We start from the raw sequence: 144,179 nt of genomic DNA, 5'->3' as shown, positions 1-144,179 counted from the left end.
TACCTCAGGAATATATTACCTTAGCTGAATTTGGCAAAACCTTTAGGAGTTTTTGGTCCTCAATGCTCTTCAACTGCGTACTTTATTTGGCCTTTTTAACATTTTTTGATTCGAGCGTCACTGATGAGTCTTTTGTAGACGAAACGGGCGTCTGGTGTAAATATGAAATTTCAATCCTGGTATCTATGATGAGTTTATTTCCACCGACATCTATTAGATATTATTAGAAACGTGATCATTTTGCCATTTTAATTGCAATTCCATGTAACTAAAATTGCTGTTATATAAATTAAAGGAACCCGGGATATCAGACAGAGAGAGACATCTGCAAGTTTTAATGTTATATAAGCCCTAGATCGTTCATAATTTTAAAAAAAAATTGTGTGAAGACACTAAATTCTCGCAGCAACAAACGCATTTCATCCAGGAAACAGGAAAACAGTCGAATTAAACAGCTCTTATCTTGCGCTTCATATTAGTAAAAACAACATTTAGTATTAATTAAATAGATGGAATACTGTTTCATGTTCGTACCATATTCACACTACATGTATTGTAAGTATTGTTAATTAAAAACAGCTGTATTCGTAAAGAGCCGTCTGAGAGACAAAAAGTAAAAGCTTTCCTTTTTTTTTGATTTTACATATATCCCAGTGAACATGATATTGATGATATTAATGAAACTAGAAGGTCTACTCTTTATCTTGATATGTTCTTCGATATTGACACGGATGGACAACTTTAAACTGGAATCTTTGACAAACGTGATTGTCAACCTCCATTTGTTTTAGAGGTGACATACGCTCTGTTCTACCGTGAGGAGTTTACAAATCTAGATAAATACATTGCGCTCGTGCATGTTCACATAATGATAACATGCTCAGGGTTGTAATATGATTTTTGGTAGTTTCTTTTTCTTTTGTTTCAATTCGATTCATGATATTTTATATTATTCTGATCAAACGTTGATATACTACTTCAAGACATTAGAAGTAACCCATGTTATTCTAGGTATATAAATTTACTTGTCATTTGTATTTTGAAATTCCCCATTGTCGAATTAAACAAGCGAAGAATTAAGTAATACAAATTTTAAAAAAAAAGTCCATGAAACCTCACAACATCAAACGCTCGACTAAATCAACCAACGGAACGAATATGTGTTCGTCTTGTTAAAATGCTTTATTTCGTTTGTCATGACCTCAACTTTTTAAGTTTCAGTTCAATGTTAGATGTAACTATGTAAATACTATGTGAACAAGTGCAATGAAATCTACGATTAGATTTTGATCCAATCTTTTATATAAGTTAAAAAAAAAGACAGAATTATCCTTTGACATCACGTTCCGCCATATAGATGATGCCTTCTCACTAAATGATTCAAGGTGTGGTTATTGTGTTGAATGCATCTATTCCTTCTAATTTGAAATAAAGAATACTACAAATACAGTTATGTCTTCCTCGTTACTTGACTTACATCTAGACATTGGCATTGGGGGTCGGTTGAGAACAAAAATGTATGACACAAATGATAATTGAACTATTGAACCAAGAGTTCAAAGTGATGAAGTTGATATTATCCCTTTACAAATTTACGAACCTCATCACCAATTGGTCGATTGTTATGGAATATTTGTCTCACAGATGACAACGGATATGTTCCACTTTTTCGAAACCAAAATCATATTACTTTTATGTAATGTGACTTACCTCATTAGACATAGTACAGGGTTTGTACTTACATGAGCAACACGATGGGTGTCAGATGTGGTGCAGGATCTGATTTGCCTTGCAGGATACCTCTGATAAGCCCCATATTTTATAGGTTTATGTTGCTCAGTTCCTAGATTGCTATATTATATTTTGTGCACTGCTGGTTTTTTTTTACGCTTTTCGTTTTGTTTTGCCATGGCATTGTCAGTTCGTTTTCGACTTGTTTGAATATCAATTTTATATCTTTCGCCTCTCTTTTAAATTGTTCTGCGTTTTTCACTCGTTATGTGTTGCATACACATACTTATTCATTCAATGACTACATGCTCACATTGAAATCTGAAATATAGCCACCGACCTGCCATTCAATTTTCATTGCAAATCTTGTGCTGCGTTTTTGTTTGTAATTTTAGTTGATATTGGTCTTTTCTTTTTTTATGCAGTTAATTCAAATTTGCTGTTAGAATTTAGCAAGACATAATGTATAGTGACAATTTAGTTACATAATAAATGTATGTATCGAACAAATTTCGAAAAGAAGGACGGAGTGACATAAGAAAAAACACTCTTTCAAATGTTTACTTATGTTGTAGTAACAAATATCAATACAATTAACAATGTTAATGTTATCACATTATACCTTGAAATTCTTTCACTGATTTTCTGCATTGTCGTTCCAGTCTTCTGTCAATAACGCAGTCCATGAAAAAATTATCACACACAATATTTAATTGAAAAAATCCATCTGAAAAAAACGAGTGTGAATTTGAAATCGCTTGATATCAACTCTCAATGCAAAAAAAAAATATAGAAAACAGGCCACAATCTTAAGAAAATAATGTAATAAACTTCATAACATATCCAATGGAGTCTATTAAATGAAATTTATATAACATAGGCACCGACAAGGAAATACTTGAATGTTCTGGTTCAATTCTTTTTTTAACCCTTTATGTTGTTTAATCTTTAAACGGACAAAGGTTTTTAGTAAAACTGTAAAACTTTTGTTACATCACTGTACTTAATACCCCACCCGCATTACCAACTATCTGTATTATATAGGTATTTTTTATCCAGCGTTCATGTATCATGTTTTATTGGTAATTCTGATCGAAAATTGTTTTGTGTGTTTTCGTTTGTAGTTGTGATTCTATTTTTTATTTTCTATTTGTATGTTGAAGTACAGATAATTCATTACCCAGTTTTTGTATGATTTTAGTTGAAAGCAACTATATGCACAGGATTTATTTATTTTACACAGTTTGATTTGGAAGAAAGGCAGACATAGTTAGTTGCACTATTACTAACACAATTTTATATTAATATTATTGTAATTGTTATAATAATACATCAAATAACATAATTAGAAACCTAATCTTGATTTATATCCAACTTTTAGAAATTTACCTGTGACGTTACTTTTTGTGGCGTTAATACATTCGAGTGACAAACACACAGTTCGTTATAGTATCAAGCTGTTTTTGTGTATTGCCATAAAGCGCGAAGGTTTGGCTAGCAACTAAACCAGGTTCAACTCACCATATTTTTCTTAAAATGTCCTGTACCAAGTCATGCAGGAATAGGGCGATTGTTATCTAATAGTTCGTTACTATGTATGTTGCATTGTCGTTTTCTTTTTGTTGACTTCAGTGTTCTATTGTTTCGTTGTTGTCCTCTTATAGTTGACGTGTTTCCCTCGATTTTAGTTTGTAACCCGGATTGGTTTTCTCTCAATCGATTGATGACTTTTGAACAGCGGTATACTACTGTTGCTTTTATTTGTATTTATGTTTGATTGACTCATCTGGTGCCTTTTGCAAATGAAATTAATATATTTAATTTACAAAAGTCAGACACATGACGTATACAAAATTTCTTTACCATGAGTCATATTTTTACTCTCTCACATATTATGGTTTATCATATCTAATCAGTTTATTGCCTGGACTCTAGACCACATTTGTGTGCGAATCCAGGTTGACCCATTATGTAAAGATTTTCTATTCCGACTGAGTAAGGTAATAGAAAAGAACGTTTAGTCATCTTTTTCTAACCGTACGTAATAATACTAAATATCTTCATTGCTAAATATACTAATGAACACAATAATACTTATTGCGGGAAATTTTTAAAAAGTGTAGACTTTGGTGGTAAGTAAAGCACGTTGTCAAAACGCAAAGGCAAACAGTGAAATAGGTCGTGAATTAAAAAAACATCAACTGAAGGAGAAAAAATTGGTTCAGAGATGCACAATTATATTACATATTTTCTGAAAGGGGGATGATAAATACTTGGTTTATTATATATCGGCTTATTCAATGCATTATGTATATAAGAAATTTATGAGAAGTAGTTGATTCGTAAATAAAAATCAACGAGCGACGTCAGTCGGAAGTTGATAATCGTTTCTGAATCCACTACTTCTTATAAATACCCTAGTTTTGTTCATTCCCGGTTAAAACGATTGTCTATTTTACGTTTTGACCAAAACATCTTTGTTTGTCTTGTATGTTTGTTTAGATTTTGGTTGATTTATATGTTTCGGAGTTTAGTATGACGTCCATGTTCGGTGAACTGGTATACAATATTGTTTAAGGGCCAGCTGAAACCCGTCTGCAAGTGCGGGATTTTTACGCTGTGTTGAAGATCCATTTGTGGGAATTGGCTGTTATAAATTACTTTCTTTTATTATAGAGATTTTCTTATAATTGGTAAACGTCTTAACGTCGTTTACCGCGGTAATTACGTAACAGTATATTCGACGTCGCTACTTAGCGACGATATTTGTGATCATATGTAGTTTGGATAAAGATTTCGTTCTATGAAGACGTTCTTCATTATTTCATTAGAATATATGTAAAATAGGTGCCGTGACAAAAAAAAAAAAAAAACGATGACCCCCAAGCTCAAAGCTTTTCGAGCTGGACATCGTAGTGCAGTCACGAAATTACTAAAACGAGTGAGGGGAAATTTCGAGGAGTTATTGCAGGAATACAGTGTGAATGAAGTTATGTCAATCAGAGAAATGATATGGAAGAAGTAAACAGTTATCTCGGAACTAAGCGATAAAATTATGGAAGAAATTTCGGAAGAGGATAGAAGAAGCCGACAGGTATGACTTTGATATTCGGTACTAATATTAGTGGATGTAATGTAAAGATGGGTACATTTAGTCAAAAATGGCACACCCTACCAAAAAAATTCGAAGTAACCCTCTCCCCCTTTCCCTGTATTTATGTCAAAATTTAAATATCCATTTGTAATTATGTATGCGGTACATGCATTTTTTATATTATATTGCTGAAAAGACTGATGTGCATGGATAATTGCAATCGCAATTACCAACAAAAAGAAAAGTAAAGCACCTCAAACTGAAGTGCACTGTTTGGCCGAGGCGTGGGTCCAGTGATAAAAAAATCACGATGTTCTCAATTCAGAGTGTCACTAGGTTAATGAAAGTCGGATAAACCAGTGTAGCAATCATGAGGGTTGAAAGATGAAAGTTTAAATTTCCTAGTTTAATATTGATAATTTTAATTTGAATGTTGATAACTCCAAGATTTAAGTTGGAAATTCTAAGATTAATGTTGGAATTTCCAATATTAAAATTGATAATTCCAAGATTAATGTTGATAATTCCAAGATTAAAGTTGATAATTCCAAGATTAATGTTTGATCATTTCAAGATTAAAGTTGGAATTTTCAAGATTAAAGTTGATAATTCCAAGATTGATGTTGATAATTCCAAGATAAAAGTTGATAATTCCAAGATAAAAGTTGATAATTCCAAGTTTTAATTTGGAAATTCCAAGTTTAAAGTTGGAAATTCCAAGATTAAAGTTGATAATTCCAAGATTAAAGTAGACAACTTGAAAAAACATAATAAAATGGATGGCCCAAATACGCTTCCGAAGAATACTGTTTGGCTCGTAACATGTACAAGAAACACCATCATATTACACCAGTTATTGTGTCACTTCGTTGGATCCCGGTGCAGTCCTGAATACAATATAAACTGCTTTTGTACACTTTCAAAATACTACATGGCCTAGCGCCTGTCTATATTGGGGAACTCATTAGCGCTTATATATCAACCATCAAGATCTCTTAGATCGGAATATGCAATGCGACTAATACAACCTCGTGTGCGCACCAAAATATAGGGAGTAAAGATGTTTCAACAAAGCTACTGCGAGCATCTGGAACAATCTTTTTAGCCATCTAAGACATGAAAACTCCATCGAACATTTTTAAGAAAAAATTGAAAACCCATTATTTTAAACTCACTTTCAGTGATAACATTTAACTTTTTATACTGACGGTGACTTTTTATCTTTGTTCTTTTCGTTGTGGTATATGTCTTTTAATTATGATTAATTGTTTTTAACTGTTCTGTTTCCTTTTCATATGTGTTCAAAATTTTATTTCATTCTTATTGCATTGATTGTTTTAATGTTTAACACCTCTTTTAACTGCATTGATTGTTTTATGTTAAGCGCTTAGTGTAATTTTAATTAGATAATGCGCTATATAAATATTGTAAATAATAATAAAAGTAAAAAATAATATTTGTTGTTGAATTTATTGTACTATTATGCCTCAGGTGAGGTGTTCAGTGAAATAAAAGGTTTAAAAGATTCAAGTAAACGGAAGCGGGTAGATCTCAGTGTTCTCGACCTATCTGATTCTATTAGTTTTACTCTATTCATAGCGGTTTTCAAGATAATAGAGATCACTTGCAGTTTATCTCTATCTTCTATTGTAGCCATTTTGCCATCTTGATTGGCAAGCTGGGTCATCGGACACATAATTTTAAACAGAATACCCAATAATGATGGTGATCAAGTTTGGTATAATTAGGCATGTTAGTTTGAGAGGAAAAAGGTTTTTGAATGATATTAAACAAAAACGCCAAAAAATGTTTAAATGTATCAGGAGTCATCTTGACGATTTTGGTCATGTTGCCTTATTTGTAGATCTTGACTTGCTGATCAATTTTCCTGAATACAGTTTCTCCCTTTCAATTAAATATTTCATAAAAATACGCAAAAATGAACACAAAATGGTAAAATTAGACAATTGAGGGCAATAACTCCTAAATAAAGTCGTCTGCCAATTTGACGTAAATAGCCAGCAGGTAGATCGTATATATAACTTTTTGGCCTCTATCAGATTTCAGCGGTTTTTAAGATATCGTCTATTTTAGCCATGTCGACCATATTGCTTGCCATACTTGACCAAATAACCATATTTGTTTTATTTGTATTTTTTATATATCTTTTTAAATATTTTCTTTTACCTGAAAAGTACACCTATAGTGAGTGTAATAGTCGTTTGAGGATTCAAATTTAATTGATACGTATCTTTGAAACGAGACAAAACAGACCTAGAAAACGCACTTTATATTGTTGCACATGCTTTTCTGTCCATTTGTACTTTATATGTACTTGTTTATATGCAATATTTGTGTACCTGTTTATTTTATGTTAAACTGTCTCTCTATATCTATAACTTTAACGGGTTTTCTCCCCATCGACATATTCCATGATCATGTCATTATTTGTTTTGTTTTTTTCTAACATTCAAAAATACACAGGAAATGTTGATATCTCATAATTTTTCCAGACATTGTGCATTGTTTTCTATTGACCTCTTGTAAATTCTTTTTAAAAATATTATATCAGCTTTGACAATTTTCAAATGAGTGTTTTTGTACAGCTTATGCACTTAATCTATTGCTTTCCAAATTTTTCACAGATACCTTCATGCTTGTCTCCGTTATGTCCGGTTATTTCCAACTCTTCATTGAAAGTTGCTGTCTTTCGAAATATAAGTACCTATAGGAAAACACACACTTTGAATACGTCATGGAACAAATTGAGTTAAAGTTCAAAAGGATATCATTTCAAACATTTAACCTTTTCTCTGCAATATTATATGTATGCCATATTTTAAAACACTACCGTTGAGTTCCACATATGAGATCCAAAGTAAATTTCTTGGCGATTGCAACTGTCTTGATGAGAAAGAGAGCCAGGACGGAATGTGTTCGCGTCCAAAGGGATTGCATAATCAATGCAAAAAGAGACACAGTTGTTAAGTAAAAAAAAAGGTGGACTGGATAGTTTTAAAATCATTGGAAAATACTGTTTTTGCAATATCTTCAAACTGTTTCTTTTTTAGATTAAACAGGTGTGGTGAAAAACTCGTCAAAAAAGTTCTAGAATTCAGAAAAAAACGAAAGGCGAAAGATTCCATAGGAACATTCAAACTCATAAGTAAAATAAAACTGACAACGCCACGGTAAATAACGAAAAAAACCAAGAGACAAAGAAATGTTTTTTCTTTAATGACGTTTTCCATTCAAATTTAAACCAGTACCTATTCCGTGGAAATCAATGATATTTTACAACCCCCCCCCCCCCCCCCCCCCCTCCCCCCCCCCACCCCCCCCCCCCCCCCCAAAAAAAAAAAACCAGCCAAAATATAACAAAAAAGCAAACAAACATTGGCACTCAAAGAGGTAAGTGCACAATCTTGACAGCTGTTAGTAATTTTATTAGCCCATGTAATTACAACCCCGGTAAGTATTTTTCTAATGAACTCATAGTATGATACCAACTTTTCTTACTATGGTTTGATAAGGATTTTGATACAAGGAGAGCTTCGGACAATAATTTGTCCTCAGTATTTGTTAAACATGATCAGTATGAAAACATATTAACTATAACTTTAATAAATAATAATTGTTGCCATATTTGTGCTTCTTTTTCCTACTCCAAGTGAAAATTTAAAGATTTTGGAATGAACTGATTCAGTTTGCAGTTCTTTGCATAATTTTTCAAAATAACAATCTCCTTTGTCAGTTAAATTTTTTTAATCTAAAATGCCCCAAATTTCACTTTCATAATTTAAATTGATTTCACTGTGTTGTCAAATGTTTGAAGTAAAGTTTTAATTTTGGGTTTATGACCTTTAAATATTTTTGAAAATGATTTTGATTCCTCTTTAATAGAGATCATGTTTTGCCTCCGTAAAGCTTCCAGAGGTACCGAAGTTTATGTATGCTGTCTAGCTTTATCAATAGGATATAGTTTATAGAAGAGACCCATATGCCATATTGTATCAAATTCTTTTTTGAGGTCGACGAAACAAGAACAGAGAAGCTTAGGACCCAATTGAGTATATTTTTCTATTGATATAAAGATAACAAAAGATACAAATAACAATTGACAGTTATCCAATGCATTGCAATTCTTCTTTAATGATATGTATCTTGCAATCAGCCAACTATTGTACAAATAACAGGTACAGAAATATTTTTTTTGTTTTATTTATACTTGTTTTCATAATATATTTTGAATATAAAAAATGACACTTTGAGCCCTCTGTAAACAAAGAAGACAGAAAGTTAGCCGATATTTCTTTAAATCTCGTTTGAATCTACATATTAACTAACTGTTTACATAATATTAGGAAGATTAGAGATCAGGGGGTCTCACCATTACCATGTACCCTTTGTCCTGAAATTTTGACAATTTTTTGCTGAAAAGTAACAATCTAAGCCCTCCGTAGATATCGCAGATGACATTATTCTGGCAAAAACATTTGATACAATCTTTATATATATATAGTCTATGATTTTGTCGAATTTTATGGATATTGAAAGACCAGGGGGTCTCATTGTCATTTCAGCAGTCTCGGGTAGGTCTTCACTATATATTTTGAATATCAAACTGGCACTTTGAGTCCTCCGTAAACATAAAAGACAGGAAGTTTACCCAAATTCCTTTAAATCACGTTTGTATCTATATATTAACTAACTGTCTGTCTGCATAATATTAGGAAGATCGAGAGATCCGGTGGGGGGGGGGGGGGGGTATTGGTCCCACGATTGACTTGTGCCCTTTGTCCTGAAATTTTTAGAATTTTTAGCTGAAAAGTGATAATCTTAGCCCTTCGTAGATATCGAAGATGACATCATTCCGGCAATCTTCATATATGTATAGTCTATGATTTCGTCGAATTTTAGGGACATTGACGACCAGGGAGTCTCGTCGTCATTTAAGCGGTCTCCGGTAGGTTTTCACTACCTATTTTGAATATATCAAAAGGATTTGCCAAAAGATAGGATGTTTACCCCCAAACCTTTAAATATCGTTTGTATCTACATATTAACTAACTGTCTGCAATATATTAGGAAGATTGAGAGATCAGGGGGTCAGACATCGCCCTGTGCCCTTTGACCTGATTTGTTTACGCTTTTTAGCTGCAAAGTGAAAATTTTAGCCCTTCGTATATCTTGAAAATGGCATTATTTTTTAAATCTTTTTGTTACCATCTGTATATATACATTGTCTAAATGTTCGACGAATTAAATGGACAATGCATGCATAGGGAGGTCTCATCGTCATTTAAGTGGTCTCCTGTAGGTTTTCTATATATATTTTGAATATCAAACTGGCACTTAGAGCCCTCTGTAAACATAGAAGATAAGAAGTTTGTCCGATTCCTTTTGGTCTCGTTTGTACTTTTATATTAACTAACTACCTGCGTAATATCAGAAAGATTGAGAGATCAGAGGGGGGGGGGTCTATCCATTGCCCTGTGCCCTTTTACCTGATTTTTTGACGATTTTCAGCTGAAAAGTAAAACAATTAACCCTCCGTAGATATCGAAGATGACATTATTGTTGGAAATTCTTTTGATACCATCTGCATGTATACATTGTTTAAAAGTTCTTTGAATTTTATGGACATTGTATGATCAGATAGATATCACTGTTATTTAAGGGGGGGGGGGGGGGTATATTTTTTTCTATATATGAACTTTATCATATACTTAATAGAAAAATAATATAAAAAATGGGGTCACCGTTCATTAAAGCTCACAATCTGCCTTCGAAAGAAGCATGCATTTTTGTTAAGGTACTTTGTTTCTGTTGAACTAACAGGAGAAATAGAGGTAATACCGAAATAAGAACTAAATTACAGAAATCGCTTAAATTTTACAATTGTTTTGTTTAAGTGCAGCTTATTTGAAAACAATAATGAAAAATATAGGTCACCATTGAGTTAAAAAAGATATATCAATTTTGATACAATAACTGGCATTTTTGCACAAAAGTGAGATAATTTGGAGCTTTTTCAATGATATAAACATTTCAAAAGTCATTTGGGGCCAACACAAATTGATTTTTTTTTTTGATTTTTGTACCTTAACATAACATAACAACTAATAGTGTAATAAATAAAAATTGTAATGAAAAATGTTTGGTAAAATTTTTGTACTCTCGAGCCCCCATAAGCGGTCTCCGGTTGGGTTTCCGACTATCAAACTGTCACTTTGAGCCTCCGTAAACATAGAAGACAAGAAGTTTGTCCATATTCCGTTTGGTCTCGTGTGTATCTTTATATTAACGAACTACCTGCGTAATATCAGGAAGATTGAGAGATCAGAGGTGTCTCGACTTGCCCTGTGCCCTTTGAATTGTTTTTTTTTACAAATTTAGCTGAAAAGTAAAAAATGTTGCCCTCCGTAGATCTTAAAGATGACATTTTTTGGGAAATCCTTTGATACCATTTGTATATATGCATTGCCTAAATGTTCGTCGAATTTTATGGACATTGCATGACCAGTGAGGTATCACCGTCAGTTAAGCGGTCTCTGGTAGGTTTTCTCTAAATATTTTGAATACCAAACTGGCACTTTGAACACGTCAAGGAACAGAACAAAAATTTTACAAACAAAACATAAAGCATATTGATGATAGCATTCTGGAAGAACTTTTTCAAATTATATTTCTTTTGTGTAAAGCATAATTTGCTACTGGTGAGTATTGTGTAAATACAATGTACAACAAACACGCGTCTTGTTTACAAAACTAAAAGCCTGATTCATCCACCACTTGTTGTAAATAGTTACAGAATGTTCTGAAACACTGTTTTGTAAAGTTATTTCGTAAAACTTTAAACCGTTATTTATTTTCTGTTGTATATCAGGAGACTATGTTCATGTGATTCTCGAAAAGTTTGATAACGAAGACTTTTGGAAATTCTCAGACGTTTAGACAGTGAACTCCCAAATACAATATATATGTGTAATTCATTAAGCTTAATCTCCTTTCAACAACTACTGCTGACATAGGAATCAATATACATTTTTTTTCTATATATAAATAAGTGTCCATTTGCATCACCTCCTATAATTATTAATTGAATACAAGTTATATCTTATGCCATCACATGTTTAATTTCAACGAAAACAGTTAACTTTCATTAAGCGGCAGTATGTTGTTAGTGTTCCGATTTAAACTGGCTAATAAAATACTAGCGGCACTTATCTTTCCTATTATCACAAGGAATCAGAATTGATATTTATAAAACTACTTGAGTTAAGATATCTTATACTATAACTTATTAATTGTAAGACTTTTAGAAAAATCCGTCCGTCCGTCGCAACAAATCTTGACTATTAAAAGTAGTTTCATGCCTTTCAACCAAGACACTAATCTTAAACTAGTAAATGTAGTACTATATGGTCAATACATGTATATAAGACGTTGTTACAAAAATTAACATCGTGTATATCATGTATATAGAATATGAATATACAAAAAACTCAAACGTTATCAAAATGAATGACATTTGCAACTTTTTATATAAATTGAAATTTTGGATTTTTTGGGGGGAAAACAGTTTGACTCTAAGCAATAATGAAACAGTGCGTGGCGCAAATGAGCTTTGTTATATCACATGTAGTTTGTCATTTGGAAGGAAAATAAACAATTTATGGTTTGATTTTCAATCCATTTCAATATTTTGTGTGAACACAAATAAATCAAATTAGATTATTTTCAATATTCTATCAATAAAATCATACTTTGACTTCATCTAGAAACAACTAAATAATGAATTAAATAAAAGGAATGGACTTGTTCACTCGGATTTCATGTAATAAAACGGAACGTTATAGGTCAATAACTGATATATCACAAAATAGCAATAATGGAATCTGCCTTAAAAGTTTAAGGATTTTCGATACTTTTGGTTTTGATTGTTTCTCAGATATTCGGAATCCTCTTGTTTTATCCATGTAGTGCTAATACAACCCTTACTTTTCTTTTCATAATTTGATTACATATAATTTACACAAATCTAATTTGAAAATCTAAGTTGAAAATCTTTTTAAATTTTTTAAGCTTTTAAAAGAAGGAAGATGCCAATGCTAAATGTACGAAAAATCTAAAAAGAATCATATCCCGCATAATATTCAAATGATTATAAAAACAAAGGACACAGGCTAGTTATTTTCAATCAGAGGAGAGAACATCCTTAAACAGACAATACACACACTGTGCTGAACACTAGTGTCACGCCTACAAAAAAACATATACCAATCACCTAGTTATATCCTTATCATTTGTTCTAGAACAAATACCGAATACTGTGTTCCTGGTATACAGATACTCTGAGAAAACACCATAAAATGTTTAATAGTTAGTTCCTGAGAATTTGACAAATTGAGTATAGGTTATAATGTGTTCAACACGAAGTACCAAACAAAATCTTAATAAAAACCAAAAAACATTCATTGGGAAATCGGTAAAATTGTAAAACAAGTGAAACTAGTTTCGTCGACAGAGTTAGTGTCTCAGAATCCACTCACCTAAACGGGAACAAGAAGCATTTGTAATATTACATATCAGACGACTATTCCGATATCTAATTAATATATAAAAAGACTAATGACATCGAAAACATGTCGCTAGAGAAAGGAGACACCGACGTATCGTATCAATAACAAAATGCATGATGATAACAGTTACACGTTCGAAGTGTCGATCTTCCGTATAATTCTGTTGGATCAGTATATGTTTACTAGTAGTCTCCGAGGGTAACATCAGCTCATAAGTCAGAGTAATATTTTAGGTAACCTTTGGTTAAGTACATCAATCGTTTCTATATTTGTGTACTGATGAAGAATAATCAAGAAAAGCAGTTTGGACGCACAAAGGTATTCAAAGTTGAGTTCATTTTGTGTAAATCACATGCCCCTTTTTGAAATGCACGAACATCAGGTATAGATTGAGACATGTAAAGCGTCTAGTCTTTTTGCAATATGCATTTTTCGTCTGCCAAACCTGATTGTCATCGCTTAGTAAATAAAAAGTAGAATAACAAAAATATAGAACTTCAAGGAAATTTCAACTGAAAGCCCTTCATCATGTTTATGAAATGGCTAAATTAAAAGCCCAAATATTTAAAACGTACAAAAAACAACTGTCATATTTCTGACTTGGTAAAGTGTAATACCACAAAAGCATAGTATGTCACTTATGGTTGCATACGAAAAAGGGTAAGCAAAAATATTCCCTTGAATTTGACAGTTGTAGGAAATTTATCCTACATTTAATTGCAGTAAAAAAAATGTTTGTCATAGACATATATCTTGGGTGTTATTTCTTATTTGGTGTTTCTATAGAATATTTGAAAACTTGAGGTTTCATGGTTACTAAAGCTTGAACACTGGCAATAAATGGTGAACATTTGATTGGTTAACTTCCAGTGATGGTTATTTTCTTATATTCAATGAAACATTAGGTGAAATTTTTTCAAAAGTCCTGGACAGGACAAAACTTTACTCATGCCAAGTATTTCTTTATTTAAAACATTTTTTGAAAAGTGCATATTTAACAAAGTCTAATAGGGAAAAAATCAATGGTGGTATTAATTACACCTACACACATTCCCTTATGCAAATAATGGTATATATTAAAGCTTGCTAACCTCTAACAACAATGTGTGCGCAAAAAAAATCCGACATAAAATGTCAAAAAATCAAAAAGTGAAGTACAGCAGTCAACTTTGTATTATGATCTTAATCATTATGAAAACTATGTCAAAAAGAATGAACACAATGGCATATAGACACTCTATAGATACAGAACAAAAGCAAAAATGAAAGACAAGATTACAAAACAAGACCTTAGCACAATAACAATAACAGGATGTATAAATACATAGCCACGCCAAAAAAAAAAAATAACAGTAAATTTTGATATATATAAAGACTGATTAAATGTACACTATACCACTTAATTAAGATGATAAACAACGTCAGTATCTAGAATCTATACTTCAGGACCATCATGTGTTTATAAACAATGTCATGGTATCGTACGATGAACATCTTTTTAAAGTAAAAGAACAAGGCGTTCTATGATATAACCCTGGATTATCAACTGTCTGCCCAGACACAGGTGATGCTTGATAAAGTTGGAGTAGCAGCTGCTAGCTTTTGAATACCGAATGAGGTGGGAAATATATATCCAATATATAAGGTGAAATAGGTATACAGCTGCTTAGGTGAGGTAATTTATAATTTCAAAATTCAAATTGACTCGATTGTCATAGGTTATGGTACTGACCACTCATTTCAATCTATAAATTAGACGTATATGAAACTGTGTATTTTGTTTCTCTAATGTCTAAATCTGAAGGATGTATTAAAGGAATCTTTACGTAAGTTTTCTCGTGTGAATTCTTATAAATTATAACATTCCCTTTTCCATATTGGCCCTGGTATCATCATGAGACTCCCATATCTGCCCGAGGCTTTAGCCAATATGGAGAAGACTTGTTATAATCTATTTATTACATATTTAATTTCTGCAGAATGGAGAAAAAACGTTCAATTAGCACTATTCAATTAACCACAACAAGTAAAATCTAAAAAGATTTATCACATTTTTCATTATTTTTTGTTTCCATTTTTACATTCAAATTTATTGTAACATTTTCCATTATTTTTTGATATGGTAATACACGAAAGCGATAATTTGCCATAACAAGAGGTTAATCTACATTAGTTGATTGGTAATTGATAAAAGTGGCCATTGTAGCAAATACTAGACAAGGCTTTTTCTGACATAAGATACGAAATTAGATACGAAAATGAAATTATCGATGATCAAAGTTGTGACAAAATAATATCTTTTATTTATTAATATTAATCATTTGACATTCAGTGAACTAAAATTATTCATAAATTAAGAATAAATATTTGTGCGTTACCATTCATTTTCCATTTTGACATGTTCCAAATCATAGCCTATCAATTTTATACAACGAATAAATCTTCAATTTTTCTATTGGTAATTGTTTCAAAATTGTTTTCAATTATTATTTGATGAATTTTGAATTTCCCTTTTATTACCACTACATCAATTCAGTTCGTGTTTTACAAATCTCATAAATATAAACCCTGAAATGTTCAATGTGACAAGTAATTACAGATACGACACACCAATATGCTTATTGAATACCTTAACGATTGAAATATTAGTGTTATAAAATGTATAACTTATGCTATGGTTTGCAATATGGTTATGTCTCGATATTTCAATAGCATGAGTTCAAAATACGGCAAGGGAAAAACAAAACATTTCCTCCGCAATTTGCAGATTTTACATTGTTGTGCTGATATTGAGAGTGCTTATAAATATAATATGTGTTTTCAGCCATGTATCACCGTCACAGATGATCCAATAGATGGATCTGTCGTAGAGTTGTAACTTGTTTAGACGTACTTATATATATATAGGGGAAGAAAATAAGGCTGAAAATGCACCAAATATTTGTATTCAATATGAATATTTACATTTTGTCTATTACAATATCAAACTGTTCATAATGTTCTCCATTGTATCCTCCATAGTATCCTACCGGTTTCACTGTTTAACAGATCTTCAAGGATATGGTTGATGGCGACGTCGTCAGGGTTAATGTCTATTAGCGACATTATTATTTAATTCTGCACGTCATAATATAGCACAACGTAGGTTCTATATAAAACGAAAGTGAAGTACATAATTAAAAAGAAATGCCTTCTAGATTCTCGTTTCATCTATTCAATTTCGGACGGTATTTCTTAATAAAATAATTTTCTTTATTAATTATTATTGGTTCCGTTGTATTATCTGAACACTGATAAAATGGAAAAATGAAAAAACAAATTTGGATGATTTGATCCAGTGCATCTATCAATATGTTCGCTAAGCGGGATTTTTCTTGTGCTCGGGACACGAATTTGCTGTCTATGTACTGTCATTTGTTTTCTAATGGTGTTGCCGGTTTGCCCAATATAATTTTTTTTGACAACCCCTGCAAGTGATGATGTATAGAAGATTTTCCGATGCACATGTAAAACTGTTCTTGATTTTGAAAATATGTCCGGATTTAAAGACGAATTCGGTTCTTTCGGATAAGTATAAACAAGATTTACAATTTGGTCGTCCACATTTTTGTACCTTTGGTTGACTATTTTCAGTTTGGAATGTTGCGCGGGTCAACATTTTTTTTAATGATTTCGGTTGCCGTTTGCTTTTAATTACTTTGTGTGAATTAAGTAATTTCAACATCCTTTGGTCGCTCTGTAAAAATGGTATATTGTTGAAAGCTTCATCATTTCTCGGGTTGTAAGAAGAAATGTACGGTAAAACGTTTTCTTTTGAATGCGGTTTAGTTTTCCGTAATTCCTGTAAGTTAAAAGACTTGGCTCTAGTTATACCGTCATCAATTATTCTCTTTGGGTATTTTCGGTCCAAGAGAATGTATCTTTGTTCATTTTATCTTGTATCCCTTTATTCTGGATTTTAAATGATAGTACATATGCGTTTAGCTAGGTTATATGGTATATTGACTCTAGTATGTTTTGGATGACATGATGTAAAAAGCAGATATTGTCTGGAATCTGTCGGTTTATAAAAAAATATCGGTTTCTCTGTTGGTTCCGTTCTTTATGATAAGAATGTCTAAAAATGGTAATTGGTTACTATTGTATTCCATAATAAATTGAATGTTCTCGTTTATTTCATTGAGTAAATCTTCGAATTCAATTAACATTTCTAAGCTGTGATTCCATGAAATAAAACAGTCTTCTAAATATCTTTTCTAATTTTTCATCAAAAATTTATAAAATAAATGTCCAAATTTTCGTTGCGATATCCGAAACATCTGGATCTCGTGGTATCATATCACGAGTTTGGCATACGTAGGTGCAACTTTTGTTCCCATTGCAGTGCCTGATTTTTTGCGATGTATTTGGCTGTCGAACATGAAATAATTGTTCTGAAGAATAAACCGAAGACGTTCAATTATAATTCATTTTTCTATTCGGTTAGGTAGTTCGGTTTCATATTTTTCTATCCAATAATTAATGGCTTTTATTCCGTATTCGTGTTGAATATTTGTATAAAGACTGACAACATCAAATGAAACTATTATAGTGTTCTCTTCTACGTTGTTAGGGAGATGGTTCAGCATATCTAAGTCGTCTCTTATAAAACTTGATATGTGTTTCAAAAAAGGTTTAAGAAGAATATCTTAAAAGTTACTCAGTCTGTGCGTTTCACATGCAGGACCAGCAACTATAGGTCGCATTTTAAGATCGTTTGGTGCACATATATTTATACAAGAACTTTTAGTAAGCTTGCATGCTTCTGTAATCTTTTGACTTTTGTGAATTTTGCGGGAGTCCAAATATCTGACTGGTCTTACATTTGAAATTTGTGATGTAATCGCATTCTGTCTTGGTTAACCCTTTACGATACAAATTAACTAATACAATCAATTTAGCAATAATCTTCTGTTGTTTATAATTGGCAATACTCTCATAATATGTATAATCTTGAAGCATATTAAAAATGAGATTTTTATAGTAATCAGTGCCCATTATGACAACCGCGCTACATTTATCGGCTTCTTTTATCACAATGTTTTTATTGTTTTTAAGATCGCTAATAATGTTCCAATCTGTTTTCTTTAGGTTCTATTTAATTTGTGGATGCTGAATATTTTCGTACGGAAAATCAGTAATATATTCGCGATATTTATCAAGGGTTAAGTTTACACATCTTGGAGGTGTATAGTCGCTTTTGTTTCTAACTAAAGATTCATCTTCATTGTCTTGATAAAAAAAAAACATCAGCTAGGCGTAGTTTTCTACAAAAGTTAGAGATATCATCTTGTATTTCTGTGTAGTACGTTTTTTGTGGTGTGGGAGTAAATTTCAATCCCTTTGATAATATGTAAATCTGATCTGGAAAAAAGTTCATACGTCGTTAAGTTTATTAATGTTGGTATTGGTTGGTCCTGGGGTTCCATCTTGTGTCTTGGTATCGTTGGCCCAGATCTAAAAAATGTGTTCTTTTCTCCTGATTATAAGGTTGATGATTATCATTGTTAAATCTGTTGTTTTGATCGTTTGTTCTATATTCTGTTTCTTTTCTTCTGTTTTGATTTTGTCCAAGATAGTTATTCTTTGTGTTATTATTTCTCCTTTGTTCAAAGTTATATCTTTGTGGTCGGTAATCATTTTTCGCACCTCTGTTACTAGTATTCCTTTCTCATGTTTGAGAATTATTTCTTCTATATGTATTAGTGCTGGTTCCTCAATTGGGTCTTGATTTTTATTGACCTTGATCTTTAGTATTGTTAGATTCTGGTAGGTCTTGTCCAACGACTTGGAGGTATGATTTTGGATTTCGTGTTTTCTTTAGAAATGGATTTTCTGACAAGTATTCCTTGAGAAATTGGATTTCATAATTATTGAACCAAACATTACTCTTTTCCCATCGTTGTAGGGAGTTTAATTCTTCGGTCCGATATTCATCTTTCCATAGTTTACAGATTTGTTCCAGAAGATTTCCGTCTGCCATTTTGGCAAATTCTTCAAACATTAAGTCATCAATGTCTTGATAACTTGTTTCATTTGACCCGGCCCGAAGTTTTAAAGTTCCACTTCAGTATTCATTTTGTCTAATGACATTTTCTCACGAAGTCTTTTTTGTGTGTCTGGTTCTTCGGGGAATGATTTAATTTGCAATTTTCTAGGAACGATAATTGGTGTTGAATTTAGCCACCGGTCATATATTTCTGCTTTGCTAGTAGTCTTTAACATGTTCTAAAAAGCAAATTTCCGACTTATAAATTTCTTATTCCAGAGGTGAATAAAATGGTATTTCAATAAATAAACCAATCTTGTATCTTCATCATTAGATTTTGATGAATTTGGTATATGTGTATCTTCATTTTTATTCTGAATTACATCTTCAATTTTGGAAATGAACTGTTCTAAGTTTCGACTGACCTGCTCATTTTGATTCCTCCCGGTTCCTTTGTCATTAATTTCTCGGGCGAAGCAATGAAATTCGTCAACTTCATCGGTTAGAATGGCAATTCTCGAATTAAGTTCTCTAAGCTCCTTAAGTATATCATCGTTGAACGTTTTTTCTGCTGCTTTGTCTGCTTTAGGTGGCATTTTTACACTGGCGTGGTAGTAGATATTGAAGAGTTTTTAAATTTTGTCCACGCTGTGCACAAAATAGGAAAAACAAATAAGGCTGAAAATGCACCAAATATTTATATTCAATATGAATATTTACATTTTGTCTATTACAATATCAATCTGTTCATAATGTTCTCCATAGTATCCTCCATAGTATCCTACCGGTTTCACTGTTTAACAGATCTTCAAGGATACGTCGTCAGGGGTAACGTCTATTAGCGACATTATTATTTAGTCCTGAACGTCATAATATAGCACAACGCAGGTACTATATAAAACGAAAGTGAAAGTACATAATTAAAAAGAAATGTCTTCTAAATTCTTGTTTCATCTATTTAATTACGGACGGTATTTCTTAATAAAATAATTTTCTTTATTAATTATTATTGGTTCCGTTGTATTATCTGAACACTGATAAAATGGAAAAATGAAGAAATTTAGATGATTTGATCCAGCCCATCTATCAATATGTTCGCTAAGCGGAATTTTTCTTGTGCTTGGGACTCGAATTTGCTGTCTATGTACTGTCATACGTTTTCTAATGGTGTTGCCGGTTTGCCCAATATAATTTTCTTGACAACCCCTGCAAGTGATGATGTATAGAAGATTTTCCGATGTACATGTAAAACTGTTCTTGATTTTGAAAATATGTCCAGATTTAAAGACGAATTCGGTTCCTTCGGATAAGTATAAACAAGATTCACAATTTGGTCGTCCACATTTTTGTACCTTTGGTTGACTATTTTCAGTTTGGAATGTTGCGCGGGTCAACAATTTTTTTAATGATTTCGGTTGCCGTTTGCTTTTAATTACTTTGTGTGAATTAAGTAATTTCAACATCCTTTGGTCGCTCTGTAAAAATGATATATTGTTATGTATATTGTTGAAAGCTTCATTATTTCTCGGGTTATGAGTAGAAATGTACGGTAACACATTTTCTTTTGAATGCGGTTAAGTTTTCCGAAATTCTTAAAAAGATTTGGCTCTAGTTATACCGTCATCAATTATTCTCTTTGGGTATTTTCGGTCCAAGAGCATGTATCTTAGTTCATTTAATCTTGTATCTCTTAATTCTGGATTTTAAATGATAGTACATATGCGTTTAGCTAGATTATGGTATATTGACTCTAGTATGTTTTGGATGACATGATGTAAAAAGCAGATATTGTTTGGAATCAGTCGGTTTATAAACAGCGTGAACAAAATTTAAAAACTCTTCAATATATATATGTATATATATATATATATATATAATTCGTCTAAACACCAGCCCAACAATGTAAGATCTACAATATTTTTTTATTCTTCCCTCGCCGGGATTCAAACTCATTTACAGATCTAACTTTGTTGGGCTGGTGTTTAGACGAATTATATATACAGAATGTATTCTCAGCCTTGTATCACCATCACTGCTGGAGATCCGATGGATCAAAACTGTTGTATAGTCGTCACTGGTTCAGACGTACTTATATATACATAATTCGTCTAAACATCAGCCCAACAATGTTAGATCTGTAAATTTGCTTTCGCATTTTTTTTTTTGTTCTTCCCTCTCCGGGATTCGAACTCATACTACTGAGATATCTTGGCACCAAATCGCTTTGCACTGTACCCGACGCGCTAGACCACTCGACCACCTAGGCTTCACAAAAAAATAAAGCTTTCGGTGGCCGGGTGTTACCTTTCCTCGTCAGTTCTAATCTAGCGTCGTAATACAGTACATGATATATAAGGCATGAAGATCGAATTGTTACAGATCAGCTGAATTATCTATTGTAAAGGATCCTAAAAATTAATGCAAGATGCACTCACAGAAATAATTATGTTATAAGTATGTCTGAACCAGTGACGACTCTACAACATATTTTATCCATCGGATCACCCGCAGTGATGGTGTTACAAGGCTGACAATACATTCTGTATATATAATTCGTCTAAACATCAGCCCAACAATGTTAAATCTGTAAATTTGCTTTCGCAAATTTTATGTTCTTCCCTCGCCGGGATTCGAACTCATACTACTGAGATATCGTGGCACAAAATCGCCTTTCACTGTACCCGACGCGCTATATATATACATAAACATGCGTAGTATATAAACATGTTTATACTGCCGTAGGAATATAAACAAAAAAGGAATCTATATTTTTCTAGATGAAAAGGAAAAGATTGAATCTTCACTTTAAGTAAACTTTGCAATGTTTTAAAATGGTCTAAGGATACAAATTCATCACCATAATTTATATAATCTGCAGACCATCCTTAAGGTGGTATGGGTGTCTTTCGCCATCTCGGATTGTAAAAAACAGATAATCTAAGGTCCAGATTTTTAATCAAGTTAGCAAAATTTGATGCAGAATAGCAAATAACAAATTTGAATCTGCATTTAAAAGAACGAATTTATAAGATTATAACTTATAAATATTTATATTTTTACAAGTGTAGAATATTTTTGTTAGATTTTTGATATTTTAAATTGGCATTTTAAGGGGAGGTAACTCTGAAATAGTGCATTTTCTGAAGGAATCTACATGGAATTTTGCTATTTTGTATTTTAGTCGGAACAAAATGCAGGGTGACCCTATCTTTTCTTTTGATATTCTCGAAGCATTTTCTGAAAGCCATCTTCTTGTATTTTAGTTTACAATTCTATCATTTAGTTTAGCTTCGATTTCTAATCACATAATGATATTTTTTCTTTTATAATCCATACAAAATATGTCATTTTGTCTAAGTTGCAACGTATTTGATCAACCCACAATTATCTCTCATATCATGGTCTAAAAACATGTCATAGTTAAAGACTGTTTCAATAGACAGCTATGCAGCAGTTCTCTAATTTACCATTTTATACGAATATAAGATTTATAATGATCAAATTTCACAACAGTGTCAAATTATATCTTCCTAGAAGTTTTTTTTATCTTTGCCATTATATATTCAGTAAAGACAAATACTATTCATATTTATACAGTACCGTTGATTTCCATTTTTTTCATTTCCCCGATGATTTGATTTTTTACTTTGAAACTCATACTAAGGTCATTTATAAGCTTCTTCATCAATTGGAATGAACTGGAATACTTTGCAGCATTCCATTTAGTGAAATTACACTGAATCCATGGGGTTCTTATATTTCTTCGTACCTGGCATGAAATAAAATGAACACTACATGTATAACTTGTATTCAATAAATACTAAGATATGTAGCAAATTAAATAGATAGGCATCAAATTATTTTGGAAAGTAGGTGTTAACTCCTGTCACAGTGACTTGATACTATATTTTCCTAATGTAAAACAAACGGTTATTTTGCTATCATGTGACAATGACTGCTTTATGCAAATGTTAAACGCTATCTATTTTGTGAAATACTAACTGATGATTTAGAGTTAAAAGATTTTACGGTTTACAGCAAATATTGTAATAATATAAAATCTTTACCTCAGTGTACATACTATTTTATTTATTATTTCTAATGTTATGTTACCGATATTAAAGCATTTCAAACATTTGATTGTCTCAATTATTTAATGTAGTGCCTAGTAAACATTTAACATTGAATCTGTTGTGTGTTTTGCATTGTTCTAGAGTATATTTAGAATCTCAACCAATGTTTTGCAGAACGTGGTATTTTTCGGTCCCTTTTGATATAAACAAATAAAGTAGACGATCAAAATATTGAATGTTGCAAACCAACGGAAATATATCAATCTAAACAGATAATGGACGTACATTGTCAGCATCTGTCTTCACAACTGCAGGGAACTTGTCAATCTTGACGATCAATCCTAGCAAAGTTGAGATGTCACATATACCATCAAAGCCTGTATGATGTGTCATGTATGTTGGTAAAAATAGCTTGGATAGTTCAACAGCATTTCTAATCTTGTAGTCGTACTTAGCTTTTTGGTTGCTTTGTTATTGTTAACAGTTTCGTAATTCAGGTAGGCGTTAAATAGTGGATATCGTTTGAAATGAGTTTGATATGTTTGGGATTCGATTTTATGATAGCACGTTAATTTATTGTACATGTCTGTTAAAATTGGAGCAATACATGTCCTCAAGGCTGGTAACATTACTCTGTGCAGACACATTCCAACAACCAACCATCTTTTCTGGTTATCGTCTAGATCTGCTATTGTTGCTTAAAATGAAAATACAAAGAGCATTGCGGTTCATTATCTGTCAAATAGAAAGAGTAAACTCATTTCGGACAATGAATTCTTGTTATCTTCGATTTTTCTATCGGTTTTTGTTTCTTATACTTCATCAGTTCGTAATTTTTGTAAATATTCCCTACGTTGCGGCTCATAAAGCATAATGTGTAATATATATTATTAATGAAGCTGGTGGAATGTGCAATATGCATGATATGACGAGCAATCACAGATACGATACAAACATATGTTGATTGCATACCTTAACGATTGAATTATCAGCTAGTATCGTATACAATGGCTTGCAGACTTAAACTTTTTAAACTCGACATAATGTTTGGGGTATAATATTTGATGCTTTATCTATATCTCTATATCTACATTAAAATTAATTTCAAAATACGATTGAGATCACCAAATCAATTGACAGTTTATAGATAAAAGCTTGATGCTGAACTATTGGACTATTAGATATTTTCACAACAATATATTATGTGTATATTGATACACGTTTTATTAGGTTTAAACACAAATAGAATGACCCCTTGGGTGTGATATTAGCCACGGCCTACGGTGATTACTGATATAAAAATTGATCTTTCTTTAGATCATTAAATACATTTGATTAAAATCAAATATATCAATAAAAGTTTTGATTTTGTAAATACTGCCGGTATTTTTAATGAACATTTTGTTAGAGAACTAATTCCTGGATATTTTGATAATTCTGAACTCCATCTTATTTGTTATATTTACAAAACCTCTAACCCGAAATATGAGTTTAATTATAGCCAAGTGTGTAAAGATGTCAAAATCAGTGGCAAATACACCATGTACACCTACATCATGAAATTGCAGTTATTCCGAATACATTAATGGCCCGAGTTCCCATGTAACAGGAGACCTTAACATCGTTCGTGACCGCGAGCTGAAGTCATTCCTCAGTAAAGGACCTAAATATCGTCGCCAGTCAATTAACAATTGGAATGAGTGTCGTAACATTATCCACGACTCACTCCGTACTTACTGCTAGAAATGGATAAAACGAGAGAAAGCTGACAAGAAATCCTTAGACTTGTTTTTTTAATTTAGTAATGAACCTTTGGCTGTTGTCTGCTCTGTGGTCGGGTTGTTGTCTCTTTGACACATTCCCCATTTCCATTCTCATTTTATAGTTGATATACGTTTACAACATTTTGAAGAACATTTTAATCCTAACAAAAACCATAATAACCCTATTTCTCGTATCAAACATAAGCTAAAAGAACTCGCCAAGGAATTTGTTTTTGTCCCCACTGATAAGGCTGCTGATAATATCATTATTGTTTGACGTTAATGTTACATTGAGATTCTGCAAAAGGAAGTCATTAATTCACCAACATTCCAACTGACACCATTTTCGGGGAATTATCTGTTACAAACATAAATTTTAGCTACATCTTTACAAGTAGAACCAAATGCAATTAAAGTTTCAACTAAGTACTGGCTTTCGAAACTGCACAAAACACCTTACAGCTATAAATTTATTTCTTGTTCAAGCCATTGCTCCACTACTAAACGTTCGATTCTTCTTACTAGTTCATTTGGTACAATCAAAAACCTGATAATGAGTTGTTGAAATAAGGCCTTTGAAAAAAGTGGAATTAATTACTTTTGGAGTGTCAAAAATTCGTCGGAAGTGCTTAATAAATTGCATTCTTATATTGGTGATTTTGAATTTGTTCAAAGTTTTGATTTTTCTACCATATATACATGTACAACTTTGCCTCATATTCTTTTTAAGAAAAGATTCACACACCTAATTAAATGGGCATTTAAAAAGTCAGAATGTAAATAATTAGGTTTCAAACTCTTTTAGGTCATTTTTTAGTAACAACAAACAATTGAACTATGTCAATTGGACCTGCTTTGATACTACAATTGCCCTTGAATTTTTACTAGATAACATTTTTGTTAGCTTAAGAGATTACATATCACAAAGTTACCGGTGTCCAATGAGGCCTACCTGTACACCACTTATGGCAAACCTGTTTTTTGTTTTCTATATGAGTTACAATTTAAGACTAAAAACAGCAAAGACCAATCGAAAAAACATTTGATACAAAAATGTATTAACACTTTTAGAAATTTGGATGATATATTGGCTCTCAATAATGACGACATAAGTATGTACACTAAAGATATTTGTCCTGCTGAACTGACTTTAAATACAGCTAATGCTAACAATGAACACTTCCTTTCCTGGATCTTGATATCTAGATCATTAACGGGAAGCTTAATACCAAAATTTATGATAAAAGAGATGATTTTTCATTTCCTACTGTTAATTATACATTTTTAGATAGTGACGTTCCCTTGTCATCATCTTATGGTGTTTATATACCTCAACTTGTTCGATTCGCTCGTGTTTGTAACAAAATGTTTGATTTTAACGAAGGACTGAAAAGTTATAACACCAGGGTATTCGATATCACAAACTAGTCAAAACATTTACTAAATTTTATCATCGGAACAAGGACATCATTCGTACTTATAAATCAACATAGAGACGTCTTATACGTTAATATATTTCACATCCAATCTTTAATGGCAATATTCTGTGTTATCTGCTCTTTGGTCGGGTTGTTGTCTCTTTGACATATTCCCCATTTCTATTCTCAATTTTATGTTAATAATTGTTAATCTTCATCGATACAATAAGGAATCAAAACAAAAAGATGTGATTGCATGGATCCATGCCATTGAAGAACTTTATTACCCGTATTTCGTGCTGAAAACTATTATTTAAAGACTTAAATATTGTTTGGGATTCTAGGCATGAGCTTGTATCTAAACATTTACTGTTTTTCAAATCATTTGGAAAAACTGCTTGAAACCATTTATAAGTGAAATTGAGCAGCACAAATGTTTTAATCTTCTCCAGTTACCATTTTATAAGTGTGTATCATGTGAATAAACTCATCATAGATACCAGGATTGAATTTTTTTTTGAGTCAGACGCGCCTTTCGTCTACAAAAGGCTCATCAGTGACGCTCGAATGCCAAAATGTGCTGACTACTGGACTGGTGATGCCATTGGGGAATAAAAACTCCACCAGCAGTTGCATCGACCCAGTGGTGTAAATAAACTCATCATATATACCAGGATTGAAATTGTGTATTTGAGCCAAACGGCCGTTTCGTCTACAGTTTACGTTTCGTAATTGACAGTAAAGGAAAAATAATGTATCACCTTTTGATAAAGAAATCGATTTGAATCGATTACATAAAATTACGAAAGAATCGATAATAAATCGATTATTTATCGCTATTTTATTGTAATCGCGTCTAAACATGAATTCATTATCAATTTCTATATGTAATTCGAGATACAAATCATGCTTAAATGTATAAGCGGCATTCCAAATTTCAAATCCAACGAATATAAAGTAGTCGCCATTATCAAACTTGGAATTATTCATTGGGCAGATAGCATTTGTAAAGCTGAAGTGAATTTTAAATTAGGTATAAGGGTATGTTCTTCGGAAAATCAATAAATCAAGTCTGTCTTAAACGCAACATGTGTCACGATTAACAATTGAATCCCATTTGTTTGCTGACTGTTAGTTAAAAAATACGTCCAGAAAGCAGAAAAATATGTTACTTACGAAAAATAAATAATATGGACGATTGTAGTCTGAGAAAACATTTTCAAATCATATTTCTTTTTTTTATAAACAGACATAAGAAGATGTTGTATGAGTGCCAGGGAGACAACTGTACATACAGGTCACACTTTGCAAAAGCGAACCTTTATAGGTCAATGTACTGCCTTCTACACGGATCCGTGGCTGACATCTAACAGCAAGCTATAAAGGGCCCCAAATGTGAATAGTGTAAAACCATTCAAACAGGAAAACCAGCCGTCTAATCTATATAAAAATACGAGAAACGAGAAACACGTATGCACCACTTAAACAAACGACAACCAATGAACATCAGATTGCTGACTTATGACATGTGCAAACAAATGCAGCAGGTTTGAAAAGTATGATTTGCCACTGATGAGTATAGTGTAGACAGGACATGCGTATGGTCTTCATAGTTGAAAGCTAGTAACTTTGATGAGTTATTTTTACCCTTACTTCAATCAGATTTATATGTATGTTCGTTGGCTTATTTTTTGAAAATAAAGTTTGAGATCATTCTTTAGCTCTTTAAGTTTATAATGAAAATACTTTTGAAAGTATATAAAATAAAACAAGTTTTATTCATTGTACCAGGATAGAAAATGAGATCGTATGTATTCATTAATATTCGGATTTTTGTCATATCCACATCGGATTCAAAATATCACTAAAGCGTTTGACATAAGTTTGAAGTTTCTGGATATGGTGTTCTGTTTTATTGTTTGAGCGTATGTGTATCTTTTATGTGTTTGGGTTAGGGGGTGGTAAACTTTATATTTATATATTTGTTTTTAGGGAATCAAGTAATGCAGATATATTAGGATAATATGTCGGCTTCATTTGAATTCTGTCATAATTATATACACCGAAACAATAAATGATCTTACAAGTAACAGGATCAATGATGTTGGTGGTAATATGATATGGACAACAACTTAAAAAGCAGTGTATTCATATAAGAAAGTTAATGGTCATATTCACCCAAATGAATGTAAAGGCATTCAATAATTTTAATTTTTAAACTTGTTTTTTATCGTGATAAAGTCGGTATACAATACTAGGGATGTTAAGGTGGTCCGTTTTGAAAGAGTGTTGGCAAATATATGTTAAACAAACAAATACTTTGTTCAAATGTCAAATTTTCCTATTTTTGTTCAATTGTTTAGATACAACGTTTTTATGGTAGTCGTCAACACCGTTAATTGTTCAGTTATTTCAATTTTTCAATCATTATGAATAAAAGTTAGCGTCTTGAAATAAAGGTATTAATCCTTCATTTTACTTTTTGCATTGTCCAGATGTTAGGTTTTCGGGAAAATTCTATTTCTTAGAATAATATATGAAAGTAAATAGGATTTTTTTAATAATGAACTGCTCCTCATAATATACTTTTATGAAGAAAAGAAGAAAAAAAATGTTTCAGAAAAGAAGAGAAAGAAATCGTTTATTTACATTTGGAAATAAAGATAAACAAAATTTTCAACATTTTTCTTTATTTCCCGTTAATAAATTAGAAAAGAAATAAAGAATTTAACTCCCTCAGGCAATATATACATTTTTGTAAATCTGGCTATTCCTTTTAGGCCCTGTTTGATCCCTAGAGTTTCTATATTTACATACATTCGTAGCTTTGATGAAGGTTAATCCAGTAAAATGTTTTTTTATTAAAATATTCAGTTTTGTTATTTAAAAAAAAAAATCTAGATGGCAATGAAACATTATCATGCCGTGTCCATTTATAGCTTTGTGTACGGTATGGGTTTTGTTCATTGTTGAAGGCCACACAGTTAACTCTTTTTGATTTCTTCCATATATTTCGATCGCTGCTAAATTATTGTCTAAATGGCAATCATACCATATCTTCTTAATTTTTAAATATGTTTTTACATATACCCAATACATCAAATTGATACAAACACGAATAAAACAAGAAAGGTGGCTTATTGGTGTTAAACAATTTTTAATGTGCCCTTGATCTTATTATTATTTCTGCTATACAAGGACACAAAACAAAACCAGAAACGTCATGGCCAAAATGAAAAAAACAAAAATGACAAAAAGAGGCAACAAATAACTTCAAGTAAAACTAAAGATGCGGTCCCTTCTCCACTATTGACACAAGCAGTGCTACTTTAGTTCGAATGTCTTGATAAGCCACAATAAGTGATCAGGCATCTCATTCTTACGGATTGATAAATGTTTCCTATTTTAGCCTAAGACATAACTAAATTCAAAAGCATCGGTACACAAGGCCTACATACGGAGTATATATCTCCCAATTGATACGATATTCACGAGCTTTTATTTCCTATCATGATTCACTTGAAAGAGGGTTGCTACTCACAAAGAAGTAAGGTTCCAAATGGTAAAGTTGAAATCTTCCCTTTGTAAATTTCACGAGTTGTTGACCGTTATGGTATATCTGTTTCACAGATGATATCGAATTTGTTCCTAATGTCGTAACTAAAAACCTTCTCCTTTTCGCGAAGTTACCTACTGAAACAAACTTGTTACCAGGTTTGTACTAACATGCATATGAGCAATACGATGGGTTGCCACATGTGAAGCAGGTTCTGCTTACCCTTCCGGAGCACCTGAGATCACCTCCCGTTTTTTGTGGGGTTCGTGTTGCTAAGTCTGAAGTTTTTTATGTTGTGTATAGTGTACTACTGTTTGTCTGTTTGTCTTTTTCTTTTTTTGCCATGTCGTTGTCAATTTATTTTCGATTGATGAGTTTGATTTCCCTCATGTGTCTTTAGCCCCTCTTTTAAATGATATAAACCTAAAATGTTACCTTTTGTGGAAGTTTGAAATCAAAATCAGTATTTACAGGGACGAAGAATAAACACGACATTAACAGGAATAGACAATACGGTAATTTAAAACTAAAATCACAAAATGCAACACTGAATACTAAAGCAAAAGCAACACGAACCATTTAAAGCAAGGGGTGCATTCGAGTGCTCCGGGAGGTTAACAATCCATGATCCACTAGTGGATTCCGTCACATTACTTAAGGCAAGTTAAAAACGTTTCGACCAGTAACCCTCTATTATGGTACAACTGAGGAAAAGAAGACGGGATTTTTGTTTCAACAAATGGAAAATGTCAGCGGTAATCTGTGACATAATTATTCCTAAACAGTAAACCAAACCATGATGGCGTTCATAAAAATTTCTAATGGATTAAGTATGTTGGAACTATTGGTGCAATAGCTTCGTAATGATACTTTCCACTAAATCTAGGAAATCATTATTGGACAAGCAAGTTCTGGAATATTGCAGAAAACAGAAGATAGATATTCCACATGATGCTGCGGCTGGAATGTGGCAACACAGAAATAGAATGTTTCCATTGAAAGTGTTTATATCAATTTGTGTCGTTAAGTTGAGTTCTCTAACAACCCTTATTGTAAAAGTACAATAAAGTTAACCTATTAATAATTGAGGCATTTTTAACTAATTATGGTAGTATTTGTCCTTTCAAGTTATTTTTTGGATTGATGCAATCAACATATAGTAACATATTTTTTTAATTATTCAGTAAAACACATTGTATATAGCGGAACGTGATGTTAAATGTTAAGCTAGCTCCTTTACGTAAAACATACTGCTGTATGAAACCTGCCTCAAAAGAAAAGAGAAAAAGTCGACAAGCAGAGAATCACAGTTTGTTCCCCAATAAATAACAATCGTCAAACGTTACAAATATGTCAATAAAAACTTTCACCATTTTCAAGAACTACGTTTCACTGAACCTTATATTCTTACTGAATGAAATACAAATACCTGTTTCTCTTTGAAGGTTGGCAGCTATCTCATCGGCGTCATCTTGGAGTTCCTGTTGTATTGAACGTTTTATGTTACTTTTGAAAGTTTGATCTATCACATCGACATCATCGACATCATCGACATCATCTTCGCGTTCCTGTGGTATTGGAAGTTTACTGCTATCTGTTACTCCTGTAAGTTTGGCAGCTATCACATCGACTTCATCTTGGCAATTTTGTGGTATTGAACGTTTACTGCCACCTGATTTCGAAGGTCCCTCGTCCATATTTTATGAGTAACGCTGCAGTTATATTGTCAGACCATGGATATTTTATAAATTTTTTTCCGCGTCTGCATATGTCTGTGTCCTACAATATTGAAAGCTATCTTTTATTGTCATTACTTTCTGGAATAATTATGATATAAGAGCATGTTTAATTTATCCATTCGAAGGTCCGTTTAAGTAATGACTGCAATATTTGTTCTGTCTATGAACACATGAAGAGATAACATCAACAATGTGGTGCACACTGAAAAATCGGCGTAGATTGTTATTTTTGGAAGTATGCACCACATTTTGGAGGTTATTTTGCATAGACAGAAGAAATATTATAGTATTCTTTATATTTTTTTCCAATATTCATTCCCTTTTACTCCAAAACAAAAATCGATCAAACAAACTTCAATTTTCAACAAATCTCCATGCTATACGACTTTTTGACTCATGCTTCCCTGCTACCTTCTCCATGAATACTGCTATTCTCTCATTTTCGTATCCCTTTCAAACACCTCAATCGTGTTAAAGTACGTTCTTAGTGGAACAAGACAACTAGGACCGAACACAAATTTGGCTTTCTTTTTAAAACAAATCATCTCGGTCTGTCGATTTAGACAACTCACACATTCTATAGCACAAAAACAAATGTTCTGGTGCAGTTCAACGAGTTCTGCATTAAAATTCTTGTCAAATATTTTTTATGCGCGTTTCGAGTTGACTTTATAAACGGACATAGTTGTCTTAATTGTTAGTCCTGGCTGGGGTCGATTTGGCTCCAGGTATACTTGTGCCACGATCTCGTCTTTCATCATGTTCATATACAAATTTGATATATACACTGTATATCAATGATGACATTAGGGCATTTTTCAAAACAAATGTCAACTTCTCTGTCCAAGACTTAAATTGTGATAAAATCATTTAAGTTTATGTATTTCATTTTTATTCTCTCATTCTAAAAGTTGTACTTGTTTTAAAAAGACAAGGACAACACTTTTTGTCTGCTTTGATGTAAGGACTCTATGAAAATATCAGACGAAAGGGCTCAATACCAGCAAAAACGTTGTGTCCACATTTGAATGTTAATTCAAATTTTCAAATTTCATACCATTTACCCAATTTTGTGTGCCTTTTTCAATGATTTGTCAAAGTGCAACATCTGAACATAAAAAAAGTATTCAAATAACTAGATGATTTCAAATAGATTTGTGAAAGTAACTTTTGAAGTGGCTTTCATGAAAAAATGTCAATTTCGCAACGACAACACACAATTGACAAAATGATAATAATTTTGTTATTCCTGTTACTTCCCACTAATATGCTGATGATATTGTTGGTCTGCATTGAATCAATTGGCAAGTCTTATTGATCGCGTACTATATCACTTCTCCAGCCTGCAACGTCTTTTAGAAAAAAAAAGATATTGTGACCTCAAATCATTAAAAACGTGGAATTTATGATCTAAGACAATGATAATAAAAATGTATCTGAGAAACCGCATTAAACAACAATAGCTTATAAATTATAAATACGTCCACTGCACAACGTTCCACTAAGCAACACAGCATTGCGATGGACACAACACTTTTCATCGGGGGCATGTATCGTTACGCAGTGGACAAGAGTGAATATTATAAAAACGGCTTGTTATTTCCTATTAGTTACAATTCGAATGCAAATCAACAGTTAAACAGTATACACTCATTTATTTTGTAAGATTCTTGAAGAAAAAAAACTTAAAACTAATTTTTCAGCATGGTAATGCCGTACATAATCGTTACGAAGTGGACATCTTTGTACACCATGTTAAAATTAGTTTTAAAAGAGTTGTTATCAAACTTACCGGACAGTTTAAGTTTCCATATTGCATTTAGTTTATACTGATGACTAAATCACTCATTTCTCAACATTTTTTTTCTGTTGTCAAAAATGGACAAACAAAAGAAATGACTTACAACAAATACGGTGATGATGTGTCGACCCCATTTTATGACAATATTACTTTTTGTGTATTTACCTGAGAAACTAAATATAGACCTCTTCGAAAAGGAAGATAGTAGATTAATTTCGATGTCTTTGGGTTTTTTTTTTTATAGATTTACAGATGAAATTCTATCACGAAGTCTTATTTTATCAAACGTTGATACTTACGCTTTTGAATCGTATAGAATTGAGTTTAAAATACCTAAATTCAAGTCTATTTACTGGGTGTCTGTACACATCAATACTCAATTAATATGCAATTTTCGTAAATTTTATGAGCCGTTGAAATGACTTATCTGTATAGCACAAAAACCCTTTTCTACTCGATGGATCCATATTTGAACTTAAATTAAGGATGATAAGATTTCAGATACTTTTCAATATAAATCTATCATCAGTTGTAACAACAGTAGCGGTACCAATTTTCTATACTTAATGCGCATTTCGACAATTTTTCACCTCTTTGGTGATGATCAAGACCAAAATATTTGAATATCAGAAAGATGAGGAGCTATAATCCAAAAAGGTCGAGTAAATATATTCACTGCATTTCCGGCTAACAATATCTTTCATTCATACCATCAAAGCCTTCGGTCTGTACGGAATGTAATTTTACTGTTGGCAAGCTCCAGTGTTTTCAAAGTTTGATTTGAGATAACACCTAAGTTGTTTTCACTCAAAGTTAAGGATTTAAGGTATATTGGTAAATCTTGCTGGATACCTGTTAAATTTCGATTGTGACGATCTTCTCTTGCGTTTGTGATAACGCAATCATGAATCATGAGTTGTTCCAGTGTGAAGTATAAATGCAGACAGCAATAAACCTAACAATTGCATATACCCCTGATGGTAAAAGAATGATAAGATTTATATTCATTAGTGATTATAATACGTCCTATAATATTTCTCTGGAACCATTTTACAGATGTAGATATTTTATAAGCTAATCACAGTGCCCAAAAGATCGCAGGATCGGGGGAAACGGTAAGCGAAATACCATAATTAACAATTGAAAGGTCCTTTGGTTATTATCTCAAGTTATTAATCAGAAGATATTTGAGTGGAAATCCAATCCGGCCAAAAACCAGGATATGTCGGCTGCAATAACAATTTTATTTACAAAATACAAGTATATCTCTATTTATATTTTTAGTGGCCTTTATTGCTTTTAAATTCGTTTCGTTTTGTTGTTGGCATTCGTCTACTGTCGAGACATATAGTCATGAATGTGCATGACATATGTGCGACTGGAAGCTTAAGGAGCAGTCAATAAATTAGCTTCGTTCAGTGATGTAAAATCATTAGTTTTCAGTGGAAAATTATCTGAAACAGTTTTTCAAAATTTTAGATATTCCTATTTTATATTTGATGTATGATGATAACATGAATAATAGCATGTTCGACATTCTTTCTGCATTTTTCAAAGCGACGATTTGGTTTCATGCATTTTGAGCGGTCTGTTTTTGTTTCATGACGCAATTAGTGTCTTTTGCACACATTGTGTCCGCCAATTTAAAAAAGATTTTGTAGGGAAATTATGTTGAAGTCCGCTTCCTATTTCTGGTAACGAGTTGAATTGTTATGTATCATTTTGGTGGCCCATGTTAATTTGTATTTAGATCATGATATGTCTAGGAACATGCAAACATGTAACACTCTTTCCACTTCGCCTTCTAAAACATAGCTATGTATTACCCTATATTAATTCCAATGGGAACATGCAAACATTATTATATATAAACACACCCTTAAATATAATTGAAAATTCCGTTTATGAATTTTTCAATTTTGTTTCTTGTTGTGTGTGCATTTGATAAATAGGACATGGATCATAACCTTTTTTTTTAAATAATCGTGTATTTGTGCATTTAAACGAAGAAGTTGTTGCCATGGTTTCGTATTCCGTTTTTGCATTTTAGCAACACCCTTCCTATTTTAGCAACACCCTTCCCATTATGTCTGTTTGTGTAGGCGGCATTTAACCTGTTTCTCTGATAACATAATATTCATTAAATCTTCTTAATTGGACGTTTAACAAAAAATCAACGAATGAAATAGTAAATATGAAATATGTGTCTCTTAACGTTATGAAAACTGTCAATAAATCATTCTATCAATAAACATGACAACCAAGCAACATACCGGCATAAAGAACTTGTCATTTGATATACTCATATTTACTAACCAATCAATAAACAAAAAAAGCATGTTTAACTTAGAAAATATGAAAGAACTTTCATTATCAATTGTTTTTTAAACAGCTACATGTATTTGCTAAAAAAACTATTTTACATTTTTTGCTAGCAATGTTTTATATAGCAAGGTATAATTTTACCGAGTAAATCAACAATGAATTAAGTTAGTACTTTTGGTATTCTTCCCTGTATAAATATCTCAACTATACACTTTCGACTTTCAATTGTCAATTGTAAATTTGTATCTAAAGTGTCTATTAAAAGTTTTATGATTGTAACTAAGCATACAACTGATCAATACACACAACCCAATAAAACTTTATTTCAGATGTTCAATCGTATAAATGGTAAACTAAAAATGTAGAGGGGTATAAACACTTCACTATATAGCAACGGTTAAATAAATGATGAAACTGCCTGGCTATTATACGTCCACCTGTAATTTATATGCATACTTTGGACGAGAACATATAAATATAATATGATTATTGCACTTCCTTTGTATAAGACCGACACACTCAGCCTACTTTTTAACGTCTTAGTTCAAAAGTCACCCTTACCGGACATACATCTGACTTGAGCTTACAAGTTTTTGCTCTTACTCAGTAATGACTCGAGCTTAGCATTAAAACAGAAAATACTTATTTTAACGTCGTTGTTGAACCTGGTAGGGGCCAAAAGCAACAACTTACCACATCCGAGGCGAACACTCTCCCACAAAACAACCCAGCGGTCGGTAGTATAGAAAATCATACCAATTAATAAACATTTTTGCAGTTTCTTAGATTTCTCACAGTAACTAAAGCGAGAATAAAGTATCTAGTAAACTTAATAAGTTACGTAAATTGCTATTATTGGAAACTACACAAAAATATCGATTGCAGATTTCACAGAACATTTCATGCATCATTGATCTCTGCAAATTAAAAACTAGTGCAACAATTCTTTGGGTTCCGGATTGGGCTAGCTGTTGCAAAGCTAATTGGCTGTCCATGTTTTCAGTCCAATGTCACAATCAGACTCCTATTGCAAAATAAAGGCAACAGTAGTATACCGCTGTTCGAAATTCATAAATCGATTGAGAAAATACAAATCCGGGTTACAAACTTAAACTGAGGGAAACACATCAAATATAAGAGGAGAACAACGACACAACAAAAACACTAAAATGCAACACACACAGAAACGAACTATAATATAACAATGGCCATTTTCCTGATTTGGTACAGGACATTTTAAGAAAGAATGGTGGGTTGAACCTGGTTTTGTGGCTAGCCAAACCTCCCGCTTTTATGGCAATGTTAAATATAACATTAAAATGACAGCATTACATGACAGGACTACAATACAAATAAATGGGAGAACATACAGGACAGAGCAACACACGAATAAACTATACAATAGCACAACATTACGACAAGCTCATAGTTATTAAAGATACCAGGCTTATAATTTAATACGCCTGACGGGTGTTTCGTCCACACAAGAGACCTACCAGCGACGCTCAGGTCAAAACAGCAAAGAAAGCCATACAAGTGCAAGACCTACTTAATGTACTTAAAATTCATTTGTTCTCGTCATAAACATCATTTGCTGAATTGTATTTCAAATTAAACAAATAATGATCAACCAAAATATCGTATCTATACACGGTTTGGGCGAGGCTACAAAACTTGATTCTGAAGATGTTATATCGAAAAAGGCTGTTAACATGATTTTATTTATTGAAGCTTACAGGCAATTTCATTGTCTAATTGAGGCACTCCGTCTTCCTCCACCAATAAAAACTGACCGCCACAAAATAGCCCAAAATTGGCCCTTAAAAGTGGCGTTAAAACACTATCAATCAATTGATCATTATCTAATTGGAATGAGCAAACAAAAATTATTATATTGCATTTGCACGTTCTTTTGCTAATGTATTCAAATGTTTACAAATATCGTAATATTTCATTGTGTTAATCATCTGATTTCAAAACTTTTGTAACGTAATCTTTAAAAAAATAATTGTTCATTGAATATCTTGATAGAGTATGGAATAATACTAGTAATTGAATAATTAAATAAGTCCGTTTTCGGTGCGATTCAAAATATTTATTACTTTGAACAATATAAATCATCAGTTTAGGTTACAATTTGTAAATATAGCTGTTTCTCAAACCACATCTCTTTTGGGGAGATATATAATATTCATAGATAAATTATTTTGTTTATACTGGTTCCCAGATATGATCTCTATGTTTCATCTTATAGAGACATAACTTGGAAATGTTGGAACTATTAGAAGTGCGGGCATATAAAAGTTGAAAATATGCCGCACAGCCCTATTTTATGGGAAAATATAGCTTTCAATTCTAGGATATATTTTTTTTCGAAACTTCAGAGTAAACATTCATTGTACACTGTTAACGGTAATTTTTTTAGACGATAAAAAATAGACTGACAGTTACGATAATTATTAGAGACCTCTGATGAATCACAATAAGGATATTTTCACAGAAAAATTTAACCAATTTGACGGTAGACGGAAAATTACCATTTGACGTCTGACGGTAAATGTCATTCATAACCTTATAATTGAACCTTAACAGGAAAACAGATAAGTTATCTTTGATTTCATATATTACTGAACCATGAAAGTGATGTTTTGGTGGTGGCCGTTAACCTATAACAGAAAATGAAATGCATATTCAGGAAGTAATTAATGTTAATAAGATATGATATATACCTTTTTTTATACAAGATACACAGTCACATATTTCGTCAAAATGCAGAACACAAATTGTTTAAATCTTAAATTCTTAAATTCTTTGAAAATTACAACTTTTTTTAATTAGAGGATAACACCTATAAATATAATTCAAAATACACATTTGATCTTGTGAATGACTTTATTTGTAATTTGTGTACAATGTTTGTTTTTTTAATAATTTACTTCAAATTCATAATTTTGCTATAGATTGGAAAACAAACTATTTCCCTTGAATGGAGATTTGATTATGAACATCAGTATTATATAATGATATTTGTTTTTGTTGGTAGACTACCTTAGCAGATCCACTCCAATTTTTTCTACATTGATGTTTCCTTGGAATCATCTCCTTTGATCTGGCCTTTTCATATATTTTACAAGACGAAATTCTCAATCGGTGATCCACCACTTTTCCTGTCTTTGTCCCTATCAAAGTTGAAACACCTGAAAATAGTTAAAAAAAAATCTCCATGCATATAAATTTATTTTTGTAAACAGGATAGTCGTTGTAAGACCAACAGTAATCCCTCTTTGTCATAAAAGCAAATCAATGTAATGATATTGAGACTTTAAGCAATCACTTCAAGGTTCATTTATGTGATTCAGAGTTTAGTGTTACTTCCATTTACACTCAACTAGTATACATAATGGTTAGGGGACCAGCTGAAGCCCATCTGCTGTGTTGGCTGTGTTGAAGATTTATATAGGTGGCCTTTGGCTGTATTTGCTCTTTAGTCATGTTGTTGTCTCCATGGCACTTTCCCCATTTTAATTCTCAATTTTATGTTTGACAAACAAAATTTTGTATTTTTTTCTTATGGACACATATTTTTTTCCAATGGATATTAATTATTCAGGTTATTGATAATTATGAAATCCGAAATTCAGGTCAGTGGAATATTTATAGATGAAGAATCATATTAAAGCAATTGACTTCATTTTGTACATAATTCAATAGTAATAGTTAATGAATATTTGTACAAGGAGGAAATTCCATGGTAAACCATATATATCTGACAAACTATTGTAGGATCTTCTAGAGCCCTTCATCTGCCAGCATGTGTCGGTTGATACAGATATACCTGTTTGTGTATTACCAATTTCCTCTGTGTGAAAATACATATATTAAAATAATGATACTTAAGAGAGAAAGGTTTTGTTTCCTATAGCTAGGATATATAGTGGTTTTATTTTCACTATTTGTACTATAGTGTAACTAACAGTGATTTCCAAATTAGACAACTTAGGGAATAACAGTACTGTAGTAAAAGATCTAAAATAATGAACATATATATTTATTTAAGAATTTTCTAAAGATACGATGAAAGGTTTTAGATAATTTACTGCTGAAACAGAAAATAATGAAATTAAAATAGCAATACTTTTGAACACGTAAATCATAAAAATGGTCAAAGTCACTGAACCATGTCATGACTGAAGGAATATGGCCAATATTCAATAATAGTTGAGAAATAAGATATGGCAATGATAATTCTACTGCATATTAAATATCATAGACTTACAATTAAGGGTTCCCTTTAAAATGAACTTTAATATGTAAAATATGCAAAAGTTTCAAAGCTAATGGACCATGACTGAGGGGAAGATCCCAAATAATCTCCATGGAAAATAAATGTCAAGGCTTCTAAATATTTAAATTTAAACACTGGTTCCATTTTGAAAAATCTGTTGACCTTTGTCTAAATTCACTTCAAAATCTGTATAAAATGTAAAAATGCTAAAGTTCCTTTCTTTTTAAAGTAATTTCCATAGTAAAATGATAATACATGTAGATGAACTTTATTTCAAGTATTCAATTATAAATTCAAGTAAACCTTAAAATAAGTAACTATGCCACACAGATGTCCAGTTTGATAGAAATTTGTGTCTGGCTAATTTAAATGTTAAACCTGTAAATGACTGGTTTATTTTGTCTAGTAAGTATTTTTCATCAGATATCTCTGCTTGTGCTTCTAGAGCAGCTCCAGTTTCATTTTCTCTCTCTTTTAATGCCTTAAGATCAATGCTATGTATGTTGAGAACAGACGAAAAGTTGCTCAATTGCGTTTCTCCGATGCCGGAATGTATCATACCTGGATATAAACCAGTAAACACAACATTGTTACACATTGACATACATGTAGTAAAAGAACCGGTAAATGAATATACAATAATATTATACATGTATTGTAAGCTTACATATTTCAAATATTGGAAATGATTTAAAAAAAAAAAACAAGATGGACTGTGAGCTAGCTATTGCTTACTTATGTATATTATACACATTATAACTGTTTTATGATTTCTATAAACGACAAAATCATCAGAAAACAGTCACTTTTTGACCCAAATTGCTCTAATTATACCTCTAATGGTTGGTCTCACTTGACCAAGTACAAGGATGTCACACCAAAGACAAGGCAACCTGCCTAAAAGTTATATAATTTGGGTTAATTTAACGTAAAAATAAGGTAATATGAATAAAAGTCTATTGAATTGTTTCAAATTTATCTTGTCGGCCTTTTATAGCCGACTATACAGTACATGCAGTATGGATTTTTCTTATCAATTTTGGTGAAGGGGGTATTTATTGGCTATCATTTGCTTACTTCCTATTCATTAAATACTGGCGGATTATAAGTTATCTCCTTGGCAATCATACACTACTACATCTACTAATCATTTATAGTAAATAAATGTTTTTTTTTTAAATTTCATGTAATTTAATAATTGTTCTTGTGTGTTTTTTCTTTCTTTCATATATATCTGATTGATTACATACTGATCATGACATAGCATGTTTCACACAATAACGTCATATCAATTTATTGAATTGTAAATTGAACAAATTAATCCATCTGCAAAGAAATAATGTGCTTTTCAATATATTTCAAACCTTGGGCAGTGATACATGGTAAATATTGAAAACATGTTGTCAGCATGGAGAGTTGAATAACTGCAACATGTATGTATATTTTGAAATATCAATTACATGTATCATGATTATGAAAACTTTATATGGACAAATTTCAACTTTTTACTTGCACTGAAAAAAAAATAAACTCACTTGTTTCATTCATTTCAAATTCAGCATAGTGAACATTCAAATATACCCATGAAATTATTGTATATAATACATGTATAAACAAATTGGGGATCTCCAAGATGTGTATCATTCGCATTAAAAACCTTGTAGGGAAATTATTATGTCCCTTTATTACTATTATGTGTGTATTCATAAATTTCCTTACTGTAATATACATAAAATTAAATGCATGTTAACCTGTTGCTATTTTTGTATTGACATCAAATACACCTATGCCTCTCTTGTTTTCACCAGGGTAATGCGTTTTTCCTAATTTAATTTTGTTTAAACGACCACATATTGGTCTATGGCAGATAATATACAAAATTCCTGAAACGCCATAGCACCTAACACCCCTGGTGTTGTGCAAATGATGGGGTTTGTTACACACTACACAGCTTTTCAGCTGGCTAGCCAAATACTCTAATTCACACAGGAATCTACAATGGTCTAGGGGGACAAGATCAGATGGAATATAGTCATGAAATAAATCATCTTCGTCATGTTCGTGATAGCTTTTGTTGGTTTCAGGAGGACATTTGATAAACGTAGATGATGTTGGCAGTGTTGTGAAATAAAATAAGGGTGGTCTTCTAAAATTATGTCTGACACTGAGAGCTTCTTCGACTGTGATTTGACTTTTCGTCTACTTTGAATAAAATTTTGTGTTTTTTGTTCAGGTTTCTTAGTAGAAAAGCGCCCTCTAATATTCCTAATGGTATGCATTTCTAGAAGGCAGACGACATACTAAGATATTACGATAGTCGCATAAAACATGAAATTATACCTTTTTTCTTCTTCTGTCATCCGGTCAACACTACTGTTTGAAGATCCGTTCCATGTATGTGATTTGTGTGAAACTGCCTCATAGTACACCAAAATGCTGCTCATGTTCTATATTTTCTGAGCAGCAAGTTAGTTATTGTAAAAAGCAGTTCACCGTTAAGAAATGTTAACTTCTCCACGTCCTTTGTTTTGTTCATTTTTGCCTTTCCGTGCATGCCGGTTCACTGCCAAATGTTATTAGATTAAAAGATGCGTATTTGATTTTTTTTTAACAAAAGAAGTGAATTTGATCAATTGTTGAACATCTGTTTTATTTTCATCTTGGTACAAAATATTTAATTTACGACAACAAATCGAATGTCGATATCAGATGCGCAACTTCTTGCGCAGAAGGTGCGAAAATTTAAACTCCTATACCACCTTAACGTATAAAATAAGTAAATTCCAAAATAACAAAATTACTTAGTGTTTCAACAGAAAGTAATTGTACTAACTTATAATTAGTTAAAGGTATAGACCAATAATATGTACTTTTTTTGCGATTGTCCCAAGTCAGGAGCCTCTTGTCTTCATTAGTCTTGTATGTTTTAAAATGTTACTTCATTTGTATGTTTTAGAATTTAATTTTGCGTACATTTTCACTGAACTAGTACACATTTGTGTATAGGGGGCAATTGAAGCCCGCCTCCGGGTTTTGGATTTTATCACTGTGTTGAAGACCCATTGGTGGCCCTGGGCTGTTTTACTGCTTTTTCGGTCGGGTAAGTGTCTCTTTTCTCACAATTCTCATTTCAATTTTCAATTTTACTTGATAAACTTACGTGTATCAGTATAATTTTGACATTGTAAAATAAAATGAAATTCATCCTCTACTTCGTTTAGATCACACATAATACACATTCAACTATTTTTACTTATTCCATATAAACGACCACTTTCCAAACAACGCTGAAGAACGTCCTTAATTCATTTTTGAAAATTCAAAATTCAATAATGACTTATGAAATAATGCATTAGTCATTATTCAACGTTTAGTAATGAAGGATAAATAATGAAATAGTTTAAATGTCAGTATTCAAGTTGAACTGTCCATTATAAAACAGATCATTGATTTTTGACTGTGACATTATACTGTATTTCTGAGTTCAACATTTTGATGTCAATATACATATATTCAAATTAGTATAAGAAATAAAGACTCAATACATTTTTTTCTTTTATCTCTGTTTATTTATTTATTTATTTAGTGTCAAGAAAATTAAACAAGTGGGTTTCCTTAACTATTTTTAAACGTAATTCCCTGTTTTAATGTACGGAGGACCTGAATAACAAAATAAATATAAAAATAAAAATACTTAAAGATCTGATATTTTGATTTTTGATAAGACCTTTGCGATATTTCATTACCTGATTACAGATAGAACGTGTCGATTGTGCCACAGTGCAGATTTAATGGATAACGAAGAACCTAAATGTCAACATACGCGTGAACATCAAGAAATAGCCTACTTTAAATAATGGCATGGACTGCTGCGACCCTTCGTCATTTGTTTCACTATCAATAAGCATTCGTATGAAATACAAAGTATGTCTGGAATTAGGACTTAAGGGAGCAGCGAGCTTACCATTGTTCAAAACATGTTTATTTCTTAATGTGCGTCGTATTTAAACATTTAGGTCCTCCCTAACCTCTCTTATCGGTATTGTGGCACACATTGATTATATACCTTTTGTTTCTCTATCGATGAGCTTTCGAATGACGTAAAAAGAATCTCTGTAATAAGGGCTGAAGGGTCGCAGCATTCCATTCCATTTTTTTCAAAATAAGCGATTTCTTAATAACCATGCGTATTTTGGTATTAAGGTCCTCTTGATCGGTATTGTGGCACAATCGACAAGTTAGATCTTTGATCAGGAGACAAAGGGTCGCAGATGTCTTTTTAATTAAAATCAAACTACATTCTCTAATGTATAGTATATGTCTAATTTATATATATATTCTAGTATTCAGGTTCTCCATACCTTCAAAACGTAATTTCTGTTAAAAGTAGTTAGGGAAACCCACACGTTCATCCTCTGCAACTAAGTATATTAATGTAGAAAAAAGCATTTCAGACTGCTTAAGACTGTTTTGATTTTTTTCCAAAGATATTAATTTGAATATATGTCAATTGACATCAAAATGGCATATTCAAAAATACGGGATAGTTTCACAGACAAATGATAAATGACCTATTTCTGTATTCACTTTTTAACTTGAATACTGAAAAATTGCATTATTCATTATTCTTCACTAAACGTTGAATAATAAATATTGATCTACTTCATTATTCTATTTTGAGTTTTGAATTAAAAAGAAAATAATAATTGACGTACTTCAACGCGGTAAGTTTTAAAACATAGATTATGGTAAAACAGACAAATTTTCATTTTCCATTTACGATTCATTAGAGAAATGCATTTTCGTAAATAAAATTGTAATTCTACATTTGACACAATATATTTATATATATTATACACTTTGGTCTGGTTTCAAACGTACACTGTAACTCTTGCTTAGCTTGGTCATATATCCGTTTGATTAATAATAGATATGAACTATCCAAAAAGTTTGGTTTATTGGTTGTTATTGGCCTTGAACTAGCTATGAGTACTCTCAGATCTGTACTTACTGTCTTTTATGTTGTTGGGGATGATTGGATGGATAAATACCCTTTTTTGTTTGATATTTGTTTGCTTTGTATCGATCTGGTGAGTTAAGCCCTTTTCAACTGATTTTTATGGTCTGTTCTTATGTTGTGCTGTTAAACGACTGTCCAAGATTAGGAGGAGAGTCGAGCCTGAAGTTCAGTGTTGTTTTTTTTTTTTTTTTTGGTTAATGTCTGAAGTATTTGCTTTTCATAAATTGTTTTATTATAATTAATGCCGTTAATTTGAAAAAAAGAAGATGTGGTGTGACTGCCAATGAGGCAACTCTTCACAAGAGACCAAATGACACAGATATTAACAATTATAGGTCACCGTTAGGCCTTAGCTATAAAAGGCTCCCAAATGACAAATGCAAAATAATTCATACGAGAAAACTAACGGCCCAATTAACAAAAAAACAAAAACAACCACTGAATTACAGGCTACTGGCTTAGGTCAGACATAAACATACAGAATGTGGCGGCGTTGAACATATCAGCGGGATCCCGAAAACCTCCCCTAACCTAACACAATGTTTAGGTAGTTTTCTAAATTGAAATGGTTTCAATTTTTCACGTTGATGTCTTGTATACCGTATGGGTTTTTTTCCTGGTAGAAGGACATACGGTTGCCTATAATTGATTGCATCTACCTCATTTGAACTTTGGTTGATAGTTTTCTCATTTAACAATCCTACCACATCGTCTTATTTTTATAAAGTACCCATTTGTTGTCCCAATAATTATGCATAACAAGATCATATAACACTGTTTTAATATAACAATGTACAAGGTGAGCAGCTTTAGCTGTTAATACTATTTGCTACTCATTCTTTGTGGCATGACTTCATATTACAATTTTAACTTCCTTATTCATAATAACTTCATTAGCAGTAGACCTATTGACCCTTTATAAAGTTTTATAAAAGTCTCAGTGAACTTTTTCTTCATTTGGTGCTCTATTCAAAATCATACAATAAATTAATACATACAAACGTGTAAAATAAACTAATAGAAGTAACAGTGTTCAGGTATAAGGATGATGACTTTATTCCCTCATTCTAAAGATGATAGCTTATCTGCATTGTTCAGCACGGTTTTTTTTTTAATTATGTAAATTTACAATTAAAATGAAATGACAAACCAAGATAACAAAAATGATATACAGTATATAATGGTTTATCACTATAAATCCATGTCTTATAAGGTATGGTTTTACCACCTTTACGGACAACTTCTATCGAGGTTTGTTTGGGTTAACGAAAAGACTCAATTTCTCTGTATAACAAGATAAAGTATTTAACATATTTTGCACGCCTTGGATTGATTCTGACATTAATATCAGTCATCATTTTTTGTTAATTCATTCTCAAAGTCATTTAGATAGAATGAAAATAGTAAATGTGAAAGAATTTCACTTTGCATTAACATATTTAAGAGAATATTATTTGCAATATATTTAGAATTAAATCCATTAAATCTAATACAAGATCTTACAATTAGGTAACTGTTATTTGTATATATCAGTCTGATTAATGTTTAATTGTTTTTGAAGTTGAATCAGATTTTCTATTACAAAATTGTTTATATAGTTCTAGCTTGACGGAACTATGCAATTTGTTTTGAATGTTTTGCTTAAAATGTGTATCTCAACGTATATCCCATTACGATCTGAAGAAAAAAATGTGTCCAATAAGTTAAAATATTGGAAAAGCGCTCGCCTCATCCCATTTTCCACTAGAAAAAAGTCTTGAACCTTTTTTACCCGTTCCTATGATCCATTTTTAATGTCACAACCACAAGAAAAAAATGTGTATGAATAGGAAAGGTCGAACATATGTGTTGAAATCTATGGTACAGATACATGTATTGCATAAATATGGCGAGCATAAATTAGGAGTAATTACAAATATTGACAAGTAATATTACAAGTCATTCATAATAATCACCCAAGTAGATGTAAGTAATTCAAAGTATTAAAATAAGTAAACATTTTTATATTTTTTTTTTATTAGATTGAAAGAGTGTCCGTAACATGTTTGAAGGCTTCACCTGATTTTTCGTAATAGACCCTGGCACTTTAAAAAAAACAAAATAGATTCAATTACCCCATTTCAAGTAAATGAATTTGTCAAAATTAAAGAAAGAATTACATAATATAGGATAAGGGTAATAATATACATGTATCTACGTTTATGGTCTGTTAATATCTACTGAGCTATTTACCACTCCTAGCATTATAAAAATATGAAACAATATATACATGTATGTTAACTGAATACTGACACGTGACTTTGAGTTTACCTGATATGGCTCTGTACTAAGAGAAGCAACTTATACCTATTATTTGTACACAATTATTACCAATTTATTTTCAACAGATCAAGCGGAGCTTACGTTTCAATTTGCATAAGGACATTCTATCAGAAGATGTGTGTGATAAGGATGATTGCTGGTTTAATTATTACTGATTTCTAATCACCTATCAGTGTCATCTAAACATTAAAGAATAACGACATATGCAGACTTTGCAACTGCTGTCGTTATAGTTTTACTTTCATATTCACAAATTTCAAAATGTGACAATTTTTACATGTTTTTAAACCCATCTTTACAAGAAAATCAACGGCTGTGCCTTATTATTCATTTTGCGAATACACATATAATGTTTACATATTTTATATACCTATATGGAGTTATTTTCTTTCCGATAGGTCATTCTTTCGAAGAATCAACCCGGACGATACCATGTTTCAATGAAATATGCTCCAAGGCATAAAATAATGACCTGTGTGAGGTAATTATTTTCCTTGATAAAAATGCAAACTATAATTTACTTAAAAATTATATTCGTCTGATAGTTTCTGTTGCCGATTTAGGAATTTATTTTTTAAAGTTCAATCTATGATAGGTGTAAAAAAAATCGTCATTGCCCGAATTTTAATTTTAGAAACAAATAATGTGAAGTTTTGTTAATTTATCGCTACAATACAGAGACATTATCATATATGCGAGATGAATTTTAATGTAAAACTTTCATAACACTTTAAAATAAAGCCAGATTTAACATATTCGTGTGTAAGATTTTGAAAATCTTATTGATTCACACTAAATAGGTTGATTGATTGATGGTTACTTAACGTCCAGTGGCAAATATGTCATGCATGTTCAGGACGATCCACACTAAATAGGAAATCATACTGTGACCTACATGTATTGATATTCGTTTTCGTGTAACATGTACATGTATCACGATTTCGTGCCCCCTTCGTGTCAGTTCTTAACCTTTTTACATTTATGTATACCTTTTACTCTATCAAATGATTAACTAATAAAATATTCTTATATTCTATTGAATAACATTCACGTACCTCACAATGAGGTCGGGTGGGGGGTATATAATTATATCCTGGTTATCTGTTAAAAAAATGTATTGCTATTCAAAAGAAAATCATTCTGTATATTTTATTCGATTCAATTAAAATTGTTGAAAAAATAAACACTTTTCCGCGATAAAATGTCATTACAAATAGACAAAAAAAAAGATAGCATCTCCCCCTTTCCATAAACTAAGTTGGTACAATAAATAACTTACAAAGTGTCTTGTATTTTTCATATACCGTTATCAGATGGTAACAATTCATTTGTGTCTTACTTCATGCAGTTACCGTAATATTTTTATTGTGTATGGATAATAATTTCTAAGGTTTATATCTAGATTAATTAGTGAGTTTTATTTCACATTCTAAATGAGCCGTATGGCGTATTAAAACCTGAACGCATTAGAAAGGAATATCCCACTTTAGTGTGGTCGGTAAAATAGGATGCTAAACTTTGCAAATCTTTATAAAAAACAATGATTTTTTGACGGTATATAAGTCAGATAATGCATATTTTAAGGTTTTAAAATCGGGGTGTCAGGATTGCCCAAAGAAAGACCTCTCTGCGGTCGGTCTTTCATTTGATCAATCCTGACACCCCTCGGTGTGTTCTACGACAAGAAAAACCTTAAAATATGCATTATCTATAACTTAACCGGATCAATGACCATAACTGGACACTTCATTGATGAGTTAATACCAAAAACACCTGTCTATAGATGAACTGGGTCTATTATGAGCGAAAGTGTTAAACTCCGCCCAGTTAAGTGAAATAAATCAAGTAATACATGCACAGTCATCAGATGAATCGCATTACATTAGATATTTGAAATCAATTTGTTAATGATCTATTGAACAATCTATGCAGACAGAATCTGCATAAAGCACTAGGCACTTACACATATTTGAATATACATTTAACATTTAATTATTAATGTAAAGGACAAGGGAAAAAACTTTTGCTTATAATTTCCCAGTATATGAATACGTAGACGTTATATACCATACTACTTTTAAATCAGAATTCCGGTTTTTAACATTAAAACATGCCCCTTATACAATGCCATAAAAAAGAGATATAAGATGTTTTAGCAAATTATAATAACCTCAGATTTTAGAAAGATAATTTTACAGTTGATATTTTCTTTGTTAGTTTATATGCTTTTATGAATATTGTTAGTATATTATCTTAAAAACGTGTTATAGTATTCTTTTATTTGTCTGTGTGAATATTACGTTTACTGTTTAGTCTATTTTTGGTAATATCGATTTTACCTGTCTCGGTACTTATACATCCCGTCATTGTGTTGTTGTTGTGTTCTTGTGTTTCACCTTTGCTTATGTGCTTTGTCTATATGTCCTGTTGTTTTTCTTTTTTTTTTTTTTTTTTTTTTTTTTTTTAAACATGTACTTTATTTCATTAAAGCTGTGCATAAATCTTTTAAGGATACAGCTTTCTCCTAAGAAGCCCTAAATACTATAAATAATAGGTTTAGGGTTACCTATTAATACTAATACTATAAACATAAGTATAAATTACAATTTACAATTTTCCGGAAATATAACACTGTTTTTCCGTATTTTTTAATTTACTAATTAATCGTCCTATATAATACAATACTCCTATAACAAAAACATGCAGTTGGGATTTAATTTTACAATTTGTGAGTATATCACTTTTGGTTTTGGCTTTTAAACAGTATTAAACAGTTAAGATGAGGGACTCTCCGTTTTGAATTTTCCTCGGAGTTCGGTATTTTTGTTATTTTACTCGTTTTTTAAATTATTTATATTGTATGAGGATGCACTTAGAATATGATAAATCTATCTATCATATCCGTCAGTATACTTTTTTATCAGTACATGTTATTGTTACCAGACGCTGTCTGACATTGCCAAAAATAATATCGTTTATTGAGACTGCAACAAACTACTTTATGAATTAGTCTCTAGTAATTTGTTAAAACCAGCTACCAAGTCAGGAATATGAAAGTTGTCATCCATTCGATTGATGTGTTTGAGCTTTTGATTTTGCCATTTGATTAAGGACTCTCCGTTTTGAATTTTTGGTATTTTTCTACTATATAAGAACGTCCTCGAATGATTTATTCATATAACATAACTAATGAAAATACGTTGAAAAATCTATATAAAAGAACTCGGTCGTCATCATAAAATCACTTACAAAAGCATGTTAAATTGAGGACAAAGGAAAATGATGTTTACACGCAAAACTAAAGTTGATGATTGAAACGTTTATTCAATAATTGCACTTGCCCATTTTTTTGTATGAATTGTTATTGTATTTGCTTTTAATTAGAATAACTTAGTGCCAAATACAAAAGATAAACCATAACAAGACCTATTTTTCTGCACCTGAAAATGCAAAACATGATACAATTATTAAAAATGATATCAATTTTATTTTGATAAATGAATAAATGATAATGTTCATAAGCTTTCGTAGCACCTGGAATAACCCCTGGTTTGTGGTGGGGTTCTTGTTGCTCAGTCATTTGTTTACTATGTTGTGTTTTGTATACTGTTGTTTGTCTTTTGTCGTTTTACGTTTGGTATGACATTGTCAGTTCAAATAGGGAACATTTGTTATATCTATAATGAGTTTTATTTGCCTGTCTTTGTTTATATACCACTGATTGTTGTCAATACCTGGAGAAAATAATATATTATACTTGATTAAGGGGTGATAAAAGTATTTTGATATGTTTAATGAATAGACAGTAAAACTATGTTTTTCTATGTCGAAAGTGGAAGAGATGATAAGAAGTTTATTCTCGTGTGATATTTAAATGAATACTATTGCACCACATGCTTTTGAATAACAAATTCGGATAATTTCGTATTTATTTAAGCAAATTGTTACATACTGTATTATTTGGTATATCAAATATGACAATCAAATTAATGTTCTGAACGATTGAATACCTTTCCCGAGCAACCACGATCACCACTGGTTTCAAAAAGTGATTTTAAATTTCAATGTAGTGTTGTGAGAGCTTTATTTTTGTTGTTCTAATTATTTTGGAGGCCACACTCCGAACATGCAAGAATGTAGATAACATTCATACCTTTACATGTCACATTGCGAATTTCCCATACTACTTTCGATGATCTTACTGTGAAAAGTAAGTCTTTAAGTTGTTGGTGAGTCAAAACAGCCTTTCCTGAAACGCCTCGATGACACTTTAAATGATATATTTAAGAAGCCACTCCTCCTAGTAAGCCAGCATTTCAAATGGTCGGACCATACACTAGATAACATTAACCGCATGAAAATCCTAGTAATTAAGCAGAACATTCACAGTCATGTTCAGCGACAGGCTCGGGAAAGATTCTGGATGGAAGAACTAAATGTACTTAATCCAAATGGCATCAACGCGAATCCTTTCAGTTTGATAGAGGGGCTTTTCTATTATTTATTTATATTTATGCAAACAATTGCATTTGGACATTTTTTATGTATAAGATACACAGTCAGGTTTATAAAGTATTTATTGTTGCTTTGTTTCATGAGGTCCAAAATTTTGGAATAAATCAATAGTTCAACCATAACCTGTATTAATGAGCTATTTAAAAAAATAAATAGTAAGAATTGTTTTACATTTGATAAAGAAACATTGATACTGGCAAAGGCTATTTTGACATAAATTTTACAGTACAAAACATTGACGACTAGGCAAAACAGATAGTACGGATGATAAACTTGCGAATGGTATGAAAATTAGCAGTATGTAAGGTGGATAAGTTTAAATGAAATTTAATGGTTAAGGTGAATAGAGGGTCTTAATTAAATTCCGTAGATTATTTTAATATTTTGTCAAAATGCAGTTATCATTTTTCTGTTTTCCAAAATATAATAAAAAGTATTGGTCACCGGACTATTTTACACGCTACAATATTATTTGGACAAAACTTATTTGGAACCAACCTCGTGGTCGTTATTGTGTCCTGTAAAATTGCAATTAAGAATTGAACGCTTTTTTTTTGTAATTTTATTGGGGTGTAAACGTGTTGACCGAAGCACATTTTGTATGAAGCGCGGAAGCGCTTCATTCTAGAAATGTGCACACGATCGACACTTTTACAACCCCATAAAATTACTAAAAGAATCATACAATTCTAATAATTACATTTTATTGCTAGGATCATTAAACATCGATTTCTATCATTTATTTCTTCATTAAACTGAGCACTTTGTTGTGATGACACGTGTCATCATGAATATTACCCTTCATTGGGATATGAAGATTAATTTTAGTATGAAGAGCAAGCGTTGTTATCCAATGAAAATAACGGATTCTTCTGAAACATACACGTAATGTAATTATTTACATGCATATTAGGGTCTTGATGGGATTCATTTCTGTATTCTTTAAATTTGAATGCCATTTTACTCTTTTCATCATACTTGTTGTCTATATTCTATATCCTTGATATTTTAGCACTTCAATATTCTTTTTTCTTTATGTTTTGGTTCATTTTTCGTTATTCTATATATTTTTTGCCGTTTATTATCTTTTCTGTAAACTCCCATCCACACCCTCACATATGTTGTACTACCATGTTTTTTGCTTACAAAAGTAAAATCACAAAAATACTGAATTCCAAGGAAAATTCAAAAAGGAAAGTCCCCAATCAAATGGCAATATCAAAAGCTCAAACACATCAAACGAATGGATAACAACTGTCATATTCCTGACTTGGTACAGGCATTTTCTTATGTAGAAAATGGTAGATTTAACCTGGTTTCATAGCTAGCTAAACCTCTCACTTCTATGACGTTCGCATAAAATTCCATCATATTGACAACGATGTGTGAACAAAACAGACACAATAGGTAAAAAAGTCAATAATAGGGGTACAGCAGTCACCATTGTGTTATCATCTTAATCACTCTAGAAACAAACAAATATATTAACAAATATTAACCAGGGCTAAATAATACATTGACGGGATGTATAAGTACAGAGCCACGTCATATGTAAGAAAGAAACACAAAAAGGCATATAGACAAAGCATATTAGCAAAAATGAAAGACAAGAATACAGATATTATAATATAACAATTACACAATGGAAGGGTGTATAAGTACAGAGCCACGTAATATGTAACAAAGAATATCAAGAAGGCATATAGACAAAGCATATTAGGAAAAATGAAAGACAAGAATACAAAAAATATTATAGAAAATAACACAATAACGGGATGTAGAAGTACAGACTGAGAGCCACGTCAAATGGATACCACAAAGGAGAGTTTCATAAATAAAAAGAGTAAGCTACACCTTTTTTGCAAAATGTAAGGAATAAAAATTACATTATAAATTATCAATGTAGTATTGGTTACATCAATTATTCCATACATATAAATGGTGTTAATCAATACATTATTCAATTGGATGCTACATTCCATATTTGTTGTAAAATATTATGTAGCATTTTGAGAGGGAACAACCGAAAAGAAAATCTGAACAAAATTTGTCTTTTCTTCAAAATAATTTTATTTTACATCCTACATTTCATCAACCATTATTCTTTTTTCTTTTGAGTATTTCACAAAAGAACATAAGACGGAATTGCAATTATTATGAATATTTTAGAAATACTTATTTTTGTTTAATTTATCTTTCTATGTTTTCCCATAAAAATTGCTCGTTATTGTGACGGTAAAACTTTATTGTGGATTTATAGCTTTAACGATTGAGCGTTTTGAGTAGATCACACTCTTTTTGATAAAGTCCGAAGTGTTAAAAAAACGTCTTTGGCGAAATGTTTTTAAATTAATAAAAAAATGTAGGAAAAATGGCAGAATCAAATTGTCGCATTTTGTCATAGATTCTTATTCAAATTTTTCCATTTGGGTCTTTTTAAAAAAAAGATCTTCATATGAAGATACGTTCCGTTTCGATAGCATATTTGATGTCAAGTTCAATTGCTATTGGATATTATATGAAACGCAAGCACTACATGAAATTAAAATTTGATTAATTATTTAGGTAGTACCTGTTGTGTACTAATCTCATTGGGATATTTTAACTATTTGAAGATTTGAATAAAGGCTGGGCCATGCATAAAAGGAGATGTTTACTCTGTCGTTGCACCTGTTGTCGATACTTTTGGAGATAATGTGATTCCCAAATTTTTTGTTTTCGCCATCTTGATTTGTCTCTTCTGAATAGATTTACGAGATTTAAACATCGGTAGATTACTAAAATAACAGAACAAAATCAATAAGGTGAACCTTGATGCTTTTTGTTTTTTTTTTATTCAAGACGATGTTTTTGTCATTTTAATAAAACAATTAAATGTTTACTTTTATTTTAAAAACAAACGTTAAAATGATAATGTCTGTATATTTTTTTCTTGATAAATCTATCATAATAAAGATACATCTACAAATGTTAAGATAATCAATAAATGCTTTACACTCTAATGTTAATATAAATTTTTCATTTAAAACCAACAAATGAAATCCACTCCGGCTATTATTAAGCATAGAAATAGAAAGATGTGTTAAGCTTGACAATGGGACAACTTTCTACCAGAGACCAAATGACATAGAAGCTAACAATTATAGGTCACCATACGGCAATTAACAAAAGCCATACCGCAAAGTAAGATATACGATTTGACAAATGTTAAATTATTTAATCGAGAAAAACTATTGTTCTGATTGTGTACAAACAAATATACGAAAAACATTATTTACAGCAACAAACGACAACTTCTGAATTACAGGCTCAGGAAAATCAGGTGGAAAAATATCTACCCATGTTCAAAATGAGACGGATTCATATGTCTTATGCAAAGAGGAATCAGTTGTATCATTTTTTTGATGACAATTAAGCAAAACAAGAAGAAGAACATTGTACAAAGGAAGAAGGACCTAGATAGATTAAGATGTGTAAAAAGTAAAATCACAAAAATACTGAACTCCGAGGAAAATTCAAAAAGGAAAGTCCCAAATAAAAAGTGAATCAGACTTTGACTTTACTGTAAACATATTTTATTAAAGAAATCGATATAATATATAGCTACAAGGGTAAAGACATAAATACGAAATATACAAGAGATTCAATAATTGGGATTAGGAAACAAGAGCAGTGCTCTTATATAAATCCGTCTCCCTAAATTCGAAAATAAGATTACAATCTATGAATACATGCTGAATAGCAAACGAATAAATATGTAACAAAATACAGTCAATGATTACAATAACAAAAGGAAAATTCATAGGAAAAAAAATTATAGCAAAGGAAGGGGGTGAAGGGCGTTTTTAGAAAAATAAAAGTGTTATTAAAGAATGAAACAATATTTTGTATATAGGGGAGGAGTGATTAATTAGAATTATTTGATTGTGGATGTGAATCGATTGCTACTTATAATAAAGTTTTGCACAGCTTTGAATATCAGTATGTTTTGTTCTACTGCGAGTCTATCGGAGCCAAAAAGTAAGACATTAGTTGAAATTTTGATTGGAATCTGTAGGTTGTGAATGTGTCTTTGGCGAGGTACATTGAATATTTTGCATTTTAATAAATAGTGTTCCGTTGTTTCAGGGTCTCCACAAACACACTTCAGGGATTGTATCAAGTTTCTGTCATAGAGGTGTTTGTTGAGTCCACTACAGTTCATTCTTATTCTCGCATGATATATTTGACCGGATCTGGAACCACAATAATAAAATACCGGCTTAATTTCACGGTTACTTTTAAAATTATTTTTGAAGGCGAGAAGGGACGGACTATTTTGTAGTTCAATTGTCTGCGAGTTCCAGGATTTTACTGTTGATGAGAGAAAATAGTTAGAGTATAATGTTGTTCTAGCGGCAATAGGTTGCAAATCATTCGCATTACGCGTATTATATTCATGTATATTACGGAACCGTTCAGGTAAAATATTATTAAGATAAGATGGAGTAATATTGTTAGACATTTTGTACAAATATGTAAGTCTGTGGGCCTCTCGTCTATCCTTTAGTTTTTCCCATCCCGTTTCCTTATAAAGTAAATTAATAGATGTTAACCGTGTTCCTCCAGTCACAATCCTTGCAGCCTCTATTTGGACGCTTTCTATTTTATGAACTAAAATCAATGTAGATGTATCCCAAACTACATCAGCATATTCAAGAACCGGCCTTATATAAGAAAAATAAAGTTGTTCTAAGGTTTTTCTGTTTAAAATGAATTTAAATTTTCTAAGTATATTTAAGCGGGAATAAGCTTTTTTAACCATCATATCGATATGCTTGTGCCAATTACCGTTGTTTGACAGTATCACACCAAGATGCTTGTGTTCATTTACAGAGTTTAAAGGGAAATTATTCATGAAAAGCTGTGGATGAAATGGTTTTTTAAGTTTCCGGGATATTGTCATGCTCTCAGTTTTATTTGCATTAAAATTAACCAACCACTTCTCAGACCAGTAGTAAATTTTCTTTAAATCTTCAATTAACTTTAATGCATCATTTACTGGATTGTCCACTATAAGATACAGACTTGTGTCATCTGCAAAAAGTTTTATTTCTGACTGAATTTCAGCTACAATATCATTAATAAATATTAAAAAGAAGAGAGAACCAAGGATTGATCCCTGAGGAACACCGGCATTTATGTCTCGCCCTCCTGACGTTTTATTGTTAATAACCACTCGTTACTTCCTGCCTCTTTAGTAGTCTTTGACCCAGTGAAGCAACTGACCTGATATACCAATTGCTTCTAATTTACGAATCAACCCCTCTATCAAAAGCTTTACTAATATCACAAAATATAACCCGAATTTCCTTACCCTCATCTAAAGCCCTCCCAAATTCGTTTGTCAAATATAATAATTGATTGATAGCCGAGTCACCAGGTGTAAATCCTGACTGGTTGTCCGTCAAAATATTATTTTCAAGTAAGTAATTGTAAATATGCTTGTATACACATCTTTCCATAACTTTACCGAGAACACTTATCAGAGAAATCGGTCTATAATTTGATACTTCCGTAGAAGAATTTTTTTTGAAAACAGGAATAACATTGGCAAGTTTCCAGTCACTGGGAAACCTACCAACAGAAATAGACATGTTAAATAATTTACAAAAAGGACGTTTAACAATATTACTCGCTTCTTTTAATAACCGAGGACTTACGCAATCGGGCCCAATAGCTTTCGACGTGTCTAAATTTAACAATATGTCCTCAACATCTTTTTCTGTAATTTCTATTGTGGATAATTCTGAAGTAAACTTTTCTAAATCTGGCAGTTGGACGTTAGAATCATCGATATTCGACTGATCACTTAAGTATACATTAAAAATATCAGCCATTTTTTCACGATCATCTATCATTTCGTCATTTACTTTCAGTAAAGGAATTTCTTTATGTTGCCTTCCAAATAATGATTTGACCATTTTAGACCAGTTTTTACTATTAACGGGTTCGTTCATAATTTTATCAGATAATTTCTTATAGTAATCTGTTTTGGCGTTTTCAACAGCAGTATTACATTTATTTCTAACTTTTCTAAATTTCTCCCACTGATAGGGTGTGTTCGATCGTTTGGCTTTCTTATGGGATCTTTTTTTTTTCTTTATAATTTTTTTCAGTATTGTAGTTACCCATGGGGGGTCGCCTTTTTTAACATTTATAAATCGGTTTGGGATAACTTGCTCTGCGATTTCGAGAATAACGTTAGTTATGTTTATGGTAGTTTTTTCCACATCATCTGCGACGAACAAAGAATCCCAATTTATGTCCGAAAGGCGTTGTCTATATGATTCATAGTCACCACGATCGTACAGGTAAATTTTTCTCCTAATGGGATGATCATTCTTTTTAATACAATTAATAATACCTATAACTGGCAAATGATAACGCGTTTGTTCAAGTAGAGGTGGACCGACATCGGTGTAAAGAATACTATTTGGATTGCTTACAATGACTAAATCTAAAATTGACGAACTGTATTCAGTAAAATAAGTGTTTTCTTCAATTAATTGATTAAGATTATATTGAGCAATTAAGTTTGGAATTTTGTCATTGGGATTTTTATTATTTTGGTTTATATTAAAATCGCCTGTAAGGATTATGTCTTTATTAGCAGAAATATCAAGGTCAACTGAATGATAAACATTGTCCCATGTTTGTTGTGAACTATTTGGGGGTATGTAAAATGTTCCATATAAATAGGATTTGTTTTTCTATTTTAATTATATCCAGACGCATTCTAAACTACCTATCTGCAAGTCGGGTCCATGGACGCAGTTAATATTTTCTTTTATATACACTACCACGCCACCGCCGACGCGATTAGTTCTATCATTACGAAACAGTTTATATGATGGAATTGAAATGTCGGTATCATTTACAGATGGATTAAGCCAGCTCTCAGTAAATGACATCAAATCATATTCAGTATATTCTATTGATAATCTATTTAGCTTAGGGGCTAAGCTTTGGACGTTTAAATGAATAAAGGATATGTTATTTTCTAAGAGTGAGGTGAGGTCAAACGAGTTTCTACTAACGGTACTATCAGAATTTTCGTCTAAGTGCTTAGGTCCGGGATTTAGTTCAACACCTCCGATAATCAATAATAAATTAATTAGTAGGCACGTTAAAACTAATATACATACTGACCTAGTCGTTGCTTTTTCGGATCCAAAACAAAATTCGAATTTATCGTGAACCGATTTGCCGTTTTGGTCGTTTTTCTCCGTCAAACAAAAACATACAAACACAATGACAGGGAATATCTTCAATCCATGCGTTTTAAGTAGACAAACACACATTAAATCATTTTTTGACATCCAATACTTTCTATTGGAAAAGCGTGCGAGAGGGTAAAATAAACCTGTTTTCTCTCTGAACTGTGTACAATCAATACCAATTATGTAATGCCAGTTTCTTGAATGAATAGGTCAAAAGAGAGTACAGGCTTACATGTATCATGTAAAGAAAAGTCAGCAACCGAAGCCACAACTATAGAAATGATGTGATGTGTTTCTGGACAAAGGTGCAGTAAGGAAGCATAATAAGTGCTAATTGGGATAAAGATGGGGGATGAGTGGTGCACAATTAAACAAGCAGTCAAGTAGACTGCAGTGAAGAAAAACGCATTCGAGTGCATTAATGACAATTCGAAGGAGGATTGGAGTTTTGAAGATTAATAAATTGTTCATGTTAATTTATAAAGTAACTTTCATACATATCATTCAAAATAAAAAAGATATATGTTGATGTATATTTTTTGTTTCCATTGGACTTACATGTTCTAATTTTGTATACTATATAAATAAATCTAACAATGCAAAGAAAGAAAAAAAAATAAAATAAAAATAACCCACTTGTTTTGTTTATCGTTAAGCATATTTATACAAGTTTTTGACCCATATTTTTTAAACTGAAAACTTATTTTACATTAACAACTATATAGTACGCACACTCATTCAGACCAGACACTATCCAAATTGTCACCAAATTAAAAAAAAGAAATTCTGAAAAGATAGAGAAAGAAAAATAATTGCGTTGTCGATTGTTGTTGTTTATAAATAATTCAATTTGATTGGTTACTACAACATTTCTCACTGATTTTTTTCGTTTACCATAATTAGGTCATAGTACAAGTTTTTCTATTGGCAAGTAAATAAGGTCATTGTAATTGGGATCTTAGTTTACCGTTGACGTATAGTTAAATTAAGTTTATAAGTGGACAATAGCATTATGAATTTGAGTTTTTTGCCGGTATTCAACATATCATAATTACGTATAAAAAGAAAGAAAAAAAAATTAAATAATTAGGTCTCATACCATGCAATTAACTGACTAAACGATGTTAATGTCGATAAACTTAAGATACTGTACATATAGATGAGGAATAGAATACAAGGTTGCTCACGTGAATAATAAGTCACAATAATTTTACTGTTTAAATGCAGTCAATCTCAAAGTTAATGAAGATTTTATTAAGTGTTAATAAGTTGGATTCATAAGCATGTCGACTGAGAGATACTCGTGATCCAGTTTTGCCTTGATAACTGCTTCGTTAAAGTCATGTGCATTGTTGATATAATACACTGTGCCTTTTGTAACTTTCAAGTAGATCTTGCCGTTGACAGACCAGCATTGTGCAGCACCTTTTTGTTTGGTAAGGCATCTGGTGTGGTAGTACAGTCTGTTCCTATATTTGGTCAGGTCTTCGTTCATATAGACGTTGTTATAATTCCTGGACGATTTGAGGTGTTTTCGACATCTCAGGATTCTTATCTTTGTGTTTGGATTTAAAACCCGTACCATGATTTGTCGTGGTTGTTTCTTGGATCTCGTGTTGTTGTTATCATATGATTGTTCCGTTTCTGAGGTAATGAATTCAGCTGAAGTTTCGGAACTTTCTGCAGCATCGTCTGTGGGTGTATTTGAATTAGGCGATGAAAGAGGGCCATTTCGATGAGTCCTTTCGACATCTAAATCGTTAAAGTCAGGATCAATTTCTTTAAAAAGCGATCGTACAATGAGGTCGGTGTTTTCGCCTGCACTTTCTGGTATTCCTGACACACGTAAGAGAGAGCGTCTACCGTACTGTTGTAGGTTGTCTACTTTCTCCATCAAACGATTTCTGTCAATTTCCAATTGTTCAACTCTATTTTTCAATGGTTTTATTTCGAAATCAACAATTTCTTTTATCATGTGATTAAATTTCGACACCAACTTTGATTCAACGGCTTCTGCTATTTTGTCTATATCTGAGTCGGACAGCGACAGTTGAGCAGATACGTGTTGATCGGACGTTTTGGCATGATCAGGTTTATTACATAGAGCCATGTCTATAGATTAAGGCACTAGAATAGATTTAGCAGTATCAGATTTGTTTCTTTTCGCGTCGGGTTGTTCTGGTGGCGTAGGATTGCTCGTACGTTCCTGGCGCTTTTTAAAATTTGGTGTTTGTGACATTTATCAAGAATGCAAATCAACGTAAATCTTTTATGTATATTATGTATGTAATGTGTTGTGAGTATCTACAGAGTCAATGTTTTTAAAGTATTGTTCATTGATCAGTTATTTAAACACTTACTAAGGTCCATGAGTGAAACTCACACGAGTCCAACAATAACAAATTCCAACAAAGAATAAACACGATAAGTCCTTTGTTTTCACCAATATAAAGTCATTTCTGTCAGATTATATCACATAAAGTCACCACATTGATAATTTTACTTTCTCCAAAACTCCAGAGGAGGAGGAAAACTATTATTTTTACATATTTTATCTCTCTGCTAAAATACTGCGGCTATCCACCGGAGCATGCTCTATTGTTTTTGACTTTGTTTTCGATAATAGAAATTAAAGTTGAATAAGGCATCTTAAAATATATGTATGTCTCACGAATATAGTATACCTGATTACATCTTCATTTTGTATTTCACTGAATCTCGAAACAGTAGATAGCCTAACAATAATTTTCTTTCTTAAAATGAGCAGTGCCAACATTCGCAATTTAGGTACACATTCTTATCAAGTCATTTTTTTTTTAATTTGGAATGAATTATATTCTATAAACACACTCTTGTATTTGAAGTTCATCCTGCTTGTATGGGTTTGGATCGTTTTTTGTACTCTAAAAAAGAGGCAAAGGATAAAAAGGAACATTCACGACTTCAGTCAGAAATAAAATGACAGCTCCATGGCTAAAAAGACAACATAGAAAACCAACGACTAAGCAGCCATAAACCCAGTCAAAACTGGAGGTGATCTCAACAGTTTCGAAAGGGTCATCAGATCCTGCTTTACATGTGATACCCGTAGTGTAGCTCATGAAAGTACAAACTAGTGATAAGTCTAGTTTGGAGGGTCACATTCGGGGAAAAAAAGACGTTTTTAAGTTACGACAATTGGAACATATCCGCTGTCATATGCGAGTAAAATACTCCATAACGGTCAATCAACTCGTGATGGAGTTCATCAAATTTACGAAGGAATGATTTCAACTTAATCACTCGTAATGTTGGTTTAATAGCTTCTTTTGAAATACCACCAGGATTATAAGGAAAACCTGCAGAATCAACAGCAGAATTAGAGGGAATTACTGGCACTGAAATGGGCAGTATCAGATAAATTCAAGGATTACTTATATGGAACGAAATTTACCATCTAAGACTCATTGATAACATTCTCTGTAAATAGATTTGTAAGTCAATAACATGGAAAACCATAGTTGTCCAGTAGGAAATATTTGAGTATTGTATTTTAGGTATTGTCATCTAGAATGAATAGAGTTATCTTTCTTTGTTCTGATTATTTGTATTTGTATTGCAGGGTCATTTCTTATATTACACAATAAAACGAATCCATTGATCCTGAGGTGTTTATTTTAATATACGACTAAAACAACCTGAAACCCTCTACCAAGAAAATCCTGATAGGAAATGCAAGCCCTGGAATATAAACTCTAAGATATAAACTCTGTATGGTTACATATTAAGCGATTCAACGTTTATATCAACATTTGGATTTCCCGATAAGTTTGCGTCGGGAATCACACCATATACATTTGTTGTTCAATTGCATATCTGATGCAGTAAAAGTGTTCCGTTTAATGTTCTTATGAACTATATTTTATTTTATCAAAAGTATGATTAATAGAAAAATAAATTTCCTATATTATACACATGAAACTTTATCGAAAAACAAAACTGAAAACTTTGAATAAACAGCTACTACAACTGTGATTCATTTATATTATATGCAAACAACTAGAGGTACAAAATTCAGAGTATATTACATTATGTATTCCTATTACTACAATTACATTTATATATGAATCATATATTTTGCAGGACACAATTAAAGTCCAAGACGTGCAATCAAAACTTTGTACACCAGGGTACAAGTAAAGTAGTAATGTTGCTTCAAATCAAGCATTTGTAAACAAATCACAAGCCTTTTGCCAATCTGTGGTAGTACACACCATAAATGTTTTGTTTTCCCGTGCACTGCAATTCAACAAATACATTTAAAAGCATTATATATCTATAAGCATGTTATTGTTAATTTTGCAATTTTTTTTATCTGTAATAACTTAGCTTGATATTGAATTCTATTACAAGTTGTAAAATGTTTAGAAGTAAAGTAAATAAGTCAAAGGTCAAATGTTATATCGTGTTTCTATATTTCTTGCTTTTAAATCAGATAGACATAGTTTCTTCTACATTTTTGCCAGAGAACTATTTGATATCCTTGACTTCTGTTCCAATCGACACTAGTATACGGTATCTTTTTAAGTTAAGAAAGACATGTCACGAATACCATTCAAAATTTGTCGAACATTAACATGGATTACTGCCCAAGATAGATGTCTTTTAAATAATCCAACCCTCCAGTATGTACGCGTTCCAGAGCAAGCATCAACCTGTATATTGTAGGTTTTACTTCTCCTGACAATTTCCATTTTCTCAGGATGTCTTCCATCTGAAGGTACATATCCCTTGGATGCCGAGTCATTGTCTCCTCTATCGAACTAACACTTATTCCTAACTCAATTCCGAGTTGTATAGGGCAGTTACTAAGGTTCTTTGGGAGACCTTGCAAAACATCATCATGTGGAACTTCTTGTAGTCGAAAATCTGCAATATCTGTCAAAAGAGTTATAAATTATATGATATATATATAGATTCTACCACTGCATCAAGTGGGATACGATGTATATCCACTCGAGACGGATCAATTTAATAATTTCACACGCGAAGCTTGCAGAGCGTTTTGAATATTTAACAGTTAACAGTCGAGAGTTGATACTTATCTTATTGCACGAAATTTGGTGGTGGAATATGTTTCTTTTATGAATTTTACACGATTAACAAATGAGCTGCGTCGGAAAGAAATCGACCTTATACAAGTGCACGTATACATATACATTTAAAAGACTTTTGATTGGTTTTAGAACATTCAAATAGAATATAAAAGATGCATTGTGGTCTGTTTAGTATGGGTCTTATAGCAACTCAATTTTTAAACAGTTACAGACTTTGCATAAAGATGTATTCAACCCGAAATAAATGAACAGATGCATTGATAATGGCAGATATTTGTTTGCATAAGGTCGATTTCTATCCGACGCTCAAATGTAATCCTTTATCATATTATTTGGAAAAAGATGTGTTCTTTCTATATGACGTCATAAGGCATGGTTGCCTTATTTTATTACGTCACAATGGTAATGTGGGAGGAGGTAATGAAAACTTGACGTCATAATCGAATACTGACCAGTGAAAAATTGAGATCAAACGAAAACAAAAATTAGGTCGGGAAAAGGATAACAGACGGTCAACAATTCGATTACTGTTTTTGTTAGAGAAATGTGAATGGGCGTGTTTGTTATCAATAAGAATCGATGAATCAGTTTCATAAATGCATTAAAGCTAAGATCTTTGATTAAAAATATTAAGCAAATAAGAGAAATTGTGACTCGATAAATCAAAAGCAAACAGATAGACAGAATGAATTGATAGAAACAAATGCAAAGGGACAAAGCGGTAAAATAATTCGTGTATATACTCAATACATATATAGAGATATTTATTTCGAATTTTCGGTTACAATTTAAAGCTTCAGTGATGATCAAATGAACCAAATACATGCTTAAAATAGAAGTGAAATAAAATGTTATGCTAGAGTTGATGAAGTAAAATTAATAATGTTTTCAATTCGGATACCACTAACTGGTCCTAATTTAGGATCAATGCAATTTGAATCTTCAAACATGACCCAAAACATAAAAAGAAATACCACAACTTAAGATCACAGAAGTTTATCGATGTTCACAACCCGCCATTCGTCAAAACAAAACAATAAACACAAATTAAGGGAATGGCATGAACGTAAAAATAAGCGAATCTGGATTCCGCAACAGAATGAGCGTCTCCAGCTACATGTAAGCAGACATCATTCGCCATATTAATCCACACTAAGAAACAATGATGACCGTATAACTGATTTTGTATTTTAACAGAGACGCTCATTTCTGCAAATGATCTAAAAGAGACAATAAAAACATAATTCGAAAAAAAATTTAAACAGCTTTAAAAAAATATAAAATAGAGTAAACATTGAAGGAGTTAAATATACATCGACAAGATTTTTTGTTTATCAAATTTTTAAATAGTCTATGGTCGGGTTGTTGTCTCTTTGACACATTCCCCATTTCCATTCTCAATTTTATATACAAATATGTTCCACGATGTATACTGAAAAGGTTTTATATTCGCAATCAGGAATTGGTTGTTCTATAGGATTATGTATTTGTCTCAAATCCCTAGACATTAGAAACCAGCTAGTTTTCAATAGCTACCGATTGCTGTACAGTTTTAATAGAACAAAAAGTGTTCTGTTTTCATCTGTGTAGATTTTTATGATTTTTATCTTTCGCCCCTCTTTTATGGTAATAAGTGTGATGCAAAGGAACAATTTTGTAATGTTTTTAACGTGTTGGTAATTTTGAAATTTGGTTTTTGCATGTAAAGAATAATAATAGACATTCTTACCTAGCAAATGTGTGTCTTCCCTAAACACCTGAAATGAAATTATTCGATCAAAATATTCCGTTAACAGATATATTTTGTGTATGATCAATAATAAAAAAAAAACCTTAATAAAATTGAGAACGGAAATGGGGAAAGTGTGAAAGAGACAACAACCCGACCAAAAAGCAGACAACAGCCGAAGGCAACCAATGGGTCTTCAATGCAGCGAGAAACTCCAGCACAAAAAAAAAGGAACTATTTGTTAATCAAGTTAATCTTTAAGGGTATCTAGCTACGAGATATATAAAAAACATTAGATTATGATTTTTATTGTTCTATCATTAATGAAATTGAAATAGTGAACTAATAAATCGCTTTTAGCAGCCAGTATGATTCAACTTTGTCAAAATAAGTTAAGAAACATCGATTGTGAATTATTCACTTCAAAGTGAATAATTCGAGCTCATTGAATCCGTATTCATGTGAACTTCAATTTAAACCCTTAGCTAGAGATGGATTTCGCATGATTTATGCGTGTTCCGTTTTTAACAGAAAAGAATGTCAACATTGAAAGTGAATCAAAGGTAAATCATTTGATTGATTGATTCGATCCACAAGAAATCATTCTTCATCGTGAAACCAAACAGACATAGAAAAATCAAATTGCACGAGATCGCTATCTATTTATATTTATGTTTATGTTTATATCTTGTTATGTTTACGTCGGTAGTTTTCGGAGGTCATCTTGATAGTTAATTAAATGGCGTTTAGACTAAAATACATACGAAATTCTGGTACATATTATCTAGTATATGCATTGTTCATTTAAGACTTATTATAATTTGGATATGTGTTTTAGTATGTTTCAAATCAAATATGGTGAACATGATTTTAAGAGCAAACGCCCCTTTAAGAATTTCGTAAGAGCTAAAAATAAACATTTGGCCACCAGCTAAATAAATACTTTAAATAAATGTATTGTTGGTATACGCATTTATAGCTATTCTAAAAGTTTTGTTATGTGCACCATCTTTGTTTTACTTAACAAAGGATGTGCAATAAACCAATATCGGTCGCCAGATTCCTGACCAAAGACCAGTACAAACGTTCTCAATAATCAAAATACACTTAATTTTGATTAAACTATCGTGCAAAAATATGCGTTAATCACATAAAGAAAGAGCAGAAATAACAAAAGAGTCATAACAATATTAAAACAAAGAAGGAGAAATGACAACTAATATTAACTATTAAATTTCAGGGAAAAACAGCTGTATGATATGTTTGCCTCAGGGGTGGACACCTTTTATTCATCACAAATTGTGTTTCGTTTTCGAAGATGTTTTAAATGAAAGATCGACACAATTTACAAAGTTAAGTAATTTTTCATCTTTGCAAATGTGTGTTGTTTAATTATGATTAATACATGTACATTTTTTACCGCTACATTCAGTCGCTACTTCACTGATAATGTACCTTTGTCAATTGATATATTTCGTACACTATATATTAAATACATCTGTTCAAAACGGATGCCCAATCGAGGGAACCAAACAAAAAAATGTGCTTCGATTCCGCTGTAGAACAATTTTCTCTTCCTCTTGAACCAAAAAAACGAAGCCTGCTTCTTAAGCGTTATTTGCCAAGAAAATAGAATAAAAACCGCATGGTTCTAAAGAGCCTGTGTCGCTAACCTAGGTTTAATCGACAACGGATTCTCATCAAAGTTGTAGACAAATAAATAGAAATCATGACAAACCTTTCTTTAATGTTGATCTTGTGCTGCTGATCATTTTTATCTGTTTAGTTTCTATCTTGATTAGATTTTGTTCAAAACACAAAAGACGGTACAAAATCTTTATTCCTATGAAAATGGACAATCTTTTAGCTTTATCGGCAAAATTTGACTTGTTTGTAAATCTTGACTTGCTAATAATTTTCATTTTTTTATTATTAAAACTTTTTATTTTCTATTTTATTCATATTAGGCAAAACGCGAATAAAATAATTTGATATTCATTAAAGGGCAATAACTCAAAATAATAGTCGGAAAGTTTCCTCTTAAATGTAGAATGTGTCTTCCTGATAATTTTTGCTTATTCAAGTTTTTATTTATCTATTATAATTCTATAGATATATGGCAAAAACGCAAAAAATGGCAAGAATTGTCATCAAAGGACAATAACTCTTATAAGGAGTAGACTGACGATTCAGATTATCAACCTTATTCATAGAATTTTTCTTGCTGATCTTTTTTGCAACTTTAAGTCTTAAAGTCTCTCTATATCTAATATACATGTAGTTGGCAAAAATGAAAAAAAAAATTTGGTAAAATGTTTCATTCAAGTGCAATAACTCCTACTATAAGTCTAAACAGTTTTGAATTCAATTAACAATTGGTAGAATATTCTGAGCATTATGTCCTGTCAGATCTTTCTATTTACTTTAGTTTTGACAATAAAAAACAAAACTTACATTTTACACTTATGTTTTTTTAGCCATGTTGGCCATCTTGGCTTGCAAGTAGGGTCATCGAACACCTTTTCTAAAGTAAATACCCCCATGATGATTGTGGTAAAGTTTGGTTACGTTTGATCAAGTAGCTCAAGAGTAGAAGATTTATGTAAAAGTTAACCGATTGTTAATATCTTATTTTAAAGCGTCGATTATTAGATAAGAAATAATACAGAGGATAATTGAAATTTTACAGAGCAAGCTATATACTATGAAATCTTAAACTATTGCTTATTGGAATGAAATATACTCCAAAGAGACAGGGAAGTAACCACTATCAATAAAGTATGATTGTAAAAACATAAAAAAAAGAATAAAAAAGACTTTTCAAACCTTGCAAAGTAAATGCCTTTTGTCGCCAACTGCCTTCAGTGCATCTAGCAAGTTGTTGAATGATTTTTTTGGTCTTCCCACTATGTTTTTCGTTTTCCAGAAATTCAATGCCATGATTTTGATAATAACAGGCATGCGTGTGTAACTGTACTCAAAATCTTCCCAGTCATTCAGTTGTATCCCGAGGTGAATTATCAACTCCCTACAACTTTGAATATTCAGTTGATAGGCAAGTCTTGATAGATGTTGCTCACTTGGTGACATTGCCAGGACAGTTTCGTCAAGACCTGAATATAAAAAAAAATAATCTCATAAAAAGAGACAATAATCGTAGACATAGAATAAACAAGTATTTGTTAAATCGTTTTCGAACAATAAAGAATTCATTAACATTTAAATGTTTTTGCATAGCTAACAACAGTTGTAAAATATATATATCATATATATATATCGAGCCTTTTATGCATTAACGTATTTAATGCATGAAAAACGAAGCTTTGCGTGAATTAGATATGACAATGAGCAATGCATGGCTACAAATGATTTGTAACATAAAGTTATTTTCATTGACTAGCACCCAGTTGATCCCGCACTTGGTGGACTGTTAGTTCCGACGGTTTATCATCAGCTCGGTAGTCAGTGCCCCGTTACTGACATAATTTAAAATATAATGGAAGTAGATTCGCCATTAATTAAATCAAACATTATAAAAAAAATATGGTCCCAGATATCTTGGCCAAAGTTTATGATCGCTGAATTTGGCTATCTGTTGGGTCTCTTTTGGTCACAACGCTAATCTGGTTTGAAGATTGTAACATATGCATGGCTTTCTTTCTTTAGAATTAGATCGTTCCTAATGAACATGATGAAGGTTAATTCAACCAAGCGCTTTGAACACGAAAGTTTTAATGTTATTTTTAAATATGAGCACTGAACCGATACTGCAAGTGGTGGTTCCTTAGGGTATCATCAGCTCAGTAGTATGTGGTCTAGTGATTGATTCATAACATACTTATCGTAGATTCTCCATCAATGAATTTTAAAACTATTATCAGGCTTGTTGACCTTAAGGAAATTTTGCATCCGTTTAAAGTCCCCTTTTGTCTTAAAGCTACACATGTGGTATTTCATCTTTTGATTTCAAATTGCAATTAATCAGAGAAGCTTGTCAGACGCACGAAATTTATGAAATTTTATTGTTTTCCACTTGAAGCTAGAAACCCGTCCTCTTTTCCTCAATTTATTTCATTATCGAATATGATTTATAACCGTTTGTTGGCCATTAACAAGACATAAGGTGCCAAATTTGGTACAGGAACTGTTGATATTTCAACTGCAGTTTTAGATGGTTCTTGCTTCTGTATTTTTTTTTCTGTGTAGTGTATTGCATTTCGTTGTTTGTATTTAATTGTTTTTCTTCCACCGGTTGTCGGATTTCTTCGATTAATGATAATTGATTCATCCTTACTACCTACTCTAGCTTTTTAAGACAATTGGCCATGCACATTCATCCTACCTGCGTATTATAGAACTATATGCATTAAATGAATCCTCATTTCGCATTATAAATTATAAACTTAATTACTTTACCTGGACAATTGGATGGGCATTCTTGCTGTGTCTGAAAAACATTTTGAAGAGACACGATGATTAATGATATAAATTAAAATATATATAGGTACGTCATAACTTAAAATGGCATAAGCAACAGTTTAGATAGAAAATTAAAAGTACGAATCTTTTTGTTTCAAGTTTTAATGAAAGAGGAATTTTGAAATAATGCTTCGCAATAAGCAGTTACTTTGTCCCAAATTTGACAAAATCAGCTCAAAAACATCGCTGATATATTATTAACTTGCAAGTGAATACTTCGACCTGATGTGAATCCGTATTCAAGTAAACTTCAATTTAGCTCCTTAGGTGGAAATGGGCTACACAAGCATTAGGTGTATTCAACAATAAAAAGGAAAAGAATAACAAAATTGAAAGTGAAACAAGGGTGAACCATTTCGTTGACTGATTCGATCCACAAAACATCATTTTTTAACAGGTAATACAAGAATTAACTTTTTTTTTAACCTATAACATGACATCAAACAGACCTAGACAATTATTATAGCACGTGATTCCTATTTATCTATATTTATGTTTACATCGTATTATATGACCATCGACAGTCTTTGGTAGTAATCGCAATAGTTAATTAGACGGTGTCTAGACTAAATATGCAAACAATGCTGATATATATATGATGGAGATCATGCATGGTTATTTGTTTATCTTAAACTTATTGTAATTTGGATATGTTTTAGCATGTAATAAATCAAATATGAGAACTTAAGTCAAATAGGTGGACATGAATTTGACAGCTTATGTCCTATTTAGACAACATCACAGTTTTTGTAATCACTTAACTTTTTGATTGCCTTGGCTTTGTACCTTGGTTTTTATTCTTATATGCTTACTGTTAACACACTTAAAATGAACCGTTAATTAGTGCATTGAACATAAATAATTACAATAAACTGTTAACACAGAGATATGTCTCGCCTATTTGTTATTTTGATAATGCAAATGTTGAAATTAAAATAGCAATACTTTAATATGTAAGTTGTGCAAATATTCAAAGTCAATGAACCATGACTGAAGGTACAGGGCTAAACAATCTCCATGGAAATGAGGTGTGCCAATGCTAATACAACTGCATACCAAATACCACTGAAATCTCATAAGTCGTTGCCTTTAAACAAACCTCAACACAAACATTAACTTGTAAACTATGTAAAAGTTTCAAAGTCTATGAACTATAATGAGGGTGTGGGGTTATATAATCTCCATGGTTATAAAACTTGCAAATGCCAATACATTTGCATACCGAAATAGCATTGACTTAACATTAGTTGTTCATCTTAAAATGAACTGATAAAAAACTAATACATGTAAACTAAGCAAAAGTTTCAAAGTCAATTTACCTGACTGAGGGGGCGGGCCCAAATAATCTCCATGGAAATGAGATATGCCGATGCTTAAACAACTGCATACCAAATATCATTGACCTACAACTTGTGGTTCCCCATTAACTGACATAATCACAAACCAATACATGTAAACTAAGCAAAAGTTTCAAAGTCAATAGACCATCACGGAGGGGGCAGGGTCATATAATCTCCATGGAAATGAGATGTGCCAATGCTAATACAACTGCATACCAAATATCACTGACCTACCATATTGGTTCCTCGTAAACTGATCTAATTACAAACTAATACATGCAAACTAAGCAAAGTTTCAAAGTGAATAGACCATGACTGAGGGAGCGGGGCCAAATAATCTCCATGGCAATGAGATGTGCCAATGCTAATACATCTGCATACCAAATATCAGTGGCCTACCACTAGTGGTTCACCATAAACTAGACCTTATTACAAACAAATACATTGATGACGCCGCCGCCGCCGCCGGAAACAGCATACCTATGTCTCGCTTTTTGACTACGTCAAGGCGAGACAAAAAGTAATGCAAAATACGTCTAAGATAATCTCTATAAAACATTGCATGATTTGAGGAAGAAAGTCCTTAATGTTACGAACTATTCAACAGAGAAACTCCCTTATCGACACAACTTCCTTTGCTAATATGTCTAGTTAATATGGATTACCTTGTTAAAAACCCACAGTAAAGGATCTCTGGAGAAATGTGTATTTCCACTAACACACACCCAATCAGAAATTTGTTTCGCCTTTGAAATTGGTACCACACATGGAGATCTGCCACAAACTTCTCCGACTTCAATGTGGAAGAGATTCGACACATGTACTTGTTGGTGGTTCTTTCCTATGCTGATTAGATAAAACTTCAAAACAGCTTGTAAAGTAACGGTCAAGCACTCTTGAATACTGGCTGCGATATCTGGGGCGATGCAAGACCTAGATGACATGTTTGTAAGATAGACGACAATTCTCTTGTCTTCTACCATTATTCGAAACTCGGTTTGGCTGTCAACACATAGTACAGCTGAGGAATGGTATAATAATGGACGTTCGTTCACCTCTTTGATAGGCCAAATACCACTAACAGCACCTTTCAGTTTGAAAGACAATGCCGACGGTATGGATGACTTTCGTATTTGATAGACCAACGCAATTGTTCTGTTTGCAAATGATTTGTCATCCAGAAAGGACATCGGCATCTTGTGTTTAACTGTGCATGGAACTAAAAAATAATCTACGTGTGTGTCATCCTGGCCAGAGTATCGTTTTGGCAGGACCAAAACATCGAGATGCACAAGAACCTGAATAATAAACTCTTTGTAGTCATCATCTGGTATATGATGAACGAATTGTTTCTGTTGCCATAGTTTAATGAGATCGGTTTTATGTATTTTACCAGTTTCTGTCATTCTTCTCAGAATATTTCTAAGGGTCTCATCTTTGGGCCAAAATGTTTCATCTGTGATAAAGGACCTCAGAATATTGATCAATGCAGGAGGATACAGAATGATGAAATTGTTAAGTTCTGGTTGATTGAAGTACATGATCTTGCCCAATGCGTGTTGTGTTAAGAGAAAATCGTCCAGTTGTTTGTCAGAGAGTGATAAATCTTTATTCATTGTGTTTGCTTCAGCTAAATATGCTTTTGGTATAATATGAATATTATCTTTGATCATATTATCGATCAAAAGCTCAATTGGGACCCAAATTATTGGACGCCGTAGTCCCCAAGATGGCTTGTTCCGGGCAATAGTGACAAGTTGGTTTTTCAAATTCTGAATTTCTTGATCGTCTTTGTCTGTACCATTTATAAAGAAAACTGGATCGAAAACAATGTGTTTATTCATTTCATGGGAACCAAACATTTCAGTGACTCTCTGTACAAATTCCCTAGTCATTTTCTTTTGCATATCCTAGTGAGTAAACAATACATAACACTAACAAATAAGTTTAACTACATCTTATGTTTTAGCATTGTACAAGGTCCTGTTTTTTTTCTTGATTATTAATGACCTCTTAACTCTACATCCAGTGGATGTTTAACGATTCATAATTTTCTCTTGGAAAATGATTTATTAAAAGTCAGAATTCGGAATTGGCTTTCAAATAGCGTTCTTAACTGCGAATATTGACCGGTCGGTACTTTGTGCAATTAGTCTATTCGAATTTATTTGTGTGTTGATCTGAAGAGTTATACCTTTTTTAACTGATTTGTACAGATAGTAATTATGGTGTGCTGTTACATCACTGTCCTAGGTTCGGGGAGTGTTCTATCGCTTACAAACATGATTAGCCCAGCAATAATATACAAGTGTCTGTTTCAAGAATGAACCTTTAAAATGGTTTTGTACTTTGTCATTTTTACGCATTGTATAGCGGTACGGTGTGAAAAATGTTTATTGTTGAATAAGCACCGATTTAATGAAATGAGATCACCATTACAAATAAACAGGTTAACTGAATTAATGCTTACATCCGAGAGAATGTCCCTATGCGCTGCAGCAAACAAGATCGTTGGCATGACATCACTATCATCAACACAGTAGGTGAGTATTGAGTTGACCCAATGTTTCACAATAGCTAGAAAAAATACGGATTCTCAAATAAGTTTCCCTCTTGCATATGCCTTTTTAATAATTTATTTATATTTTAGCGGTAATAAGGAGTTGAATTATACTGTTTATCTAGTTTTATTTTAACACAAATTCATACTATAAATATACAAGTACTTGAAAACTGGAAATGTATAATTATTCGAACGATAACGTTTCATCTCATTAATTTCATTACAATAGCCATTTTAGACGTATTTAATCCTATGATTTATTCTGCACACACAAACAGTAAAGTGATAATTTTAAAAGTAAGACAGACACATCCAGCCCAGAGAAAAGTGATTTTGACAGGCAGATTGTCGTGATTATGATAAAACTAGTCTATATTTGGAATATTTCATCTTTGTAATATTTCACTTGAACATGTTAGATAGCATGAAATTTTAACAAATGAGAGTACAAATAGGGTCAAAGGTGTATGTGCAGCTTCCCATAATAGGTGTAATACCATCATTGTTTCCCCCTATTGGTCTGTGTTAAATTTGAACTGTAAAAAAAATGTGCAGAATTTATCTTTATTTCAAATAAAGAAATAATCGCATGAGAAAGTTTTATCATGTCCAGACAAAATTTCACATAACATTTCATTGCATAAAAGATAATAACCATCACTGGAAGTTAACCAATCAACTTTTCACCCCTTATTTTCCTATGTACAAGCTTTGGTAACCATGTAACCTCAAGTTTCCGAAATATTCTTTAGAAACACCAAATAAAAGAGAATGGTGCTTTGAAACACCCAAGACATATGTTTATGACTCAGAAATGTTTTACTGCAATGAAATGTAGGATTATTTCCTACAACTGTCAAATTGTAGGGAATATTTTTTCGACCCTATTTCGTACGCAACCGGATGTTACGTACTATGATTTGGTGGAATTACACATACAGTTCGATGTACTGTTAATTCAGAAATGATTAACATGATTAAGTACATTTATTATTGACAATTTTTGAAGAATGAAAAAAAAAGCGAGATTAACTATTTTAATTCTAGGAAAAGCTTCCAACAGATATATTTACCAGATATCAGAATGCGAGTTCCTGTCGTTGCGATACATTTGGAGTCGCATTATTTGCACCCATAAAAACCTTGCAATAATTTCTGAACTTCACAGTAAACATTTCAGCAGATACTTGTGTGATTTGAACACAATTACATGAAGAGCTTTTGAAATCCTTTTTTAAAAGTGTATATATTCGGGCTTACGGCACGTGTTTTCTCTTTCTATATCAGTTTTGGTAACTGGTCTGTTTGCAACTGACTTAAATCATTGCTTTAGCACCAACACAATATCCTATTTTGTCAAAAAACGGTCTCGACACCACAACCATCCCAATGATTTTCATATTGATCTCATTTTGTCTGCAAGTCACTTGACTATGTTAGAGATACCACATGATCAAGGAGACACTTTTTTTTTTTAAATTTAATTTTCACAAACGTTGAATCATTTATCTTATATATGGGTCCGGTATTATCTTTGTATGAGCCTTTGTTCAAATGTTATATCTGAATCAAATTATACGGTGTCTTTTCAATCAGTCAATGTCTAAAATTACATTACGTGAAAAAGTTTACCAATTCTTATGAGATTTTAACATAAGGATTGACAGATTGAAAACACCATTTTAATTTCAAACTTTTGATTGTGTCATGTCAGAATAACTGGACTTAAACTTTTTGGTTTAAGGTGGTAATACAAGAACCCTTTTTTTACAGAAATTTTCTGGTTTTTTGCTTATAAGCATTAATTTAACCATTAGATTTAAGAAAATTTAAACATATCGCATACGAATAACAGGGATTATCATGTGTATTAAAATTATGTCATAAATCTAATTTATTGTTTGGATTGGAAACGGCAAGCTCTCTTTTGACTTCTGTCTGTTTTGTTTCTGTTTAACCGTCTTGGTGCCGCTAATTTTATATACTAGTAATATTTCGTGTGCCAGAAAATACGACAGCTGGACGTCTTTGACGTCACATTCTCAACAACGCCGTCATTCGATATATGAGGTCACACCCTAATGACATGAAATTGGGAGCCAACTGAAGAAAAATATTTCACTCTCATTCTTCAATCTTTGGTATTTTATTGAAAAGATATACAGCAATGATTACAAGCTTGCATGATTAAACATATGACCATCTGTGTACCTCCGGCACAGCCACAACTCCTTATTTTATATTTAATGTCGTACATACCTGCTAGATTAATTGTATCTCCTTTTTTGGCGATGCCATCAAGAAAAACAATGAATGGCACTTTATGTGTGAATTAAATGAAAGAATGATGCGAACAATCAAGATATAACTTTGAATTAACTTTGTCTTTTATTGAAAGTTTAACAATCTTGTTTAGTTCGTGATTGAGATTTGCCCTCGTTTAATTGTAAGGTTATTTCTATTTTCGTTGATATCAAGGCGCGTCAAGGGATTGTAAAGGAGTTACTAGCTATTTTAGATATTATATATTATTTATGAAATTCTTGTTCCTTTTGGTAGATATATTTATCATGGATTGTCATAAGGTTTTACCTACATTCATTAGAAATATCTCATATAGGATATTCTGTCAGAGGTTCCTGAAAATCCTTACTGCCATCAAACATCACTACAAATGTACCACCGTGCTGAACAAATAACTGATGGGTCATATCATACGATCGTTGACCGCCAAAGTCAACTAAATCTGAAGGTGCAATCTTAACTTTGTATTGACCACTCTCAACTTCTTTTAAAATGTCATCATGCACAGCATAGGCTTCAACTTTTTTCACGTGAGGCAGACTAATCGATGTATTATTTTTGATTTCAGATATACTGGTCTTTTCACGCGGCAAGACTTCATTTTCTCCAATGTCAGCCTCGGTTAATACAGAAACTTTTGAACTGAAACTGAAATTATCATCAAACTTAGTAACTTGAAGATTTAATTCTGTCAAATCATTAGAGGATGGCGCATAGCACAGGTCCTGTTGGTTATCAACAGTTTGACGTGTAGTGATCTCACGATTTGGTTTTCCAATTACTAACTTGGTCAACACATTATGACCTCTATCTTCTGCAAAAAAAATGTTTTATTATGAATCCGTCATTAAATGAAACATTAATGATACAGACTATGAATGTGCTAATCAAACAAAATGTGCAATGCATTAATGTTAATGACAAAGAAAGTAATAGTTTTCCTTAGGGCGCGTTAGGTAGACTAACTATAAATAAACTGTTAATACAGAGATATGTCTCGCCTAATTGATATTTCGATAATTCAAATGTTGAAATTATAATAGCAATACTTTAATATGCCATTTATGCAAGTATTCAAAGTCAATGAACCATGATTGAAGGTACAGGGCTGAATAATCTCAGTGAAAATGAGATGTTCCAATGCCAATACAATTGCATATCAAATACCACTGAAATATCATATGTCGTTCCCTTTAAACAACCCTATACACAAACATTAACTTGTAAACTATATAAAAGTTTCAAAGTCAATGAACCATAATGAGGGTGTATGGTTATATAATCTCCATGGAAATGAAACTTGCAAATGCTTATAAACTGCATACCAAATATCATTGACCTACCACTAGTGGTTCATCTTAAAATGACCTAATCACAACTGATACATGTAAACTAAGCAAAGTTTCCAAGTCGATAGAACACTACTGAGGGGGCGGGAGCAAATAATCTTCATAGTAATAAGATTTGCCAAGGCTATTACAACTGCATACCAAATATCAATGGCATACCACTAGTGGTACACCATAACAAAGACCTAATCACAAACTAATAAATTGTTGACGCCGCCACAACCACCGCCGACGCCGGAAACAGCATACCAATGGCTCGCTTTTTGACGCCATTAAGGCGAGACAAAAAATGTCAGATAACGAACAAATTGATTGTTACTCAATGTAGAGGCAGTAAATCCATCTCAATGCAGATGACTACCATTTTTAGTACAATATAAGTCAAGTATGTTAGTGTCTTAAATCCAAATATAAGTTAATGTTTGAAAAACGATAACAGAGAGAGAAAACAACTATCAAAATATTTATAAAAAACCTAGACAAGACCAGTAGAAAAGAAAACTACAAGGTCTTAAACCATGGGCTGGTGGTCAATCATATTAAGTAGCCAGGAATCTGATGTTGAGTAGTTGTCGTTTGTTGATGTGGTTCATAAGTGTTTCTCGTTTCTCGTTTTTTATATAGATTAGACCGTTGGTTTTCCCGTTTGAATGGTTTTACATTAGTAATTTTTTGGGGCCCTTTATAGCTTACTGTTCGGTGTGAGCCAAGGCTTCGTGTTGAAAACCGTACTGTGACCTATTATGGTTTACTTTTATAAATTTTGACTTGGATGGAGAGTTGTCTCATTGGCACTCATACCATATCTTCTTATATCTAATTAGTTTAACTAATGTTTAATAATATGTGTTAACAGCATCATGCATCACAACTGTACCTGTACTTGTGCAAGTAAATGTCTTCTATCCCGTATCAATATCCTACATTGCATAATCCGTTTCAAGATTGAAATAATTTTTTAGTCATTAAATTTTCAAAAAGTTAGAAACCATCTACATGTATCATTAACTGTTTATTTCTGCTATTCAAACATTATAAAATATTTTGTTAGAAATTCATGTAGGAAAAGGGGAGTACTTAAAAAAATGACGTTTAGTCGAATTAGGTTGTAAAACCATTAAACGATTTATCTTCAGGTAAATATCCATAATACACTTTAAGTTTATATCAATCTACAACTGATAAAAAAACTAATAGTGTTACAAACATGACAAAGTTTAAGACAAAACCATGTTCTTGTCTCATGGAAATTGTCTTGACCATATCTTTTTTTCTATTTTTCTTATTTAAAACTTTTATGTGTATTTCATCGTGATTCGAAAGGTCTTTTTCAATAAGTGAAAATAAGATAATGAAAATCAAATCAAATTGGTAAAAATTAAAAAACTTATTTCTTTTCAATGTTTTTCTTTTATTAATACAGATAAATCATATGACTTTGTGTGAACAAACAATCAATCAAGTTTTAATCTAATAATGATCAAATAATATATAGAATATGTATTAAACATGATAAAACAATCTGTCAATGTTGCTTATTTAAATTTTAATTCAATTCAAAGAAATATAGATAAAAAGGCAGACAATCACAGGGAAATATGTGACACAGTTGATAAGACAAAATGGCAAAGATAAGTTATTTACACACACGTGACTGTGTTAATGTTTTGCAGACGTTGCCTCATATACACACTGTATCACCTGAATTATAGCAATATACTAGGACAATTAAAAACCAGTCTAAACAAATGATCTGCAATGCTTTCCTTCATAAAAAGGGTACGATAGAATACAAATATATTATTTTTTGTATAATGCTGCAAATTTTGTTAAAACGAGCCCGGGAATAAAACATGCTACACCAAAGAATACATGATAAGTATACTGAGGTTCTCATTGACAACATTTTGTTGAAATTGAAAGAAATGTTTTCCAGCAGGTTGTTATCATTGCTAAGGAAACCCAACTGCGTGCCTGTCTCGGCCGACCTTTCCTTATTTTCATATGAGTCCTTCAGACACTTGTTGAAAACAAAAAAAAATCAAAGAAGCTAGATCATTTAATTCCACCTGCTTATGATGTTTTTTTCCATCAATTACCAAATTGTTCTAATTGGGTTCAAATAATATATCTTTCTGAACTAGAAAATTAAAAAAAACACATATACAACTTCCTCTGCCTCATTTCTTAACATACATATCGAATCTGACTTCAGCGGTCATTTCAGTACCAGATTCTATGACTAATGAGACGATTTCAAAATAATAATTTTTCCTCTCCCTAGTAACAATATACTTACTTCACCCGCTGACGGAATATAATTTTTTTCTAACTCAGACAATTTTGAAGAGCATGTAGCTGCACTCCGATATTGTAAAACGTCACCAGAGTCTGAACTAAAATGCCCTTTAAAGTGACTATATATTGATTTCATGTAATGTTATTTCAAGGACATGTACACCTCCATAGTTTTCAATGTAGAAAATATAAGATACAGTCTACCACATTAGTTGCAAGATCATCATTTTCATCAATTCTTGTCTCGCTACGATAACAATCGTAGAATGACAGACATAGGAACTGCAATCCAGTGAAGGCGGCGACGGCGTAAACTTTTTGTGTAAAGCTTTATATTTCAGATGGTAGAAAACCTAGAAAAATCATTCTTTGTATGCAGATACTTTCAGTTACAAAGTTTCCGTCTGTCATATGTGCATTTCCCTTGAATTCATTTTTTTTTATGGTTCAGTACTGTTTAATAGAAAATAACTATTTTTTTGTTATGTGAAATTCTCAATAATAAAGAGTAACAGGACATCTATATTTGGTGTATGAATTCCTTGTAAAGCCTTCATGTCTGTCAGGAAGGGTTTATCTGACCGCAACCTCATTTCAAGGATAAGCGATCAAGGTGAAGTTTTTGTATCGCAGATACTATAACCATCTGGTCAACTGTATTTGATATATGGAATGATTGTAAGGTTTTATCTGACCTTGACCTAAATTTCATGGTTCATTGGACAAGGTTTAGTGTTGGTGGTTTGGTGTATTTCTCGGATACTATTGGCAATAAGCCACCATTGGGTACAGAATCATTCTAAGGTATATGCCTGTCCGGCTAAGTGATTTGACCTTGACCTCATTTGTATCGTTCATTGGTTAAGGATAAGTTTTCTTGGTTTTGTTACTTGAAAAGATACAAAAAGCAATAGGTCAACTATATTTGGTAAATGAAAAGAAAGTATGGTGAACATGTCTGGATGGCAGGCTTTATATGCCATTGGCCTTATTTTTATGGTTCATTAGTCAATGTATATCACATAAAATGATGAAACCTTACACATTTTGCATTCATTTGTTAACATAAATTTCACGTATAAGTATAAATATCCTTTTTTTTTATGTACATGCATAATTGGTATCGACCTGTTTTTGTGGTTTGATTGCTCTTAGCATAATAGATGTATTTGAATACTACCAGAATTAAGATGACATTTTGTGGCATTATAATTTTCAGTTTCTAACCTAGTATGTGTCTCTCCATTATACCACACCGTACAGAATAAAACCAAAGAATACTTCAAAATGCAGCTGTTCGTCATTTTCAATCGATTTATGACTTTTGAAAACCGGTATAATACTGTAGCCTTTATTCATCAACATCAAAATCCGAATATCTGATAAATAAATCTATTCCTCCATGATACTATTAATGATGATTGTACACATGTACAGATATAGGTTGCACTTTATAAATACAACTGATTCCATAAAACCACGACTCTTTTGGGGAGAAAATTACCATTCATAGAGATTTTGTTATGTTACCTGCTAATTCCCATACATAATCTCCATGTTTTATCTCATAGAGACACAAACTTCGAATTGTACCACTACAAATACTATTGGATAGCGGAAAATTGCATTTTAAGGAGGTCTCAAAGTAAAGGGAGGGGTATAAGAGAATTTTAGTATGAGATTAGACTTTTAGAAATTCAATGTATGGACATGTTGAATTTGATCCGGTTAATCTCCAATTGTTTTTAATTCTAAGTCAAAACTACTTAAAACAGTTTGAGATGAGTTGTATTAGCAATAGACTTTTATTTACATTCAGTCGATACAATCTAAACTGGAAGTAAGCAAACAATTAAGATTTTTGATATCACTTGATGCAGGTTCAAAATAAAACCAAAATATCTTGACAGAACAGATTAACTTTTAAGTTATCGATTTCATATGTGTTGTCTGAATAATTAGAATGCTTCAATATTAATAGAAATGAATTCTAGATATGTCTTTTATAAGTATCAAAAATGGTAGGTATAGTTAATATCGATATATTGCTTTTATTTTTTTTTAGTCAATTTCGTGAGATTTCATTTCATATATGAACATTACATATATATTTTTTCGTAAGGGCAGTATAACCTTTGTTACAAAATTTTAAAGTGTTGATAATATGTTACCAGTGAACTTACATTAGTATTTTTGAAAGTAAAATGCAGCAGCTTTACCTTTATGTGAATGATAGTTGTTTCATTGACAATATTAGACCAGTCATTTATATCATATTGAATCTGAAATATTGTGTAACAATGCAATGTTAAATAAAACGATATTGTTTAAAAGTGTAACTGTTAAATGGCGATAGATACTTATTCAAAGGACATCAAAACTCATCACTCAAAATAAGTTAACAACGCCATGGGTAAAAAGACAAAGACAAATAGACAAAAAAAAAACAGTACACATAACACAACATAGAAAACGAAAGACTGAGCAACACAAACACCACCAAACAACAGGGGTGATCTCAGGTGCTCTGAAAGGATAAAACGGGAAGGGATTGTAGCTACGACAATAGGAACATTTCCGTCGCCTTCTGTGAAACAGATACTCAATAACGGTCAACCATCGTGTGATGGCGTCCGTAAAATTAACGAAAGGATGATTTCAATTTGACTACTTGGAACTCTTGGTTAAATAGCTTCATTGTGAGCAGCAAGCCTCTATCAAGGAAATCATGAAAGAAAATACAAGCCCTGGAATATCGTATCAATATAGTAAACGCAAAGATTACCATATTTGTTTTTTTATTTGTGAAAATATCAACAGTTTTATCGTTGGCAATACATGAACTTTTTACGCCTTTCTTGAAAATTATAATGCTATATGAATTAACAATATCCACTTCTTACAATTTTCAAACTACATTACCTTCTTTTAAAGGGACCATCTCAAAACTTTCCAAGTTGATACCATTTCGACCAAAGTGTATAACTAATCCATCTGTTGATTTCCATGTAAGTGGTATTTGGCTACCAATCAGAACACTTGCAAGGGTGGACTTTCCACATGCGCAACTTCCACAAAGGAAAACTCTATTTTCAAACGACTCATATGTTCCAGTGGATAGCAGTTTTCGAAAATCTTCAGACGTTCCAGCAAAAGGAAGCAGATCAGGATCTATTAAGGTAGATGGGGTGTGTAAATTATAATCCATAGAATATTTTAATTATTTGCCAAAATGTAGTTTATACCATGCTTTTTTAAAAAAAATAATAAAAAGAATGGGTCACGGGCCTTATTTTTACGCTACAGGTTGTGCAAAATTGACAGATTTTGTATAGATTATGCATGGAAAACCCAATTTTCTGCCATAAAATGAAAACTACACCATAGAATTTTGAGATAAAATATGAGAAGATAGCTCTAATAGTATGATTTCAGATAAGAAAAAGACAAAATGGGGTCACCGGACCCGTTTTCTTGCTACATAATAAAATAGGTAAATTCCTAACACATTCTATTGTAAAAGTAACTTTATGTGAATTATCTGCCCTTACATTTGAGTTGCCTCCCCTTATGTGGCAAAGTTGGAAAGTATAGAATCAAACAAAAGTATTCTGTTTTTTTTGTAAAATACAACCATAAATATGATAAAATATGTCATTTTCTATATTGAAATGAAAATTCTTACACATGAATTACCTACTACTCTCAAAATTTGCACCTTTTATTATAGATCTAGACCGATTGTTTTCTGGTATTTCAAAATCCAAGATGGAGGAAGACACCCTATCTACCTTAACAAATACAATCAGAATCAAATTGGTTTATTGGTTTTTCATAATTCATATGTGGATATTTTCATTATTTTATTAAGGAATCCGGTGATATAGATTCGTGAATTTAAGCAAACTGTTAAATAGTAAAAAGAAAGGATAACTCGATTTTTTTTAGTTTGTGAAAATATCAACAGCAGAATTCGTTTGAAATATATGAACTGTTAATGTTTATCTTGGAAATGCTACCAATGATAACTTTCTAACAGAAAGCAGTTAATCAGGATTTACTAAAGAATAAACTGGGAATCATTATCAGTTCATTGTTACGAATCAGGTGCTATATGTTTTCTGATATGGTTTTACTCCTTGTCCCGTTTACTTTTATCAGCTCTCCAAAGTTTGTTTAAGTTTTTTTATTCTTCTTGAAAGTGCCTATGTGTCTAACAATAATATTTAGTATGGTTTTAATCAACTGATAACAAAATCAATATTTATTCAAATAAAGACAACAAACCAGTATAATTACAGTTTGAAATGGTAACCTTTTAAAACAAGTTTATTCAAACAATTCGTAGCTTTATCCGGATCTTATCTGAATTTCCAGCCTCGGTAAACATCATTAGAAAAGAAATTTAGGAAGTACTTTTCCGTTTTGAATAAGTTTTCTACAGGTACATGAGGTACAGACCAACTTGCAAACCAAACATTTATATCTCAATTGAAGAATTAAGTAATTTGTTGTAACAAATCCATGTATTACTAGTTATACATAACAATGTAGGGTACGCTCATTGAAATCCAAAACGTCATTACAGACACGGGCATAGCGAACGAGTTTGGATATATAAACACCGTAAGACGGTGCCAAAGGAAATTCACCGTCCAAAAAAGGGGAAAAACAAAAGGGTAAGACAAACCATCGCTTTTGTAGTTAATTTTTGTGTAGTTTTTCTGGTGTAAAACTAAAATACCTAAACTTCGGAAAGGACAATTGTTACTTACATTTAGACGACAGACATGTGGTTCGGTCAAACTAGACTCAATAACTGCGCATGAATCAAATAAGGGTGATGAATATGTTAAACACAACGTTAAGAGCATTTGTATTTGTTATGTTTCTACATGTTCTATACCGAAAATTAAAAAAAACAAAATCCGATATCAATGGCACCATTCAAAACAAGCATATGTTTTTAAACTTAAGCTACTCCGTCTGTCATAAAAATACAACATTAACACAATAACCATAAATACATGAATATTACACAGCAAAAATTGCATACCCGTTTTTCATGCGTAGAACAGGCGTTTTACGTATGTTATAAAACATACGTAAAACGCATGTTGAGGACAACGCATGTAAAACCCATCTAAGAAACGTATGAATTACGCATGTTAAACACACGTAAAACGTGCGTTGACGTAAAACATACGTTAAATGGTTATGTATAACGCCCGTTTAACGGGTTAACGCACGTCAAACGCCTGTTAATTTCTGGCAAATCATGCGTTTTACGTATGTTTTTTTTGTCCTCAACACCCGTTATACGTATGTTTTTTTTTTTTATCTCAACACCCGTTTTACGTATGTTTTTTTTTTTTCCACAGCACCCTAAATATGTATGTTTTTTTTGGTCCTCAACACCAATTTTATGAATGTTTTTTTTGTACAGTAACAGTAACAACACCTGTTTAACCTGTTTAACATGTTTTTTGTAGTCCACAACACCCAAATACATTATGATTTTTTGAGTTTTTTTCTGGTTGATTACGAATAAACCATAAATACTTGTCTTTTCTTTATGTACACACTTAACAATTTGAATATTTTTTTGACATATACATAAATCAATGGTGGAATTGAAGTACAGTATATTATTGTAATATTTAGTCGGAAATCAAAATGACTACATTTACATATGATGGTGTTGTCTATCCTTTTCAAACTTGATTGCCCCCCTTCAATAACTTTTTTTGGCAAAGCATACATTTAGTGTGTTCTATCTTACAATAAGAATGGATCCAGTTTCAGTTGCAAAAAATGTTAATAAAAAAACTAAATTCAATTTTTCAGAATACCGTATCTGATATGATATGCCATATTTGAAATATTAAGTTCACTATGATTGATTGTGTTTTTTTTTTCATTGTTGCTGTAGTTTAAAACCAATTATTTATGTTCAATCTTATTTCATGTATGCTATTCATTTTGCTACATACATGTATGCTAGGGGAAATTATAAATGCAATCACTGGGTGGCTTATCAAGAATTTTCAACAAATTTCTTTAGTCTCCTCAGATCATTTTGCACTGAATTCCACTCCTTAATAAATCTTAAGTTAAATTTAAACATCTTTTACTTTCAAACCTTTGACAAAATTTCTGATTTCATAATACATTTAAATTTGTAAAGATAAAAAGGAAAACCATCACACAACCTATGAAAATCAAGAGCTAATTATGGATATTCAACCAATAAATATAAAGTAATTTTTTAGTGTTCCTGATGTTAAAGCCATAATGATAAATTCAGAAAAGAAAACATCAAATGTAGCACATTCAGAACAATATTCTATGACTTCCTATACAAATGATCTGTATTCATAAACCTAAATCCATAAAGCACCCTCACGAGAAAGATTATCAACTGCCATTTAGAACAGACTATTTGCCCTCAAGATATCTTTTGGTTATTATGCTTCTGTCTTATTGACTTATACGCAATATCTCTTTTTTTACAATACATGTTATACTCAGTATAATATTCTATTGAAAAGAAAAGAATATGCTTAAGCCAGTGTGAAGAAGAGAAGGTATTAGGGATTAGACATTATCATTTTCTGTTGGTCAGAAATTTTGTTCACCACATTTGTGATTAGGATGGATTGATTGATTGTTGGTTAATTAGCGTCCAGTGGCAAATGATTTGGATGAAATGACCAATGATGGATCCATTAAAGTTATTGACAACAGTCCACATGATCCTTTAAATATAATATTGGTCTTAAACACAGAATTTGCTAAAAGACCTCAACATATGGTGGTCATAAAAACCTTAAAAATTTAGTTATTTCAATTCTATTTATTTAGAAACTACATTTTTTTTGGGGACAAGATATTCACAATTATATAACATGTGCACCATAATTCTAATTTCATTTGCATTATATGTTATTAATGTACTTTTGGTTGACAAATATACACTCCAAATTTATTCTACGCTGCTCTTGGTCTCTTGTTCACACAACTGTATAGCTGTTAGTATTATTTAAGACTGCTCTCCTGTTTACTATTTTATAATTTTCGCACATGAATTCCTTCATTTATTTGCACTTCTCCTTGTAAGATTCCAATGATCATGATGATATAATCCTTTTGTTCATCATCAGCAAATATATTCTTGAAAAATTTTCTAAAGCAGCTGTAATGTAAAAACAAAAGAAGATATATTTTGGTGAGCAATCAATTTTTTTTTAAAATGGAATAACAAAGTTACGTATACCTACATTTTAATTTTTATTGAAATCCCAGTATAAATAGATGTTTTTTAAACAAGAGTGCAGACGCTGAAATGTCTTAACTGCTGTACTTATCTTGAAAGTCTGATATATATCAGTGAATCATACCATACACCAAATATAGCCTTTTGCTCATAGCATCTGAGAAACAGACCTAATTAGAAAACTGAACATTGACTTATGTCAGTAACTGCTAGTAGTCCTTTGTTAATTTATGTATCATTGTAATTTTGCTTAGTTTCTTTTGTTACCTATTCTGATATCGGACTAAGACTTCTTTTAAACCGTTTTACCGTGCGTTTTGCTGTGCGTTTGTTTTTTCTACTTTGGCTAGAGGTTAGGGGGAAGGTTGAGATCTCACAAAACATGTTTAACCCCGCCGTATTTTTGCGCCTGTCCCAAGTCAGGAGCCTCTGGCCTTTGTTAGTCTTGTATGATTTTTAATTTTAGTTCGTTTATATGTTTTGGAGTTTAGTATGACGTCCATTATCACTGAACTAGTACACATTTTTGTTTAGAGGCCAGCTAAAGCACACCTCCGGGTGCGGGATTTTTTCGCTGTGTTGAAGACCCATTGGTGGCCTTCGGCTGTTTTCTGCTCTTTGATCGGGTTATTGTCTCTTTGACACATTCATCATTTCCATTCCCAATTTTATTTTACTTATGAACCATAAAAATGAGGTCCAGGTCAGATGCAGACAACACCTTCACCATGCAATCAATCCTAGCTACACATATAGTTGATCTATTGATTATAGTATCTGAGAAACAGACATAACCATTAAAATTAACATTGACCAATGAACCATGAAAATGAGGTCAAGGTCAGATGACACCTGCCAGACAGACAGGTACACCTTACAACATTCCATACAATAAATATATTTGATATATTGTATATATTAATAGTATCAGAGAAATAGACCAAACAATAAAAACTTAACATTGTCCTATGAACCATGTTTAAAGGTTAAGGTCAGATGAAACCTGCCAGACAGACATGTACATCCTACAAACATATCATACACCATATGCAGGTGATCTTTTGCTTATATAGTATCTGAGAAACCAACCAAACCACAAAAACTTAATATTGACAAATGAACAATAAATATATGAAATATGAGGTCACATCAAAAGTCTTACAACCAAAAGAAACATGATAGCAGTTAGCACGAAGACAAATAAAGAAAACTGTCGAGTAAATAAAAGGATACACAACTTATGCACCTAGAATCTATATCTCAAGACCGTCTTGTATCATTTATTTATTATCAATTTTGAATAGGTTAATACTAGTATGTACTTATACAGTGTTCTGCCAAGCTTTTTTAAATGATGGTCCAATTTCACCGATTAGAATAATTTCTACAAATATGAATCGTGTGATAGTGAGTGTTTTTTTTTAGAACTAAATTTGCTAGAATGAAATGCAATAACCCAATTGGGGAGGAATATCTCAAATGGAATATAAGTTTACTTTGCAAATTTTATCATTATCATTTTTGAGAAATATTCAAAAAGTGTGTCTGTTTGGACTAGTCTGCTCATCTACATACCTTCCGGTAATTTTGACAATTCCAAATGAATGTAAAAAAATAACACAGTTAATACATTTGTATGCTTCCTTTTGAAAAAATTTGTAAAACTTGCAAAAATGCACCTTACATAGGCAGAACCCTTCATATCTTTTTTCATTATAATCCTTACAATACACAATAAAATGCTCTCCATAGCGCAGCTTGATATGACAGAGATTGAAGTTAAAATTTTGGCATGGTAGCCCACAGCTTAAATTTTGGCAGCCACTACATATATAAAATGTAGTTCTATACAAGAAAAATGATATTTTAGTAGCCCACACCAAATTTTAAAGGCCATTGGCGAGTGGGCTCCTCTTAATCTCAAACCCTGTATAATGACAGCTGAGGTCGAACCCTAACAGTTGGAGCAAGTATGGACACAACATCTAAGCTCATTTACCTATTGTGGTCCTATATCCAAATCTTAATACATGGTTAGATTTAGCATATCAAAGAACCCCATGAATTCAATTTTTGATGAAATCAAACAAAGTTTAATTTTAGACCCTTTGGACCTCAATGTGGAGCAATTTGATAACAGGACCAGAAATCCAAAATCTAAATACATGGTTAGATTCAGCATGTCAAAGAACCTTGAAAATTCACTTTTGTTAAAATCAGAATAAGTTTAATTTTGGACCCTTTAGACCTTAATGTGGATCAATTTGAAAATCAGGCCAAAAATCAAAAATCTAATCTTATGGTTAGATTCAGCATGTCAAAGAACCCTGCGAATTAAATTTTTGTTGAAACCAAACAGAGTTTAAATTTGGACCCTTTGGACCTCAATGTGGACCAATTTGAAAATGGGGCCACAAAATAAAAAATCTAAATCCATGGTAAGATTTGGCATATCAAAAAACCCAAATAATTCAATTTTTGATGAAAAATTAAGTTTAATTTTGTTCCCTTTGGACCAATATATAAATGGGCCCAAAATTCTAAATCTAAATACAAGGTTAGATTCAGCATATTAATGAATCCCAAGAATTCAAGACTTCGAGTTAAACCCCATTGAAATTGGTCCAGAAATAAGCAATTTATCATAAAAGTATGCTATTAGAACAATATTGTTTTGACCCCTTTTTCCTAAAAGGTTAGGGCCATAATCCCCAAAATCAATCCCAATGTTTTCTTTGGTATGGAACCATGTGGTACAATTCCATAGAGATCCATAGACTTATACTCTAATTATCATCCGGAAACCAGAAAATCCTTGTTTTTTGGGGCCCAAATTCCTAAACAGTTTGGTCCATAACCACCAAAATCAATCCCAACCTTCTTTTGAGGTATAGAACCTTTTGGTACAATTTCATAGAGATTTATACACTTATACACAAGTTATTGTCCTAAAACAAGATAAATGCTTGTTTTGGCCCCTAATTCCTTAACAGTTAGGACAATAACCCCCAAAATCAATCCCAACCTTTCTTTTGTGGTATGGAACCTTGCTGTTCAATTTCATAGAGATCCATACACTCTTGTTATTGTCTGGAAACGTCATACCATTATACCAAGTTCAGATTAATTTTGCCAGACGGATAAGCACATCATTCGACACACCAAATACAGTTAAACATTTGCTTATATATATATAGTAAATGAAAAACAAATTTAACCATGAAAACTTAACATTGACCAATGAACCATGAAAATGAAGTCAAATTACTATATTAATTACTAGTATTGACCACTTTTTTGCCAACCTTCTGATGAGGTATGGTGAACTTATATAAAAAAAGTATCTTAGTTTTGTAGACATGTTGGGAGATTGTCTTTGAATAACTCCATATTTCCTATGAGTCATAATATTTACCTAAAACAGACTTTTCTTTTCTTCACCAGACATAACTGTTTGTTTGATACTATAATGCAGATTTATCTGTCATATCATCCACCACAGAATGAAAAAGAAATAACAGTTACATTATTATAAAAAAAAGCTTAGAAAATCATACCCCTCCCTTTAATAGCTAAAGTTCATGTTTTACTGTTACAGCCTTTAAATAGGATGTGTGGCTAACCTGGATCATTGTGCATCTTCTAACCTGTCACCCCTTGTTTATGGTAGGGTTAATGTTGTTCAGTCTATAGTTTTTAAGTAGTGATTTGAGGACTTTTGGGTTGTTTCTTTTTTTTTGCAAGACACCCGTTTCTCTTCCACTTATGAGTTTTCAATGTCCCTTTCTTTTTTTCTGTGTCATTCTTTTTAGGATCAATAACTCCTAGAATACAATATCTGCTATGTTATGTTATGGTAGATCTTGCCTTTCCGATCAGTTTTGAAGTTAAACAACAGTTTTTCAGTATATTAAGTCTTAGATCTTCTATAGTAATTTTTCCCCAAAAATTGCCAAATCATGATTTAAGTGTAATTGACAATTTCAGCTATTTGACCTATTTATTGAATAATTGTTTTTTGATAATTTTTGCTGTTTATAGTTTCTCTCTATCTACTAGAATTCATGACAAAAATCTCTTATATCTTGTACTGCTAATCAGTTAAGTTTCTTTCTATCTTCTTTAGTTTTTGCTCAAAGCAAAAAAGAAGATTAAAAATAATCCTCATTTAAGGGCAACATCTCAAATATCGAGTGGCAGTCTACTAACTATATCGGTAAAATTTGACTTGTTTATAGATCTTGTCTTGCTGATCAATTTTGTTATTTAATATTTCTATTTATCTATTATAATTTTTATCGTATAAGGCAAGACGCAAAAAATTGGTGAATTTGACATTAAAGGGCAATAACTCCAATAAGGAATCGTCGGACAATTTCCTCCATAATGTCTTAATTGTAGATCTTGTCTTGCTGATCATTTTGCTTATTTAAGTTTCTATCTATCTATTATTTTTTTTAAGAAATAAGGAAAAAAACAAAAAATTTGGTAAAAAACGTCATCAAAGGGCAACAACTCTAAGAAGGAGTCGACTGATCATTTCAATCATTAGACTTATTTTTAAAACTTGTCTTGCTGATCATTTTTGGAATTTAAAGTTTCTCTTAATCTATTATAGTTTTCCAGATAATAGGCAAAAATGAAAAAAAATTGTAAAATTTGTCATTTAAGGGCAGTAACTCCTATAAGAAGTCCCCTAACAGTTTTGACGCAATCAGACAATTGGTAGAGCTTAACATATTGAACATTTCTGCTTATGTAAGATTTTCTCTATTTATTACAGTTTTCAAAATATTAGACAAAACTTCCATTTTACCCCTATGTTCTATTTTTAGCCATGTCGGCCATGTTGGTTGGCAATAGGGGTTATCGGACAATTTTTTTTAAACTAGATACCCTAATGATGATTGTGGCCACGTTTGGTTAAATTTGGTCCAGTAGTTTCAGAGGAGAAGATTTTTGTAAAAGTTAACGGACGAGGACGAGAGACAATAGACGTCAAGTGAGGAGAAAAGCTCACTTGGCCCTGTGGGCCCGGTGAGCTTAAAACTGTTGATTATTCCTAGAGAGAGTTAACTGATCCATTTCCACCATATTAAGGTATCTGTTTTGTTGATTATTTTTTGTAAAGAGATCCATACACTTACACACAAGTTATTGTCTGGAAACTAGAAAAATGCTTGTTTTTGGCCCTTTTTTGGCCCCTAAGAAACTAGAAAAATGCTTGTTTTGGGCCCCTTTTTTGCCCTTAATTCCTAAACTGTTGGCCCCATAACCTTCTACTTGTGGTATTAAACATTGTGGTACAATTTCAGAGCAATCTAAATACTTATACACAAGTTATTATCCTGAAACTAGAAAAATGCTTGTTTTGGGCCCCTTTTTGGGCCCCTAATTTCTAAACGGTTGGGACCATCATCCCCAAAATCAATCCCAACTTTCCTTTTATGGTATTGAACCTTCTAAAAAAAAATTTCATAGAGATCTATCCATTCACTTAAACTAAAGTAATTGTCCGGAAACCAATGTGGCTTCAGACGACGACGACATCATACCATTATACGATCCCAAAAAATGTTTTGCGATGGTATAAAAACTACATTTTACTCAATGCAACTATGTAAAGGTTTCAGTGTCAATAAACAGTGACGAGGGGGCTGGGCCATTCTTGGAAATGTGTCCTGCAAATGCATTCCAAATATCTTTAACTTACTTTCATCAGTGAGGGTCTGGATGTGGGGAAGGGGGGGGGGGGGTCCTTCATTTCTGTATGTTATCTTTACTCTTTTATGTCATTTTTCTCTATTCTTTATATTTTTTGCTCATTATTCTCTTTATATTCTAGCACCCCTTTATTTTCTATTCTTTATTTTGTTGTCCTAGTTTTCTGTATTCTTTACATTTTGTTGACTTTTTTATGCAATTGTTGTCCATTATTCTCTATTTCATGAACCCCATCCAGACCCTCATAAAAAGGTTAATCTTAAACTGACTTAATGCTAATACAACTAGTACTACATACCAAATATTATTAATATATACCAGTATTGGTTCCCCTTGACTAACCTAAACATTGTTAACCCAGTGGTTCCAAAGGCTTTGAGAACTCAACTGGACATTTGGTCCAGTTAACTGTTCTTCTTAACTGGACTAGACGTTTTTTTACAGGACATTTACACAATCATATGATTTGGATATATTAAAAAAAATGTACTGGTCATTTGGTCCAGTAATGCAAATCACTTAACTGGACCAAACCAATTTTTACTGGATTTTGCCCAATGTCTGACGACCTTCGGAATGACTTTTGACCTGCCAATACACAGCCAAGGCCAGCAACAACATGCCTTATAATTAATCTTGCTTTTTTCTCTTCTCTGATGCAAGTCAAAAATGACATACATTTTTCAATCAACAAGTGGAAATGAGAATTTACATCACAAACTGATAGCTGCTGCTTATAAGTGTTGTATTACTTACCAATTTCAGTTGTTGAAAGTGATTGGCACTGAAAAATTACAAAAGTTAAATTTATTTTAATGCATTTACAAATAATTTGCATTATTTCAATATCTGCATATATTTTTACAAAATTTACATTATTTTCAAAATAGAATGGTGGCTTACTGATATTTTGACCAGTCCCAACAATAATGTTTACATTGTACATCAAATCTATCTCAGCATACTCGATCTAATGTAAGACAGGAAAAATTGACTTTAATCATGTAAATTTTACAGAGGGTGAATATGTGTACCAAGTATCATGTTAATTGATGTGACCATCAGGTGGATAGTTGTCTCATTGGCATTCATATTGCATGCTGCATCTCCTTATTTTGATATTAGCCTGGTATCATTTGGGGAGATTTATAACAATTTGACAATTTTGATATAAAATACTAAATATATAAAGGCATTTTTCTAATCTCTGACTCTGTTATAATTATATATATATATCATGTATAATCCATAGTCCAAGTAGTTATATAGCTTACTATATTCAAAACTTTTGGGGGATTTTGCTATTTTTGTGTCTAGTATTGCAAAAAGTATGTAACAACAGAACCTATTGACGGTCTTCAACTAATTTGGGTTCCTTAGCTCTAGTACCTGTTAGCCCTGGGTCCGTCCGCTCTAGTACCTGTTTGCCCTGATTGAAATTTTGTTTTGTTGTCTTGTTAAATGTAAATTATTTGAATTAACACATGATTTAAAAGTTATGTTAAAGTTTGTTGAAAATTTCTCCTATTTTTTATCTTGTATAATTTGTATTTCTGTAACAATGAAGCCAATTTCTGCTCCAAAACAAGCCATTAAATATTTCCATTTATTCCAGAATTTTTGCGAAATATATATTTTCTTTTATAATATTTACCTTATAAATATTTGACTTAGTTTATAAAACATTAATACCATTAAAAGCTTTTTTTCATATAAAAGTAGGAAGAACGAATTCAGGGCGAAAATTTCATGGACCTGATACCAGGGGGACACTGTTTGTTAATTTTATCATCTTCTGCAGGAACGAAAAAAAAAAGTGCACTGCAAAATCCAGTTAAGTTTTAAATTTTCTTAAACATACAATGGATTTGGATTTTATCTATCTAGAGCATGCTATGCCTTAAAACTTTTCCCGATTCACAGGTTTGTCTGTGCTCAGGGTAAATTTTGAGCCATTATAGCCCAAAGGACAGTCTTGTGGTTATAAACAAGTTTATAAATATGCCAACGCTGACTTCCAACGTTTCAACATTGCATTCAACTTCACAATCAACATACTTAATAACGGTGGTGTGTATGTATAAGTGGTTTGAGTGACCTACTCATTTTTTTTTTACCAAAATAAATTATCTGTCTCTTGTTGCGTTGACTGTTCTGTTCACGACACAAGACAAGTCGTCACCCATTTTTAAAGTTGAAAAGCCACCTTCTCCGCAGAAAATAATCCGCTTGAACTGCCTATCTTATTCCATTGTCAGTGTTTGATTCAAATGTTCCGTGTATGTTTGTTCTGGTCAATCAACATTTCTGATGAACAATCAGGCACAGCGTCCTTGGTGTCGTCTGCGTCATCACATCTAGATCTTTCGGGCGTTTTAAAATGAAAACCGAATCCGGACTAAATTTCCCGATTAACTGAGATACCCGAATGCGTTACGCTGAATAATTTTCATTATTTCTGCATTAACTAGTTCAGCTTACTGTGTCATAGCATACTTGACGATGCATCTTCCGTTATTATTCAAGTCTCATTTTTTTCAGTATTGTAGGCTAAATACTGTTTTTTTAAAGACAATAAAGTCCGGACTCGGAAATTGGCAAACTTGAACACAAATAAACTATTATAAGATTAAACTATAGGTACCCAAATTGCACCTATCTTGACAATTTTTTCACCGTCGTTTTTCTAAGAAACAGTCCATTTTGTGTTTTTTTTTGTAGACTTTATAGTTCAACATATATAATTTTGACTCCATAACGAGACACAGAAAATAAACCGGTCGACCCTCTAACGATCCCAGATTCCGAAATGAGGACCCATGCTTAACAAAACATCCGTAAAATCGAATCACTGATTTTTTTCAATTCAACAGGTGGACAATAGTCCCTGCTTGTTATATATTTCGCATCAAAATGTGTATGACATATATGTTAATGTTATCCACGATTTTTAAAAGTAGACTATTTGTAGACGTCGCATGTAGCGGGACTTTATTTGATGATTAATGTGACTGTTTTGTGTATATTTAAGTATTGTTTACTTATGTTGAAAAACGTGTATATTGGCAAATTATAAAAGCAAGAAGCATATATATAGCCGAATAAGGGAAAACAGTTGAAAATAAGGGGACTACCATTGGATATTTCTGGGGTGTTGGAATAAGCATGTGTAGCAAAAAATGAAAATAAATTATCAATCCTGAAAAAAAATCCTCTTGCTCCCTTTTCCCTTGGAATTACGTCTCCTAATGAAAATTAAAAAAAAATATCGTATAAGCTTGAATGAAAAGAGTGGTCTATGCTCCAGAATGCTCACATCCGTGGGAGGCTCTGGGTTCAGACAACGACCCTCCCCCTGAAAACAAAAAGTTATAAAATCACCGGGCTCCAATTAGAATTTAAAATGGAAAGTTCCTAGACAATTGGCAATATCAAAAGCTCAAACACATCAACCAAACGGAAAACAACTGTCATATTCCTGACTTGGTACAGGGATTTCTTTTTTGAATGGAAAATGGTGGATTACACCTGGTTTTAAAATTAGATAACCCTCTAACTTGAATTACAATCGCATGAAGTTCCATTATATTGACCACAATGTTTTAACAAAACAAACATACATAATATGTAAAAATGTCAAAAGTAACGGGTACAACAGTCAACATTGTGTTATAATCTCGATCACCATAAAAACAAACAAGTATGCCAATAAAGAAAACAAAATGGAATAAAGACAACGCACAAACACAAAATGAAACACAAGAATACAAAAAATGACCACAGCACAACAACACAATGGCGGGATCTACAGGTATCGAGCTTCGTCTAAAGAATATTCCAAAAAATGAACCAAACAGTAAAAGTTAATAATTTACAAAGACAAATAAAATAACACTATAACACGTAATTAAGATGATAAACAACATCAATCCCTAGAATCTATACATCAAGAACATCATGTATTATTTGTGAAGTTGATACAGAATATTTATCAACAAGATCTTGGTATTTTGGGAAATGTAAATTCCATATGCAGGTGGAGTTGAGATTTTGCTACTGAAGTGGGGGAAAATGATATCTTTAAAATTAAAATCGTCTCGTTTATCATTGATTCTGGTACTGAGAAGACCGCTAATGTAACATTGGAGGTATAAGTCTGAAAAACAGTCAAAAGAAGCTGTATCTGTTGTATATTGAGTTTCTAGGTTATATTAATGGAACCCAATCAGAAAAGTTTGGATTGTTTATAAATAGAGCATCATTAAAATATATGAATGTGAAATTAAATGAATTGGCTTATTTGATCTTCTGGTTTTTTACAAGTCACTAAAGGAACTCGACTCATATGAAAATAAAAGATCGTCTGAAAGGAGATGCGCACAGTTCGTTCCTATAGAAAGGAGAGCAATTTGTTGAAAGTCTATCTCCTAATTCAACAATATGTTGTCAATAAGAAACTCCAGCATACTGATCCCTTGTTCCAATGTGTAGCATGTTTTACCTTTTGTTCAATATTAACAAAATATGCTTGAGGTATCCCAAACTAACAAAATTAATTTTTATATTTAAAAGCATTGTTGAATATTTTTGTACACGAATTTTTAATTTCACATGGAGAATGGTTATATACAGGGTTAAAAAATCAAACATTTTGATACAATTAATTTTAGAGAAAGATCGAGATTTTAAACTATCCAGAAGTTCTTTAGAGATTTTTAGTATCCATATATGGTAAATACCACTACGCGAGTAAACAGTTTTATAGTATTTCTGAGGGCTCTCTTTCAATGCGAACAGATTGTTTTGTCAATATAATGGACAATTCCTTTGTAGAATTTAATGCATATAAGCCGTCTATGTTTGTACGGAATTTTATGAATTTTGTGAAGGTATCTAATACAAACTAGGTAAGTTCTCATATTTGCTGTTCAATGTAATGTTCATTGAAGCCATGAAGGACTTATGAGTAGTCAAAATCTCATCCGTGTCAAATGGTATGTTTTTGCAAAATTTGAATTATTCGAAATACTAAGGATTTTCTTATCTCAGGCATAGATTACCTTAGCCGTATTTGGAACAACATTTTGGAATTTGGGGTCCTCAATGCTCTTCAACTTTGTACTTGTTTTGGCTTTCAAACTATTTTGGTCTCACCGTCACTGATGAGTCTTTTGTAGACAAAACGCGCGTCTGGCGTATCAAATTATAAGCCGGGTACCTTTGATAATTATTTGTATGTGGGACTACCTGATTTATTCCTAATTATTTTACAAGACACTCGTAGTAGTAGGATTTATATACCAAGAGGATATTATTTGAAGCTTTGTTCGCAGAAACAACAATGTATTTATCATGTTTATCACGAAGAGCTGATAGACATTTCACAGTTTCACAGTTTGTCTCTGAAAACGGACTTTAATCGATTATTCACACAGTGTTTCAACTTATAAATTCGACGTTTTATCAGAGACATGATTGTTTTGACCCATTCTGACAATTTCATTAAATTTAACTCTAGCGAAGTACTCAATGGAATCAATAATTATTTTTGGAACTATGGTTCCCATTGATGTGTTGGATTCCATGAACTTATGACCATGATATATCACCTTTCTGAGATGTTCATATTAAAAAATGTTTAGATCCCCAGTAATACCATGGCTACTAATCTATTGTTCTAATCGTTAATTGATTTGACCTATACAAATTGGGCTTTTAAAAATTATTCGTAAAGGATTCACATTCAATTGATATGTTTTTGTCTATGAAATGATCAAACAGATCTAAAAAAAAATAGACCTTACACAGTGGGCATGCTTGCCTGTTTATTTGTATTAAATGTATACCTATTTATATTTATGTTTACAAGCTTTTCTATATCTATAGATGTAACGGGTTATGTCCCCATCGATAATTTTTAGTTGGTCAGGTCAGTCATTAGTTGTTTGGCGAACATTTAGGACTAAACACGAAATGTTGAAATTTTATTATGATTTCAGACATTGTGTATTGTTTTCTATGGATCTTTTGTAGCTATAGATAATTAACAAACTTACAACAGATTTGAGAGTTTGAAAAAAGTAAAATCACAAAAAAAAAAACAGAAATCCGAGGAAAATTCATAACGGAAAGTCCCTAATCAAATGGCAAAATCAAAAGCTCAGACACATCAAATGAATCGAATAGACAACAACTGTCATATGCCTGACTTGGTACATGAATTTTCATATGTAGAAAATGGTGGATATAACCTGGTTTTACAGTTAGCTAAACCTCTCACTTGTATGATAGTCGTATTAAATTCCATTGTATTGCAACGATTTGTGAACAAAACAAACAGAAATAATAGGGAAAATGTCAAAAATAGGGGTACAGCAGTCAATGGTGTATTATAATCTTAATCACTATAAAACAGATGTATAAACAAACATTTACCATGACACAATATCACAATGACGGGATGTATAAGTACAGGGCCACGTCACATGCAAGAATAGATTCAGTGCTAATATTTAGCAACTATTGTCCCTTTATCTATTATTTTCTCAAATATTTCACATACATTCTTTAAATTGCCCGTTAAAAGTAACTGCAGGTACCTTCATGCTTGCCTCCTGTATGTCCCTGTATTTCAATATCGTCTCTTATAGTTGCTGATTCATCTTTGGAGGTCGTCACTTTAACATTGTCTGCTGGTAAAAGTTCTATTGAAAATAAGAAAATACTATTCATTTCTAATATAAAGGCAGAAAATATTTTCAGGACCCTTTATAAAGATGGCAAAATTTAAGAAATGCAACATAGCACAATTCATGGAACTTACTGTGTGATTGATTCCAAGTGATAGATGTTTGTTCTAACAACAGCATTTAACCTTTTATCTGCGATAAGGCCAATCCGGCATATTTGAAATTTCTACCGTTGAGTTCCACATTTGTTTTATAAAGTTTCACAATATATGATCCGTTCGTTATAACAAATACTGTTTCAAATCCTTAATTTGGTTATAACAACAATATCTGTAAGATATATTCAGCATCAAACCAAAATCCCTTATGCTGTTGTTTTTTTTTTAAAGTAAATTAACCGAAAAAGAAGGAGAAAAAAACGGAACAGGAAGATTTACTTGTTGTAACAACTGCAAATGATTATGCTTAAATCAATTAATGAGATGACTATAAATAATTTAAAAGGGGTTTGTGATTTTGGAATGTCCTTTTCAGGTATGAACTGGAAAGAAAAATGCTGCCCCACATATGCAAGAAATTGAATTGTACAAAAGTAAAACATGTAAAAATAAATTCTCGTACGTTTAATTGTTGGTTATCCCGTAAATGACAACCGGAAATATAACATGTTTATCAAATGATCGTCTCAGGAATATTGGATACGTTAAACAAGGGAACTGAAATCGTTAGCCCTGACTCATTTTTTTTTATGAGAAATAGACCTAGAAAGGAATATGTTCGGTGTTAAATGGGATTGCATAATTACAGTTTACAAAATACGCTTCTTTTATGACGTTTTTGTTCATAATTCAAGCTAGGACATATTTCTTTGAATTCTTTCTACCCCAAAAATTAACGTGGCTATCTAAGGGTTCAGTATAAACCTACGTTGAAAGCAGTTAGCCATCAGTAGATAGAGCTATTTGATAGAACACTAACAAATGCTGTATGAAAAAACGATCTGGATTTTTTGCTCTTTCGTTTGTTTCGTAAAACTTGCTTTCATCATCAAATCTTTGAAGACGGCTTTTCCGTTTTCGTTTTATACATTTTCATTTTCGTTTAAAGAATTGCTTGACAATTTCAATTTGTTTTTAGTACCCTTAGATATAGTACAACATGCAGTTGCTTGCAATCTATAGCTGTTGTCATTTCGTCATGCGGTCTCTTGTGGATAATTGTCCCGTTCTCAATCATACCGCATATCCCTATAGCTATATTGTAGCTAAAGGAAGAAAAAAAACTGTAACGAATCGTTTTTGTTGATGTAACCTGCAATATAAAAATGGACAGGAGTGTGAACAAGTAGAACATATCCGTTGTCCAAATGACCTCCTTATGCTGGTGCAGTTTTCATTACTACACATAAATTGAAATCATCTTTCAAGTCGTAAATGTTTTCTCTCGCATAATCCTCTTGTGGGGATAGGATAATCATAATTCGTAATTGATTGTAATCATTCACACATTCCCAGGACATCGACTTAACAATGTAATCGTAGAAAATTCAGAATATATGTTATCGTAATTTAATCAATTACTGCTCGAAAAATACGGTGTAACTTCAATTTCGGCTTTCAGGGACTGAATTTTCGGTTCTCCCTTGACACCATTTGCGAGTATGGTCTTGAGGAAACGATGATAGTACGTCGGAATGGGACGATAAATGGCTGACCCGTGTTAAGAGAGAGCCATATCTCTTGCACATAAAAGACACCCTTGTAGACTTCGAAAAAGTGCAGCAGTCGCATCCGCAAAGTGAAAAGGGATTAATATAAGTTGCAATAACTTGTTTCCCATTGCACTATAAATAAATGTATTTAAACTAATTACATTTCTTTTTATATAGTAAAATAGTGTGATATATTATATATCAACTCATTTACATAAAAATAGACGACTGCATATATTCTTTAATTATTCCAGCATTTGTTCATATATGGATATAATTGAATACTAGTAAACGTTTTCTATCGTGTTTACATGTACATGTTTATACAGTTTGGGGTTTTAAATGTGTGGGCTTGAGTGACCTGTTGAAGGCAAATCATGAAATGCAGTTCGGACGCACACCATTTATATGAAGTTAGTTTCACTCTGTGAAACAAACATCACCCGTTTTATGATATGCACGATCGTCACGTATTAATTCAGATATGTGAAACGTCATACAATGAGCAGAAAGAATGTTTGGCTGATAATTGGGAAGTTGAAATAATTGCGTTCGTTGTATATTCTAGTCTTGTCGAAAGATACCCTTTTCGTCTGCCAAATCTGGTTGTCACCGCTGGATGCGTCAGATAACAGCATTAGTAAAAACCCTGTCGGTTTCTGGAAATTTTGTATCTATTTAATATAAATAATATAATACAACTCACTATGTTTACATTTAATACGAATCAAAGATTAATGATAATCAAAATTGTGATTAATTGAAACCTTTTCTTCAAGTTTTAGATATTTGCTAATTGAGAACTAAAATTATTCATTATTCAAAAATGAATATTTGCACAATACCGTTTATTTCCCATTCTTTCATTTTCCCAATGGTTTGATCTTCCTCGCTCAAACTCAGACTGAGGTCCTTGACTAATTTTTCCATCAGTTTGAATGAATTGAAGTATTTTACAGCATCCCATTGACTGCAAATGCCTCGTGCCCATGGGTTCTTTATATTTCGTCGTACCTGATTCATAACAAAGTACATAATACATATATAACCTTTATAAAAGCTAAAGGCAAATTAAATAACAAGGCATTGTGATTTTAAAGTAGGCGTTAATTCGTGTCACAGTGCTCCTTACACAAATACTTCTTTTCCTATTATCTGAGATTTATAATTTGGACCACCGATTCTACACATAAATACATTAGTTTTGTGGAAACGGCTCGTTCTTAGAAATATAGACTAATATTTGGGATTTGAAAGATCTGTCAGTTTACTATGGGAACAAATTAAGAGAATTCCATCTTAATCGCAATGTACATTTTTTGTTTTATTTTAATGTTCAGTTAACGATAACACTGCATTTTAATAAAGTGTTGAATCTACTTTTGCATTGTTAGGTAGTCACTTGAACATCACAACTAATGGTTTACATAACTTTATATATCTAAATACCTCTCGATATAACAAAAAGTGATTTAGCAACTAAGGACGTTGATTTTAAAAGTGAATATCCTTACTATGAAAAACATGAAAAGAATATATGATTAGCATTTTGAACTTTCGTGGAGAAATGGTAAAATATATGTTTAAACCAATACAGAACCTACATCTTCGGCTTCTATCTTAACAATTATTCAACGTTGTTGATCATCCCAGCAAAGCAAAAGAGCTTCATGTTTCATCAAAGCCTAATAATGTACTATGTGTGTCTGTAAAATAGTTAGGAGAAATTAACAACATTCTTGATTGTTTAGCCGTACTTTTCTTTTTGATTAGCATAAATTTCATTGCTGTTGTTGACTTAATCGTATTTCAGGGAGGTTTTTGTTGGTTGTTATTGGTTTAAATGAGTTTTACATGTTTGCGTATTAGTCTTATGTTCGCAGTTTACACAAATCATACTTACATACTCAGCATCTGACCTTACAACTGGAGGAAACTTGTCAATGTTGATGATTAATCCCAATACAGAGGAGGAGTTACAGGTCTCATCAAAGCCTGTATAATGAGCCATGTGTGTTTGTACAAAAAGCTTGGATATATCAACAACACTCTTGATTGCATAGTCGTACTTTGCCTTTTGATAACCATGCGTTGCTTTGCTGTTGTTGACAGCTTCATAATTCAGGTAGGTCTTTGTTGGCTGATATTGTTTTAAATGTGTTGGATATGTTTGCGTATCAATCTTATGGTTCAAAGTTAATTCATTATAAAGTTCAGTTAAAATTGGAACAATATATTTCCTCAAGGATGGTACTAATACAGTGTTCAGACATATGCCAGCAAACAACCATCTTTTCTCATTGTCGTCTAAATCTGATGGTTTAGCTGTAAATTATGATTGAAAAAGAATTGTTTTGTTTATCATCCGTCAAACATTGTCAAATGCAGAGAGTATCAATTGTATTGGTGAAATATGTTTGAACGAAGAGAATTTGAAGTGCCACAATTTCATTCATTACAGAGTTAAAAAGCAATTATGGTGCATCATGCATTAAGTCATATATATACGGAGACGATACAATATTTTTACGAGTGAATATGAACAAAAGTAGGAATCCTTACTTTACTGATACCGAACTTCATATTTTCCTGGCCGAATTGGAAAAGCATCTATCTCCCCTTTAAATAAACTTTTCAATATTATTGCAACCAAACGTGTTAAAAAAGCTTGGGATACAACTTGAACACCATAAAATATATCACAATGTTAGGACCATCGGAAGACCATCATAAGACACATAATTTGGTGTCCAAAACTTAGGAAATTCAATGACATGAGTAGCGACATGTTTGACAAACCCACAACTATCTCTCAAAGCATGTCCTAATCATAAGTCTGTTTCTATAAATAGACTTCAGCTCTCTACGTTTAGATTATATACAAATATTAAATGTATTATGACCAAACTTGAGTGGTATACCTTTCTACAAGGTAATAATGTTTGCCACTCGACATTCAGGATAGAAAAATCCTTTATCATTCAAGAATTCATAATTATACCTTACCATTTATTTTCCATTCTTTCAATGTCTCGATGATTTGATTTTCTTCGTTGAAACTCAGACTCAGATTCTTGACTAGCTGCTCCATCCGTTAGAATGAATCGGAATACTTTACAGCAGTCCAGTCAGTGAATATGCAATGAGCCCATGGATTTCTTATAACTCTTCGTACCTGGCATGAAACAGAATGCACACCTACATTTATAACTTTTGTAAATTTTGACTAAAATATGAAGCAAATTGAATAGCAAGGCATCAAATTATTTTTGAAAGTATGTGTTAAATCGTGTCACAGTGACCTGTTACTTCATTGTCTTAATGTGATTCTTAAACAAATGATAATTTTGCTTTCATGTAACAATGACTGTTTTATGCAAGTGTTAAACGTTCAATTAACTGTTTTGTGAAATATTAGAGGTTTTACGGTTTGCCAGTTACATATACCAATGTAATATTATTAAATCTTTATTTTAATGTACACACATTTTTTTGAATTTCTTATGTTCTGTTATCGATATTTTAGCATTTCAGACACTTGATTGTCTCGAGTATCTAATGAAGTGCCTAGTTAACCTTAAGCATTGAATCTGTTGTGTAAATTGCATTGTTCTGTAGTCATTTTAATATCTCAACAAATATTATTCATAACTTAGTAAATTTAGGTTCTTTTTGGTATGACAAAATAACAGGCGATTGCAATATTGAATGTTTGTGCACAAACGGTAAGATATTAATTCAAACAGAAACTAGACGTACATATTCAGCATCTGACTTTACAACTGTTGGGAACTTGTCAATATCGATGATCAATCCCAGCAACGCAGAGGAGTCGCATGTGTCATCAAAGCTTGTATATTGTGCCATGTGTGTCTGTAAAAACAGTTTGGATAAATCAACAACACTCTTGATTGTGTAGTCGTACTTTGCCTTTTGATAACCATGCGTTGTTTTGTTGTTGTTGACAGCATCATAATTCAGGTAGGCGTTTGTTGTTGGTGGGTATCGTTTTAAATGTGTTGGATATGTTTGCATATCAATCTTCTCTTTGAGAATTAATTCATTATACAGTTCTGTTAAAATTGGAACAACATATCGCATCAGTGCTGGTAATATTATCCTGTGCAGACATATTCCAACAACCAACCATCTCTTCTGGTTATCGTCTAAATCTGACAGTTTTGCTTAAAATAAAGATACAAACGCATTGCGTTTCATTATATGTCAAATCCAGAGAGCATATTAATTTCGGACACTGACGTCGTGTAATATTTGATTTGTCTATTGGTTTTTGTTTTTACAGTTGTTAATCCTTATCATTTTATAGATCTATAGATTTTGTAAATTTTCCCATCACTACTACATCGATCAAGATTGTGGTATACATATCTTAAAAAAGAAGCCGATGAAATATGCAATGTCAAGCAACCCCATACACAATACAAACATATGTTGATTGCATTCCTTAGCGATTGAATTATCAGCTAATATCGTATACAATGCATATGGCTTGCAGATTAAAAGACTTTTTGAAATTCCAAATAATGTGTGGCGGTATAAAATTCAAGGCTATATCTATATATGTATATGCAAGTCTAAATTGAAAACAACGTTCAAACCTATGATTGCGTTGGATAAAAACCGCAATTTTTTGTGCATGCAAAACAAATTTCTTACTAGAGGGGTCTAAATACAGCACAAACAACATGTTCCAAAAGACCAAAAAAGTGAAAAAGTATATTTTAACAAAATGCATTTGACTAGCAGGTCGAACAACTGATGTTCTTAAACCCTGCTGACTGCCATTGGCGATTGACAAAAAAACGGATCACAAGATGTAACAAAATGGATCTTATAATTAATTTATTACCAAACAGAAAACAATAAACTTGCGGAAAAGATAGTATACCGCAAACATGAGGTGCACAATTTTGTACACCATATCCGGATTTCGACAATTAATTTCTCTTCAGTGATGTTAGGAATCGAAACGGTATTTGGAAGGCCATATAATTCAGCTCAATTTAGGATAGACTCTTGAATTTTGAAAGAGTCAAAATAGGATGAACAGATCATATAAACTCGAAGGCAAATATAATACAAGCCCAAACGAAAAAATAAAAACAAGTCTAAATTGAAAACAACGTCCAAACCTATGATTGCGTTGGATAAAAACCACAATTTTTATACGTGTGCATGCAAAACAAATTTCTTAGTAGAGGGGTCTAAATACAGCACAAACAACATTTTCCAAAAGACAAAAAAAGTGAAAAAGTATATTTCAACAAAACGCATTTGACTAGCAGGTCGAACAACTGATGTTCTTAAAACCTGATGACTGCCATTGGCGATTGACAAATTTACGGATCACAAGATGTAACAAAATGGATCTTATAATTAATTTATTACCAAACAGAAAACAATAAACTTGCGGAAAAGATGGTATACCGCAAACATGAGGTGCAAAATTTTGTACACCATATCCGGATTTCGACTATGAATGTATATATGTATATGTATATATATCAAACGTCTAGATATCAGTCAACGAAAGTTATAGTCGTATACTCATTATAAACAAAAACTTTGCAAACACTTGCATCCAAAATTCGATGAAATAGTTAATACCTTGGCAATTAATTTTAATCTTTCACAATCGAGTATGAATTCAGATGTTGAAGTTCAACAAGTGGAAAGGAAAACACGGAAAGAAAAAGACGTGATTCTAGCATTTATGAATACCTATGAAAAATCTATTTGGTGACTTCAAATAAACATACATGTATATAAATATGCAGCTGAAAATTAAATTACATTTTGTCAAAAGTTGTTTTTATCATAGTCAATTGTATTTATTCGATAAAAAGTGTTCCTTGTCTTTTGCTTCCTGAATGTAAACAGGTCCCAGAATTTTTGTCCTAGGTAATCAAGTCCATGATCATAATTTTACTAGAAAATACAAGTCTTAGGACATTTTTTCCTAGGAAAATAAGTGCCAGACATATTTAACTAGCTATGGACTTATTTCCGGCGGACAAATTTTACTACCAGACCAAATTCACTGACACAAACACACGCAGAGATACAAGAATATATTACAAACCTTTCCGTTGTTAAACGACGAAAAATAATTATCCAAAATACCTTGGACGATCTCATTTCATAAAGAATCTTGTACCCCGAACTCATTAACCCGGAGCCTGTTTATCTAAGCGCTCTTAGGACTAGGACATGTCATAAGATCATCTTATGACGCGTCCTTGTCAGGGAATCGTTTTTAGGTTTCTTAAGGTCCTTACTTTAGGATATATATATTATGATGGTCACTTTGTAAATAAATACGACCGTCACCAAAACATATGTTTATCTATAGGGAGCAGTATTGATACTTTCTATAGCAATAGACCCCTTAGGAACTATAATAATCCACTGAACTATTTGGGTGACATTGATATTATACGCAAGTATAGTTATCATGTCCGTAATACGGGCGCTTAGGAAATGGATCCCCTTTTTCTAAATATTTTTTTGTGTATTTCAATTTTTACTAAGTAAATATTTTTTTAATATTTTAACCTTTTTCTCTGATCTAATGTGTTCTTGCTCTTATCCAAATATGACAAAACAGTATAGTATATACATACATGTATACCAGTATAACATGTTTAATGTCTCTCAATTTATACTTTCTACGTAGAAAATAAGAATAGAGGGGCATCACATATAAATATATCACATTAAATAAATAAACATAGGTTAAAATATCAAAGAATATTTACTTTGAAAAAAATTAAAACAAAAAAAAAAGATTCAGAAAAAGGGGGTTCAGCTTTTCCTTACTCATTTGTCTTTTCAATTTGTAATTTTTTTGATGACATAGTCTACAAAATTAGATATGACTCAATACGCTTGAAAGATGCCGTGTGAAAGTGTTCTGTACAGTAGTCCTTATTAAATTCATTTACAAATTAACGTATTCATTTGAAATATACATGTTGACACTTAACTTTCACCGAAACCTGTTTATTGACATCGATACCTCTTTTAAAATAATCATCAAATGATCAATAGTGTTGTTGGATTATTGCAGTACTACCTACGCCGTTTACCTTAACCTCCAATAAAAAAGTAATGTGAGAATACATTTGTATCCAGACTAGGGGAGAAGGGGAAGTAGAACAACTGGGGAAAAATTATCAATGAGGGCAATGACTTCATTGAAACGAATAACGATCGCAGTCATGTTGACTCATTTACAGATCTTGTCTAGGTTATTATACCGGTATTTGCTGTTTCAATATTGTCTTTATCTATTATAGTTTTCATGAAGGCAAACACGGAAAAAATGTTCCTTTAAGGGCAATAATTTCTATAGGGAATCAACTGACGATCTCGGCCATTTTATACATATTTGTAGATCTTGTCTTGCTGACTGCTTTTGCTGTTTCATGTTGTTTATTCGTCTTTAATTGTCTTACTAGTCGAAAATACAAAACAATAGGGAAACAAATTCAATGAAGGCGACTGACAATATCAGTCATGTGACTTACGTAGAGAAAAAAATTTTATATTTAACTTTTCTCTTTACCTTTGACAGTTTATATATTGTATATTCAGATATACTAAATAACGATAACTTCTAAAAGACTACACGAGGCATCGGTTTGAACGTTCCAATTTCGATCGAACGTGGCTGCGTACTTATACATCCCGCACATCCAAACGAATGCCCCACTTTAGCAAGGGTTTACGATTGTTCGGGAGAAGTCAACTCTTGGAGTTTGAAAAAAGGTGATGTGAGGTATACTTTGATGAGGCAATATACCAACGATACATAACACTGAAGACTTCTAGGGTCAACATACAGTCTTTTATAATAAACAGATGCCCTTATTTAATTTTAAGGGTGTTCGCTAAATTAAGACGTGGAAAGTGAACGACGGGTGATGAAAATAAAAGTATTTGTTCGCATTTAGCTTATTGCATTTAAGAATGATGATTACTTTTGCCAGACTATCTCGTCCGTACACGTTTTGAGCGAGCCACTCAAACCTACATTACTTGATCATGACGATGTTGCATTTAGGCTGTTTATATACTATTTTAGTCATTGAAGTTTAGAGGCATTCTTTTTTATTATTAAATTGGACTGGACAGAGAACACTGTAATCATTTTGTATTTGCATGTCGCGTAGCATAGGTAAATTACAGAATTAAATCTTAAATGAACATTAACATGACTATACTGATGAACATAATGCATCTGGGTCTGTTTGATAGGAAGTTGAAAAACAAGCTGCTTAAAAAACGAATTGCTTACTTTGATATAATGGTTTCTTATAAACAGGGGCCTGTTTATCGAAGCTGTCCTAGGACCTGTCATAAGTAGATATAAGACGATGTGGTATGAGTGCCAATGAGACAACTCTCCATCCAAGTCAAAATTTATAAAAGTAAACCATTATAGGTCACAGTACGGTCTTCATCTTAGGAATAAATTAGGATAATGTTACGACAGACTTACAACATGTCTCATCATGCACATGGAAGCTATCTTAGCTAGGATGTCCTAACCGCTTCCCTAAGAGTTAGCGGAAAGAACAATATGATTTTAAAAAATTTAAATGTGTAAGAATGACCAAGAATTCATCGAATTTCACTTGTAGTAAATAAATACAAGTTTAAAAATTGGATTTGTTATTAGTATTATTATAAGACCCCTTATAAGATAATAACACATATTTATTTAATAATTGTACATTCAAACTTGGTGAAACAAAAACAAAAACACAAAAAATGTAATAACATTTTCTATAATTTTACTAGTTTACTAACAAATTATTTGTAAATAATGAAAACTAATAAAACTAGAGGCACTCAAGAGCCTGTGTCTCTCACCTGATTCTACTTTGGTTTGGGAAATCATGTAAAAATAGATTAAAATCTTAACAGATACCCTAATAATGATTAAGGCCAAATTTGGTTTAATATTGGCCCCCTAATTTAATCAAAAGCAGAAGACTTTTGTAAAGTTTACAGAAATTACCAATAGGTTAAGGAACATTAATACCATGTTTGGTTTCAATCCATTCAAAGGTTCTTTAGAAGAAGACATTGGTTACATATTTTCCCATAGTGTTCTATGTTAAACGTAGGTCCTCCTGATGGCCATCTTGAACAGTAAATCGGCAACAAAGTAGCAACACTTCATCAGCACCTCATAAGGAACATTTATGCCATGTTTGGTTTCATTCCATTCAGTGCTCCTCTAGAAGAAGCATTTGTATGTATTTCCCATAGGGTCTTATGTTAAACTAAGTCCCCTGCTGGCGGTCATCTTGGATGATGGTTCGGCTACAAAGTAACAACACTTGGTCAGCACCTCATTAGGAACATTCATGCCATGTTTGGTTTCATTCTATTTCCCATAGGGTCCTATGCTAAACTTACTCCCCCTGCTGGCAGCCATCTTGGATGACAAATCAGATTCAAAGTAACAAAACTTAGTCAGCACCTCTATAGGAACATTCATGCCATGTTTAGTTTCATTCCATTCAGTGGTTCTCTAAAATAAAACATTTGTATGTATGTCCATAGGGACTTATGTTAAACGAAGTCGCCCACTGGCGGCCATCTTGGATGATGGATCATCTACAAAGTAACAACACTTGGTCAGCACCTCAAACATGTCATAAGGAATATTCATGCAATGTTTGGTTTCATTCCATTTAGTGGTTCTCTAGAATAAGTTCAAAATGTAAAAAGTTAACGACGACGGACGGACGCCAAGTGATGAGAAAACCTCACTTGGCCTTTTAGGCCAGGTGAGCTAAAAAAGACAATCTCGCCTCCGGGTGCGGGATTTTTTCGCTGTGTTGAAGACCCATTGGTGGCCTTCGGCTGTTTCCTGTCCTTTGCTCGGGTTGTTGTCTCTTTGACACATTCCCCATTTCCATTCTCAATTTTAATCATTAGATATGTTTGAGTGAGTTTTACTCGAAGTACTAGTGTCGCGGTTTGATACTTTGCAAAGTTCAAAGGCAAATCTCCTGCATATTTCATATAAATACGAAATACATAAATTATTTTATTACGGTCACAGGCGCATGGGGAATGGATCCCCTGTTTTCTGAATGTTTCTTTTTGTGTGTGTTAACTTTTTTTCAAAGTGAATATTCTTAAATATTTTAACCTATTTTCATTTATCTAATGTAATTTATTTATATATGATGCCCCTCTTTCATGTCTATTTAGTATTCTTATTTCCAACATAGAAAATATGAATAAAGGGGCAACATACTACTGTTTTTGTTATATCTTTTGTAAAGGAGCAAGAACACATTAAATAAGTGAAAATAGGTTAAAACATCGAAAAATATTTACTAAGCAAAAATTAAAATACAAAAAAAAAATATTTAGAAAAAAGGGGGATACATTCCCTAAGCGCCTGTGTTGAAGACGTGATTATCTATACCTGCGTATAAAATCAATGTCACCTAAATGGTTCTGTGGATTATTAAAGTCCCTAAGCGGTTTATTGCTGCAAAAATTATCAATTCTGCTCCATAAATAAAAATGTATGGGAAGTGGTCGCATTTGTTTATAAATTAACGATCATAAAATATATCATAAAGTTAGAACCATCCAAAGACCATTTTAAGACACCTGAATAGGTGTCCTAAAGTTAGGACGATTCCAATGACTTTTCCTAAGTTACGACATTTCCTAGTCCTAAGAGCGCTGCGAAAATAAAGCTGTCCTAGAATCTGTCTTAAGGCCTCTCTTAGGAATAAATTAGGATAATGTTAGGACCGACTTAAGACATGTATCAGCATGCACGTCGGACATAAACAGGCCCCGAAGCTGTCCCAGGACTAGGACGTGTCTTAGGATGGTCCTAGGACATGTCTTAGTCCTAGGTCAGATTAACGAAAGTCTCCTCAAATAAGATATGTCCTAAATTTAGTCATAAAGTTAGGATATACATATAGGTGTCTTAGAATGGTCTTAGGAAAGCCCTAAGAATTAAGATGTCCTAAGTCAAAATAAAAACAACAAATATGGCATAAACTCATTAATAAAAATATTTATACAATATTAAACTATTCTACTGTTATCAGAATTAAACTAATTAAACAAAATATTCTTCAAAATATGTTTTTTTTAAAGATTCAATTGTGTTACATTATTTTAAATTTGTAGACATATTTGATCCATAAAATACTTCCAGATATCAACAAGGAGCGTTTATAGTAATCAGTTTGAGTTTTTGGATTAATAGGCATATCATAAGTACTTTGTCTGGTTGTTCAAGAACTAACCTGATGCCCATATCTAAATACATTGAGAAATTTCGGAGTCATTTGGTGAATTACTTTAAGAACTAAAATTGCTTTTCTGTATACAAAATCATATGAAATCGGCATCTATCGTTCATTTGTGTAGCTCTCCAAAAAGTATGTTTGACGATGTCATATTATTACGTTCATTTAAAATAATTCGTGCTGCCCTTATTGAAGCTTTAACTAAACTCTATCATCATTAGCATATGTTTTGCACCTGACCAAATGGTGCAATAACAATTGCAATGTTGAAGACATTTTAATTTCGGTATCAGAAATAAATGGACTTCTTTTCTTACTATGGCTGATTCAATTCATGTAATGAAATCGAGTGGACCTAAGGACAAAACTAGTTTATATAGCTAAAATTGCAACAGGAATATCGCCTCTAACAAAGTATTGTGACTATTTAGTTTTGTCGTACAAAATTCATTTATCATTTCTTATAGTATATAATTATGTATCTATGAGCTATTACTCCTGTTTCGAGTCGAGTACAAATACAGCTGATATTTAAAGACACTAAACAGTTATTGTCTTTATCCTGCAATTAATTTTGTACATAGTTTTTGCTTTGAAAGACAGAAAAACTCACATTTATTACATGTATTTTCGATTCAAAATTCTTTCAGGCCCGCTTAGTAATATTTTAGAAAATCACACAATCAACTAATGACCGGTACGATGAAAAGAATCTCGCATGGTCATAAAAAAAAAAAAAAAAAAAAAAAAATCTGAAAAAAAATTGATATACGAGAAATATGTCATCAACCCTAAAAAAATACAATTATACAAAACACCCTCACCTAAAAAAAAATAATTAAATATATATATATATATATATATATATATATATATATATATATATATATATAACAAGTCTAAATTGAAAACAACGTTCAAACCTATGATTGCGTTGGATAAAAACCGCAATTTTTATACGTGTGCATGCAAAACAAATTTCTTGTTAGAGGGGTCTAAATACAGCACAAACAACATTTTCCAAAAGACCAAAAAAAGTGAAAAAGTATATTTTAACAAAACGCATTTGACTAACAGGTCGAACAACAAATGTTCTTAAATCCTGCTGACTGCCATTAGCGATTGCCAAATAAACGGATCACAAGGTGTAATAAATGGATCTCAACTATAAATTTAATACCAAACAGAAAACAATAAACTTGCGGCGAAGATGGTATACCGCAAACAAAGGTGCAAAGATTTTGTTGTACACCATATCCGGATTTCGACAATTAATGTCTCTTCAGTGATGTTAGGAATCGAAACGGTTATTGGAAGGTCACATAATTTACCTCAATTTAGGATAGACTCTTGAATTTTGAGGAGTCAAAATAGGATGAACGGATCATATAAACCCGAAGGCAAATATAATACAAGCCCAAACGAAAAAATATAAACAAGTCTAAATTGAAAACAACGTTCAAACCTATGATTGCGTTGGATAAAAACCGCAATTTTTATACGTGTGCATGCAAAACAAATTTCTTGTTAGAGGGGTCTAAATACAGCACAAACAACATTTTCCAAAAGACCAAAAGAGTGAAAAAGTATATTTTAACAAAACGCATTTGACTAACAGGTCGAACAACAAATGTTCTTAAATCCTGCTGACTGCCATTGGCGATTGCCAAATAAACGGATCACAAGGTGTAATAAATGGATCTCAACTATAAATTTAATACCAAACAGAAAACAATAAACTTACGGCGAAGATGGTATACCGCAAACAAAGGTGCAAAGATTTTGTTGTACACCATATCCGGATTTCGACAATTAATGTCTCTTCAGTGATGTTAGGAATCGAAACGGTTATTGGAAGGCCACATAATTTACCTCAATTTAGGATAGACTCTTGAATTTTGAGGAGTCAAAATAGGATGAACGGATCATATAAACCCGAAGGCAAATATAATACAGGCCCCAACAAAAAAATATAAACAAGTCTAAATTGAAAACAACGTTCAAACCTATGATTGCGTTGGATAAAAACCGCAATTTTTATACGTGTGCATGCAAAACAAATTTCTTGTTAGAGTGGTCTAAATACAGCACAAACAACATTTTCCAAAAGACCAAAAAAGTGAAAAAGTATATTTTAACAAAACGCATTTGACTAACAGGTCGAACAACAAATGTTCTTAAATCCTGCTGACTGCCATTGGCGATTGCCAAATAAACAGATCACAAGGTGTAATTAATGGATCTCAACTATAAATTTAATACCAAACAGAAAACAATAAACTTGCGGCGAAGATGGTATACCGCTAACAAAGGTGCAAAGATTTTGTTGTACACCATATCCGGATTTCGACAATTAATGTCTCTTCAGTGATGTTAGGAATCGAAACGGTTATTGGAAGGCCACATAATTTACCTCAATTTAGGAAAGACTCTTGAATTTTGAGGAGTCAAAATAGGATGAACGGATCATATAAACCCAAAGGCAAATATAATACAAGCCCAAACGAAAAAATATAAACAAGTCTAAATTGAAAACAACGTTCAAACCTATGATTGCGTTGGATAAAAACCGCAATTTTTATACGTGTGCATGCAAAACAAATTTCTTGTTAGAGGGGTCTAAATACAGCACAAACAACATTTTCCAAAAGACCAAAAAAGTGAAAAGTATATTTTAACAAAACGCATTTGACTAACAGGTCGAATAACAAATGTTCTTAAATCCTGCTGACTGCCATTGGCGATTGCCAAATAAACGGATCACAAGGTGTAATAAATGGATCTCAACTATAAATTTAATACCAAACAGAAAACAATAAACTTGCGGCGAAGATGGTATACCGCAAACAAAGGTGCAAAGATTTTGTTGTACACCATATCCGGATTTCGACAATTAATGTCTCTTCAGTGATGTTAGGAATCGAAACGGTTATTGGAAGGTCACATAATTTACCTCAATTTAGGATAGACTCTTGAATTTTGAGGAGTCAAAATAGGATGAACGGATCATATAAACCCGAAGGCAAATATAATACAAGCCCAAACGAAAAAATATAAACAAGTCTAAATTGAAAACAACGTTCAAACCTATGATTGCGTTGGATAAAAACCGCAATTTTTATACGTGTGCATGCAAAACAAATTTCTTGTTAGAGGTGTCTAAATACAGCACAAACAACATTTTCCAAAAGACCAAAAAAGTGAAAAAGTATATTTTAACAAAACGCATTTGACTAACAGGTCGAACAACAAATGTTCTTAAATCCTGCTGACTGCCATTGGCGATTGCCAAATAAACGGATCACAAGGTGTAATAAATGGATCTCAACTATAAATTTAATACCAAACAGAAAACAATAAACTTGCGGCGAAGATGGTATACCGCAAACAAAGGTGCAAAGATTTTGTTGTACACCATATCCGGATTTCGACAATTAATGTCTCTTCAGTGATGTTAGGAATCGAAACGGTTATTGGAAGGTCACATAATTTACCTCAATTTAGGATAGACTCTTGAATTTTGAGGAGTCAAAATAGGATGAACGGATCATATAAACCCGAAGGCAAATATAATACAAGCCCAAACGAAAAAATATAAACAAGTCTAAATTGAAAACAACGTTCAAACCTATGATTGCGTTGGATAAAAACCGCAATTTTTATACGTGTGCATGCAAAACAAATTTCTTGTTAGAGGGGTCTAAATACAGCACAAACAACATTTTCCAAAAGACCAAAAGAGTGAAAAAGTATATTTTAACAAAACGCATTTGACTAACAGGTCGAACAACAAATGTTCTTAAATCCTGCTGACTGCCATTAGCGATTGCCAAATAAACGGATCACAAGGTGTAATAAATGGATCTCAACTATAAATTTAATACCAAACAGAAAACAATAAACTTGCGGCGAAGATGGTATACCGCAAACAAAGGTGCAAATATTTTGTTGTACACCATATCCGGATTTCGACAATTAATGTCTCTTCAGTGATGTTAGGAATCGAAACGGTTATTGGAAGGTCACATAATTTACCTCAATTTAGGATAGACTCTTGAATTTTGAGGAGTCAAAATAGGATGAACGGATCATATAAACCCGAAGGCAAATATAATACAAGCCCAAACGAAAAAATATAAACAAGTCTAAATTGAAAACAACGTTCAAACCTATGATTGCGTTGGATAAAAACCGCAATTTTTATACGTGTGCATGCAAAACAAATTTCTTGTTAGAGGGGTCTAAATACAGCACAAACAACATTTTCCAAAAGACCAAAAAAGTGAAAAGTATATTTTAACAAAACGCATTTGACTAACAGGTCGAACAACAAATGCTCTTAAATCCTGCTGACTGCCATTGGCGATTGCCAAATAAACGGATCACAAGGTGTAATAAATGGATCTCAACTATAAATTTAATACCAAACAGAAAACAATAAACTTGCGGCGAAGATGGTATACCGCAAACAAAGGTGCAAAGATTTTGTTGTACACCATATCCGGATTTCGACAATTAATGTCTCTTCAGTGATGTTAGGAATCGAAACGGTTATTGGAAGGTCACATAATTTACCTCAATTTAGGATAGACTCTTGAATTTTGAGGAGTCAAAATAGGATGAACGGATCATATAAACCCGAAGGCAAATATAATACAAGCCCAAACGAAAAAATATAAACAAGTCTAAATTGAAAACAACGTTCAAACCTATGATTGCGTTGGATAAAAACCGCAATTTTTATACGTGTGCATGCAAAACAAATTTCTTGTTAGAGTGGTCTAAATACAGCACAAACAACATTTTCCAAAAGACCAAAAAAGTGAAAAAGTATATTTTAACAAAACGCATTTGACTAACAGGTCGAACAACAAATGTTCTTAAATCCTGCTGACTGCCATTGGCGATTGCCAAATAAACGGATCACAAGGTGTAATTAATGGATCTCAACTATAAATTTAATACCAAACAGAAAACAATAAACTTGCGGCGAAGATGGTATACCGCAAACAAAGGTGCAAAGATTTTGTTGTACACCATATCCGGATTTCGACAATTAATGTCTCTTCAGTGATGTTAGGAATCGAAACGGTTATTGGAAGGTCACATAATTTACCTCAATTTAGGATAGACTCTTGAATTTTGAGGAGTCAAAATAGGATGAACGGATCATATAAACCCGAAGGCAAATATAATACAAGCCCAAACGAAAAAATATAAACAAGTCTAAATTGAAAACAACGTTCAAACCTATGATTGCGTTGGATAAAAACCGCAATTTTTATACGTGTGCATGCAAAACAAATTTCTTGTTAGAGGGGTCTAAATACAGCACAAACAACATTTTCCAAAAGACCAAAAGAGTGAAAAAGTATATTTTAACAAAACGCATTTGACTAACAGGTCGAACAACAAATGTTCTTAAATCCTGCTGACTGCCATTAGCGATTGCCAAATAAACGGATCACAAGGTGTAATAAATGGATCTCAACTATAAATTTAATACCAAACAGAAAACAATAAACTTGCAGCGAAGATGGTATACCGCAAACAAAGGTGCAAAGATTTTGTTGTACACCATATCCGGATTTCGACAATTAATGTCTCTTCAGTGATGTTAGGAATCGAAACGGTTATTGGAAGGTCACATAATTTACCTCAATTTAGGATAGACTCTTGAATTTTGAGGAGTCAAAATAGGATGAACGGATCATATAAACCCGAAGGCAAATATAATACAAGCCCAAACGAAAAAATATAAACAAGTCTAAATTGAAAACAACGTTCAAACCTATGATTGCGTTGGATAAAAACCGCAATTTTTATACGTGTGCATGCAAAACAAATTTCTTGTTAGAGGGGTCTAAATACAGCACAAACAACATTTTCCAAAAGACCAAAAGAGTGAAAAAGTATATTTTAACAAAACGCATTTGACTGACAGGTCGAACAACAAATGTTCTTAAATCCTGCTGACTGCCATTGGCGATTGCCAAATAAACGGATCACAAGGTGTAATAAATGGATCTCAACTATAAATTTAATACCAAACAGAAAACAGTAAACTTACGGCGAAGATGGTATACCGCAAAAAAAGGTGCAAAGATTTTGTTGTACACCATATCCGGATTTCGACAATTAATGTCTCTTCAGTGATGTTAGGAATCGAAACGGTTATTGGAAGGCCACATAATTTACCTCAATTTAGGATAGACTCTTGAATTTTGAGGAGTCAAAATAGGATGAACGGATCATATAAACCCGAAGGCAAATATAATACAGGCCCCAACGAAAAAATATAAACAAGTCTAAATTGAAAACAACGTTCAAACCTATGATTGCGTTGGATAAAAACCGCAATTTTTATACGTGTGCATGCAAAACAAATTTCTTGTTAGAGTGGTCTAAATACAGCACAAACAACATTTTCCAAAAGACCAAAAAAGTGAAAAAGTATATTTTAACAAAACGCATTTGACTAACAGGTCGAACAACAAATGTTCTTAAATCCTGCTGACTGCCATTGGCGATTGCCAAATAAACAGATCACAAGGTGTAATTAATGGATCTCAACTATAAATTTAATACCAAACAGAAAACAATAAACTTGCGGCGAAGATGGTATACCGCTAACAAAGGTGCAAAGATTTTGTTGTACACCATATCTGGATTTCGACAATTAATGTCTCTTCAGTGATGTTAGGAATCGAAACGGTTATTGGAAGGTCACATAATTTACCTCAATTTAGGATAGACTCTTGAATTTTGAGGAGTCATAATAGGATGAACGGATCATATAAACCCGAAAGCAAATATAATACAAGCCCAAACGAAAAAATATAAACAAGTCTAAATTGAAAACAACGTTCAAACCTATGATTGCGTTGGATAAAAACCGCAATTTTTATACGTGTGCATGCAAAACAAATTTCTTGTTAGAGGGGTCTAAATACAGCACAAACAACATTTTCCAAAAGACCAAAAGAGTGAAAAAGTATATTTTAACAAAACGCATTTGACTAACAGGTCGAACAACAAATGTTCTTAAATCCTGCTGACTGCCATTGGCGATTGCCAAATAAACGGATCACAAGGTGTAATAAATGGATCTCAACTATAAATTTAATACCAAACAGAAAACAATAAACTTGCGGCGAAGATGGTATACCGCAAACAAAGGTGCAAAGATTTTGTTGTACACCATATCCGGATTTCGACAATTAATGTCTCTTCAGTGATGTTAGGAATCGAAACGGTTATTGGAAGGCTACATAATTTACCTCAATTTAGGATAGACTCTTGAATTTTGAGGAGTCAAAATAGGATGAACGGATCATATAAACCCGAAGGCAAATATAATACAAGCCCAAACGAAAAAATATAAACAAGTCTAAATTGAAAACAACGTTCAAACCTATGATTGCGTTGGATAAAAACCGCAATTTTTATACGTGTGCATGCAAAACAAATTTCTTGTTAGAGGGGTCTAAATACAGCACAAACAACATTTTCCAAAAGACCAAAAAAGTGAAAAGTATATTTTAACAAAACGCATTTGACTAACAGGTTGAACAACAAATTTTCTGAAATCCTGCTGACTGCCATTGGCGATTGCCAAATAAACGGATCACAAGGTGTAATAAATGGATCTCAACTATACATTTAATACCAAACAGAAAACAATAAACTTGCGGCGAAGATGGTATACCGCAAACAAAGGTACAAAGATTTTGTTGTACACCATATCCGGATTTCGACAATTAATGTCTCTTCAGTGATGTTAGGAATCGAAACGGTTATTGGAAGGCCACATAATTTACCTCAATTTAGGATAGACTCTTGAATTTTGAGGAGTCAAAATAGGATGAACGGATCATATAAACCCGAAGGCAAATATAATACAAGCCCAAACGAAAAAATATAAACAAGTCTAAATTGAAAACAACGTTCAAACCTATGATTGCGTTGGATAAAAACCGCAATTTTTATACGTGTGCATGCAAAACAAATTTCTTGTTAGAGGGGTCTAAATACAGCACAAACAACATTTTCCAAAAGACCAAAAAAGTGAAAAAGTATATTTTAACAAAACGCATTTGACTAACAGGTTGAACAACAAATGTTCTTAAATCCTGCTGACTGCCATTGGCGATTGCCAAAAAAACGGATCACAAGGTGTAATAAATGGATCTCAACTATAAATTTAATACCAAACAGAAAACAATAAACTTGCGGCGAAGATGGTATACCGCAAACAAAGGTGCAAAGATTTTGTTGTACACCATATCCGGATTTCGACAATTAATGTCTCTTCAGTGATGTTAGGAATCGAAACGGTTATTGGAAGGCCACATAATATACCTCAATTTAGGATAGACTCTTGCATTTTGAGGAGTCAAAATAGGATGAACGGATCATATAAACCCGAAGGCAGATATAATACAGGCCCCAACGAAAAAATATAAACAAGTCTAAATTGAAAACAACGTTCAAACCTATGATTGCGTTGGATAAAAACCGCAATTTTTATACGTGTGCATGCAAAACAAATTTCTTGTTAGAGGGGTCTAAATACAGCACAAACAACATTTTCCAAAAGACCAAAAAAGTGAAAAAGTATATTTTAATAAAACGCATTTGACTAACAGGTCGAACAACAAATGTTCTTAAATCCTGCTGACTGCCATTGGCGATTGCCAAATAAACGGATCACAAGGTGTAATAAATGGATCTCAACTATAAATTTAATACCAAACAGAAAACAATAAACTTGCGGCGAAGATGGTATACCGCAAACAAAGGTGCAAAGATTTTGTTGTACACCATATCCGGATTTCGACAATTAATGTCTCTTCAGTGATGTTAGGAATCGAAACGGTTATTGGAAGGCTACATAACTTACCTCAATTTAGGATAGACTCTTGAATTTTGAGGAGTCAAAATAGGATGAACGGATCATATAAACCCGAAGGCAAATATAATACAAGCCCAAACGAAAAAATATAAACAAGTCTAAATTGAAAACAACGTTCAAACCTATGATTGCGTTGGATAAAAACCGCAATTTTTATACGTGTGCATGCAAAACAAATTTCTTGTTAGAGGGGTCTAAATACAGCACAAACAACATTTTCCAAAAGACCAAAAAAGTGAAAAGTATATTTTAACAAAACGCATTTGACTAACAGGTTGAACAACAAATTTTCTGAAATCCTGCTGACTGCCATTGGCGATTGCCAAATAAACGGATCACAAGGTGTAATAAATGGATCTCAACTATACATTTAATACCAAACAGAAAACAATAAACTTGCGGCGAAGATGGTATACCGCAAACAAAGGTACAAAGATTTTGTTGTACACCATATCCGGATTTCGACAATTAATGTCTCTTCAGTGATGTTAGGAATCGAAACGGTTATTGGAAGGCCACATAATTTACCTCAATTTAGGATAGACTCTTGAATTTTGAGGAGTCAAAATAGGATGAACGGATCATATAAACCCGAAGGCAAATATAATACAAGCCCAAACGAAAAAATATAAACAAGTCTAAATTGAAAACAACGTTCAAACCTATGATTGCGTTGGATAAAAACCGCAATTTTTATACGTGTGCATGCAAAACAAATTTCTTGTTAGAGGGGTCTAAATACAGCACAAACAACATTTTCCAAAAGACCAAAAAAGTGAAAAAGTATATTTTAACAAAACGCATTTGACTAACAGGTCGAATAACAAATGTTCTTAAATCCTGCTGACTGCCATTGGCGATTGCCAAATAAACGGATCACAAGGTGTAATAAATAGATCTCAACTATAAATTTAATACCAAACAGAAAACAATAAACTTGCGGCGAAGATGGTATACCGCAAACAAAGGTGCAAAGATTTTGTTGTACACCATATCCGGATTTCGACAATTAATGTCTCTTCAGTGATGTTAGGAATCGAAACGGTTATTGGAAGGCCACATAATTTACCTCAATTTAGGAAAGACTCTTGAATTTTGAGGAGTCAAAATAGGATGAACGGATCATATAAACCCGAAGGCAAATATAATACAAGCCCAAACGAAAAAATATAAACAAGTCTAAATTGAAAACAACGTTCAAACCTATGATTGCGTTGGATAAAAACCGCAATTTTTATACGTGTGCATGCAAAACAAATTTCTTGTTAGAGGGGTCTAAATACAGCACAAACAACATTTTCCAAAAGACCAAAAAAGTGAAAAAGTATATTTTAACAAAACGCATTTGACTAACAGGTCGAACAACAAATGTTCTTAAATCCTGCTGACTGCCATTGGCGATTGCCAAATAAACGGATCATAAGGTGTAATAAATGGATCTCAACTATAAATTTAATACCAAACAGAAAACAATAAACTTGCGGCGAAGATGGTATACCGCAAACAAAGGTGCAAAGATTTTGTTGTACACCATATCCGGATTTCGACAATTAATGTCTCTTCAGTGATGTTAGGAATATATATATATATATATATATATATATAAAGAGCCTAGAAAATCAACCTAACGATGTTAGAGTAGATCTGTTTCTTTACTTCCTCCCCGAGCGGGCTGGAAACTGTACTTTTTATTTCTAACTTCTACGACAACACCGCCTAGCATTGTGCAGACACCTTATCCCCTCCTCTAACTATAGCTGATAAAAATTAGCTTTTGTTTCTGGAGGTGTTACCTTCTCGCAGGAATTAAACAAGGATATCTGATACAATACACGAAGTATTCTTTTAGTGTACAGAAATGATACCTTCTCGTAGGAATTAAACAAGGATATCTGGTACAATATACGAAGTATTCTTTTAGTGTACAGAAATGATCTCTGTACACTAAAAGAATACTTCGTTTATTGTATCAGATATCCTTGTTTAATTCCTACGAGAAGGTAACACCTCCCGAAACGAAAGCTGATTTTTATCAGCTATAGTTAGAGGAGGGGATAAGGTGTTTGCGCAATGCTAGGCGGTGTTGTCGTAGAAGTTAGAAACAAAAAGTACAGGTTCCAGCCCCGCTCGGGGAGGACGTAAAGAAACAGATCTACTTTAACATCGTTAGGTTGATTTTCTAGGCACTTTATACATATTCTAACGCCTGGTATTTCTTAATCATAAGAAATCCGATGGACAAGGTATAATGTGCAGTTGTCACTACACATAGGCAGACATATATATATATATATATATATATACAAGTCTAAATTGAAACCATATATATATATATATATAAGATCTATTTTGTTACATCTTGTGATCCGTTTATTTAGCAATCGCCAATGGCAGTCAGCAGGGTTTAAGAACATCAGTTGTTCGACCTGCTAGTCAAATGCGTTTTTTCACTCATTTTGGTCTTTTGGTAGATGTTGTTTGTGCTGTATTTAGAACTCTCTTCCTAGAAATTTGTTTTGCATGCACACGTGTAAAAATTGCGGTTTTTATCCAACGCAATCATAGGTTTGAACGTTGTTTTCAATTTAGACTTGTATATATATATATATATATAATAAAGCCGCGTCTTCCTCCCAAACAATCCTAACAGGACATTAATTTATTCATTTTTGACGGAATTCGAAAACTTATAAAAATAATACGCAATTTTATATCTAATACGCGAAAGTTTGATCTCAAAACGTTATACTCGTTTTCCTTACAGCCTTTTTTTAAATTCTAAAAAAGTGTGAGAGAATAAAAAATAAAGAAAGTAAATTAATCGAAAAAAATTAAAATGCAAGGCGCTTCTTTCTTCTTCTCTTCGCTACGATATACTTTTAAAAAGATTTTATTTTTGTTAATCGATAAAACATTATGTCAAATAAATCGTGAAAGAATGCAACACCGTTAACTATTATGTGAAGTACAGTTTCTTAATGACTATATATGATAGTTCAACCATTTTTGGTATGTAATTAATACAAGAAGTTCTTTCCTATTGACTTTATTCCATTTTCATGTCCGGTGATCAGATATTTTTTAATAGATATGGCTTTCACAAACACCATTAAATCGGTCAGTGTATGGCCATCTACAATGGTTTGCTATATATTTCATGTAAAACTACGTTTTAAAAAAAACTACGTTTAAAAAAAAATATTTATACAATTTTTTTTTTAAAGTATTTATATTTGGATTTTCACAAACCATGTGATGAAAGACGAAGCATTGTCTGAAGTTTATTTGTTTATTTGGTCAAAATTATTTCTTCACAATTATTTTTTGTTTTCATCTGATGTGAACATTTATAACATTTTTTAACAATTTGATTTGGTCGAAATATAAAGCAAACTTTCGGACAAAAAAAAATAAATTTTGTGTTACGATAACGCTTCACAACAATTATATAGCCAAATAACATTTGACAGTTCTGCCTTTATTTGTACCAAGCTGAATAAAACTAGAAATGGTCACACGATATTTTTTTGAAAAAAACGTAGTTTTCTATGAAATGTATACGGGAAAACTTATCAATCCTTTAAATAAACTTATTCTAAAAGGTTACCTATTTAACACCGTAATTAAATCTTTGAATATTGTTTTTATTGGTATAAATATTGATTTTGTTATCAGTAAATTAAAACCATACTAAATATTACACATATGTACTTTCACGGTACTACAATCTGTCGATACCTATAGTTGGGCATTGCACAAGGTCATGTTTTTCTGTGACTGTTAATGACGTCTTTACACTAAATCCATTGGATGTTGAATGTGTACTGATTGACATTTAAGTCTTAGCTACGTGATTTTGTTTTATTAGTTGTAATGGACTTTGAACTAGCTGTCAGTAACTGCGAGTACTCTCAGATCTGTACTTAGTGTCATTTTGGTGTGGGGATGTATTAGTACCCGTCCACGCCCACTCTGTGTTTTTGTTAGATGCATTTCTATTTATATCCATCTGACGTGTCAAGCCTTTTTCAACTGATTTTTATAGTTTCTTCTTATGTTGTACTGTTACACCACTCTCCCAGGTTAGGGGAAGGTTGAGCGCTCACAAAAATGTTTAAACCCGCCACATTCTTTATGTTCCTGTCCCAAGTCACGAGCATGTAGTTCAGAGGTTGTCGATATTTCATGTCTGTCATATTTGTTTTTCGTAAATTGTTTTGTTATAAATAAGGCCGTTAGTTTTCTCAATTGAATTGTTTCATATTTTTCATTGCGGGGCTTTTTATAGCCGACCATACGGTATGGGTTTTTCTAATTGTTGAAGGCCGTACGGTTGCCTATAATTGCTTACATCCACTTCATTTGAACTTTGGTGGATAGTTGTCTCATTGGCAGTCATACCACACCTCCTTATTTTTATATAGCAAGAAATTGTAGGTGACAAATCCTTATGGCCATGCATGTCCTTTCATTCACAGAACGAACACAACACGTAGTACTTACATTGCCATTCCAGGCCCTTTTATTTTCCACTAATTAATATTACCAATAAATTAATAACAAGTTCCGGGTCGAATCCGATACCGATACCAATAGTATATGTCACAATTAGTTTCTGGTTATAGTATGTATGTATGTTACGTATCTTGTAAATTATTGGTAATGTAAATTGTTGGAAATGTTAATTTTGAGGAAAATAAAAAGGCCTTGAATGGGGTGATTTTTAATCTACACCATTGTCGTATATAAGCCATATGAGGCTCAAACCAGAAGCTAATATTTCTGTATTAGGTGGTTGAGGGGCTGGTTCCTGCTATAAAACCAGACGAATATTTAAAAAAAACACGTCCTAACAGAACAATTACTGCCAAGAAATTTGACAATTTTTCAGGCAATAAATGTTGTGGAAAAACAAGTTAACAACAATACAAAGTGTTTTGAAATTCCAACGAGCAAAACACCACAATATTCAAATTAATTTTTCGTAAAAACTGTGATCGAGTGGAACCACCTTGAAGACACTGTAGAGCGCGCAGCGATGAGAGCTTCAAAACTGCTCTCGCGCACCGTCAATAAATGGACGGCTCTCTCTCTCTACCGTTGTATTAAAGCCAGTATTGGTATCCACAACGTACTCATAGCAGAAACAATACAGATAAAGTTGAATTCTTTGATTCTTTGTTTTTACGTCATGCCAGCTACCAAATTGGACCTCATTATTTTAGTAGTATCGATACTTTAGCCTATTTTTTGTACGAGTCCCAACGAGCTTGCATAACCACACTAGTTGTGAGAGTTGGACGGGAGAGTCCTTGATTCCCACTCCCTCCCATTTTTTCCCAATATTTCCTGCCCTTACAATGTACTTCTTGGCAAAAATCGGTCAAAAAAATCAGTTTTTAGCATAATATTATCCTTATTTTATACCCCCTCTTATGTCCCGGTTCCCGCTTCCTTCACCCATGACTCAGTCTTCCCGTTTCCTCTACCCCACCCCAGGACCCCTGTTTCCCTCCCCACTCATTACAAGGTTCCCTTTTCCCTGTCCAATACCCAAGTCGTGTGTATGTACGTTCATGGAAACAAGACAAATCGGCCCGGGGAAAAATCGGACTTTAAATTAGTTTTATTGATATTAAAGAAATTTCTTGGTATTCCTAAACGGAAGATTTTATAAACTGTAAAAAGAAGTATACTTAACAACAAAATTATTTTCATTTACCTGTGTATAATATGACGCAGGTTTTTTCAAAAGTGATGATTTTCTAAATATTGTATAACATTTCACAGTGTTATCATACTTTAACTTTGTTTAAACCTGTTTATTTACTTTTGACCTTAATTATTTATCCCTTATAATTTTTATTAACTATGTATTTGCATTCAGGTATCACAGATCAAATTTATTCGTTCATTGTGTGTTAATTTACGTTTTTTGATTGAGTTAAGCCTTCCAATTGATATTTTATAGTGTGTCTTTCTATGTTGTGATGTTATACTATTTTTTCAGAAAAGGGAGAAGGTTTGATACCATTAAAACGTTTAATCCCGCTGCAATTGTTTGCACCTGTCCTAAGTCAGGAATCTGATGTACAGTAGTTGTCGTCTGTTTATGTAGTTCATACGTGCATGTTTCTCGTTTCTCGTTTTTATATAGATTAGACCGTTGGTTTTCCCGTTTGAATGGTTTTACACTAGTAATTTTTTGGGGCCCTTCATAGCTTGCTGTTCGGTGTGAGCCAATGCTCCGTGTTGAAGGCCGTACCTTGACCTATAATGGTTTACTTTTATAAATTGTTACTTGGATGGAGAGTTGTCTCATTGGCACATCTCGATCTGTCGATTTAGATAACTCAGACCTTTTATAGCATAACAAGGAATTTGCAAGTGCAGTTCAACGAGTTCTGCATTTAAACCTTAAGTTTGTCCATTTTTTTTTATGCACGGTTCGAGTTGACTTTATATCCGGTCAGAGTTATCGTATTCACTAGTCTTTGCTCGGGTCGATTTGTCTCCGGGTAGACTTGTGCCACGTTCTCGTCTTTCATATACAAGTTTAATATACACTGTATATACATGTTGACATATATCATGTATATGTGTTTGTATGTTTATGTATAGCCAATGTTTATTGTCAAATTTGGTAGCAATCTTGTAATTTTGGATTTTAAACCAATAAAATATCTATCTATCTACACAAACGCAATGCATAGTTATTTCAGGTAGATATGAGCTGGATTTAATTGCAATCATCAAATAAAATGAGTTGCTACTTGTAAACCAAAAAAAAGTAACCAACGTCACTCCTGATTAAGATGCATTGTACTCCCTGCAAGATAACTATGTGAAAGAATAAAGAATGACTTGCAACAAATATGGTGATCATGTGTCGACGCCATTTTATGACAATATTACTTCTTTTGTATTTAAAAATAGATTGGAAATACCTTTAAATAGTAGTTTGATTGTTGATAGTTGATTGCGTTACACTTGTATGACAAAAATAATGTTACAAATAAGATCAATAGATAGAATTTTAAAACAGTTTAAATCCGTGTACCCAATTTGCTGTGCAAATTTATAAGGGTTATAACTTTCCAAGTGAGCCTTCCTGGTTAATCACCACTATTCGTCACTACTGTTTATTTTATATATTTGTTTTCATCTCGTCTTGGCATGTGTGTTTATGTTATGTTATAACTTTTGATGATAACTTTTTTGTACCATTGTAACTATATAGTGTTTGAGAAATAAGGAATCTGGTAATCTGGAATCTGGTTGCTGATTTTGCAGAACGGCTACGGCTTATGAAACATACTTATACTGTAATTCTATATATAGATAAATATAAAATGATTTTTGAAAATTTTAAAATACGTTTTTTTTCTTTTCTTGCGCAAGTGTGGCAGATCATCATAGCGTACCATGATAAGCAGATAAATAAAAATACAATTATTTCTCAAATATACGCAAATCTTTATTAATATATATATATATATATATGATGGGTCTCTATAAGAGTCGGGTAACCGCCAAACAAAAATTAAATTTGAAATGAAAAGAGGAAGCTTGCATGGTAGATGATTTTCGTGTTGATCGAATTTGTCCAAACTTGTTATCGGAATTACCTGTTTTGTGATCAAATTTGTCCGAATTCGGAATTACCTGTCTTGTAATCGAATTTGTCCAAACTCTTGATTTTGAATTACCTGTCTTGTGATCGAACTTGTCCGAATTTGTGATCGGAATTACCGGTCTTGTGATTGAATTTGTCCGAATTTGTGATCGGAAATACCTGTCTTGTGATCGAATTTGTCTGAATTTGTGATCGGAATTACCGGTCTTGTGATCGAATTTATCAGAATTCGTGATCGGAATTACCTGTCTTGTGATCGAATTTATCCGAATTCGTGATCGGAATTACCTGTCTTGTGATCGAATTTATCCGAATTCGTGATCGGAATTACCTGTCTTGTGATCGAATTTGGTGAATGTTTTAATCGAGTATTTTCCATTTCACTTTCCCTATTCCAACAGAGTCAGTCAGATAAGAAGTTTTTTTCCCAAAAAGCAATCGTGGTCACTAATTGTCTTGGCATAATACAAAGTAATGTCAAGAAGTATTTTTTTTAATAAGAAATTGATGTGAATAATTAAACTTGTCAAGCTAGACTTGTATACGGTACAATTTTGTAGGTAGTATTTGACATATTTTTGCAGGAAATTGATAAACGAACTGAAGGGAAGTTTAAAGTACTCTGCCATTAAAAAAACTTACCATTGTAAGTATGATGAAGACAGGTTACAAGGAACAAAAGTTAATATCCAAAAACAACGTGTTCATTTATAGCAAGTGTGACCTTGAACTTTGACCTTAAAGTGAATATGGTTTGTTTCTTCCATATTAGCCTCCTGTACAAGTATGATGATGATCAAATGTAGGCCAAGGAATTAAATTTGTCAACCAGAAAGGTTGCTGTAAAGTTTCAATTTTGCGGGAAAAACATGTTCTCGACTTTGATAGTGTTTGTTTTATATGCCAAACTCTAAATCTAGAAAAGATGTTCAAAAGTTTTCAGCAATGCTTAATTCCATTCGAATGTTAAGTGGCACAATTATTTAAGATATAACAAAAGACAACCACTGACGTGGTTCATGAATTAGGACAAGCACTCATAAACGCGTGACGGAGATTAACTATATTTTTTAGATCGCAAACATCTCCATTTTTAATCTCGATCAGTGGAATATCAAAACAAGAATTAAGTACATAAAACGTATAGTACATGTGATTAAAATCTGTACAGAAAGAGCTTATTATACATTACATTAATTTAAGTTATATATACACATACAAAGTATTAATTATACATTAATTTTTAATATATATTACATTGAAAATAAATGAATGAATAAGTATCCTCGGAGGCTCCATACAAGATGTTGTTTATAAAAATAATAAAAATGCAAATAAAAACAACAACACCGTGGCCCAAAAATAAAATGACGAAAAGACAATCAACTACAATAAAACAAACACTGGTACAAGCAAACAACAAAATTCACTAAAAACAATATGATGGTGTGAATGGGGTTTACAGAATAGAGAATAATGGGCAAACTAATAAAGAATAGAAAAAAAGGGTAAAAAAAAAAAAAGAATAGAGAATAATGAGGTGCAAAAATATACAGAATAAATGCAAAAATTAAAGAATTGGCAAAACGTATACTGATAACAGAAAGCAACAATGTCCAGCATACAGTTATCAAGTAATTACAGAATAGCTATTATTTTTTAAGATAAAGAATAATGAGCGAAAAAGTTAAAGAATACAGAAATGAAGGACCCCCTCCCTCTTATCAATACCCTCTATCACACCACTTGTTACTGAGTTTAAACAGTATTTTATTCAAATACATTGAATTGCATTGTTCAACAGGCAAAGCCTATGTAAGCCCTCTCCATAAATCAAGGTACGTACAATATATTACATTCAAACAAAACAACACATACACATACACATACACAAACATAATGACAACCACTTGTTACTGAAATTTCTTAACATGCTGATATAAAGGTTTTCGATTTACATGTCCTATTTGCAAAGTAAAGTTTTATTTAATTATTTCTCCCATTTGCCTTTGAAAACATTTTATTTTTACTACTAATATCAAATTCCAAAATTCTCGGAGAAATAAACGTTCTAACTCCGACGTGGAATCCGCTCAAATAGTTTTATGACATGCAGTCAAGGTGTTTTAGAACTATATACGAATACAAATACGAATACAAATACAAAACTTTATTAAATCCAATTAAAGGGCCCGTTTCCGAGCAAATACATATACATAGTATTTATTATACAATATTTTTTTTAAGATTTATTACATTAAAAGTAAATGAATAAATAACTATCCTCAATACAAGATGGTGTTTAAAAAACCCCAACAACACCGTGGCCTTAAAATTAAATGACGAAAAGAAAAACAACAACAACAAAACATCACACAGAAAACCAATGATAAGGCAGCACGAACCCAACTAGAACCGAGATGCTCCGGAAGGGAAGGCAGTTCCTGCTTAAATTGCGGAACCCATCTTATTGCTCATGCAAGTAACAATTCGGTGAAAGTCGCATTTCGTAATGCAACAATCAGGTAAAGACGATGAATCCGCGATCATCTGTGACACAGACAATCTATAAAGGTCAACAAAATCATGATGGCGTCCGTAAAACTGTATAATATAAAGATATATAAGATATAACAAGAATTGCCAAAACATTAATTAGAAGTTGAGATGCGATCTTTTAGAAATTTATTATACACATGCATATATACACGTCCTTTTGATAGAAACAATGAAAATAGGCAAGAAACGTTTGTTTAAAAAACTGCTGTCGCATATGGTCTCCAAACTCTCAAAAATTCAAAAGAAGTCTCGTTCTCAGATTGTCTAAAGACAATTGGTCATCGCTATTGTTTTGCGACAATTCAATTACAGACACATCACTCCATATTGACCGTAAATCTGTTGGAATGTCTTCGATGCAAATATCCAGTGCAACAATTATAACTTTCTGGAGAGTACGACACGATTTAGCTTCCTTTGATTGATCTATTTCGTAAGCAGCAAATGGTTTAGACATGAAATCAGAAGTCACAACAAATATGATATGACGGCTGCTAGATATTGCATGAGCAATTTGTTCATAGATTGACTTTCCACCAACAAAATTTCTATCCTCTAGACACACATTGAGTCTCCAGTCAGTTTCCAACTTATCTATCAAAGTAGCCTGGACCCATGTATAACCATTGTATCCATACGAAACGAAAACATCGTATTCATACGATAAATTCATATTGTTTTCTACAATTCTGCGAAACTTTCTATAACAGAAAAATATTATACGCCAACGGAAGTTAAAAATAACTGCAGTTGGAAGAATAATTATGAAGGCAGAAATAATTATACTTATTCCTATATGCAACCACGTAGTTGCGTAACAGTTACTAAATAATGAATGGAAGTTCTGTAAAACTACCTGTGTGGTAGTGATTGAGCCGTTGGCTAGCCGGCATTTGTAAGATTTGACATTATCCAAAGTAATCTTTGTGGTATTTAACCATCGAATAAAATCTTGGTGTTCACAAGAGCAAGAGAAATCGTTTCCATGTAATTGAAGATGAAAAGTTGTATTTTTAGTTCCTTGGGAATCGAACCACGAAGTAAAATTAGGAAACACTGTAAAAATTCTGTTGCCAGTCAAGTCGAGGAACCCTAGATTTCGAAGATCTGCAATTACACTCGGAATATTATTCAAATAATTGTGCAACAGTCGTAAAATTGCGAGTGATTTCAAATGTTTTAAAAACGATGATGGAATTGTAAACAAGTTGTTCGAGCTTAAATCTAGTTTGACTAAGTTTGGAGAATAAATAAATAAATTCAAGTTCTCCTCAACTGCCCGATACACATGCGCTTCTCTCATAATCAATGTTTCCAGTGCACGAAAGAAAGGAATATTTTTGTAATATAATTTACAATCAATTCCTGAAATATCCAGATATTCCAGATTGTTTTCTGTTTCGTTTATTGAAATAACGGGAAAACATTTAACGTCATAATATGACATATCAATGTGTCGTAAGCTAGCAGTATTCTGTAGATTCAATTTGATTAGAGGTGGTGCACCAAGAACGTGCGTTATACGAACAAACTCTAACCGTGGAGGAATTGGTACATTAAGTGTCAGAATACTATGAGCTGCATCGGAACAACTTTCATCTTCGCGTTTGAACCGAAACTGGTTTGCTTTAAAATCGTTTATCACTGGCAGGTAATTTGCGCTTTTATATCTTAGAGGTATGTATGAAAAATCAAATATTTTTAGATTAGAAAGTTTTGGACTAGCTTTTCTCATCTGTAAACCTAAGGTAGAAAATCCAAAACGGTTACCCGACAAATCTATATGTTCCAGACAGCTAAGATGCTTCCAATCCAAATCAAAAAACGAGTAAGGCAGAATGTCAACAATATTGTTGTCAGCTAAGGCAAGAGTTTTAACACATATTGTTTTCAAATACTGCGTCGTCCCTGCTGTTAATATGATTGCATCTGGTATGGGGGATTGTTTATCGTAGATAGGAGCAGTTACCATATGTGATAAATCCAAGATCTCCAAACTTTTGTTTCTAAATGGGTATAATAATTCTAGTCCTTTGGTCAAAGATATCGTAGTACCTGAAAAACTTAATATAGACAGCTTCGAAAATGGAAATAGCACATTAATTTCTATGGCTTTATTTTCTATAAATTTACATTCCGTCAGATAGAGTTCTGTCACGGAATCCGGTAAATTAACAAAAGTTTTATTTTGTAAAGCCTTGATACTACAGCTTTTGAATCGTATAGAATGGAGTTTCAAATATTTAAATCCAGGTCCGAAAATTGGGTGTCCGTACAAATCAATACTCAAGTTTCGCAATTTTGTGAGCTGTTGAAATGCTTCATCTGGATAAAACAGGTACCTTTCTTTATTTGGTGAATTCATATTTGAACTAAAATCAAGGTTGATAATATTTCGGATATTTTTCAATATAAATAAACCATCCGTCGATATATTTAGTGCGTTTCCGGCTAACGATACATTTTCCAGACTAGTCAAACCATCAAAGCCTTCTGGTTGTACGGTGTGTATTTTACTGTTTTGGAGCTCAAGTGTTTTTAAATGGCTGTATCTTGCAAACGATTTATTTGAAATATTTCCCAGGTTGTTTTCACTCAGATCCAAGGATTCAATGTATATCGGTAAATCTTGCGGAATACCTGTTAAATTTTGATTATGACAATCGGCTGTTCCGTTTATTAATACACAATCATTAGTTGTTCCAGTGTGAAGAACAAAAGCAGTCAGCAATAAACTTGAAAATTTCATATTTTCCTGTAAGGAAAAAGATAAATAGCATTAACTATTTTAGATATGAAAATTGTAAAACAAAATTTTAAGTTTATTAATACATAGATTCCTAATTTAAGGTGGTACCTAACACTACAGGGAGATAACTCTGTAAAATTCAGCTAAACGTTTTAATTACGTTGTGTTGTTAAGGGAATATTAAGCTTCTCAATGGTCAAAATTAGTGTTTGTCAAACTGCTATATAACCAGTGTAATTTTTCTGATAAAGTGGTTGGTTTAAATTTTCTGAAATTTTTATATTTTTGTCAAAGGGTCAAATTAAATACTTTGTCAAAATTTTATGAAAATTAAACGAGCCAAATTAATTTGAGTCAAGGTGTTGGGTACCACCTTAAACAATAAAATTCCAGTCGGATTTTATATCTTTAAAATTGTTATACTGCTGTCAATTAAAGGCAAAACATTAATAAATCAACTTACTTCGACCAATAATTAATCCTAGTAAACGTAGTACACAAGATGCAATTGTTACATTCTAAACTGTACGAGAATTTACGTTTTTTTTTGTGTTTTATTCATTTTTTAAGGAAATAATTCAAATAATTGAAGTGCGTAAAAAGATTAACAAATAAGTACATCTGATGTTCATTCAACCATTATAGATAAATGTGTCAATGTTGCATATATATGATATAATATTCACAAGTGTATTTAATATTTCCGTGTGTTGGTTTAAACGCCTTTTTCCTAGGCCATGCATACAAATATTTAACTTAAAAACCCTTTTATTTTTCGTTTCTTTTGAAACTCACATTTAAAAAAAAAACAATTCTTGAAATAATTAAGTATTTCTTATATAATTGTTCATACTTTTATTATTCTTATGTTTCATGTGAAAACTCCGTCTCTTAAGGCATTATTTTGCCGCAGAAAAAACATGAAATTATCAAAATATACAAAATCAACACCAAGAACTCTAAATTTTTCAATATTTTGTACATGTATGTATTTATAAAAGAATACAGTGCCAAAATCACCCGAGTTGTACGTATTTTATATGTCCAAGGGTATTTACCTTTTTTTTTTAATTTGTTTTGCTTCTTTTAAACTTAATTTTTCTTTTCTTTTTAACTTAATATTTTTATAAATATATTTGACAAATATAAGATTTAGAGTCTTACAGTCTTATTTTGCATTTAAATAATATTTACAAGAGATATAAATAATTTTTTTTTTTAAATATAGTTATTCTTCACATACATTTCCATTTCGTCCGAGACATTGATAGTACAAATCTGTAATATAAATTCGATAAAAATAATCTGGTTCATGTAAGTAGTGTACACGTAAGAGCGTTCACAATTCAATTTCCCATATAATTTATATTTTCAAGGGGCATAACTCTTTTAGAAATATTTGATCGATACTGATTTTTAATCTTAGACTTCGAGACATTGTTGGTACTTACTTTTGATAAACATTTTATCAAAATCTTACAAGAATTGTACACGTGAGAACGCTTACAAGACCGGAAGAACGGAATGAAGTTTGCAGAAAAACGGAGATGGACAATTTCACTGACGTAAGGACGGTGTTTGTATATCCCCTGTAACGCGTCGCACGGGAGACAATAAACAATAATGGTACCACTGTTGTCCATTAACCATTGAAAAAGACTCAAATTATAAAAAATTTTGAATTTCAGTATAATACACGAACAAGACTTAGTATAATAAGTACAACCCAATGATCATTATTTTTTTGTTATCAGACACAACGAGTAAACCATAAAAAAAAATTAATGTAAATAAAACTTCTAGTACACATGTTGAGTGTGTAATTTTTTTTTAACATCAAGATTTGCATTTTCGAAAAACAACTTTTATACTAGAATTAATTTTCAATGGAATTTTAAGATTCTAAGATATAGGAATTAAAGAAATGTGGTTGTAAAAAGCATGGATTCATATTCATCTTTATCAAATTTTAGATAAATGTGACCAAAATACGTTGTAGACTTTAGTTGGAACATGTATGTTCTTTCTTATATGAATTATTTTTAAAAAAAATAATAAAAGAGAATAATTTTTGACAAAGTACACAATTTTGTTTAGAAGCCAGCTGAAACTCGCCTCAGGGTGCGGGATTTTCTCGCTGTGTTGAAGACCCTTTGGTGGCCTTCGGGTTGTTATCTCTTTGACACATACCCCATTTTCGTTCTCAATTTTAATTTAAACGGGTTTGTTGCTGTTCATTGAATTGAATGCTTTTTTTTTTTTTAGTTTGTTTGATTTATACGAAAGTGCATGGATATCGTACTTTGCATGACGCGTGCAAGCGATTCTTGCTTAAGATGGGATTGTCACTTGCTTCAATTTCGTATACATATTCTAAAAAACACAGCAGTTAATTCTTACATTTTCAAATTTCTGAATTAATTAAATATGTTACCATGATCAAAACTTTCGACAGGCTGCGACTACTTGACGTATACGCCAACTGTTCCTCAAGTACCGACCAATTCATCTACATACACCAAACCCTTATACATGTGTACATATACGTCCATATATTGTCAATTATTGTTTTTAAATGAATAAAATTTGCGGTTTTTCAAAATGCAAAATATCATGATACATGTATGTTACATATTTTGAGATCTTTAGGTGGGGAAGAAATCCGGTGCAATTTTTTTTTCAGATTGTGCGCGGCGTTTGCTTATTTTTACTGGACTTTTAGGAGTACAGGAGTATAAAACTATTTTCGAGTGAAATCCTTTTTTTCCCTTCTAAATACAATTTAAAAACAGTGGCGTAGGGGTGCACTGAAATAGAAGAAAACAAGATGAATAAAACAAAACCTTTTCTTTAGTATAAGGGGACGACCAATTGATTTACGGGGGAGGTCGGGGATTGGGGGAAAGGAGGAGGTTAAAATGAATAAAACGCACGAATAATGTTCATTAAAACCAAAGTTTTTGACAAAAATACAACGAACTCGAATATGGTCTATTAGCATATAAGAGCCCATTAATACTTTACAAAGACTGTAATGCGGTTGTAGTGCGACGTACGTACGCGATCACCACACGATATTCCCATCTAGGTGAGTTCTTTAAAATACTCAGTATACCTTCGGAATATACAAGTATTAAAAAAAAATAAAAAAGGACAGTGTCGAAGTGGTTAGGCTAAATACCGGAAGGGTATCAGTCTTATTAGTCCCCTACCGACGAAGTCGAAGGGGACTTTAGGTTTGCTCTCCGTCTGTCTGTCTGTCTGTCTGTCTGTCTGTCTGTCCATCCGTCAATATAAAAAAGAAGATGTAGTATGATTGCCAATGAGACAACTCTCCACAAGAGACCAAATGACACAGAATTTAACAACTAAAGGTCACCGTACGGCCTTCAACAATGAGCAAAGCCCATACCGCACAGTCAGCTATAAAAGGAGTTCGAAATTTTTCTGTATGCGACAATAGCGGAATTCGAGCAATGGTCGAACCCCATACGACAATGATGTACACTGAATGCATCTGTAAACGAAAACACGTAAAAGGTCATATAAAATGAAGTATCAAAGTAAAAACTTAAATATTTTCGCATCTTCACATAATCCAAAGGAGGATTTTTTCCGGATTGATCAATTCTTTTCATCTGTTGCTATGCATGCTTATTTGTCAGCACCATTTTTTTTATCACTATCGTACACATTTGCAGTACTGCCAAGTTTACATGAAGCAAACGTGAGATTTTGTCAAAATTGTAAAGATTAAAGAAAAAAAAACAATAGATCGAAAGAAAATGCCGCCAAATAAGCATGAAAATGCGTGAGTCTCACGCTAATGAATTGCGTGACACTTCTGTCATTCGTATTCTCCAGCTATTCTTCATTTTTATTTTACAAGATATTCATTTTCATCCTATCTTGTGCCAATTCATAAATTTTCTGTCCTTCCCAGGCGGCGGCCCACGGCTGCCAAGTCTCATGTTGATGGTGCAGCGTGAGACTCACGCATTTTCATGCTTATTTGGCGGCATTTTCCTATGATCTATTGTTTTTTCTCTTTGATCTTTACAATTTTAGCCCAATCTCACGCATTTGTTTCATGAAAAGTTGGCATAAATGCAGGCCAGGTTATTCATTTTTAACCCCCCTCCCCATCTCCGAATACACCTTATCGCTATTCCCGCTTGACCCGAGAATCTGTCCCGCTCGAACTTTTGACGTCATACAACAATCACTTTTCCATTGTGGCGTCAGATATTTTCTATTATGACGTCAAAATTGTACTGGAACTTGTGTGATGTCCAGTAAATGGTGGACAAATAGCGAGAAGGTGTATACCATACTAACAGTGAGTCTGCTCATATAGAGTGGATCAGAGTGGGAGCCTATCGTGATTTAAGTTAACCTGTAATAATTTTTCAATAGGTTCCTCTTGTGTGGCAAATCCTACTTCGTAAAAAATCACTCTGATTCAAATAAAAATTTTCTGAAACTAACATTATTAAGATGCTTGATTTCTTGATTGACAACATATTTTGTACGTTTGGAAGACGTTTTTTTCAACAATCAATCGGCATTCCCATGGGAACCAACTGATCCCCTCTTCTTGCCGACTTGTTCCTTTATTCTTATAACTGACTTCATAAAAGAAAAGATGTTAGCAGTATCCTTTAACTTTACTTTCCGTTATATAGATGATGTTCTCTCACTAAATAATTCAAAATTTGATGACTGTTGAACGCATCTATCCCATCGAACTTGAAATAAAGGATAACAGCAGATACAGTTAAGTCTGCCTCATATCTTGACTTACATCTAGAAATTGACAATGAGGGTCGGTTGAAAACAAAACTTAACTAAAAAGAGTTGATTTCTGCTTCCAAATTGTCAACTTTCCATTTCTATGTAGCAATATTCCAGCAGTGCCTTCATTTGGAGTATATATAGTCTGTTTTCATATTACCGACTTTTGACTCCGGGTTCTATATTTTTTCGACAGGTTACCTACTCTTTGGTAAGACATCCTGGTACTCGGAAAATTACGAGCAACCAAAAGAAGTAAAATCAAATATATAAACTGTACAATTTGGGGGGAAAGTTTACTGCTTTCTGATGATTCAGTTATGTATAGAAAGCATTAAACAGTAAAACTCTCCCTCGCAATTGTACCAATTAAAACCTTGAATTTACTTATTTACGTTGCTCTTGCTTGACCGAGTACCTGGATGTCCATCCACAGAGAAGGTAACAAGTTGAAAAAATATAAATTCCGGAGTCAAAAGTCGGTAATATGGAAATGGTCTGATACCAAGAGTTCCAAATGGTGAAGTTGAAATCATCCCTTCTTACGGACGCCATCACGAGTTGGTTGACCGTTATGGAATATCCGTTTCACAGATAATAGCGAATATGTTCCTAATGTAACTACAATTCCGTTCCCTTTTTCACGAATGTGACCTACAGAATTAGAATTGTTACCGGGTTTGTACTAACATGAGCAACTCAGTCGGTGCCACATGTGGTGCTGGATCTGCTTACCCTTCGAAGCACCTGAGATCACCCCCAGTTTTTGGTGGGGTGTGTTGCTTTAATAGTCTTTAGTATTTAAATTATGTTGTGGTTTGTGTACTATTGTTTAACTGTTTGTCTTTTTCTTTTTTAGCCATGAATTTGTCAATCTATTTTCGATTTATGAGTTTGAATTACTCTCAATTTTGGAATAAATTATCTTGATTTGCTGCCCTCACATTGGAGCAGAAGAATATCTTTTTTTTTGTTTTTAAAGGAACTTCAATAAAAAAAACTTTCCTCCCTATGCTCCGCGGATTTTTTTTAACATTGGGATTGTACAACTATTTTATTTTCATATTTCTATAGAACTGAAATTCTAGACTTCATTTTGACTGCTAATATTTGTTTGGAGTTGTATGTGTATCCTACCAAAAATGTATCATAAAAGTTAAATATTTCAAGGGACTATTTCATTCAAAAAAGGGAACGTTTTGTGTCACTTTTTGGAAGAGCAGGAAATAAATATTCTGGCCATGGTCTGTGAGAGAAAGGAGAGAAAATAAATATTGGAGATATGGCCAATTTTATGTTGAAAATAAATAATCTGAGGGTGACATCATCAAATTTGCAAGCCCGCTCAGAATTAGATGGTCGTTACCTTAGCTGCAAAAATAAAATCAATATAATTTAAAGTAAATTTATTTATCATGTGAGTTAATTTTCCCTGAAATTTATCTTCCTTTTTAAATGCTGGTCCTTTTATTCCGTCTAGAGAGAGTTGGTATTGCACTTTGAGTACCCATTTTTGTGAATGCTGGTTATTTTAAATCGTCCTTTTTTTTTCTTTTTTTGTTAGATTTTGAGGTCACACCACCTTTTTTGTGCTCTTTTCAGTTTTTTTCCAATGAACATTAAAGTTAACCACAGCTACCTGTTAGCTTTTGATACCTGAAATAAAACAACAGACTGAGAATCTGGTTTTGAAAAAAATATTGTCAGATTTGTCCTGCTTCTACAAAAAAAAAAGATCCGCCAGAAACCAATGGACGAGGATATAAAAACTATAGGTCACCGAACTGCCTTTAACAATGAGAAAAACGCATACCATATAGTAAGCTATACAAGGCCCAAGTCTTGCAATTGTAAACAAATACAAGATAAATTTTAATGTTAAGGCTAGATAATCACAAACATCTAATGGAGAGGTACACGCTACATTCATCTTTCACTTAAAGTGCACAAATGGTGCTTTACGATCTATTTAAGTCTGTTGATTATTACTTCCAGAGATAGTTAATTTATTACATGCATTATTATATTACGTGACGAACGAATATAGTCCCTAGTTTGAACAATGTACAACTTGCATTTTTTATTCAAACACTTTCCCAATTTATTTCTTGATATTTTATGCATGAAATATTAAGTAAGGGGATGAAATTACATGATAGCTCAAAAGTTAATGATGTAAAACCGCTAAACTACCATGACACGGTTTTAATTAAATTTAGATTTTTTCCTCAATAAGATTTCCTTCACGACCCCATACCGGATCTTTCACGATCAAGACTTAATACTTGACCACAGTAACTTTTTCATTCACTTTAATTGTTCTCGATATACCGAATGACAGTCTTCCTTCACGACCCTATACCGGATCTTTCACGATCAAGACTTAATACTTGACCACAGTAACTTTTTCATTCACTTTAATTGTTCTCGATATACCGAATGACAGTCTTGTTTATGCTATAGAAGTAAAGTAGCTTACATATGGATTCTGGTTGATAGTTTTCTCACTGTCAATCACACCTCCTTAATTCATATAGAAATCTCCTACAAACGATTTAATATCGAAGATATGCACATCTCCTACACATTTAAACTTATATCAAGAGATTCTATGTTTATGGAAAAAGCTTCATGATAGGAAGTTTGAGTTCATCTGTATTGTCGAAAAGTTCGTTTTCAGCCGACTCTCATTGTCGATTATCGAGGCAAGCCGCAACAGTTAAGGTCTGGAGTAGACCGTCCTGTATTCTGACCTTCAATATTTGCCGAAGTGCAATGAAACTAAGCTTGATGTTAATTAAGAATCGAATGCTTCTTTTTGTAAATTTATTGTGGTGTAAACGCGTTGACCGAAGTACATTTTGTATGAAGTGCAGGAGCGCTTCATTCTTAAAATGTGCGCACGTTCAACGCTTTTACAACCTAATAAAATTACTAAAAGAAGCATTCAATACTTATAATCACATTGTTTTGCTAGGACCATGAAAACACGGTTTCTATCAAGTTTTTCTTTTATTTACCTGTGCACTATATTGTGGAAGCTCGCGTCATCATGAAAGTTACATTCATTTAAGAATTGAATGATTCTTTATGTAATTTTTTGGGGGTGTAAAAGTGTTGACCGAAGCACATTTTGTTTCCGCGCTTCATTTTAGAAATGTGCGCACGAACAACACTTTTACAAACCTATAAAATTACTAAAAGAAGCATTCAATTCTTATAATTACATTTTTATACTAAGGTCATGAAAAATCGATTTCTATCATTTATTTCTTTAATTAACCTGTGCACTTTATTTTAAATGTTATCAAATCAAAATAACGGATTCTTCTGAAACATGTAATTATTTTGAAATGAAGGTTCATTTTAGAATGAAGCGAGATTGATGTTAGCTAATCATACTAAAGAATTTTAATGAAACATACAAGTAATGTAATTATTATATTGCTATAGCTAAAGCTTATGCATATTCTTGTATTACTCTCCTTATCGATACACTATACATAAACATAAGATGATGTGGTATGATTGCAAATGAGACAACTCTCCACAAGAGACCAAATGACACAGAAATTAACAACTATAAGTCACCTTACGGCCTTCAATCAATTAGCACAAACAGAATGTGGCGGGGTTAATATGTTACAATTTGTGTAATTATTTTTTAAAATATTGGGCATCGTCTTAATAAATGCAAGAGTTAAACAATTTTATAATATAAGTGAGTTACCCCTACGTATGTTTGCACGCAGAGTATTTCGATATCAGCGTTTTTATTAATATTCTTGTTGGTTTTATAAAAGCGCGGACGTCCGTTTTTATAAAAGCAGAGGTGTAAAGTTATTTTTTTTACACGAAAGAGAGATTGATTGTTCGTCTAATGTACAGCGGAAAATATTTCATGTATGTTCAGGACGAGTCGAAAAAAGAGAGGCTATAAAAAGCGGTGCTTTGCTTTAGCGCAAATAGGCATTTCATTTGCGCCAAAATAATTTTTCTTTTGCGCCACAAACCATATTTCATTTGCGCCAAAATAAAAACATTTCTTTTGCGCCAATAATACAGGTAAATAGTATAAAAAATAGTTTTATTCAAAAGAGACTTTTAATAATAACTTTAAAACACGGT

General features: G+C 32.3%; 3 protein-coding genes across 4 annotated transcripts; all 3 read right to left on the bottom strand.

The window, feature by feature from the left end:
• Positions 1-63,153: 63,153 nt before the first annotated feature.
• LOC127711706 (uncharacterized) lies at positions 63,154-100,316 on the bottom strand. Of its 2 annotated transcripts, XM_052217817.1 has the most exons (9): positions 100,275-100,316; positions 83,598-83,846; positions 77,321-77,842; positions 74,632-74,738; positions 72,827-74,071; positions 70,759-70,789; positions 69,169-69,455; positions 66,343-66,370; positions 63,154-64,434 (listed from the first exon to the last, which is right to left on the bottom strand). In XM_052217817.1, exons 4-9 carry the CDS (start codon positions 74,677-74,679, stop codon positions 64,139-64,141), a joined length of 1,935 nt encoding a protein of 644 aa, XP_052073777.1. In that variant the 5' UTR covers positions 74,680-74,738; positions 77,321-77,842; positions 83,598-83,846; positions 100,275-100,316; the 3' UTR covers positions 63,154-64,138. The 2 variants fall into 2 exon arrangements, with proteins under 2 accessions (XP_052073777.1, XP_052073778.1); XM_052217818.1 differs by lacking the exon at positions 66,343-66,370.
• On the bottom strand, positions 100,255-105,287 carry LOC127712898 (uncharacterized). The gene is made up of 3 exons (XM_052219496.1): positions 105,082-105,287; positions 103,975-104,400; positions 100,255-100,379 (listed from the first exon to the last, which is right to left on the bottom strand). The coding sequence occupies exons 1-3, from the start codon at positions 105,164-105,166 to the stop codon at positions 100,255-100,257; spliced, it is 636 nt and encodes a 211-aa protein (XP_052075456.1). The 5' UTR covers positions 105,167-105,287.
• Positions 105,288-132,104: 26,817 nt separating this feature from the next.
• LOC127711704 (toll-like receptor 4) lies at positions 132,105-135,821 on the bottom strand. The gene is made up of 2 exons (XM_052217815.1): positions 135,721-135,821; positions 132,105-135,263 (listed from the first exon to the last, which is right to left on the bottom strand). Exon 2 carries the CDS (start codon positions 135,255-135,257, stop codon positions 132,738-132,740), a length of 2,520 nt encoding a protein of 839 aa, XP_052073775.1. The 5' UTR covers positions 135,258-135,263; positions 135,721-135,821; the 3' UTR covers positions 132,105-132,737.
• Positions 135,822-144,179: the final 8,358 nt, after the last annotated feature.

This window comes from Mytilus californianus, unplaced genomic scaffold, assembly GCF_021869535.1.
Source record: "Mytilus californianus isolate M0D057914Y unplaced genomic scaffold, xbMytCali1.0.p SCAF_8, whole genome shotgun sequence".
NCBI classification, from domain to species: Eukaryota; Metazoa; Mollusca; class Bivalvia; order Mytilida; family Mytilidae; genus Mytilus; species Mytilus californianus.
Note: the sequence above shows the minus strand (reverse complement) of the source record. Positions and strands in the feature narration are given on the sequence as shown.

Coding starts and splice junctions, on each gene's coding strand:
- LOC127711706 (XM_052217817.1), bottom strand. CDS start 74,679: ATGCCAACGATCTTGTTTGCTGCAGCGCATAGGGACATTCTCTCGGAT. Junction 74,072..74,631: donor ATAGGGACATTCTCTCGGAT/GTAAGCATTAAT, acceptor TTTACTCACTAG/GATATGCAAAAGAAAATGAC. Junction 64,435..66,342: donor GGAAGACACACATTTGCTAG/GTAAGAATGTCT, acceptor CTCTTTTGACAG/ATATTGCAGATTTTCGACTA.
- LOC127712898 (XM_052219496.1), bottom strand. CDS start 105,166: ATGGAGCAGCTAGTCAAGAATCTGAGTCTGAGTTTCAACGAAGAAAAT. Junction 104,401..105,081: donor GAAAGAATGGAAAATAAATG/GTAAGGTATAAT, acceptor CATAATTTACAG/CTAAACCATCAGATTTAGAC. Junction 100,380..103,974: donor GTCAGATGCTGAGTATGTAA/GTATGATTTGTG, acceptor TATTTTCAATAG/AACTTTTACCAGCAGACAAT.
- LOC127711704 (XM_052217815.1), bottom strand. CDS start 135,257: ATGAAATTTTCAAGTTTATTGCTGACTGCTTTTGTTCTTCACACTGGA.